Raw genomic sequence first — 140,144 nt, 5'->3', positions numbered from 1 at the left:
TCTGGGGATATCCTGCCGTCCCAGGAGCTGAGCCTGGCCCTTTTTCCTGCAGCCCCCCTGCAGGAAGGCAGCTGTGGGGATGAAGATGTCTGGCAGGCAGCAGCACATTGGCCCTGGCAGTGTGTTTGCACGGTACCTGCACCCCGGCACAATGTGTGCAGCACAGCGGGTTTGTCACGGCCAGCACTCTCCAAAAAGCCTCTCAAAGACAGGCACGAGCAGCCACAACCCCCAGGAGAGGGGTGGATTAAACCCAGAGCAGAGTCCCAGTGTGATGGCAGAGCCCCCAAACCCCTCAGCTCCTGCCTGATGCTGTCCCAGCAGGGCAAGGCTGGATGCCCAGGGCTGTGCCACCTCCTGCCCTGCCTGTGCCACCTTTCCCTCCCTGCTGCTCAGCTCTGCTGGATGCTAAGTGGAAATTTCCCGCTGTGCCAAGTGTTAAATACTTATCAAGCTAATGCAGCGTCTTTGGAGGTGTGTACAAGAGGCAACATGTTGCCCTCATTAACGAGCAGCCGGGCTTGGCACCGGGCTCTGCTGCAGCTGCTCCCGGCGCCTTTCCCAGGCTCTGCCTCCTCCACACCACGGCACGGGCACAACCTGCAACCCCACAGGGTCCTTCCTCCCTTTAGACAGCAGGGTTGTAGTTCCCAGCCCGAGCTATGGAAATCTGGGGGTTGTTTCTAGGTTGGATTAGGGATTTGGAACTTTTGAGACGTTTTGGGGTGAACTGATTTGGAGAATTTAGGGAAACCTGCTGCTGGAGGAAGATGAGCCAGCAGGAGTCAATGGTTTGAATGCTGGTTTGTCCCTCCCTATTGGTGTGGCAGCAGCAGCTCCCTCGGTTGGCTTTGCTGTGGGAATTGTGCCTGGGCAGAGGTGGCCAAGTGTCACTGGGGTCAGTGTGACAGCTCCAGGGAATGGGACACTCTGGGGGTATCAGTTCTGGAAGGAGAGAGGGGCTGGGATGGGTTTGCAAGGCCAGCCTCGGGCACAAGGCTGCAGAGCAGGATTGGGTGGTGGGAACCATGTGCAGAGTTTCTCATCTGGTTCACTGCATCTTCCCAGGGCCCAGCCCCTTTTATCTGGACCACTATGGATCAGATCAGTTCACTCCTCCAGGTACCCACTCAGCCCCAAGCAGAGCTGCTCACAAACCCTCCCCATCCTTCCACTTTGCCTTGAGCTCCCTAACTCCAGCCCCAGAGAAGTCATCTCAGCAGTAGATGTTTGTATCATGACCTACATTGCTATTGGGTTTTAAATATAATCTTTTTTCCCTGTGCCATATACCAGCTTCCCACATGCAAATTGCTCTGAGTGAACCATTTATCTAGAAAATAAAGGTTATGTTCTCAAAAGGCATTTAGTTCCCTTTCTGAATGATTGAGCGAGTTTTCCACTGAGAAAACAAAGGTCTTTAGCACAGTCCAAGCCAATGACAGGGAGAAAGGTTCAGGTAAAACCCCTCCATTTATTTAACAGCTCCCCCTTCCTCATTCATATTTACAAGATAAAAGGGGCTCCATCAACCCATTAAAGTTAAAATATGTGTCCTGTCTTCAAGGAAAGCAAATCCCATCTGGCATCCCTGGAGGAATATAACCTTAACTTCAGCTTAATGCCACATTAGGGTATCTTACAGATTCTGCCTGAGATTTACCTGCCTTAAAGGGAGATTTATTTCTGGAGCAAACAGGCTCATGTGGCAAATCTTCCACGAGCAACTTTGCAAAAGAAGGTGAATTTTTGACTCTCTGGTTCCCTGCTCTCTGCCCAGTGGTGAAGGGGTCGGTGACACTGAGGGATCTCTGGTTCTTGACAGGGGATCCATTGCCAGGCTCCATCCCCTGTCCTGGGAGCTGTGGGATACTGCCTGGGAAATCAGCTTTCTGCAGCCCCATGCCAATGCTGAACCTCCTGTTGGATATACCCAGGTGACTTCCTCACAGATATTAACCAGAAATGGCTTGGGATGGAAACCATGGCCTCCTCTGGTTTTTCAAAGGGTTTTCAAGGCTGTGGGGTCATGGGGATCAGAGAGCTGTGCTGCTTATCCGACTGGAAATTATTCAGAGTTACCTGGAGGCACGCTTTGGTAGCCATCAGTTCTTTATTATTGCTAGTTTTACTGATAGTCATAAAAATTACGAAGGCTTTTCTAAATGCCAAATGGATCAGAAATCCTTTTAAATGTATAATATTCTTTTTAAAAGTCATGGGTCTAAAATAAAAGGAGTCTGTGTGAGATTTCCCCTTTACCTTGAGTTGCAGTTGTAACCCTCCCTCCAGACTTTGCTTCTCAAAAAGTACAAAAATATGAGGGATACTCTGATTAAAGGGTGGATTTTGAACTGATGCTGCTCCTGGGCGGGGGTTTGGGGCCAGGGGATGTCTCCTGTCACCAGCCTCAGATCCTTGGGTGTTGATGTGCAACACTGCTCAGCCTGAGAATGTGAGGACAAGTCAGCTGCAGGTGGGTGAAACCTATCTCCTCTCTACTCAACTGGCCTGCCTGACTGGTTCTTTTATGATTATTTTTTATTCTGTCTCCAGTTAGGCAATACAGTTGCCTGTTAGAAATATTGCCCTGGGCTGCCAGCTCAGCTGAGGAGAAGAGCGGGTGTGTGTTAGTGAGGGAGGATGGGGATCACCCCCTCACCCCTCCCTGGGGTGGGCACCTCTCCCCCTCCCCTCTGCCAGCCACTCCACAGCAGCATCCTTAGGAGGGAATTTTCTTAAGGGTCCCCTCCTGACCCCTCCCTCCGCAGCTCTCCCACACCCTGAGGATCACTGGAGGTTGTTTGACTGGAGTGGGTGAATTTAAGCCCAGCCTGTAGTTTGGGATCATTAACCATCGAGGTGCCCCTGGGAAGAAGCAAAAAAGTATTTGGGAAAATTTGCTAACAGACTCTAATGACTTAATAATCCCTGTTGGAGAGAGCCTGGCAGGTTATGTGAATGTCAAGTTTCCCCTGCTCTGCCCAGAGCTGGCTCCTGGTTATGTAATGGGGGGGGTGTGACCTCCAACAAGGGGGAAAAAGGGAAGGCAAAGGAAAGCATGGACCCACTTCCATGCTGGGATGAAGAGGGAGCACAGGGTGTTAGCTAGGAGCCTTGGAGGAGCCAGAGCAGCCCCCACACTCATCTCCTGGCATGGCCAGGGATGGATCAGGGTCCATCCCAGCATTCCTGATTCCAGCAAAATCATCTGAGACCCCAAGTGGCACGAGGGGGTGATGCTGGTGCATCCCTGCTGTGCTGTGCTGCAGAGGAAGGGAGGACACAGGGCAGAGACACAGCCCTGGGCGGGCTCTCACACAGCACCAGCCCTCATCCCTCTGTCAGGAGAGGGCTCGGGTTGTTGCCCCAGCTCTCCAGGTTGTCACTCTTGATGTGGGTCCTGATTTGGGGACACACAGCTGCTCAGGAGTCTGCTCGGTGCTCCTCACAGGTGGTGATGGAGTTCTGAGCATCCATCTCAGCTCACTGCAAGAACTGGACAAGGGGATGTGGCTCCTAAAGGCTTTGTCTCCTCTCAGCCAAGGCTGGCTGGGGTGGGAGTGCTGTCCCATTTTGGGCAGGCTGTCGGGAATGCCTCCTTTTGCCTGGCTAAGCATGACCAGGTCTGAGAGAGGCTCACGGTTTTTCCTTGAAAAAGAAAGTCCAGAGCTGTTGAGCTGTGCCATGGCTTAAAACACGCTTTGCATTCCCTGTGACACGGGGATGGCCTGTCCTGGAGGTGACATCCTGCTCGGAAGCTGAAGCAGAGCAGGGGGTGCTGCACCCTGCATCCCGCAGGGGGATCACGCAAGGGCATCACCTCCTCCTTCCCCACGGCAAAAAACACTCCCGGGGCTCCCGCTGCTCAAGCTCCGGCTTGCCTGCCATCAATACTGCTCCAACAAGCCCAGTCGCAGACGTAGCTCGGGGCCAAGTCGCGGGGCAGGCGGGCAGGACCGGCCCGGCCCGGCCCGGCTCGGCTGCAGCCGGGGCTGCGGGAGGTCCGGGCGGAGCGTGGGTACCAGGCGGGCTGTGCCAGCCGGGCTGTGCCAGCCGGGATCTGCCAGCCCGCGGCTTTTCCTCCCCACCTGCGGCCACTCCGAACCCCGGGGATGCCAGAGATGCGGGACAAAACGTGGCAGAGCCGTGCAGCCCAGCCTGTGCTTTATTTTGTTTTTTGCGCATCCCAAGGGAGATGCGCCTCCTTGCAATAGAGGCATCCTGGGATCTTCACACAGCTGCACTTCCAGGCGGGATGTTCTGCTCCCTTCCTCCCTCCTGCTTTTTGTTGTCGAATTCCCCACGAGAAATGTGGGGAGGATGCAGAGAAGGGTGGCCCTGGGTGCTCCCTGCAGAGCGCCCAGTTTTCCTGCTGGGAAGCGACTGAGAGGGAGAATGCAGGCGGCTCCGGGAGAGCGTGAAACACGCTCCTCCAAAGAAAAAAAAAAAAAAAAAAAAAAAAAAAAAAAGGCAGACAGAAAAAAAAAAGAAAAAATGAAAAGGCTTCTGAAGCTTAGGGCTGGATATTTATACACTTGACATAAAGGATATTTCTGCATTGAAGTAATAAGCGTGACTCAGTAAACCAATGGGGAAAGGGTGTTCCCTTTGCAGCAAAACCTCAAAAGATCAAAGAACTCCATGAACAGTTTAACATTTCGAATGTTAAAGGAATTGGGTTCCCCTCCCTCTCCCCTTCACCCCTCCTTCAAGTTTTGAAAAATAAGTGGCTTGATCTCTAGCTGGGAAGAGAATGTTTCAGCAGCTCAGGGGATGTGTGGTGCTGGCTGGGCTGGAGCACCAAGGTCATGGCACATGTGTCCAGGACCTGGCTCCCTGCTCGGGGACATCCCAGCTTGGGACAGGGACAGGCCTTGGGGCTTCCCATTCCACAGCTGAGCTCATGCTGGATGGAAACTGCCTTTTCCCAGATTTCACTGTGTTCTTCCTTTGGGCAAAGCAAATCCTGATATCTTTGGTATTTTTGATCCTGATATTTTTGTGGGTATGTCCAGCAGTGGGGAGATGTTACAGGCTGGTTCCTGGCCTCTGCCAGCAGCAGGAACTGCTGCTCCGGTGGGAATTCCACAGTGGATATTCACCAGGGAGGGATCCAGCCTGGTCGGTGGCTCTTGGACACTGTGCTTCCCTGGGATCGATAGGCTGGAGTAATATATTGCACCGAGATAACAAATCACTTAGCTTATTGGGTCTTAATTAAGCCTCTTTTATCTCCATGACAGCCACACACCTGGGCTATGGCCCTGGCAATCCGTGGCCGTGGGGACACCGTGCCTGAGCTGGGGGATTGATGGGGCTCTGCTGGGTGGAATTACCTCATTGTGTTCGTGGCACTTGGGGCCATCCATCTCCTCCTGGCTCCCCCTATTCCCATCCCACACCCACAGCACCGGGCACTGCCCTCCTTCCCGGAGCCTCACGGGTGGGACACAGCCAGGGGACACCCCCAGAGGTGGAGGAGCTGGAGGAACTGCCCTGTTTGGCCCTGTGGGTAATGGATACAGTTGTTGGAGTCCCTGACAGCACCAAATGAAGACCTACATCACCATAATGCATTGTCAGGCTGCGAGCTCAGCACGGCCCCCGAGATGAATGAATGCAATATCTCTGTGTGTGAGGGGAAGGAAGGAAGCAGCGAAGGGAAGGGGGCTCTGCTCTGCTCTGCTGCTGCCTCTGGGCTCCAGGCAGAGCTGCTTTGTGAGGCTGGAGAAGAAAAGGCATTTTTTATTTGCGAGTGTCTGATCCCTGCCTGTGACAGACACAGAATGCTCCTGTGATGAGTTCATCTGGCACTGGAGCAATCTTGCCCCCACGTTGCTGCCAGCTGAGGAAGCAAGGCAATTTACTGTGCTGGGGCCAGACAGATCAACCCCAATTTCAGCTCATGTAACCCAAGGATGGAGAGGAACCATCCAGACCTGAGAGGCCCACGGCACTGGAACAGGAATGAGGCACGGGCTGCATTCAGTCATTTGAAAGTAGGACAGCTCTTACTCTGAAGTCTGACTGCTGCTGCACTGACTTGGAGTGAAATAATGAGGGCTGGGAGTTGCAGTAGACTCACAGCTGAGCAGCCAGGTCCTGCAGGACCCTCTCTCCTCTCTTTCTGCAGCATCACCTTTAGGTGGATTCTTAAATCCTCTTCCACCCTGGGCTCGTCCTTCCTGGCAGGCACAGCAGCAGGAGGAGCAGGAGGCATCTCTGCTTTGTACCCTGGAATTGGGGCAGGCTGGTAAAGGCATTTCCAGCATGAAATCCAGCTGCAAATGACATTCCCAATATTCAGGTCACGCTGTGGTCATAGGTTGATCTTGTGACCATGGGAAAAATTGCTTCGGATTTCTCCCTTTCCCAGCATATGGTGTGTCACTGGAACAGGGAAGTGGTCATCACCCAGATGATGCTCTTGGTCATATGGATCAGTCCTGGAGTTGGACTTGATGATCCTTATGGATCCCTTCCAACCTGAGATGCTCTGGGAAACAGCAGTGGCCATATCCAGCCTCTCCTAATAATTTCTGACACTTCCAAAAGCAGTTGCAAGGTGTGCTCTGACAGGGCAGACATCGTGTTTGCAAATAGTCACCGAAAGCAAGAAAACAATGTTCTGAGCTGAAGGATGAGGAGCCAATAATTTATTTGAGTGCTAAACAAAGTCCAAAGTACTCACATTACACCAAATCCAACTGAAGGACAACACCCTTCTCCTGTTCCTGAGTTTTCATGGCTATTTATTTACAGGTTTTTGGATGAACATGAGAAAGTTGATATAGGAATGGCTAAATCCCACAAGCTGTGGGCAAAACCTTCCCCTGCAGACTGGTTCAGTGATGCTGTTAAAGCCATTCACAACGGGGCTTCCCCATGATAGAAGGCTGCTCCTGATCTCTGGCCTCAGGAAGGGCAGAATTCCCTTCAACACTGTGAGATGTTGGGGTCTGGGCTCTGCTCAGCTTTTGGCTTCCCCACAGCTTCATCCAGACACCAAAGAGCTGCTCTGGGATGTGGTGGGGTGTGATGGGCAGGGCTCAGGAGGGATCAGAGCAGCCCCAAAGCTCAAACAGCACGATTAGCCACTGATGCCCAAAGTGATGCCATTTGGCCCAGGAAAAACCCCTCACACCGTGGCACGGGTGTCTCTGCACACATTTCCCAGGATCTTTAATAACTGAGCAACACCTTCAGCTGTCACATCATGCCACTGTGTCATTTTTGGCCTCTCCCTCTCCTTCCAACCAAACTCTCCAACTCTCCCCGAGCACAAGGTGCTGCCAGAGATTCCCAGCTCTGCTTTTTCTCTTGGCTGGAGTTGTTTTTCTGAGTGTTTTCCCTGAAAGCTTAGGCCAGCCCTGCTCAGAGCCCGTCTCCATGGCTGATATACGATGCCCTTGTAATCTCCAGTGACATAAATTTCGCTCCTGTTTGTGTCCCCGTGTCACATCCTTCTTGTGCCGTGTCTGTTATTGTGTCAGGCCTTGCAGTGATGTTTCAGCATTTTCCCTTGTTTGTCTTCTTCACCTGAGGAACTCCATTATGGGATGTAACAGCTTTAATAGCTTGTAAATGGGAGACTGGAGATTTTATGCTTCAGGGAGTACCAGTCATGGCAGCCACTATTCAGGAGCAGCCTTTGTCAGTTTTTAGTACCTAAACTGGCATTTTCATCCAACTTTCATTCAAAATAAAAGGGAAAAATAGCTTGTTTAAAGTTGTCAGTCCTTACAGAGAGGAGGTTTGTCCCTGCTGGGATTCAGAGATGGAAGCTGGGACAGACTGGTGTGACTGGGAGCACATGGTGGCTCCTTTCCACATCCAGCAGCAGTGTTGGGTTTGTCCCTGTCACCTCCACTGATCAGCCTTGAACCAGAGCTCGAGATGTCCAGCTTTGCCAGTCTCTTCCCAAAATCCTGCCCTGTGCCAGGTGGAGCTGGAGCCCGGGCTTGGCCTCTGGCAGTGGCTGTTTGACTTTCTCTCATCAGCACAGAGCAGTGCACGCTGCAACCAGGGTCTAATTAAGCTGGCTAATCTGAAGGAGGTACTACATCTCCATGGAAAACTGCTTCAGTTTGGCTTCTCTGAATAATAAACAAAGCACTTGGGCAGATGATAGGGTATTTAAGTGTTTACTCTTCAGAGCATTAAGTGCTAAATTTGTTTTTAGCTCCCCTATGAAAAGCCCTTGCAGAGTAAAAGCACACAAGGGTCTCAGCCATGCCTCGCAGTTTTTCTCCACTCCTGCTGTGTCCAGGGGAGAGCCTGGCTGTGCAGCAGCCAGGAGCACCGACCTTTAGGATCACAGGTTTAATGTGCTGGCAAGGAGCAGGGATAAAGCAGAACCAAGCCCCAGCTCCATCCTTGGGGATGCTGTGAGCAGAGCCGGCCCAGGCAGGGGCTGTCTTCAGTTCCTCCCAACTGCCACGGCCATCCTCGTCTTTTTTTAATCCATTCCATCCATCACTTACTGTAATAAATTCCCTAAATGGAAAAGATAGAGACAAAAACCTCAGAGTGAGCCAGAGCACAGAGCTCATTTCTCCTGCTTCCTCCTCCTTACTGTGACACGGCTCTTTTGGCAGATGAGGCTTGGGATGAAGGAACGTGGAAAGGGAAGGAAAGAGGGCCCTGGGATGGCTCTGGGCAACCTCAGGAGAGGTTTTTGTGCCCCACGTGGGGCTGTGATGGGCTGTGCTGGTCACATCTGGCCACTGCTGCCCAAAGACCACGGCAGGGAGGCCTTGGGGGCTGAACCCGCTATAGAAAGGGAGCACAAAACCAACAAAACAACTTTCCATTTCTAAAGCTTGAAGGGGTTTGCACCCTGCCATGCCAGGACAAAGGGAGAATTAGCAGCCAGCAAAGAGAAAAACAACACAAAGCCACATCACAGTGTCAAGAAGCCAAAAAGCCTTTTTTTTCCTTTTTTTCCTCCTTAATGCCCGGGTCGGGCTTTAAGGGCTCTCGTTGAGGATGCGGAGCCGATGCGGTTCAGCTCTGCAGCACTTTGCATTCATCCGCCTGTGCCTGGGCTCAGCTCTCCCCACTGCTGCTTCAGCTGTGAATTTTTAAACCAATTTTGACACATCAAAACCGATGCAGGATGACTCAGAAGTTTTCAGACAGAACTTTCTCCTTGCAGCAGGGGAAGGAGGGGGCGCTTGCATATTTAGCAGCAGCCGCCTCCTTTAAATCGACTTTTTTTTTTTCCTTTTCCTTTTTTTTTTTTTTTTTCTCCAGAAGAATATTATGGTTCAGGCAAATTTGGGATGTGTCTGAACATGCTTCCCGTCCACATCATGGATTCAATTAGGACGCAACACTTTGCAGATTTCTGTTAAATTTTAACTCGTTTCACATGGGTTGGGTGAACTTTGCCTGACATTTGGAAGCAGGCAACTTGTGTCATCAGGTTACACTCACACTTATCTCTGCAAACATATCCTTGTACCCAGCCCAGCACCGGCACAGCCGTGGATGGCATTAATTGGACCTGAAATGTGCTTTCCTGAGGGGCTTGGCTGCTGCCTGCTCAGGGAGGGTGGGTGTCACCTTGTCCCCACACTGCTGACCATGTGCTTGGGCATGTGTGTGACTGAGCATGGGCAGAAATTGTGGGAATGTCATGCCGGGAGGTTTTGGTGAAAGGCAGAGCCGGAGCCATGAGAAGGGGAAGGCTTTGAAAGGATCCTGTTCCTTACCAGCCTCCAAATTGTGGTGATGCACTGGCAGCAAAGACAAGGGGGTGCAGCTGATGCCCCAAAACCTGGGCAACCCCATAGGTCCATGGCAAAGCAGTGGAGAAGGGCTGGGTCACTCAACCTGGCCATTCCCTGCTCTCCTGCACTGCACCATGGAAACCCAGTGCTGAGCATCTCCTTTCTTTGGGATGGCTGAAAACCCAGGTCTGATCAAAGCCTGGCTGCTCTCCTGGTGCCAGGCATCTACAGGGGGAAGAGGGAAACATTAAAACCCCAAGATCAGTCAGGGGCTGGTTCTTACTCAGCTGCACCAAGTGACCGTGGGGCTGATCAAAGGCCTCGCCACTGTTGTTTTAAAGGTGACATTAACATTTAAGGAGCTTTTGAAAGCCCTGGCTTGCAATAAAAGGCCAGACACTCAGTCACAGAGCAACTCAAACGCAAGTTTAATGATAATGAAACAGCCTTTTGTTCTTAAGCTCAAAGAAGAACCACAAACCTATTTATAGTGTTTATAATAAGGGCTGTGAAGCCTTTTACACACAATCCAGCAAACCAATACCTGCAAGTTACCCAAGGATCCTGAGAGTGTGCAGAGAGATTTTCTGCTTCTCCTTGGCTTCCAGGCACAACTGCCACGCTTCCTTCCAGGCAGTGATGCCAGGCTTTGGCCAGCACCAGCAGCACTGTGAGGATGCCTCTGGCTGCTTGTGAGCCTCTGCCAGGCTGTGATGCCAGCCTGGGATCCATGAGTGTGTCCCCAGCCCGGGTGGCACAGCATGGCTCGGCATGGCTCCTCATGGCATATTTTGGCACAGCCCTGCTGCTCATCCCGTTCAGGACATGTTCCCACCTGGAGCCCCCATAAAATACAAATACTAAATACCAAACACAGCCGTATTTTGGTCCCCTTTGGCACATCAGGCACCAAAACCTCTGTTTTACACCAGCTGAAATCACCACTCTTCCCTCCCTGCAGCCCCACCCCGCTGCCTGCACCCACCCAAACTCCCTGTGGCTGTTCCCTGGTGCAGAGCAGACCCAGCTGGCTGGGACTGCTGGTCCCCTCTGCTCTTGGAGCCAGATCTCTGGAGAACCAGGCACATTTGGCAATGTGGTGCAGGCATCCACGGGGTGCTGGGGGCTCAGTGCTCACAGCCACCAGCCTTCTGCCACCACCTGGGTTATAAATAGCCTGGAAATGGGATCCGAGCAGATAGGAGCCACGGCTGGGTAAGAAAATCCTCCTCTCCCTGCACTGGTTCTGGCTGTTTTGTCTCTCACTGTGAAGCTCTTTGCTTTATGGCTCCCAGCCCTGTGCCAGCTCCTGTGCTTCACCTCGGAGCTCCAACCTGGGCAGTGGCTGTACCTTCCTTGTCACATGCCATTGGAAATAGCCAGCCAATTCCCTCATCCTGCAAAGTCTTGGAGAGCTTCTGCTCCACTGTACAGACATGTTTTTATGACAAAAAAAAAATTGTGTTACATCAAAGTTCTTTTTTTACGCCTCCTCACCCTCCTAGATGTGGTAAATAGTGCTGGGTCCTGATCACATGCATTCCCTGAGCAGGGAAAGAGCTGGAGAGCCAAGCAGGAGCAGGAGAGAGAGGTTTGTTCATCTGGTTCCTCAAGGGCTCAGGTCAGAGGTTCCAGCAGAAGGAAGAGTGCAGGATCCTGCAATGCTGCCCCAAACCCTTCCTGCTCACAGCATTGTCCGAGGGGGAATTCCCTCTCCTGCCTCTGCAGGACCCAGGAGGTGACCCAGGATTACTATTTCTGTTTTCCAGAGGGATGAGGGAGGCATTGCAGTCCATGACCTTACTCTGTAGTCTGTCTCCTGCACCTGGTTGAGAACTCCCTGAGCTGGGATGCTCCCAAGCTGGGATTCTCTCAGATCTGGGATACTCTCAAATCTGGGATGCTCCCAAGCTGGGATGCTCTCAGATCCAGGATGCTCTCAGCATGGTGATCATTGTCTCAGAGCCCAAGCTGGGAGCCAGGATCTCCCCTTTGATTTCTGAGAGCATGGATATCCAAATAAATTAGCAATGGGAATGTGAGGGGGTGGAGGAGGCAGGCAAGGCTGGAGAGCTGGAAGTGACCCGGACCCGGGGAACAGATGCAACTCATAACATTAACGAGGGGTTTTCCCCTCCCCAAAGGCACTGCACTCTTGAGAATGGGTTTTTTTTCTATCCCATGGCAACACCAAGCAGGGAAAAAATGGGCCTGGCTTTTATTTCATTTTTTTGTCCTTTACAGGAATCGCAGGCAAACAAAAGCCCTGAACAGATTTATCATTTTTCTTTCTCCCCCACCCCCTCCTTTTCTTTCCTTTTATATTTTTTTAAAATAGGGTTAGAACAAGATGGATGGTTCCCCAGGCCCGGGGAATGAGCAGATCGAGGCAACCCTGTCGTCTCTGGCATCCCATTAAACCGAGCTCTGCAAGGAGGCCGCCCTAGGACTTATTAAATTTGCCCCAGCCCAGACCCCAAACCCCATCCCCAGCGTGAGGCTGCCCCAGCTCAGCCACCTGAGTCCCACCTCACCTCCCACCTCCAGCACCTCTCCTGCATCCCCCCAGAGCATCCCCAGCCCTGCTCTCAGCCCCCATCAGCCCAGGAAACAGCTCCATCCATTCTTGTCAGCCGAGGCCGATTCGTCACCGCCGGGGTGACAAGTGCTTGTATGGCTCTGTCAGCCTGGCCTGGGCCCCCTGCAGCAAAGCCAAGGGTCCCCCCAGGGAGGGGGCTGGGGGCAGTGGAGGGGGGCACGGCCAGCCCCGACCTACCCCTGACCTGGGGGCTGCTGTGGCTGGAGAAATACAGCGATGGAGGGGCAGCACAAAGGGAAAAAAGGGGGAAAATGAAAAATAAGAGAGACAATCTGAGCCCTCCCAGATCTGCAGGGGCAGATTGAGCCAGTGGGCAGGCAGGGAGGATCCCCATCCCAATCCCTATCCCCATCCCAATCCCCATCCCAATCCCCATCCCCATCCCCATCCCCATCCTCATCCCCATCCTCATCCCCATCCCCATCCCCATCCCCATCCCCATCCCCATCCCATCCCTTCCCATCCCCATGCTCATCCCCATCCCCATCCCATCCCCATCCCCATCCCCATCCCCATCCCCATCCCCATCCCCATCCCATCCCCATCCCCATCCCCATCCCCATCCCATCCCCATCCCCAGCACGGATATTTCCACTTTAATACTTAACAAGGCTTTAAAACCCTTCCAGAGCCGGAGTTTGTTCTCGGCGATAAATTTTGAATAGCTTATAAATTATGGACACCACACGGTGTCTGTGTCTGGGAGCAAGGGCTGGCCCCAGATTGCTGCTCTGTGGTGTCGAGCTGTGCTGGCATTCCTGGGAGCTGGGTCTGGGATAGAACATTACTGGGATAGAACATTACTGGCATCAGCTCACATCCCAAAGCTCACTCACGTCTGCCTCACACCTCCCAAAAATCACCCCCCAGCACGCAGGAACCACAGGGCAGAGTTACAGGGGAGCAGGGCAGTGCCCAGCACCCCTATGCCCGGGTATATGGGTTTATACAGCCAGGGATACAGGGATAGATGGGTATCTATAGCCAGGGATATATGGATATGTATATAGACAGGGATATATGGATATATGGATTTATATAGCTAGGGATAGATGGATATATGGATATATATATATAACCAGGGATATATGGGTATATATAGCCAGGGATATATGGATATATATATATAGGCAGGGATATAGGGATATATTGATTTATATAGCTAGGGATAGATGGTTATATGGATTTATATAGCTAGGGATAGATGGATATATGGATATATATATATAGCCAGGGATATATGGATATATACAGGCAGGGATATATGGATATATAGGTATATATAACCAGGGATATATGGGTATATATAGCCAGGGATAGATGGGTATATATAGCCAGGGATATATGGATATATGGATAAATGGATTTATATAGCTAGGGATATATGGATATATGGATATATATATAGCCAGGGATATATGGGTGTATATACAGCCAGGGATATATGGATATATGGATATATATAGCCAGGGATATATGGATATATGGATAAATGGATTTATATAGCTAGGGATATATGGATATATGGATTTATATAGCCAGGGATATATGGGTATATATAGCCAGGGATATATGGATATATGGATTTATATAGCCAGGGATATATGGGTATATATAGCCAGGGATATATGGATATATGGATTTATATAGCCAGGGATATATGGGTGTATACAGCCAGGGATATAGGGGTATATATAGCCAGGGATATATGGATATATGGATATATATAGCCAGGGATATATGGATATATGGATATATATAGACATCAGCACATGCACAGGCTGGAGGGGTCAGGTTGCCCAGCTCCTGTTGGCAGCCATCCCCCAAATGCCCCAGCTCCAAACCAAACATGGCCTTGCCACAAGACCCACAAACTCCAGCTACAATCCCTGCAAACCAGAAGCCCTGGATCCCACAGAACCCCCTCAGCTCTGGAGCTGGAAGGGATCCACAAAAAAATCCTGGCTGGGAGAGGTGATTTCATTCACAGCAGTCCTGAAAGCCAGAGGGGGCTGGGCAATGGGCCTTTTCTTTTCCCTGGCACAGTAATTAGGTTACAGCATGGCTCCAGCTGTATTCCAAAGCTCTGATGTCCAATAAATGTGTACAATGTTCATACATGTGCCTGCAGTATATAAAGGCTGGAGGAAAAGGGCCAGTTTTCACTACATTAATTCATAAAGCAGGTCAGGCTGGTCTGGCCCTTTACCTCACTTGTTATTTCTATTTATTAGTAATATTGATGTTTCAACCAGGGAGCAGGACCCCATCGAGCCAGCTTTAATATCACAAAAGATTTAGCAGGAGAGCACTCTGGAATGAAGCAACAGCCCCAACACTGAGCTCCTGCATCATGCAGCTCACAAACATTGTTATTATTAGTTGTGATTATGTTTTATTTTGCATTTTGCTTCTGTGGCAGACCCAGAATCTCTGATTACCCTGCCTTGGACGTGCCAAAGTCTGGCTGCACCTTCCTCAGGTTATTAAAAACCCCTGTCAGGACTGGAAACTAAAGAGATTTAAATGTTGTGGAGTCATGGTGATAACGGGGCAGGTACCCACTGGTGTAATGAGGTGATCTGAGCTCTGTTAATTACCTGGGGAGGGGCTGGAAGGGCTGCTGGTGTGGGCAGCAGGACAGGGACAGGGACAGGGAATGACAGGCTCTTGTCCTCACAGACCTGGACACTCTTCTGCCCATTTTTCTCCTCAGGCTTTTCTGGTTTCTGCCACGTCCCTGCTGATGCTGCAGCACCCGATGGAGAAACCTGACCACGAACAAAATTTGGGATAAAACTGAGCTGTGGCTGCAGAGCCAGGGGTTATTTGGGAGCAGCCTGGAGCAGCAGGACTGTGCTTGCCTGGCATCAAAGGCAGCACATCTGGCAGCACTGGGGGATGGATCCCTGCCCAGATCAGGGCACACAACATTCTGGGATGGCACCCATGGGACTGGTGCCCCTGGGACTGGCACCTTGCTGAGCCCTGCTTTCCACACAGGGAAGGTGTTTAGGCTGAATCAGGGAATGATCACACACTCAGAAGGCCAAAACTAAGTTTTTAAGGCCAGCCCACTCAAGAGGGATACAAAGGCCAGAACCACACAAACCCAGGCTCAAACTCAGTGCCTGCTGAGATGCTGAGCCAGAGCCAGTCCTCAGCCTTGAGTGAGCCTTTTAAAGCCAAGATACACTCACTTAACCAGGGTTCATCTGGCAAAAAACCCTGGAATCATTGATCCTTGAGAAAAAGCAGACATGGGAAATAAAATTGTCCTGGTCCTTGCCTTCCATGTTCCCCACCAATGCTGAAAACTTCAGTGGCAGCAGCAAGGACAGGCCAATGGCTCCTGCCTCGAGCACATCTCCTGTGGCTGATGCTGAATTGGGATCTGGAAGTGGAGGCTTCCTGTCCAGCAGGACCCTCTATGCACCTTTGGGATGTATTTTTGGAATTTCTTCAGGACGGTAATATTTCCTAGAGCATGGTGGACCACAAACTGTGTTTCAGTGATGCACCCAACAGCAGGATCAAAAACTGCTGGGAGCTGCAGCAAACCCAGATGTTCCCAAAGAGCCACAGGAATTGTTACCTGCCTTGCCCATCCGTGGCCAGGGCATTTCATTTTCAGGCTGTGCCAAACACTCTGAGGCTGAGCTTGGATTTATTGTGTTTGTGGAGCAGAGTTGTGCCAGGGGTACAAACCCCTGGGAGCTGAGTGCTGGGCACTGGGGGAGGAAACCAAGAGATGTCAAGAAATTTCAGGAAAAGAATCTTGGAATTCCAAACCTTGCTCACTAAGCAAAACCTCAGGGGTCAGACCCAGCTCTCGGCGACGCTGCCACAAAATCCGAGTAAAACCGGGAGAATCAGCCAAGGCCACTCCAGGCTGGGAAGTGACGTCCGACTTCCCCATCGTGTAAATGGCAGCAAAATCTTCCCCCCCCCCCACAAAGCTGCTCTCCATCCCCCCCTCCTAGCATCTCTTTCGAAATATTTATGTTGGATTGTCCCATGGTTTACACTGGAAATCCCTGCGCTGCGTCTCTCTCTCCCCGAAACGTGCGCTGTCAGCAGCTGGCAGCCAGGATTCCGGGATGCATCCTGGAAATCACAGTGCTGGGAGAGGGAGGCACGAGAGCTGCAGAGGGGAATGAGCCAGCCACTGCTTTTTCCAAAGGGTTGTGGCACTTTTGGAGGTGTTAGAGGATTTGGGTTGTCCGGGTAAGATGAGAGGAGATTGTGACCCCGGATTCACTCACGGCATCCTGGACAAGCACAGCCCCCCGTGACTGCTCCTCTTGGTGTGTGACACAGCCAAGAGGGAATTTTTTCTGGTGGGCTTTCATTTTTGCAGGGAAATTCCAAAGGGCTGAAATAACAGAGCAGAGAAACCCTCCAGGGCTCTGGAGGAGGAGGAAATGGGGTATTGTGCAGTGCAGAGGTCAGGGCTTGGGGCAGTGGAGAGAGCCAAGTTCAAGACCTCCTACCTTGGGAACCATACCGGTTTGGGGGTGATTCTGGGCTTTTCCACCTCTTCATGGCAAATCCTGGGTTTTTTTACCAGCTGAGATGAGGAAAAAAAAATCAGCATTTCCCCCAAACTCTCCCTGGAGCTGGCCTGAGGGCTGGCTGTGCTGCAGTGTTGTCCCTGAGCTCGGATGAACATCATCAAGGGCAGAATTCCCTACACCTCGTGGCAGTGCCAGCGATTTTCCTGGGATAATGCAGGGAATATTTTGCTGAGGCAGCTCCTTTTTTACTTATGGGAATACCCAAGCACACCTTGACCCACTCAGCGAGAGCAAAGCAGGGACGGACCAGAACATGCCTCAATGCCAAACCAACGTGTGGGACAGCACGGGGAGGATCCCTGGGGTGTCCCCAGGGCCATTCCCAGGTCCCCATGCCCAGCCTGGCAGGAGCACAGAGCCCTTTTCCCCCCTATCCCTGTGCTATTTACTGCTTGCTCTGCATCCTGGCCGCAGGGCACAGAGACTGCGAGGCCATATGAGACCGTGGTGATGAACATCTCTCCTGACCTACTTACAGCCCAGGCCCTGGGACTTTCTGGAATTCATCCTCTCGGAAACACAACGTGTAATTTTAGGGCAGCAGAAATCCGTGCTGGATGGGGATGTCAGCCCAGGCTCCGGAATTGCCGTGGCTGCCTCGGAGCTGATATCAATGCACAGGCTCCATTAGCAGCTCTGATTGCCACCGATATGCTTCTCATTAGATCTCAGGCCTCGCACATCATTATTTCATTTACAAGATGGTTTTTTGTTTTCCTTACTCTTAATTCGTGTCTCCCTCCCACCCCCCCACACCCCCCCCCCCCCCCACTCCAAAAAATGAATCTCATTAAAATGTCGCAATTGAGAGCAAATCGTGCCTTAATCCAACCTGCCAGGGAAGCCAATCACCCTGGAAAAAATCTCCTTGAAGTCTCCGTGCAGGGGCAGGCAGAGGGGGAGAATAATAAAAAGACATCGAATTAGGAGGTGCCGAGGCTTGTTTGAGCAGAGAGGAAGGGACTGTGGCTGCTGACAGGATAGAAATGTAAATCCCTTTTGGAGCACCCGGAGAATCAACCTAAATGGATTAATGTGAGGACAGAGAAGAAATTACTTTAGTTGTTTCCCTAATTCGATTCAATTTATTTTTATACGGCATTTCCATAGCGAGCATCTCGCAGCTGCGTCACCCAGAAGAGGAAGAATACAGAAAAGCTCTTCTGGCAGAAGTGCTCACCAGAACAGGCATCACAGTGGAGGAAGGAATATGAGTGCTGGCCTTGAGGATTTGATTTGCCAAATCATCAGGAAATCACATGCCTTTTTTTTTTTTTTTTTTTTTTTTTTCTCTGTTTGTTCCCAATTTTACTAATTTCCCCAAGGCTTTCCTCAAACCGTCTCCATAAATACCGAGGCTGATTCTAACCTCACACTGCTTTTATGGCACTGTAACTCTGGGCTCACACTGCTTTTACACTGGTGCAGCTCCACTTATTTCAACTGAGTAAATTCCTGATTTATGTTCGTGGAAACGACAGCACAAATAGGCCCATGGTTTTCCCTGGAGCAATGCCTGGCTCACACCAGGGTGGGGAAGAGGAAGATCAGGTCCCTTGCAATGCAAATGATGGAGAAAATTGACATTAAATTACACCTGGCCTCTTACTTTCAAACAGACTTTTGCTTTCTTTTATAAAATGTTTTGTATTGTCAAGGTTAAAAAGGCATGGGAAGAGATCTGGGAGGGAGGGCTGGACGTGTGGTTGATGGAGGGTGGGTTGCTGTTCCCCTCCACTTTTTTGGGGAAAATCAACACCCCTTCCTTGCTCAGTTTCACCCATTTGAGCACAAACTCCTCCTTGGTCCCATCTCCATCCACCAAGAGCCTGATGCTTTGGAAAAAAATTGAAATGTGTGCATCCTGTTAGCTTTAAAATATTTCAATGTAATCCTGGGGAATGAAATCCCTTTGCAGAGGGGTGGGAGAGGCCAGCCTGCAGCCCTGCACCCCTCCTTAGTGCCGAGCACACGTGGGGCTCTCTGCAAAGCCCCTCTAACAGAACTCTAATTAATTTATTTTTTAAGGCTACACATGAGGCAGCTGATCAGTGCTTCACCCTGAGGTCTGCTGTGTTGGGAGCTCATATCCCTGCCTTGTTTTATTCCCTGTGATGTGGAAGGATGGAGCCAGCATCCCAGCACCTGCCTCCCAGGCTGCTCCTGCCCCTTGGCAGGTGCAGCATCCTGAGTGAACTCCTTTCAGCAGCACCTGAGGCTCCCTTTAAAAGCAGCTCCCTGGATGGAACCAGACATCATTTCTGGGTGTGATCTGGGCCCCTGAATCCTCTCCAAACCCCGCTGGGTGAGACCAGGCTGTGGCATCCAAGGCACCCTGAGCTGGGCTGCCCACTCTGGCAAATCTCATCCTCCCTTGGTTCTGCTCATGGGGAAAATGCAGGGGCTGGTGTAATTCATGGCTGTGGCAGTCTCTGGTTTATCATGGATTTAAGGATTTTTCCCCCCTGTTTTTGCTCTAGGGACAGAGATGGGGAGATCAAGGCAGGCTGGCAACCAGCAGGGAAGTGACCTCTGCTGCTTTGGAAGCCATGGAAGGACGTCTTTACTCAGATGTGGGGCTGGTTTTGTGGCCAGGGGTCCCTCAGCTCCCACCAGTCCCTGTGCTGTCCCCTGAGGAGGTGTGTGGTGGCCAAAGAGCAAATCCCTTGGGGTCAGAGGTATCACTTCCACTTCTCCCAGCTTTCCTGTGCTCCAGGTAAACCCTGGTGTACATGGAAGGTTCAAGGTGCCTTTATCCACCCTCCTGCTGCTGTTCCAGTGCTCCAGCAGACCCCTGGCTGGGCAGGCTTTGGCTGTGGAAGGCCAGGAAGGGAAAGGAAGAGAATTCAGATGCCCCACTCCTATTTCTGAGTGCCAGAACCCCCTCCTTGGGAAGCCCAGTGAGCACAAATCAGTGTGGCTGCATGGTTTTTGCAGGGCTGTGCTGATTTATACTGGCTGAGGACCCTTTGCCATGGTCTGGACTTCACACCCAGAGTGGCACCACTCCCCTGAGCCCCTCTCTTGCTGCTTTTTGCCCTCCTCCTGCCCCGTGTTCTCAGAGGAAGCACCAACACACACAGCCTCGACAACAGCCCAGGGCTCTGCAGGGACCCTTTGCCCTCCCCAGACAGCCCCAGGGGGATGAGATGCCACAAACTGACATCAGCAGAGTAAAATATGGCCCTGGCAGTAATCTGAGAGAATGTGATGGTAATTTGGGACGGGGGGAGGAGAGGAGGAGGCATTGAAAAAAGGAGGCACTGCAAGTACACTTCCTTTCAGTGCATTGCTGGGAAGACCATTAGGAAAACCACTAGATTATTTTTCACATTCTTCAGTGCAAAACTACTGCATTTTATGACCACTATCAATAACAGCTATCATATTACTAATGCTACAGTTGCCACATATATAATATTTAAATCACATTTGTGGCTGACAGAGACCTATGGATATTCTCAATCCCAACAGGCTATTACAGTTCATATCATGTCTGTCATATAAATATTATGAATCATTTCCCACTATCTTTATGGGGGCTACATTGACATCATCAAAAAGGCTCTGGGTACTGCCGGATACTGCATATTTATATACACCTTATGTATATGTATGTGAATGGAGGGAGATTTATACGACAATCACGGGTAATAAATGCCCATGATAAAGCATATTATCTTCACACTTCATTTGCAAAGTGTTTTGTATGCAGGGACCAGGGGAAGGCCAGCAGAGGAGCTGCCTCAGAGTGACTGAGTCACATCCTCGAGCCCAGGTGTAAATCAGGTGTCTGTGGCACGGTGAGCAGGGTGGGGTGAGCCCAGGCACTGCCCAGCTTCCTGAGCTGCTGCTGCCTCCCCTCAGGTGAGGGTTTGGCTCCTTTCTCCCTGGCAGGATGGGGGATGCTCCGTGTGCTTTCACTGAGTGCTGTAAATCTCACAGCTCGTGTGCTGCGTTTCATCTTCCATCCCTTAATGCTTTCTTTGCTGGCTTCTTTGGCAGCCAGGCCCTGGTCTGGGTGATGAGCTGGAATAAAGACATCTCCAGGTGTTAAAAAAGGCAGGAGTAGACTCTCCATTTGTAAAGTCATTTTGCGAACTAGTTCATTAAACCAATGTCCCTGCAAGCCAGGTGAGACATGCCAAACCCAATCCACCAGAAAAGCACGAGGAGAGGATGAAACCTCCCTTAGGACTCTTCAAGCTGGATCCAGACCAGAGCCCAGGTACCTTGAGACCTTTTCCCCAAACCTGTTCTAAGAGCCCGAACACTCTATTAACACTTGTTCTATATGCAGAGACAGACAAGAACAAGTGCAGCTTCATGCCTTGCAGTTTGGAGGTCTCTAACAAGCGTTTAATGTCCATTTCTGGAGCAGCTGAGAGTGCAGCTCTGCCTGTGCAAGAGAGGATTTGATCTGAGCAGTCCCCAAAAGGGGACAATGCAGCATCTCTGCCTGTCCTTGGCGTGGGAATGTGGCTCTCCAGCAGATCAAATAAATCATGTGCATCTCACTTCATAAACAAACATCATCAGCCTGTTAAACGCTGCTGGGAAACAAAACAAGGCAGTTGGAATCTGCGGCACTGACAGAAGTGGCTGGTCCTGGAGCTTTGCTGGGCTGTGAGTGCAGTGTCTCCCCGAGGAGCAGGAACCCCCCTCAGCAGCTGGATGGGGTTGGATGTGGCTGAGGGATGCTGAGAGCCTCGGCAAGGCTCTGCTCAGGCACTAACTCCACTTGCAGGCTCCAGCATCTCTGACCTGTCCCCCAAAATCTTCTTGTGTCTCTCTCTCCTTCCTAGTGGGAAGAAAAACAAGTTGTGAGCTCCTCTTGCCCCTGAGAACTCGAGTTCCTGAAGACTTACAGACCCAGGCAGGAAACTGCATAGTGGAGGGGCTTTTCTCCTGAAATTCTGCTGGGAGACACAGGGAATAGAGATCCTGGTCCTGGAACCTTTGGGAGAGCATGTCACTGGAGGTGAGGACAGGCCTGGGAAAGTCCCACAATCTCTGCATGAGTGGAAAGTGTCTTTCCTTGGCTGGATTTGGTTCTCACATCATTGGAGTCCTGCTCAGGAATGGACTCTGTGGCCACAAGCCCCAGGCCAGTGGCCACACCACCCTTGTTCCCACATCATAGCACCTCTGGCCACCTGTCATAGGCTCCATGTGCAGGTAGAGGTGGAACCCAGAGCTTCTTCTGTTCTTTCTCCCTCAGATTTTGCATGTATTCTTTCTTTAATTTGTAACAAAATGCAGCCAAGCAGATTTAATAGATTTAATTTTTTTCCCTAACTGTGCAGACTGGCATAAAACAGTAGGGGAAGCACAGCAGGTTTTGCTTTTGTGTCCCGTCAGATAATTCAGGCTTATGGACAAGAAAAGCTGGAACCACTTATTAAAAATCATAGAGGCTGTGGTTTCCAAATTCACTCACTGGGCCCAGGTGCCCAGTTCTGAATGTGGTCCCAGCTCCCAAAACATCTCAGTGCCTGTCTCCTGCTGAGCCCCACGTGCACCTGGATCCCTTTGCCCCAAAGGGATCAGGGTGGGAGTGTGGATGGAGGGAGAAACCTTTGCCTAATTGACTTGTTTATCTGATAAACACAGCGTCTTTCTCTGCCAAATTCAGCCAGAATTGAGTGCTGGGACTGAGAGCTGCCCAGATGAAACCAAGCACCCCTAAATGATCCCATTTTATCAGCCTGCCTTCCTGAGGAGCCCAGGCTAAAGGGTGTTGGCATCACCCAAGGCTGCAGAGGACAAGAGCAGCAGTTTCCCAGGCCAGCTCTCCCAGCCAGCACAGGACCTTCAAGCATCCCTGCACCAACCAGATGTGCAAGGCAATGAGCTGCCAAAATTATCTGAATGTGCCCCCCCCATGATGACTGAAGTCCTTCCTGGGAAGTGTGAGGCTGAAGGTGAGCACAGCATTAGGCAGCTTATTAAATTAATAGTGCATTAAAGAACTCAGGGGAGGTGGAAGGGAGGGGAAAGGGAAAGAGGAGGTTTGTAACATCACAGAAATATCCTGGCTTACCTTCTGGCATCTTCAAGAGACTGGAAATGTGGGACTGCATCCAGCTGCCTTCTCTGGGGCAAAATTCCTTTGGCTTCTGTGGGAGGTTTTACTCAAATAGGGATTGCAGGATCAGACCTGTTATTGTCACTGCAATTAACATTTAGATCCACATCTAACATGAACTGTTACAGCCTGGTTAGGGAGAAATTTAATTTGCTCTAAACAGCTTGATGGGAGAGGAGCATGAAATGTCCTGGTTATGGTAATTTCATGTCTTGGGAGTCTGCAAAGGTGGATTTGCAGCTCTGGCTCTCATAACCCTGGGATCTGCTGCAGCCACGGAGCTGAGCCTGCTTTGGGATGGGGGTTTGGGGCCAGATCCCCACCCCATGTGTTGGTGATGGACACAGTCAAAGCCCTGAAGGCCTTGGGCACCCAGCAGGGTGGGGACAGGCAGGTGAGAGCCCGGCTCTGCCCCGAGCTGTGTTTGCCCTTATCAGACAGATGAGCTTTAGTTTGTCTATCAGGAAGTTGATTTCTACCTTTGAGCTGTCAGTCTGCACACAGATATCCATGAAATCCGTGATTTTTGCACTCATAGAGATTTTGAACCTGCTTTTTCTGACAACCCCCAACTTTCCTTTATATCCTTGCGTATTTCCTTTTTTTTCCCCTTTTCTCCCAGAAGTTGATGTAACTCACTCTTAAAAACTGACTTGGAGATGAAACTTGGCATTTAAGGTCCCAGCCCGGGAGCAAATGAAGTTACCAGTTATAAACACACACCAAAATCTGTTTGGACATGCTGAAATTACAGGAGCAGAGGATTAAAAGGATCCAAGACGCTTTATTTTGCTTTAACTTCTGCAGCTCCACCTGAGTGTCAGTTTGCAGCCACTTACCTGACACAAGATGGGTCCTTTTCGGTGCTTTTATTCTTCAGGTGGATTGCAATGGGTTTGGATCTTTCATTCTGAAGCAGATGGACTGGGATGCATCTGGTGAAGATGTCCCAAACTGGGATCCTGGGGTGTTGGCACCCCTCATCCAACCATCCCCATGTGGGTCTGCCCTGCAGGAAGGGCAGGGTCTGGTGTTCTCCTACAACAGAAGAGTTTGCAGGAGAAATCCAGATGTTGGGGCCTTTCCAGAGCCTCTCTTGTGTGGTTTGAGATCCCGGAGTGACAGGCACGAGATGGGGCGATAAGGGCAGGCAGGGATGGCAGATAAGAGGCCTCACTTCTCCAGGAGGAGCTGCTAATATTTATGGCACGAGACGCTTTGCCAATTAAAGAATAAATCAGGGCAGATAAGGCCGGGGAGCGTTCCACGCATCTGCCACACAGGGAGGTGATGGCAGAGCGTCTGGGACAAGCCTGATTGTCCCAGCTACCCTGATTTCTCCCGGTCCACTCACCGGAGGAGGGCTGGGAGCTACCTGTGCCAGCAGAACCCCCCCCCCCAGCAGCTGTCCCTGGTGTCACTCCAGCCTCGCTCAGTGCCCTGCCTTGCTCCCCAGCGTGTGTGAGCAGCTGCAGCGTGGCCCCAGCCTGTTTGTTATGCATGTTCCAGCCGGGGAAAGCGAGGGTCGATACCATGTTTAATATGCTTCATGCATAGTGGAGTCGCTCTGGTCCATCAAGCCACTAATACACATTCTTACAGGGCTGAGTATCATTTATTAAACCTGGAGGCCTGCCTGGGAAGGGGGGGTCGGGGCTCTGGGAAGCAGCCAGCGGTGCTGCTGGGGTGGTACCGGCGGTGCTGAGGAGGCGAGAGTTTGCAGAGGAGCCGCGCACACTCGCACAGACACGCACACAGAGTTATTTGTTGTGCCTCACGGATGGGAAATGAAATAAATCGTGCTGTGAGCGCCGTGTGACACGGCCCGGGGACAGGCAGCGGGGCTCAGGGGCACAGCTGGCATTGCTCAGCATCACTCGAGGAACCCCCTCTCCTGCCCCCTCCTGCTGCCACTGCACCTCTTTTTTTTTTTTCTCCTCTTTCCCCCTTCTTTCCTCACCTCCTTCCCCTTCCTCCTCTTTTCCCCTTCCTTTTTCCCTCTCTTTTCTTTTCTTCCATCTTTTTCCTTGCCTTGTTCTTGTCTTTTCCCTCTCCTCTTTCCCTTCTATTTCCGCTCTTCTTTCCTTCTCTCTTTCTCCTCTCCTTTTTCTCCCTCCTTTCCTTCTCCTTTCTCCTCTCCTTTCACCTCTCCCCACTCTCCTTTCCTCATCTTCCCCCTTCCTCCCCATCTCTAATTCCCCCTCCTTGCCCTCTCTTTTCCCCTTCACCTTTCGTATTTTTCCTTTTCTTTCCCCTCTTTCTCCCCACTCTATTTTCCTTCCCTTTACCTCATCACTTTAAGTAAAAAAAAAAAAAAAAAATTTACAAAACCCAAAAATAAAAAAAAAACAAAAAAAAAACCAAACAAAAAAACCCAAACAAAACCATCAAACACCAGCGCAGCGCTCTCACTCCGCGGGCCGGCGGGGCGGGCGCGGGGCGGCGCTGCTCGGCTCGGCTCGGCTCGGCTCGGCTCGGCTCGGCTCGGCTCGGCTCGGCTCGGCTCGGCTCGGCTCGGCTCGGCTCGGCTCGGCTCGGCTCGGGCTCGGCACGGCTCGGCTCGGCTCGGCTCGGCTCGGCTCGGGCTCGGCACGGGCTCGGCACGGCTCGGGCTGGGTTCGGCTCGGCTCGGGGCTGGGCTCGGGCGCTCGGGGCGGGCTCGGCGCTGCCGCTCCCCCCTGCGCGGGCCCCGGCGCGGAGCCGGGCGCGCCCGGCGGAGCCGAGCGGCGGAGTTACATTGTTGGAGTTTGCCACAACTCCGCGGCCTCGGCTGCGCGGGGCCGCCGCTGCGGGGCCGCTGCGGGGCTGCAGCTTCCCCGCTGCCTCCTCCTCCTCCCTCCCTCCCTTCCTCCCTCCCTCCTCCTCCTCCTCCCCGTGGGTGTTTTTTTTTTTTTTTTTTTTCTCCCTCCCCTCCTCCCCTCTCCCCCCGCGCTGATTTCCCTCCCCTCCGCCCGCCCTGCCTGTGTGTTTTCGCCGCCGCTCTCGCCGAGCCCCTTGGCATGAGTTAAGCACCAGCCATGGACACCAAACACTTCCTGCCGCTGGGTGAGTTCTGTTCCGAGAGATTCTCCGTTCCTACCGCGGGGGGTGGGGGGGTGCTTCGGGACGACAGAATCACCGCTTGTCCTGCCGCTTTCCCCCCCACCGCCGGCTCCGCTGCCCCTTCCCCGCGGCGCGCACCGGGGGCCGGCGGGCGGGGGATGCGCTCGCCCCTTCCCCGGGGAGCTCCGCGGCGAGCGCGGGGCGGGCGGGCCGGCCCCGGCCCCTGCCCCCGGCCCCTGCCTGCGACTTGGGGATTTTTGTTTTGGTTTGCTGTTGTTTTTGTCGTTGCGCAGCCCTGGGGACGGCGGGCCCTAAGTGGGGGAGCCGAGCCGAGCCGGGCTGGGCCGGACCGAGCCCCGCCGGGCCGGTCGGGCAGCGGCCACAGCGGCGCCTTGGAACGGGGCACAGCCCCCTCCCTGCCCGGGGCCGGCTCTGCTCGGAGCTCGGCAGCCTGTGCTTCCCTCTCTTGCCTTCCTTCTCTTGCCTTCTTCCTCGGTTTATTTTTTTTTCTTCAATTTTTGACTTTTCTCCTTTTTTTTTTTTTTTTTTTTTCTTTTTTCCTCCTCTCCCCGCGGCATCCGGGGCGCGCAGCCGGGCAGGGGGAGGCAGCGCATCGCTTCTCCCGGACCCGCCGCGGTTGGGACCCTCCTGCCTTTTTGTTCTTTTTTTTTTTTTTTTCCACCCCCCCCCCCCCCCCCCCTCCTCCTTTTAGCTGCGTTTTAAAACCTATTTCCAGCCGGAGTTTGCCATCGTTTGGTGACTGAGTCAAGTCCTGGCTTGTAAAGGCGAATGCCTCCTGCGTCTCGCTTCCAGGAGAAGTGATATTGCAGAGCTCAGGGCTCGGGGTGAGGGGAAGAAAAGTTTGAGCGAAGTCGCCTGGCGCCGAGTCCGGGCGAGGGGGAAGAGGGACGAGTGTTGCCATCCCTGTCCCCGCTCGGCCCGGTGGCTCCCGGCCTCCGGCCGAGCGAGCCATGGCCAATGAGACCATCCCTGGTGGCTTGTCTGGGCTTTAAATCTGTGTGCTCAGCCTCTCCAGCCCGCCGTGGTGTGTTTTGTTAATTTCTTTCTCTTGTTTTTTCTTTAATGTGTTTTTGGTTGGTTGGTTGGGTTTTTTTGCTTGTTTCGTTTGTAAATTGCAATTTCGCTTGTTCATTTCAAAGAGCAGGATAAATACAAACGACCAGCGCAAGGTTTCCCGCAAGCCCAGCTCGCTGAGCTTGGTGGTCTGGGGGCTTTGCCAGGCAGACCCTGGCCCTGTGGGCTGGCACAGCTGTAGGTGGCATCTCTGCACTCTCAAAAATCCCATTTTCACAGTGCCCCTCATTGACTGGGCTGGGAGGTGGGAGATGCTGCTGGGGCCAAAAGCATCTCAGCTGCAGCGTGTCCTGGAGTGGGTGCTGATTCCAAATCAAACCAGCTCCTTTTGGTGGGATCCAGTGCAGCTGTTGGGGCTCATCCCAGCAGAAGGTGCCTCTCTTGCCTCACTGGAGTGTTTTAAATTTGTTTGGGGGATTCACATTTCCTTGGATGCTCTTGTGGAAGACAATCCAAATCTCTGTTGATCAGGGCAGGCTCGGGCCTCTGTGTACATTGACTGTGTTTGCTGTCAGTCCTGAACTCTCCTGTTATGCTCTAAATGCTAAAAAAATGCGTTGTGTTTTTAGTCAGGTTGGTTTGAGGGGGTAGGAGGGGGAGAGTCTGTGTGGCTGCTGGCTCGGGGAAGGGTTTTCACACTGCTGCAAGTGGAAAACAACTGATTTATCTGCTCCTTTAGAGATGTGTGCGTGGTGGGGCTGTGCCACACATCAGGAACATCCCAGGGAAAACAGGGCAGCCCCCCAGGACAGCCGTACTGGGGGAGGTTAAAACTTCTCATCCTTGTCTCAGGAGCAAATCCATCTGTCTGTGGGAGCTGTTTGGGGTGTGTGTGGTCTGGGACTGTGCTGCTGCAGCAGAGACTCCCAAACTTTATGTGCTGGTCTTGGGTCACTGATTACTGGGAAAAATCCCTTTGGCTGCAAGGGCAGGGGGTTTGCTGCAGGTTTTGGAGGGGGAGATCTTGGTCCTGCTCTGGGCAGTGCAGGCAGGTTGTGTCTAAAAGCTTGTGAGCAGTTTGTAGGATTGAGGGGAATGTGAACTGAGACCTTCCCAGTGAAACCAGAGCAGAGCTGGATGAGCCATGGGGCCGTTTTAGAGGTAGGATGGTCCTAAACCCACCAGGTCCCAACTTTGCAGAGTGCCAGGGTGTTTCACCAACCCTATCTCGTGTCATTTTTGGCAGGTGGTGTTGGAAAAACCAAGGGGAGAAAAACAGCCCCAGCTTGTGGGGTTTGTTACCCTGCACACCAGTGCAGGCCTGGGAACAGCAGCCAAAATCCCACTCTGTTACTGCTTCCCCATCAAAATCTCAGCTCGGTTTGGCCCAACAAGGCCAAACCTGGTGGTGGTTCCTGGCCAAGTCCTGCCCGTGGTTACACTTAGATAACCCTGCTGATGTCACAGCTGGAAGTGTGGCCAGCACTGGGCACTTTTAATAGTAGTATCTCATTTTCCTGCTTCTCTGGAGAGCTCTCTGTGAGGACACCATGTCCCTGGGCATCTCCCAGGCTGGCTGCTGTCACCACTGCCAGGACAACCTGCAGCCTGGCACGGGGGCTGTGGGCACAGGTGAGGCTTAAAACACCTCAGGGTGCAGCAGATGCTGCCTCAGAGCCATCTGGAGTTAAAGTCCTGCCTTTACTAGGCTTAGCTTGCTCAGGGCTGTCCAGCTTTTCCTCCTCTGTGTTGTGCTGGGTCTCCAGGAGGAGGAAAATGCAGAAAAATCTGTGGTGCAGGTGCTTTTGGGGCTGTGGGCATCACCTCTGGTGGGGTGCATGGACTGAGGTCAGGCATGGGGCACTGATGTGCAAACCAAGCACTCGGTTCTTCAGGTTCTCTGACTTTTACAATCCCATTAGTGCTTTATTTTCCCTTTTCCCATTCCTTGAGTATCTCTGAGGAGGAAAAAAGGGGTGATGGGCTCGGGGAGCTGTTCCTCAAGGCTCAGCTTTGTGGGGGGAAGAAACAGTTAATGGGTGTCCAAGACTGGTGCCTCCCTCCAGAGGTCATTCCAGCGGGTTGTAACCTCTGTGTGTCCCTCTTCCCAACCCTGCAGCCGTGCCAGGGCTGGCTGCAGCTGCTCAGGATGTGGGGTGAGCACTGTCTGTGCTCTGCTTGGTCCTGCTGGGGCTGGAGGAAAACAGCAAAACAACCCCCCCATGTCCAGCTGGGACATGGTGTGGCAGTGTGAGCATCCATCAGGCACCTTCATCCTGCATCCCCTGGGCTGTGTGTGTGTGTGTGTGGCTCCCAAAATTCCAAGGATTTCTGAGAAGTATCTCAGGAAAGAACTCAAAAAAAAAAAAAAAAAAAAAAAAAAATCCATGCAAAAATAGCCGAAAAAACACCAAAAAATTCCCCCCAAAAAGTCCTAAAATCAATCATTGCACACCCAAAATCTGTGCTTAAACACCCCGAACCTGTCAGAATTCTGAGCATTTCTGGGAAAAAAACATCGGGAAAAAAAATAAGACTAAAAAAATCAGAAAAATCCCTAAAAGTTCACGCTAAGAAATGCAAAAATCCCCTAAAAATCGCACTAAAAATGGCAAAAAAACCTCCTAAAATCTGCACCAAAAAAACGGGGATGAGCCTGGATGCTGCACAGAGCATCTCTGGGGTTGTGACCTCACCACCATGATCAACCCTGCTCTTTATACCCTTAGAAACTGGCAGCTGATGTGACAATCTGCAGGGAGGAGAACATCTGGGAGGTGTGGGAAACGTCTGAGCATCCCGAGTGAGGGAGGAGGAATCCTCTGCCCCACATCTGGCTGGGGCTGCTGGGCTGGAGCAGGAGATGGAGTCTGGTTGTGTCCTGGTTTCTCTTGCTGGAGTTTTTTGTAGGGCTCGACCTCTCCTCGTTGACATATGCAAAACAAAGCAGGAAGGGATTTTTGCCTTTTTCAAAATCTGGCCTGTGACAGTGAAAAAAATCCTCGGAGCATCCCTGAGTTTATTCCACGTCGTCCTGCTGTGTTGGAGGGAGCGTTTGTGTTTCTCAAATTTAGGGCATTTTATTTATTTAAAAGAGAGTGGGGGAGAAAGCCACAGAATTTGAGTTATTCATTGCAAATATTATTATTGGCGTTCTGCTCCTGTTGAGGGGGAAAAAAAAAAAAAAACAACAAGGGGGGGGAATCAAAACATTTCACTGGAAAATACACCCTGGCTTTGTCCCACCCACATCTTCAAGGCGAAAATAAATATTTATTAAGAAATGGGTTAAAAACCTTTTTGTTGAGTATTGTTTTCTGGGAGCAGGGGTGGGTTGCCATATGCCAGAGCACTGCCACTGGGCTGAATTTTGAATTTTTGGGGTTTTTCTTTTGCAGGATGGTTAAGGAAAGAAAGAAACAGAGGAGCTGTGGGTGCTGCAGGGCTTTGGGGTGTGCTTTGCTCCTTCCTTGTCCGTGGGCTGTGTGTCCCTGTGAGCATCCTGGTGCCTTTTCCCGGGGATTGTGTGTGCTCAGAGTATTCCCCGAGGCTCCCAGCTGCCTGAAATCCCCGAATCATTCCTGCTATAAATATCCCAGCAGTGAGACAGCAGGAGCTGGTGGCCCTTGGCAAGGGGCTCAGCAGGGCTGTGGTGATGGTGTGGGGACACTGAGGGGTCCCTGTGTCCCAGCTGGGCTCCTCCTCTGAGCCAAAGCCTGGGATCCCTCAAACCCCTGCTGCCCAAGTGCTGCAGGCACCTTCCCTGCGAGCTGGGCAACTTAATTGGGCTCTAATTAATCCTTCTCTGGCTCTGATCCCCGTGTCACAGCCATCCTCACTTCCCGTGGCAAGGGAAGGGGCTGGGGCCCTCCTCGCTGTGCCCTGTGGTGTGGAGGGGTCTGGGCATTTCAGAGGGGTGCTGGGGGATGTGGAAAGGTCTGGGCACACTGGAGGAATGCTCAGAAGTGTCAGGGATGCTCAGAAGTGTCAGGGATGCTCAGAAATATCAGGGATGCTCAGAAATATCAGGGATGCTCAGAAATATCAGGGATGCTCAGAAGTGTCAGGGATGCTCAGAAATATCAGGGCTACTCAGAAGCATCAAGAATGCTCAGAAGTATCAGGAATGCTCATAAGTATCAGGAATGCTCAGAAGTGTCAGGGATGCTCAGAAATATCAGGGATGCTCAGAAGTATCAGGGATGCCCAGCACCATGCCAGGATGCTCAGCACCAGAGGGATGCTCAGAGGAACGTGGGATCCATCCCAACACTTCCCTAATCGCTTCCTAAAAGGCCCAGGTGGGCTCTCCCAAGTCAGTCGAGCTCCAAAGCAATAGGGGAGGCAGCCTGGGTGGTTTTATTTTAATTGATTTTGTCAGGAGTTGCTGTATTTTATTACATTTAAAGACTAGACTCTGGAATAACTTTGAACGTTTGACACGCACACAAAAAGCAGCTTTCTGACATTTTCCTCTTTGCTTGTCTTTTATTTTATTTCTCCCCTCTCCTCCTCCTCAAAGGGAAGCGTGTGCCTGGAGGGAGGACAGAGGAGGAGGAGGGAGGAGCGGTTGTGTCTCTCCAAAGGCTGCTCCAACATCAAGGCAACGCGAAGCAGATGAAATAATATTGCAAATAAGGATTTAAAAAACCCTACAGAAGGATCCCCACACATGCCAGCCAGCTCAAACTGCCAGAAGATTTTCAGACAGAAGCAATTTAGCCTGGGAAAATGCTCTATTGTTGAGATGGAAACTGGCTGTGAGACCTTGCCTTTTCTGACAAGGTTTGGCTTGCAAAAAGCAAAGCAAAGTCAAAGAAACAACCTGAGTTTTTATTTAGAGGGGAGGGAAGCTTTTCAAAATGGAGGGTGTTTTCTGAGATAAACAGGGAACAATTCCCCTGTGAGAAAGGGAAGAAAGGGCTCAAATTAAGCCCAAACGCAGCTCCTCTCCTTTGAAATTTTGTTTAACGTGGAGTTAAAAAATAATCCTGTTCAAACAGACCATTGGTAAGCACGAAATGCTCGGGCTTTTTTCCCCCCTTTTTCCCTTACTGTGATCCACAATAAAAGTTCCAAGGCTGCCCCTTGGGGCTGTAATTCTGGTCGCAGCTCCTGCCTCTGCACATCAGGAGGGGATGGGTCCTGCCTTCAGAGCTCCTGCTCTGCCCGGACGGGGTTGATGCAGGGTGGGAAACTGAGGCACGCTGGGGAGGCTGAGCTGGGAACGGGGCCCGGAGCGAGGGCGTGGGGTGGTTGTGAAACCTTGGCTGGGATGGCAGCTCCACAAAGCTCTGCAGGGTCCAAAAAACCCCCTCCCAAAGCTGCTTTTTTGGCCCGAGAGCAAAGAAAAAGCTCCCAGGTGGGGTTTGTGGGCGAGCCAGGTGCTCCCAAAGCACAGGGAAAGGGAGAAAAACCCTAAAATTCGGGTAATTAAGCAGCAGGATGAGGGCTGGCATCCCCTTCTGCTCTAGCACTGTGGTCATTGCTCCTTCTTCCAAACCCTGGGGGATTTGATGGTTTTGGTTCAAGACTTGTTTATTTGGATGGGCCATGAGTAGAGGTTGGTGGTGTATTTGGGTTTGGGTCTTGTCTGAGCCTATCCCTGGATCCCATCAGCTGCAGGATCGCTGCACAGCCAGGAGATAAAAGGGGCAATAGAGGTATTAGGGACCAATAAAATGGTAATGGGATTCCCAGCTGGTCGTTGCTTTTCATGGGCTCCTCTTTTGTGGAGTTTTAGCTTTCTTCAGCTTTACAGACTTGGGGAAAAAAAAAAAAGACGAAAAAAATCCCGGGAGGGGGAGCTGAGGGAGCCTCCTGAGATTTACAACCCCTGAGCTCCTGGGGCAAATCCTTTGTGCTGGGTTAGGGAGGGATGCCCCTCGTCTCCTTTCAGCTGGGCAGGAAGGCAGAAACATTTGATTATTGTTTTTCCATTTTCTGGCTGACAAGTGAGTGCTGGAGGAGAGTTGTTTTCTTTCTTTCTCTTTTATTTTTTTTCCCCTTTTGCTGTGAACTCTGTGGGCTGCTGCGAGACAATTTTGTTGTGGGCAGCGCGGCTCCTACGTGCCCGTCCCGGAGTCGCAGTGAGGCAATGGCAGTGGTGAGGCAAGAGAGGAAGGAGAAGTGCAGGAGGGGATGAACTTCCAGCCAAAATCCAGCCCGAGGCACAGAGATGGCAGGAGAGGGGGTGATCTTCCAGCCAGAATCCACCCTGAGACATGCAGGTGGCACAGGTTGGGATGGGAAGGGATGGAGGAGCTGGGGTGGGATGGTGAGTGGTGGAAGGGAAGAATTGGATCAGAGAGGCAGGAGCAGAGCCTGGAGCATCCCGTGGAGCTGGGGGAGCTGTTTGGCTGCTCCTGGGGATGGGAAGGATGGGTGAGAGTGGTTTGCCAGTGCTGCAGCTTCCCTGCCCTGCTCCCAAAGAACTGTGTGCAGGTGGAGGCTCTTGGAAAAGGGAGATCAAAGAATGAGAAATGCCCTTACCAGACTAAACTGGGCTTCCCTTCTGCCCCCACCCCTTCTTTTTCTGCCCCGTTGGTGTGAGATGAGGGATTTTATCAGGCCTGGGGAGCCGTGGTCTCTGACAGCACCGGCTATGCTGGGGATGCTCGAGCACATTGTAATGAGGAAATCCATGACCCCACACTGCATCCCATCAGTGCTGGGGCTGCTTCTGGAGACCCCTCACACCCCACAGCAGCCCTGGGGGGGGATTTTGAGGTGGGGAGCAGGAAATAGGGGTACCAAGGAGGTTACCCAAGTACCCTGTGAGGGACCAGGCTCTTGAGCGAGTTGAACGCCGCTGTCTCGGAGCTCTGCACCTGCGTGACCAACCCTCCCTGCTGACCTGCACTTGTTCAAGTGTGACTTTCAATTGATCATAAAAATCCGGCGTGATTCACAGCGTTCCTGCCCTGCAGCCTGCAGTCTCTCTGCGTTCACGTAGCGTGAGAGAGCAGATTGCCCTCCAGTTCATCCTGCTCAGCCTTAACGGGGAGCCGCTGCTTACTGGGGCTGCTCCCCCCAACACACACTCCTGGAATATATTAAAATACACAGTGCCTTAGCGTTTCAATTTAATTTTTTTCCCCCCCCACCCTTAAATTTATGAAGAAAAGTCCTCTCCAGGCGAGCTCCCAAACCTGGGGGTGTGGGGAGAAGGGAGGGATGTGCAGCTCCATCCCGGCGCAGCCCCCGCGTGCGTGCGTGTGGCTCACAGACAGTGAAATTGCACCCTAGAGTTATAAAGCAATTGTCTAGCTCAGCAGCAGAATGAGCATGAAATGGTGCAGAAAGCAACTAAATAAAATTGGGTAAGGCAGATGCATGAAAATAATGACATCTCTATCCTGTAGTCAGGCGCTCTCGCTCTTCCTCGCTGATAAACTTTTATAACAGACTTTGCATTTATTTTCCTGGGAAACTCTGCTGCCGTCGAGATGTGTGTTGGTGTGGGGTGAGCAGCCCCTGCACCCCCTCTCCTGTTTTTTGGGGCTGTACATCCCTGTCCCTCTCTTTCCCTTGCCGTTTTCGCCATCTCCCTCTTCCTTGTTTTTGTTTTCAGAGCGGGATTTTTATGCTCAGTCGGACACCAAAGCGATAACCTTTGCGACTTCATTTCCTTTTTGGTGGCCACGCCAGGCTGAGGGAGCCCTGTGAGCTGGTGGCTCTCAGGGTGGCCTCCCATGTCCCATGGGAATGGGCTGAAGAGATGCTTTCCTGGTCTGCTCTCACTTTGGGGTTTTCTCCTTTTCCCTGGGGTTAAACAGGCTGTTGTGTGGGGTTGAGGACACCACAGCAGGGATGGAGCACCGGGCTGGTGCACTGGCTCTGTCATCCCATCTCCCTGGTGATGGCTGGTGACACCAGGGCCACCTGCTCCCACACTATTTATTTATCCAACTGGATGGATTAAAATGCTCCCAGTTTGGACCCTGGAGAATTGGCCAGAGCTGTGATTCCTCCCCAGCCTTTCCCCTGGGCTCTGTGCTGCTGTCCCTGCTGTGGCAGTGCCTTGGAGTTGTTGGCCTCAGCTTCCCCATCCACTCCCAGGAAGCTGATGCTTCCAGCACAGTCCAATGTTTTGCTCATTTTGTGCCAGGATCCCCGTGGAGACTGGGAACAAGCAGCTCCTCTTCCCACCCAAGAGGCCCTTTAGGTGACATTAGGGTTGTGTCCCCGCTGTCCTCGTGTCCTCCTGCCTCTGATGGCATGGCTGGGCATTGCTCCATGTGTGTGTGGTGCCGGGGATGCCCTGTGTGGACGGGATGCTTTGGAGGGCTCAGGACTGAGCTGCTCCTGGATTCTTTTCCTTGTCTGCAAGGAAGCATCAGCCTTGGGCTGTGCTGGAGCCTGGGGCTCACCACCCAGCATCTCTGCAGCAGAATCTCCGAGTCTGACTGTGCTTTGCTGGGATGTGTCCCCGGGGTCCCAGATTAGCTGCTCCAGTGCCTGCCCATCACACGCAGCCCAGCCTGGATCCCACGGCTGTGCCCAGCCCCGGAGCACAACAACACAGGACACGGCATTTCCCCCTCCTCCTGCAAGAGCCCAGCTCCTCTGGAGTGAGGCAGAGCAGGAGGTTTCCCTGCAGGGATTATTCTGGCTCTGGGCAGCCGGATGCCAAAGCCCTGCCAGCTTTTTTTGCTGGTGTGGTTCCGCAGCACCGGAGCGGCGAGGAGGAGGAGGAGGGAAATGCACGCGTGCAAAAATCAGTGTGAAAGCATAAATCAGGCCAAGAGTGAAAGGTTAAAGAAATCCAGAGGAAGCAGAGTGATGTGCGTGATAGAAAGGGGTTTCCTGTACCTACAGAGGCCACCCAGGCTCCCTTCCTGCCGGGGCAAACCAAAACTTTCTGCGCCCCTAAGCAAATTGTGGTTGGCTGCTTGGGCAGGCTGCGAGGCAGCCGTGCCAGCCTGGGTGTTAATGCTTTGTGCTTTACAGGCTGCTCTCCCCAGCCCCTGCCGTGGGATTTATTTATAAATGCCCAGGCAGATCCAGTGCTCGAAGGGCAGGATGCAGTGACCTGTGCTGCCCTAAATCCACGTCCTCTCCATTGCCATCCTTGCTGGTTTTTTTTTTACACTGTGCTTCTCGTCTGAGCCCGGATATCAGAGGGGCTCCAGGAAGAGTTAAGGCTCCTGGGACAATTACCTGCAGGCCCCTATTTAAGCACTTAGGAAGGCTTAGCTGATCCCAGCTGGAGATAGGCTGGCCCCAGGCCAGCGGGTACCTGTTGTGTGCAAATGTGGGAGACTTTAAAGAGCGCTTCAGAGCCGGGGCTCGCTGGGAGCAGGACCCCCAGAGGGCAATTTGGGGTGGTGGATGCTGGCACCCCGAATTAACACCCTGCCAGCACATTCCTCTGCTGCTTCTAAGGTTGGGAGACACGGATTTTGTTGGCTGGGGGGGTTTTGGCAGTGTTTGGAGCTGTGTTTTGGTAGCGGTGCTGCTGTGCTTTACCTTGGAGTATCACCCTCCTCTCCAAGGGGCAAAACCAACAATTCCCTTCTGGCAGGTTGCTCCCTTTGTGCCTCACCTGTGGGGCAGGTTTTTGTCTGTGGAAATCAGAGGCCGTCGGGCTTTGTTGGGCTCAGGCTCTGGCTTTTCCCACCACGTTTTTCTGGGATGGCTGAGGGATGCTGGGTGCCTCTCCCTGCTCCGGTTATCCCAGTGTTGAGCCATGGGAGCTGAGGCTGGGCAGGCAAGGAAAACCACGTCTGGCGAGGTTTCACAGCCTCTAGGTGTGTGCAGGAAATGTTGCAGGGCAGGGATTTCTTGCAGCAGGTCACGAACAGCAAGGTGCCCATCTGGAGCCCTCACCCACGCACACGAGGGGAGCTCCTCCTCTCCCAGCACCTTCCCAAAACCCTGGGGACACGCAGCCAACCCTTCAGGTCTCTTTCTTGGAGCAGTTGCATCTGCCCTTGGATGCTGGGAGGTGCAGCACCACGCCCTGGGGACACAGCTTGGTGGAGCACCCCAGGAATGGTGTTGGGGGAGCCCCAAAACTCTTCTCAGGGCTTTGCCAAGCAGGCAAACCTTAGGATCCAGCCTGGGAAGCATTGCCAGGGAAGGTGAAGCTCATCCCTGAGAGCAGAGAGATGCTCCAGTCCTGCCCAAACCCAAAATCTGGAGACCCCAGACCAGCCTTTTGTAGGGAGGGCAGCTTTGGGGTGGAGGAGTGCTGGGTAGGAAGGGGTGAGCCTGGAGCTGGGTGTAGGGATGTGCCTGCAGGGTGGGAGCAGCCGGTCCTGCCAGTTCTCCCAGCTCTGGGAAGTCCCTCGAGCTGCAGTCGAGGCTGGGATGAGGTCCCACGTCCCTCTCTGCCACCACTTCCAAGGGCTCTTCCTTGGCTGCTAAATTTTAAGTCTTTGAGAGCACAGGCTCTGGGAAAACACCCAGAGAGCCTGGGAGTAAAAAGCCAGCTTTGCGTGGGAAGGGAAGGCAGAGCCAGTACACTCCTAATTCAAAGCACCTTTACAAATGAATAAGGTAGAAATGACTCTACAAAAAAAAAAAAAAAAAAAAGAAAGTGAACCCCAATGCGATGAGCTGCCCTGTAATTGTCAGTGTGGAAATCACGGGCACATGAGGACTTGCAGCCAGGGATTAAATCCACAGCCTGGCTTCCAAAGCTCCCAGTGCTGGTTCTGGGGCTCCCACGGACCTTTGGGCAGAGGAGCTTCTGTCAGGGTGGATTTTTGTGGACCCCGTGGCAGGATCTGGAGCTCAGCATTGATTTCATCGAGTGGCTGCAAGATTGCTTCAGCTTAACCAAGGACTGGCATTGACCTGCAGTGATTTGCTGACTGTATTTATGAAGACAACGATGGGGCTGAGCTGCAGGAGAGGGATTTCAGTGTTCTCTGCCTGCTGGGATGACTTGGAACTGCACTGGCAGCACTTCCCCAATATTTCAGCCCTTTTTGCTTTGAGGAGGTAAAATCCTGAATGTACCTTGAGGGTTCATTGAGGAGAAGGACTTTCCATCCCAGCTCTTGGCCCTGTCAGTAGCTGCAGAAGAAGAACATTATAAGGAGCTATTCATCATTGCAATTATTTTATTAAGAGAACACTGTGTGCTTGGGAGCTGGAAGAGATGGAGCTTTGGGATGTTTTCAGCATTATAAATACGGGTTGGTTACATCACCCAGCTTTTAAAAAATGGTGTGTGTCGTTCTGGTGAGAGAGGATTTGCAAGACAACCTTGGAGAGGAGAGCCAGGTGGCTGTTCCCAGCAGGGACAGCAGTGCCACTTGTCTCTGCCTCTCCCTCAGGAATAAGGAGAGAAATCTCTGGGCTGTTCCAGGCAGGAATTGGAGCCTGGAAATGCTGGAATGGGCTCCTTGGGGGCGGGCACAGCATTCCCACAGGAGGTGGCACAGCACAGCACCGCTGCGTGCAACCTCACGTTACCAAACCCCAAAATGCTGCTCTCGGGGCTGGTTTGCAGATTTCTGTCCTGTGCAGGTTTTTTCAGGGTTTGCCCACCTGGCTGCCACCCCTCCCTGCTGTGCCAGGGCTGGTGGCTTGGCTGGTCCCTCTCGGGCTGGCACCTCCAGGTGCGTTATCACGGGGTAAAGTCCACCATGGGAAAATGCCTGGTGGACTTTTAACTGGAGTCCTCTGCAGAGCCTTAGAAAGCTTTAACTGTTTCCTGGCAGTCTCTGCTGGAAGGTGAAGAGAGAATGGAGGAGAGCATGGGTTGGGGTCATCCCCCTGCAGCGAGGGAGCTGGTGGCCATGGGGATGTGCCAGCTGGTCCTGGGGTCACCACTGCATGTCCCCACCCCTCCAGTGCTTTTGCTGTCATAGCCTCAGCTCTTGGCCGAGCCTGTGGTTGCCCAAAATGCTGCTTTGGGCAGGTAGAGGCTGCTGTGGGGTCACTGGACTGTGCTCCTCAGGATATAGCCAGTGTCCCTACTGTCCCTGCTGTCCCTGCTGTCCCTGCTGTCCCTGCGGCTGTGTGGCCTCAAAGGATGAACCCCATGGGTGGGGAGGGATGGGCATCACTCTGCAGCATCCTCACCTTTGGGAAGCTGCACCTGGAGGTTGAAATGGGCCTTGGCACTGCCAGTCCTGCTGTCCCACACTCTGATTTTGCCTCTTGTTTCAGACACCTCAGTGCCTGGTGGGATTTATTTTAACATCTTCATCCTTCTTCCATTTGCCCTTTCCCTTGCTTTTGTTTTGCAGCTTTTTTCCCCCCTCCAAGGTGTGAGTCTTGTTTGCTCTGGGTGGGTCTGTGAGCCCTGAGCAGGTCCCCACTGCCAGCCCAGCTGGTGACAACCAAGCAGCCACCTCTCTGTGCCATGGGGTGACCGACCCATGCTCAGTGGGGACAGGGCCAGCTCCCAAAGGGATTTATGGAGGGAAATTCGTGCGGGGGAGGATTTTGGGGCTGGCATGGCTGGCTGTCCTTGCAGGCACAGCTCAGTGGGACAGGGGGAAGCTCCCCATGTGCCACCAGCTGTGCCCTCAGTGGAAGTGATTCCCGGGTGAGAAATTCCCACTGTGAAGCCTTTATTACCGGGCAGAACTAGGTTTGTTTTGTTTATCATCCATTTACTTGGCGTTGGAGGCATGCCCAGAGTTCTCCAATTTTGTGTGTGTGTGTGGATGTGTGATTTATTAGGATTCAGGGCTGGGGTTTCTTTTCTTTTTCTGGTTTAATTTCACTTCCTCAAACTGACAGGCCGTTTGAACAAACTTCTTTTGGATAATTTCCTCTATAGTTTTAGAGGACCTCCTAAAAATAAAAGAGAAAACATTGCAACGTGGTCGATAATTAAAAAAACGCCCTGTCTGTGACCGGCTTGGGCCTTGATTTTGGTAACAGGGAGAGCTCAGAGGGTAGGGAAAAAAAAATTGAGTTGATTTTTTTTGGGTGCTTGGAGCTTTTGACAGCACTTCAGGGATGGCTGGCTTTGCTTGTTTGGCTGTGCAGCCGTGATCCCACGCACACTTGGGCATGTTCTCCCCATCCACATCCATTAAAAGCACCGTGCATGTCTAAACCCCTGCCAGCTCCCAGCTTTGCTTTCCTCTCCTTGGCTCGGTCTGTTCCACAGCAGTCAGGAAAAGGGAGGAGGGAGGGAGTTTAAAAAAAAAAAAAAAATCCATTTAAGAAACGCTGGAAAATGTAATAGGAGCCTGCAGAGAGCAGGTAGGCGAGGGCAGGCACCTGTAGCTGCCTTGAGCTGGGTTTGCTGGCGGGTTCTGCCCGGGGTTTTTATGAGGATTTCGCAAGTGTGGGTTTCGAAATGGCTCAGGGAGGGTTTTTGCTGGGTGTTCTCCGGGTCTGTGGCGCCAGGAGATGCTGGGGAGCCCTGGTGGGGTCAGGGCAGTGCTGGGGGGGCACAGGGTCCCGGGGGGCTGCGCTGTGCCTGGGCTGTCAGCACGGAGATTGAGATGAAGGAAAACTTCCTTTCCCACTGTCCCAGCTATAAAAGCATGAGAGAGAGAGAAAGAGAGAGAGAGAGAGAGATTTCCCCCAGGGATCAGCAGTGATAAAAAGGCTCTCTTTTGAAAAGCAGTGAGAGAAAAGAAGTGTGTCTAATCCTCACAGAGAAGAAAGGGAGAACATCCCTCTGCTGTGAGCTGGGGGGGGCTGGAGGGACCCTGGTGTGGAAGCAGCAACCCAGTGCTCCTGCCTGGTGCAGAGGAATCCTCTGGGCAGGATCAGAGAGAGATTTTATTTCCTGGGATCCATTTGGGTGGGCTTGGAGGAGCTCCTGGGAGCTGGCTGCTGTGGTGCAGGGTGAGGGCAGTGGTGTGAGGGCTGGGAGATGCTGCTGGCTCATCCCCACGTTGCTCAATCCCTGCAGAGGAGCTCTGCGTGGGAGAGATTTGCACAGATTCTCTTTCCCCTTTTCCCCCTTGGCGCTGGGACTGGAGGAGGCTGGAAAGGGGAGCTGCAGCCCTGAGCAAGGAGGGATGTGTGTCCCCAGGGCAGGTATCCCAGGGACTGCAATCCTGGATCCTTTTTTCCCAATGATACAGGGCTGTGCACCTTTTCCCTTTCCTTTCCTTTCCTTTCCTTTCCTTTTCCTTTCCTTTCCTTTCCTTTCCTTTCCTTTCCTTTCCTTTCCTTTCCTTTCTTTCCTTTCCTTTCCTTTCCTTTCCTTTCCTTTCCTTTCCTTTCCTTTCCTTTCCTTTCCTTTCCTTTCCTTTCCTTTCCTTTCCTTTCCTTTCCTTTCCTTTCCTTTCCTTTCCTTTCCTTTCCTTTCCTTTCCTTTCCTTTCCTTTCCTTTCCTTTCCTTTCCTTTCCTTTCCTTTCCTTTCCTTTCCTTTCCTTTCCTTTCCTTTCCTTTCCTTTCCTTTCCTTTCCTTTCCTTTCCTTTCCTTTCCTTTCCTTTCCTTTCCTTTCCTTTCCTTTCCTTTCCTTTCCTTTCCTTTCCTTTCCTTTCCTTTCCTTTCCTTTCCTTTCCTTTCCTTCTTTCCCCACAATTTCTTCAGTGACAACCTCAGTGTCCAGGCTTGGTGCAGGAGCTGCTCTGTCACCCCTCAGTGATGGGACAGTGGTGGCTTGGCCACTGGTCCTGTGCTTGCCACGTCTGAGCTGAGGCTGCCAGGGTGCTTTTATTGCTGTTGTGGTTGATGATTTATTTCCAGCAGCATCCACCCTGTCTTGTGACTTGATTAAAAATTAAAGCAAACACAGTGGTGTGGTGTGGCTGCTGTGAGCCCAGGGTCCCTTCCCTGAGCCCTGTGGGGTTCCCAGCCCGTGGAGTGGGACAGGGAAATCTGGGAATGGGAGGGAAAAGGTGGATGGCAGTGGAATGACCTGTGTGGCCAGGAGGGGATGGAGATTTGGGGTGGGATCAGTAGGATCGAGATCCTTTCATGGACTGGCAGCTTGTGAATGTTTATTTGTGTCTCCTTGAGCTGAATAATGGTAATCCCTGGCCAATAAAGTCCTCATTAGGCTGAAATTAATGAGTTTATGTTTCAAAATACAACGACACTCAAACCCACAACCCTGCAAAGAGAACTCCATCAGGAAGGGATGGGTGCATGGGGCAGTGGTTCTGTGGAACAGCTGGGCAGGAAAACCAAGCTGGCATTGGGGTGTCCCTGCTCCCTGCAGAGCCTGCTGGGCAGTGGCACAGTCACAGCCCTGCTGCAGCCTCGGGAGGAGCTGTTGGGGATGGGTTTTGGAGCATTTTGCTGTTGGAGGAGCTTGTGCAGACTGGTGGGCGAGCATGGAGCATCCTTGTGTGCAGGGAGCTCTTTAGAGACAACACCCATCATGTCTCAGTGTCACTGCTGCCTGGACGCTCTTCTTGGTGGCAGCAGGAAACCAGGGCTCAGATTCTGAAGATCATCCTGGGATGTCACAGCTGACAACTTCAGTGCTGGGAGTTTCTGCTCCAGCCTTTGGGGGGGATTTTGGCAGAGCCCACCCCCTCTCTGCTTGTGCAGGGAGGGATCTGGTGAGGTCAGGAACCCCACGCAGAGAAAGGGCAGCAGGAAGTTAGCTCACAGCTCTTGTGAAAGACAGAAGCTGACCCGATACCTATAATTAAAGCGGGTGTCAAGGAATGAGGTGCAAATTCCTCAGGGGCATCGCCTGAAAGTGGCAGCTCCTCCCTGCTCAGGGGCTGGGGAGAGGCTGGTGCTGAGCCCTCCAGGACCAAATGTGAGCTCCCAGCTCCTTCCCAGCAGTGAGGCACTGATGTGCATGTGTGTGTCCTGTCCCCATCCTGCAGCTCCAGTCAGCACAACGGAACCATCCCGGTGGAGCTGCTGGAGTGTGCCTGGTGCTCAGTGGGGTGGTGGGTGAAAAAATCCTCTTGGGAAACATGTGGGACCTTACCAGGGGCAGAGCTGGGCAGAGAGGGAGGTGAGGGGGGTTTGGGAATTGCAAGGGGATGGTCTGGGGGGGGGAGACCCTGAGTCCTCACTGGGTTGGAGGAACCCTTGGGGACCCATCCTGCTGGGTGCTGGCAGTGCCACCTCGATGGTTTCATTCTCCTGCAGTGCTTGTGTTGTCCCCAGCACGTCTGTGAGGGCAGGGAAACTGAGGCATAGGGAGAATTTTGTGTATTTGGTGTTCCCAGCTGCTCCCTTCTTCTCCAGCCATTCCTACCTACAGTCCCTGGCTGGTGCCAGGGGCAGCATTCCAGGGGTCCCTCACATCCCCTGCTCCATCCCTGTTGGCTGTGGTGCCTTCCAGCAAATGCCAAATCTGCTGAGCAGACGGAAAAATGAAAAAGAGGAAAAAAAAAAAACCAAAACAACACCCTACCCAATAATATGAGGAAGAAATGTTGGTGTGTCCTGGGTGGATTAGTCCAGACTCCTTGCTGGATTCCTCCGAAGGGAGGTGCTCGTGCTGGAAGCTGGCCACCAGCCGGGCCTGCCACATTTTTCCTGGATTCTCTGACCATTTGGGGACTGAACTTTAGTCTGAAAAAAGATATATTTTTAACTCAGTTGTGTCTGAAGCTTGTCTCAGCTTAGGGCTGCTTGGCTTTCTCCTGGCCTGGCCGTGCAGGGAGATGGATGTGGTGGGAGCTGAGGGCTGGACCCTCCATCCCAGACCGGCCCAGGAGGAGGAAGCAAAGAAGGAAGGTTTGTTCTGATGCAAACCATTGCAGAAGGTGCCTCCTGCTTGGCCCAGTCGCCCAGTGGGAGTGTGGAGCAACGGGAATGGTGTGTCAGGACAATGGCAGCAGTGATGGAGACACGGGTGAGCCATGGTGTTGAGATAATTGTGGAAAATAAGGAAAAGGGACGATGAGTACCTTGGAAAGGCTTGTAGCCCCAGCATGCAGGACTGATGGACCCCAGGCACCATTGCCTTGGAAACAGCCACTGAAGTGTGCAATATTCCTGTCTCTGGGGCTCCTTTCCCTCCCTCCCAGCTGTGGAGCTGTGGCAGGACGCTGCCACCTCTGTCCCCTGTGTGCCACCTGGGCTGGGCTCAGCCTGGCAGGGCTAAGGCTCAGCCTAGAGCTCTGCACGGGCGTGGTGGGCCGTTGTTTATTTGCAGGCTTGCCGGCCACAGTGGCTCTGCAGGGTGTCACTGCTTTTCCCCTGCTCGGGGACAGAGCCTGCCCAAGCCAGCAGGACAATCCGGCTGTGTTTTCAAATTAAAACAAATAAAACAAACCCATTGCAGCGTTATTTACAGTACGGGCTCGGGAAGAGTCGAGCTGAATATTGTTTCCTCGCCGAGTTTTTCCTTTGTGGCTCACACACGAGTTTGTTGTTGTTGGCTGCTCCCGAAGCCGCGGGCTCGCGTGCCGGGGCTGCTGCCGGCCCGCAGCGGGTGGCCAGGACAGCTGGCATGGGGTGGCCAGGGCTGGGCTCTGACCAGCGTGGGCATCCCTGGGAGCTGGTGTGGGGTGGACAAAGCTGGGCTCTGTCTATCATGGGCATCCCTGAGAGCTGGTGTGGGGTGGACAAAGCTGGGCACTGACCATCGTGGGCATCCCTGGGAGCTGGTGTGGGGTGGACAAAGCTGGGCTCTGCTCCGTCATGGGCATCCCTGGAACCTGTTTTAGGATGGCCAGGGCTGGGCTCTGACCACTGTGGGTATCTCAGGGAGTTGGTTTGGGGTGGCCAGAGCTGGGCTCTGTCCACTGTGAACATCCCTGGGAGTTGGTGTGGGGTGGCCATGGCTGGGCTCTGTCCATCGTGGGCATCCCTGGGAGCTGTTTTGGGGTGGCCAGGGCTAAGCTCTGCCGTCTGTGGGCATCCCTGGGAGCTGTTTTGGGGTGGCCAGGGCTAAGCTCTGCCCTCTGTGGGCATCCCTGGGATCTGTTTTGGGGTGGCTCTGCCCACCTTGCTCTATGGCCCCTCTGGGATTATCCATGGAAAGCCATTTGGGAAGGGTGGCCGTGCACAGCAAGGAGCGTGGTGCTCTGTGAAGGGAAGGAGTTTTGCTGCTGGCACAGCAGGGATTTCTTTGGGGTGAAATCTTTGGGGTTTCCTGCAGAGGGGTGGCAGGTGATTTTCCAGCAGGGACCAGCAGCCTGTACTGCTTGTTGTTTCCTGCAGCATCCCTGAGAGACCTGCAGGGTCTGAGCCCTGCGAGTGCCACAGCACCAGGCAGGATGGGCAGGGCTTTGTGGGCTCTGTGGGGGGAGCAGCTCTGGCTCCAGACTCCCCCCCAGTGCTTTGAGCCAGTGTTATCCTGAGGGTGGAGAAGGGGATGTGGAAGGGATGCAGCTGCAGCCCTCGGGTGTTCCATCCACCCAGCAGTGTTTGTGCAGCCTCAGGTGATGCTGGAAGGGACATTTCTTACCAGGGAGGGGACATGGATGTAAAATTGTCGCATGTTCACTCTGCTGCTTTGAGGCAGGTTTCAGCACAGCGAGGATGGGCAGGGAGGGCTGGGGTGCAGAGGAAGGTGAGCACCCCCCTCGTGCCGAGCTTCAGGCAGACACATTCCCGTGGGAAGCATATGGCACTAATCCAGTGCCAGATGGGAATTTGCTCCCATTGCTCCAGCCCCCAGTGCAGCTCCTGCACTCAGTGTGGTGGCCACATCCCCGCAGGGATGGCCCCAGAGCCACCCCTGGGAGGGTGAGCAGGGTGGCACAGCTGGATGGCACCCGAGGGGCACTGCTGGTGCTGCCAGCTGGGCATGGCTCTGCATGCACAGAGCTGGCTGAGCTCACCAGCCCCTGCCTAGCAGGGCGGGGCTTAAAGCTGGGCTTAGGGGGACAAAATCTGGCTAATGAGCTAATGGCAATTAATTAAGTGCCGGGCACTTTGCAGATATTAACTAATTGTTTTGCTGTGAGCGAGGTCGGTGCGATTACCCCACCTGGCAGGCTGAGGTGTGCAGGAGCTCTCAAGGTGTGCTGACACCAGGGCTGTGACTCCAGCCAGGGCTGGTTCTGCTCCTGCTGATGTGGTGAACACTCACCAGGGGCTGCAGGCACGGCAGGATCAGATCCCACCATAAATCTTTCTCTGTTTTTCTCTGCAAGCTCTCTGCACCCACAGACTTTGGAACCTGAGCATCTCTCTGTCCCCGTGAGCGTTTTAGGGGGAGGCAGCTGAAGCCACGATGTTCCTGGTAACCACCACCCACACAGACTCCGTGTCTGCTGCCTCTTCTGCTCTTCCCAGAAGCTGCAGCAGCATCTGAGCAGTGTCCTGTGCCCACAGCACACTGGAGGGTTTGCAGAGGGAGAGGAGCCCTCCAGGAGCTCAGATTCCTCACTGGGTGCAGGAGATGCTTTGGTGCAGGTGCAGCTATTTTTAAATCCCTCTGGACAGAGTGGTTTGGCCCCCGTGCACTTTCTGTTTGTTTGTTTATTTACTTCTTTTGGCGGCCGAGGTGTTTGTAGAAATGACTCAAACGTTAACTTATTTTGTCAGCTTTTGGGGAAGGGATTAAATCTCAGAGCCCCATTGTGCAAGCAGATCTAATTTTAGGCCTGTGATCTTAAAATAGAAGAAAGGAGAGGCAAGAAAAAGCAATAATTAGGTATTTTTCCCTGGGCCAAGGAAAAACAGTCTGTGAGGTGGCCCCAAGGAAGAGATGTGGCTGCCCACAGCCAAAGTCAACACTTTGGGAGGGGCTGGAGCTGCTCCTGGCTGGCACTGGGAAGGGGCACAGCACAGAGGTGTGGGTCAAAGTGAGGAGGTCAAAGTGAGGATTAACACCCTGCTCTGATGGCACTGGGGTATTTTGGTGCTTGGCCAGGCTGGGGACCCACAGTGTGGTTGCTCATCCCACCCTGATGGAGTTCCTGGCCAGACAAGGTGGGTCAAGACAGCCCCCATGGCTCTGTCACCCTGTGCAGGTGACCCTGGCTGGTCTCAGCATCCTTCTCCATCAACATGACAAAGGCAGAGAGGGGAAATGTCCCTGTGAGGGGGGGACACAGAGGCCAGGTCCCATTTCATGGCAGGACTCGTCATCCTGTAAATATTCTGGTGATATTAAAATGCTTGGGATTTTCTAACGAATCGAAGCTCTCCCAAAGCAGTGCCAAGAACAATTCAGCAGCCTCCCAAAACAGCTTTCCCTGAGGATTACTTGTTCCTCGTGCCAGAATGATTGATGAGAACGGGTAGGTTCAGGTGACTCAGTCCAGCGTGACCTGATGGTGTCATCCCTGCAGCCCAGCAGGGACTGTGCCATGGGGATCCCTGCTCTCCATGCAGCCTGCAGGAGCCTCACCAGAGCCTTGTGGGGCATCTCAAAAACATCCCATGAGCTTGTCAGCACTTTGTAATCTCCTTTCTCCCTCCTCTCCGGGAAATTTCTTGCAAAGGTGTTGACAAAGTCAGAGGATGCAGGAGCAGCTCGTGGTCAGCTCTGTCTCCCCGAGCACCCACCAACCCTCCTGCCTCTGTCAGAGCCTCTCCTCACCTCTGGCAGCCTGGCTGGCTTGGAGGGGATGGAAAGCTGCTCCTAATGACAGAGCAGGAATCATTCTGGCTGTTTACCTTGATAACAAAACCAGCGAGCTGCCTTTAAAACTGCCAGCAGGAGTAAAAATGCAAGGCATTTGTTTAGGGAAAGCTTCAGTCTCTGGGTGTTTTTGGGAGGAAAAAAACATACACAAGACTGTTTGCTGTTGCTTGAATCCTCTTTTGTGATCCCCCTCTCTCGGATGGCTCTGTGACTTTCGACAACTCACGCTGTAGGTGGATGTTTGTGCTTGGAGATGTTTTTCCATATGCTCCTCATAGCTCCGCTCGTGGATTTTGCACATGGGCTGAAGGAGAGAGGTAGGCTGCTCTAATATCATATGATAATGTGAAATTAGCTCCACTTTACATAAACTGAGACAGCCAGGCTCTTGTAGGCCTGGCTAGGGCGGGCTGGGGGTTCCTGCCCTCCTTCCCGTGTGCTGGGAAGGGAGGCAGAGCCCAGGGGTGGCTGCATCCGGGTCCTGGATCTGCACACCCGGCTCTGCTCTCCCGTAATCCACTGCCGGCTCAGGGTGAATTCCAGCCCGCCGTGGAAATTTAGGTCAAAGGTGCTTTTAGTTCAGAGGAATATGATCAAATTAGGGCCTTTTGTGTTTGCCTGTGTTGGTTTGTTGGTTTTTTTTTTTTGTTTGTTTGTTTTTCTGAAGGGACTTGTGTAGGCAGGGCTGCAGGAAGAGCTTGGCACATGGATGGGCAGATCCTGACCACCCCTGAACCAGGACAGCACTGCCTGTGCCTGTGGCAGGGCTGGAATTTCAGCTGGAAGGGTCACCATTGGTGCAGAGTTGGTTTTCAGCCAGGGATGTGTTTCTGGCCCTGCCTGGAAGGGATTGGTGTGGGCACAGCTGGCAGAGCCCCTGAGCCTGTGGTGTTTCCCCAAGCCCACCCCGAGGGAGGGTTGGCTCAGGGACTTCCCCGGATTAAAATTTTATCCCTTGAGGAAAGCAATGTCACCATGCTGGTTGTGAGCTGGGAGGTTTCCTCCAAAGCCCCTGCAGTCCTGGGAAATGGGGAAACTTTGTTGTTGCCACCCCTTTGTCCCAGCTCTGCCAGGAGGAGCTGGTGGGGTGTCACCCAGTGTCACCCAAACTCCAGGTGACATCCCATGGGAGCTTCCTTTGGTCCTGCTGGTGCTGTGACTGCCCTGCTCTGTGCTCCTCTGTGCCTGCTCCAGCAGGGCCTGTTTTGTGTCACCCCCTCGGTTTTCCACCGATCCAATGAACCATCCTTTTGTGTCATTTCCAGCTCCTGGTGCCCTCCTGCTCACTGGAGGCAGCATGGCTGTGGGCTGGCAGGAGCAGAGAGGAGGCACAGGGAAATCCAGCCTTCCCCTGGCAGCAGGGAGGAGGGCAGGAATTAGGTTTGTGGTTTAGTGCCTCATCTGCTGGGACCTCTTTGCTGAGAGGAGACTGCTGTGTTTGTGTCAGAAATCAGCTGTTGTGGGATTGGGGTGTTAATCAGCTCTGTGTCTGCAGGGCAGGGGCAGCCCCACAGCCCTGGGCCTTCCTGAATCCCACAGGGATCCTGCACCCCATAGAGATCCTGCACCTCATAGAGATCCTGCATCCCACAGGGATCCTGCATCCCACAGGGATCCTGCACCTCACAGGGATCCTGCATCCCACAGGGATCCTGCATCCCACTGTCATCCTGTGTCCCACTGCCATCCTGTGTCCCACTGTCATCCTGGCCCCCATTCCTCTCTGAACCCTGCTGCTCTCCTGCATCCCATTCCCTTTCAGCATCCCATTGCCATTCTTCATCCCCTTGTCCTCCTGTGTCCCATTGTTATTGTTCATCCCTTTCCCCTCCTGCATCCCACTGCCATCCTGGCCCTCATTCCTGCATCCCATTTCCCTCCTTCATCTCACTGCCATTCTGCAATCTCTTTCCTTTTGCACCATTCTGTATCTCTTTCCTCTCCTTCATCCCACTGCACTCCTGGTTCCCATTTCCCTCCTGGTTCCCATTTCCCTCCTGCACCCCACTGTTCTCCTGCCCAAACCATGCAGTTCTCACTTGTGGTCAGGAGCAGGGGAGGAAGAGGCAGCTACGTGATGAGTTCTCACTTTAAATACCTTAAACCCCCAATTTTTGTGGTTGGTTTTTTTATGCTCGGTTCTTTTCTGAAGAAATCCATGAGTTGGCATTGCTGAGGCACCGCAGCCTCCTAAAACCTGTTTGTTTTCATTCTGACATTAACACAAGGTCTAAAATAAACCCTGCAATTTCCAGGCCCGTTTGCGATTAGCGATAGGCAGGAGTGAACCATTCAGCCTTAAATTAATTCTGCTGGGGTGCGTTGGTTTTTTTTGTGGATTTTTTTTTCTTTTTTTTTCTTTATTATTGATGCATAATTTATGATGAGAAAAAGTGAAAAAATAATTAAAGTCTGAAGAGCGCTGCATGGATTCATTCATTATGAAATCTGGGTCAGCAGCCGGAGAAGGAAAACAAGGAAGGGGGGGCTGCTGGAGTGGAAAAACAGGACTTGAGAAGCGCTGCAGGCACGGCAGGAATGCGAGGAAGGCTCTTTGCAGGCAGCCTGGGAAATCCGGAGCTGCATCGTGGCTGCCCCCCGAGGAGGAGCGAGCTGCCGGGATGGGAGGGGGATGCTGGAGAGGGGATTCCCTCTCCTGGATCTCTCTGCTCCCGGCTGCTCCGTCAGCACTGGGGAGGGGGCAGGAACTGCCGTGCTGAGCCAGCAAATCCTGCCGAGGTGATGGGGGGAGAGGTGGAGAGGGCTGGGAATTGGGGTTTTACAGCAGCAGTGTGATCCCAAAGGGCTGGGAATTGGGGTTTATAGCAGCAGTGTGATCCCAAAGAGATGAGGATTGGGGTTTGCAGCAATGTGATCCCAAAGAGATGGAGATTGGGGTTTGCAGCATTGTGATCCCAAAGGGCTGGGGATTGGGGTTTTACAGCAGCAGTGTGATCCCAAAGAGCTGGGGATTGGGGTTTGCAGCATTGTGATCCCAAAGGGCTGGGGATTGGGGTTTGCAGCATTGTGATCCCAAAGAGATGAGGATTGGGGTTTGCAGCATTGTGATCCCAAAGGGCTGGGGATTGGGGTTTGCAGCAGTGTGATCCCAAAGAGATGGAGATTGGGGTTTGCAGCATTGTGATCCCAAAGGGCTGGGGATTGGGGTTTGCAGCAGCAATGTGATCCTAAAGGGTTGTGCTGGCTCAGAGCATCCCTGTGCCATGAGATCCCTGTGCCACAACATTCCTGTGCTGTGAGATCCCCTGTCACAACATCCATGTGCTGAGGCATCCCTGTGCCATGAACATCTCTGTGTCACGAGATCCCTGTGCCACGAGCATCCCTGAGCACATCGCTCGGATTTTGGGATTTCAGCCCTTGCCTAGGATGCAGCTCATTGAATTGCAAAGAGTGTGGTTGAAACTTGGAGTCTTCCCCGCTGGCAGGAAGTGCAGAGATTTCAAACCGTGCTTTTGTGCTGGTTTGGGAGAAAAAGACAGGATTTTTGGAATTTAATTGCAAGATGTGAATTCCCCTCCTTCCTCTTGCTCCTTGCACAGGAAATATGGCCCAAATTGATCAGGCTTTGCAAACAACCAGCGTTCATCCTTGGGAAATATTCCATCATAGGAGCATTCATCCTTGGGAAATAATTTTCTGACCCAGTCACATTAAGTGCTCTTCTGAGCAAGCACTCTCCATCCCAGTCCCCAGCAGGACAGAGTCGTGATCCCAGTGGGAGCTTTTGGGCTTTCCCTTCAAGCAAATATTAATTCAGGCAGTGTCAGGAGACCCCTCCTCTTGTTTCAGCCCACTGAGCAGCCACAGGATTCTCGTGCTGCTGTGGGGGAAGCCCTTTGGTCTGGCTTGTGCACACACTGGGTTTTATCCCTTCCCTGCTCTCCTGCAGATCCGCTTGCATCATGTGGGAACCAGAAATAAATGAATTGAGCTGCCTGTGTTGCAGCAGTGAGGGTGATATAATCCTGAGTGCAGCAGACACGGCAGGATGGGATGGGGTGAGGTGGGATGGGATGGGATGGGGTGGGGTGGGATGGGATGGGATGGGATGGGGTGGGGTGGGATGGGTGTAAGGATGGATAGAAACGTGCACTGATCCCCAGCTGCTGCTGTGCTGCAGATGGATCTGCCCTTCCCTCCCTTCCTGAGCTGATCCAACTCCCTGCAGGGGCTGTGCTGGTGACACGAGTGACACAAACAGAGCTGGTTGAAACCAGAGGGTCCCTCCAGAGTCTGGGTCACTGGTGCTGCCTGTGGCACACTCTGGGTGTCCAGGAGTGCACCCAGTCCTTTCCAGCAGCATCTCCAGCTGTCACAGTTTCCCTCCCATAAAGACCAGCCTGATTTAGTTTTATGCAAAAAGGGCTGTTTTGGGGTGGGGAGCACTGGGAACAAACAGTTAAACCAGAGATGCTGGGATGTTTTCCCACACAGTGAATGGTGGGGGAACACAGAACTCGTGTTGAATGGGAGAGAAGTAATAACGCTCCTAATTTTCCTGTGTGATTTAATAAAAATGTAAATTGACTTCGGGTGGATGACTCACTCTGGAGGGTGGTGTCGATCAAGATCCATTGGTGGCTCTGTGGAACCAGTTGGGCTTTGTTCCCTCTCCTCAAAGGCAACTGGAATGGCTCCATGGTGGTGGTGTGGTGGTGGTCTGAGCCCTGGGCTCCCAGATTGCTGCTGAGCCCCTCATCCTCTTTGGCCCCAGCATTTTGGGACAGGGAATGGTGAGCAAAGCCATGGTGGCTTTATCCAGTGTTTGTGGATGTATCCCATTGGGAGCCCAAGCCCAGAAAACTGTCCTGGTGCCAACAGAGAGGCAGATCTCTGCCCAGGAGTCATTGTGGGGCAGGATTTGGCCCCATAGCAGGAGGGTCTTCCATCCTCCTGCTCCTTCCAGGGCGGGTGAAAGCGTGCCAGGACACTGCACTCTGACCCCAGTCCAGCTCTGGACACTAATGGATTACAAATAACAATAATAAATGACAGGAGATGGGATAATCTACCTACTGTAATGTTGTATTACCGTGGCTGTTAGTTATAGATTAATGTATAATTGTATTACATTGGCTACATATGCATAAAGCTCGTGCTGCAGGGCCTTGGCCAGTCTTTAACTCTCTGTGGTTCACAAAGAAACTTCAGGGTTTGATCCCACACATCCCAGGAGCCTTCTGCCAAGGCATCTCCTGTGTTTTTTTCCAGCCAGGAGCATCTCTGCTGCCTCTGTGTGCTGCTGGAGCTCCATCCCCATCTCCCTGGGATGCAGAGATGTGCTGCTGAGAGCAGGGATGCAGGGAGATGCTGGCCACAAGGGATTTGTACATTTTGCAACAGCAGAATGGGAGGGAAAAGTGGGAACAGAAGCCCCCTGCATCCCCCTGCTCCCATCACTTTGGCCTCACACCTGAGCAGCACAAGGCAGGGCTCTGAGGGCTCCCCAGAAGATCCTTGACGTGACCAAGACCCAGTTCTGTCGAGAGTAATGAAGTGCGAGCCCTTCCCTCAGTTATTTTTAATGTGGTTCTGCTCAGGCTTGGCTAAATCCGAAGGAGCTGCCTCTTGTTTGCAGAGCAGAGCCTCCCCCTGATTGCTCAGCTCAGGGTAAATCACTCCCTGCTCTGAGGCTGCACGGACTCGGCTCTGTTTGGTTTTGGGACTGCCTCACTCTGATGAGCATGGGTGCAGATGATTTTCCTGATGTTGTGACTGAAGTCAAGGGTTTGGGACCTTCCTCAGTGCCTGTGCTGGGGATGAGGTGTGGGGAGGCAGGGAAAAGGGGATTCACTCTTCCATTCACCCTTCCAGGAGGGTTTGGCAGCTGAGGGCTCTGTCCCTGCCCTGGCTTTTAGCAGCTCCAGCCCCACTTTGCTTTTCCTGGGGACATTGATGTGCTCTTCACTTTGCTGTGGGATGGGCGGTGTGGTCTGGGGAAGAATGGGAGTTGGGAATTCCTTCCCTGCTCCCCTTCCCATCCCTCCCAGCCCTCCTGATCCCTCTCTCCCCTCTGCTCCGGGGAGCGCGAGAAGCAGAGGCAGGAAACGTGGGCTGCTGCCAGATGGCTCGAAATGCAGCATCTGTAATACTTTATCAGAAGAAATTACGGCCGAATCACTCTCCCTGATTAAACAGCCTGGCCAGATCCTCCACGGGCCAGCTGGACAGCCTCACCCTCTCTGCACAGCAGGGGAAGCCACGGGAGCTGGGGACACGGGAAGGATGGTGCCAGAGGGAGGCTTGGATGGGGATGGGATGGGACTGAACCCTCCAGCAGTGGGGTGGGTGTGTTGCCACCTCCCTGGGCCCGTCCTGTATGGTGCCAGCTCCTGCTCTTTGCATCCATGGGGTGTGGAGGTGAGCAGAGCTCCATCGCAGAGCGAGGGAAAAGGAGGCGCCGAGAAGTTGATGTTTCCCCTCTTGTTGGTTTTCCTAATCTTAGAAAAACAGCACAGCCATGCCAAGCCACCCTCTAGGCTGCTGATGTTTTGCTTTTGGAAGTTGTTGTGAGCAGGCAGAGGGTGAGGGATGCTCCAAACCCTCGGGGCTGGGTGGAGCATCCCCCCAATCCCTGCACCCTTCGGGATGGGGATGCTGTAGAAACACCTGGAAAAAGAGAGCAGGCAAGGAGGGAAACTGAGGCAGGGCAGAGGGTGTCTCTAGGATCTGGAAGGTGATCTAGAATGCTAGTGAGAGTTAGATCCAGCGTTTAAGCCTCTGAGCAACCTGTCCTCTGGCTCACCCTGCCCTGGTGCTTGTTCTGAGCACGGTGGCCAAAGCGCGGTGCTGCCGCTTTCAATGGGCTTGGCGTGCCATGACTTCACTCTGGCTGGCTGGTGAAACGCAGGCATGGACTAATGCCACTAATTTCCACTAATGCTGGTGGAAAAATCTCCTGCTGGCGTGAGCAGGGGCTGCTTTCCCAGCCTGGGGTGGGGAGAGGGGGACGCGCTGCCTCGCCAAGGAATTCACCTCCAGGCGGACGGAGCTGTTTCCTTCCCTGATTTGCTTCAAGTGGTGACCAGACTTTTTTTTTCTAAAAGGAAAACAGGAGGAATCTGTGCTCTTAAATGCATGGAATTAGCTGTTGGCTGTAGGAAGTTGTGTGTGAAACACATTAGAAAGGGGAGGAAGGTGTTGAATGTGGTCTGATGTGGGATGCTTTTGGCCTGAGCTGTCCTGCATCCCCATCCCACATCCCTGTGCCTCCCCAGCAAGCCCACAGGGACCCAGCCAGTTCTGGAACCTGCCTCAGGCACGGATGTGCTCATCCCACTCATCCCTCTGCCCTTGGTGGGGAACAAATGCTGGGCCCAGGAAAAGCAACCAAAAAAAGCCCCTTTTCCACTCAACTGCAGTGGGATTGAACTGCAAGGATGCAGGTGGAGCAGGGCTTGGGGTCTGCAGCATGAGGAGGATGAAGGAGCAGCTTCCCTGGATGCTGGAGCCTTCCTCCCTCGCCAGCCTCCCGGGGCCTGGGCAGGAGGAGGGGAACTGTACACCTGGAGAAACATTATCCCTTCCCCTGCCCGTAAATATTTTACGAGCAGATTAAAAATTGAAGCCAAAATGAGCTCTGCCATCAGAGGAAACCGGCTCGGTTTCAAGTTCTGTTTAAGTATTTTTCTTTATAATGTAGCTGTGTCAATTAGAAAATGACATTGCTATTTAAAATGCTGTTCCGTAGCCCTCTTTAATTAAGGCAGCGATATAATACCAATCTGCTCTCATTAATGAATTTTTAACAATCAAAATGAGAGCTGAATGACGCACAGTTGGATTTGCAGCGCGGGTGTTTTCTCCCAGAGCCTCTGACAGTTAAAGGAGCAGCGGCTGGAGAGGGGGAGAGGCTGCTCCTCCTCGGGCTGAGCAGCTGGAGAAGCATCTCAGGCTGCTGCTTGCTGGGTTTGGGAGGGTTTCATCCCTCTGTTAGCCTCGAAGAATTGTCCTGGAGGGAGAAAAATCCTTCTTAGGCTGGTGGGTGGCTTTGTGGGAGCGCTGGGGAAAAGCAAAGACACCAAAATCCCAAGCAGAGACACAACTGAAAACAGAGATAGGAGTTGGGTTATGAGCCCAGGAGCCACCTCAGGGTCACATCCTGCCTGCTGCAGGCTGTCCTCACCTCTCAGACTCACTGGGCATCCTTGGATCTCATCCCCCAGCCCAGTTTTCCCTGTAGTTTTCCTTCCCCAAAATGTCTTTTGCTGTGGCACCAAAGTGTGCGATGCAGTGCTGGGCTGTGTGGCCTTCCCACCCCAAATAAATCCCTAATTTCAGTCCCCCAAAGTGTTTCTGTTTTGTTTTGACGAGTCAGGGTAGGTTAAAGATGATCCTGCACCTCAGCTTATGCTAATTGTCTCTCATTGTTGGATCAGGAAGCCTTTTTTTCCCAGTGATTTTATCTGGGGTTGCTGGAGGAGCTCTCTCCTCTCTGCTTCTTCCTTCAAGGAGGCAAAACAAAACCAGGAATTTGTTTGAATAATAAAAAAATTAACCAGGCGTGAAAAGCTTAAGCGTAATCATTTCCGTGGCCTGCTTTGATTTGAGCTGATATGATTTGTTTGCTCTCTCATCCTTCCTCCCTGTTTCCTCTTCAACACCCACTCCTTGCTCTGGCCTTTCCCTGACGAACAATTTGGGTATTTTAGGAGCAGTGTGTGCATGGAGCAGCATCCCTGGGATGCTGTTGGAGCAGGGGAGCTGCAGGCTGGATCGATCCTGTGCTCCAGCATCCGACAGAATCTGGGCTGGGGTGGACGTGCAACGGGGATTTCTGCAAATCCCATCCTTCTCCTGCTGTCCCCATGCTTGCCTGGGGTTTGGTGACACTCCTGAGCATCTTGTGCCCAGGTGAGCCACACCTGTAGCGTGCTTACTTTGTCATTGTCACCGAAGTTTTACTTTCAAATAGTTCTGTGTTGAGCTGGAGTGACCAACCCAGAGGTGCTGGAGCTTCCCCCACCTCCCTCCCCTGTCAGAGAGTTGAGACGAGTGGCTCGAGGTTTCCTGGCTGGGTTTTTTTTTTGTTGCCATAGGGAAGAGAATCGAAGCCTGGAAACCATCCTGTGGGTGCAGGGAGGAAGTGTCAATGTCTAGGAAAACAAGGAGAAAATAGCAGCAGCAGCACCACGCCGTCGCCCGAGCCCAGCAGGAGTCGGGACAAACCCTCCTGGCAGATGGGAAAGGCCAACGGGGTCATGTCTGGGCTCGTGTTTGCCCTTCCTGGCACTGCTGGCACGCAGGGATGCCAGCCAGCAAAGCCATGGCCTGAGAGTGGGGCAGCCACCCCTGGAGCTCCAGCTCCATTCCCTTCCTGCAGGGCTGGGAGAGAGAGACCAGATTGTAAAATAAAGGAATATGGAATTATATTCTCTACTCTGATTTCAGGAGGAGGAGAGAGATGCAAGGGCGGCTTTGAGCTTTTGCCCAGGAATAGCCAGGGATCTGCTTGGAGGCTTGCATCCCACTGCTGATAATTTTGGAGCTGAATCATCTGCATTTCTGCTGTTCCTGAGTCAGGAATACGCATCCCCAGGGTGTCAGAGGCACATTTTTGTGGGTTGACAATGGATCTGATTAAGAAAAAACAACCCAAATGACATCTAAAGCCGCCAGCCTTGAAGTCTGGACTCCTGTTGCTCATTTCCATTCAGACACTCCCAGGGACGAGCGTGGCCGTGGCTGTACAGCAGAGCTGGAGCCAGGGCTGGGGGATGAGTAAAACCCATCTGCAAACGCCGAGGGAGAGGAGGTGGAGGGGTGGGAGGTGCACTTTGGAGTGGTTTTGCTTCAGCCTGGGCGTGGGGGTGGCCCTGGTGATGCCAGAGCCGTGGGGAGGCCAGGAAAGGCTCCTGTGGATGCAGGGCAGGGAGCAGGTGGAGCTGCACTGCCAGTGCCCCTGGCCACCAGCTCAGCTCGGGGGTCACTCTGACCCCGAGCCAGCTCAGGGGGGTCAGCTGGCGGTCACAGGGCTGTCCCCCTGTGGTCCCCCCACTGTCACAGCGAGGGCAGGTGTGCCCAGGCGTGGCATTCCCTGCTGTGGCTGTCCTGAGCATCAGTCAGAGCTGTCCTGAGCATCCATCAGAGCTGCTCCAGCATCCATCAGAGCTGTTCCAGTATCCTTCAGAGTTTTTCCAGCATCCTTCAGAGCTGTTCCAGCATCCTTCAGAGCTGTTCCAGTATCCTTCAGAGCTGTTCCAGTATCCTTCAGAGCTGTTCCAGTATCCTTCAGAGCTGTTCCAGCATCCTTCAGAGCTGTTCCAGTGCCCATCAGAGCTGGTTAACATGAGCTGTGCACCAGCCAGCCCAGCCCTTGAGGCACCAGGGTCTGACCTGGCTCCTGTGGTTGCCTGTGGCCAGGGCAGTGCAGGGACAGTTTAACCCCTCCTTCCCCGGCAGCAGGAGGAGAGGAGAGGGTGGATGGAGCTGCAAGAAGCAGAGCTCTGGCTGCTCCCCAGCAGGAACAGAGGGACAGATTTCTCCAAGCAGAGAAATGCCTTTTGTCACCCAGCCTGGTGTCAGGCGTTGGCCACGGGGCGTCCTCTGTCACATCTGCTGTGTGACATCGCTCCTGACCTGCAGGGGTGGCAGCCTCTGAGCTCCTGGACGGGGGAAAGGAAGGGAAGATTAAACCAGAGGACCCGTGAGAGTGTAAATTGATTTTTAAGGGAACGTTCGAGGGAAGCTCCAGGCTCTGCAGCACCAGCCTGGGGGCTGGTGTCCCCAAAATGCCACTGCCAGCCCTCCTGGGTGGGCAGAGAGCTGGCTGTTTGTCACCTGTTTGTGAGCCAGGTAATATCCCGTGCCCAGGACGTGCCAGCTCATCGCTGGGATTGTCACCAAGTTTCACTGGGGCGTGGGAACTTCCTAGTGCCAGGCTTCTGGGTGGCTGTTGGGGTTGAGGTGGCACATTGGTGTGCCCCACACCGACTCGTTTGTCCTTTTGTGACTTTCCCTACCCGAGAAATCCCTTTCTTCCTTCTCCCACTGATTTGCTGTCCCTGCAGCTCTTGTGGCAGAGGCACCTGGGGAGCTGGGACAGACCTGGGGACACTGCAGCTCCCCCTCCATCCTCTCACACCTGCTCCCTCCCAGCCAACGAGTTCCATTAACGTACTAATTAGGGGTAAAGCACTAATTAGAGTGTCTGTGCCGTGTCCTTGGGAAGGCAGCTTGGCTCCTGGGTGCTAATGGAGCTGCTGTCACAACAAACACCAGGCACACGTGCTGCTCCTCACCCAGCCCAGCCAGGAGCCCGGGATTCTCCTGCCCACACCATGGAGCAGGAGCTGCTCCTGGCAGCATTTCTGTCCCTGTGTCCCTCATGGGGGACAGAACAGGGCCAGCACTGCCTCCCTGCATGGTCCCAGCTACAACCTCCCCTCTGGAACAGACCCCAGACTCCTGCCTTCACCCCTCGCCCATGGCTGAGGCTGAGTTGAAGGGGTGGTTTTGAGTATATTTCCTATTATTTAATGTATTTTAGTAGTAAATTTCCTGCTAAGTAGTGCTTTGGAAGGTCAGACATGGTTTGTGAAGTCTGGCTGAATCCAGTGTAGTTTGATCTCCCCACAGAGGGCTGCAGTATTTTTAATACCTCTTCTACTCAACCTTCCCCTTCAAAATACCATTTCCCCTGTAAAAATAGACCAGCATGGCCAAACAGCCCCCAGACGACACTCAGAGCTCACTTTGAGCTCAGAAGAAGCTTTGCAGCTGGACAACAAAAACATTTCTCCCCGCTTCTTTTGGAGTCTTGAAAAACCTGGAGAGGTCTGGGGCTTTGTTTTAACCCCATCATTTCCAGGAGCCATCTCCAGGCGGGATTGCTGTTTGCCCGCATGGCACTTTCCGTGTCTGAGCAGCGTGTTCCTGTGTTGTCATGAAACAGAAGAACAGGATAATTAAATTGCCCTTTTCCCAGTAAAATGTTACCATCTCAAGCTCTGCGGGCTGGGCTGTGGCTCTCTGCCAGGCTCACATGCCTGGCTGCTGATGGGAGGTGTGAAAAACGCCAGGGAAGGGATGGGCTGGTGATTTCTGGGGAAGGAGGGGGGGGGGGTTTGTGGGGATTTGTCATCCCCTGGGAGCAGAAGGGATGCCCAGGAGGGGTCCTGGGTGCCCCCACTGGTAATTCCCAGCTTTTAAGCTGGGGCTGCTGGAGGGCTGCAGGCACGGATAATCGAGATATTCTTGTCTTTAAGCCTCTCAAGGGTTGCAGGTCTTAAAAAAGGCTCCTGCTGTCGAGTGGGCTGGCGGGGTGGGAGCAGTGGGGCAGCCAGGACAGGCTCAGCAGGTGATGTCTGTGCTTATGGCTGGATCAGGGCAGCTTTGGTGGATGCTGCCAGTGTTAGGGAGCAATCCTTGGGGAGCAGCCAGGCTTGTCACCTCATCCCAGTGCTGCCTGGCTCTCCTGGTCCCTCTCTGAGGTGCTGATGCTCCATCCCTGAGCTGTAACAAGCTCATGTGAAGGCAGTTTTGTGTTTCTGTGTTTAGCCACCCTTCCTCGCCTGCTTTCTCCTCTCCTCCTCCTCCTCCTCCTCCTCCTCCTCCTCCTCCTCCTCCTCCTCCCTCTGCCAGCCTGGATCCTGGGATCCATCAGTGTTACTGCTTTGCCTTCAGCTATGACCCTCCAAGAGCTGGCTGTCCCCTGCCTTTGTCACCCCTTGGTGCCCCTCCCCTGGAATATTAACGCCACAAATCACAAGCGACAGCCTGGGCTGGAGGAGGTGTCGGAGCAGGGATGGGACTCGTGGTGGCTTTGTCCTTCTACTCAGGGCTGTGTTTTGCTTCCAGAGAGAGGGGAGCAGCTGAACCCACTTTTAAAAGCGGGGAGATGGAAGGGTAGAGCAGTAATTTTCATCCCAGGATGAAATGCAGGCTCCTTCCCACCTCTGTGTTTTTTCTCTCCTCCATCCAGCCGTGCCCACCTTGGCTGTTGTGTTTTCTCCTTTGCAAACTCCGGGGGTGCTGGAGCTGGGCTGGGAAGGAGTCACGGCCAGTGTTAATGTGTGCACCCCACATTCTGCTGTGTGAGGCCCTGAGGAATCCCCGTGCTTGCTGGATGTGGGGAGGAGCAGATGTAAGGGGGATTACGGGCAGGATTTTTTTTTTTTTTTTTTTTTTTCACGCGTGTGTGCACACGTGCAGCCAGGCAGGCAGGGATGGGGGCTGTGTGTGACACTCCTGAGCCTGGCACCCTCTCTGCACTGGCAGGAGCATGGGGGAGATGCTTGGGCACAGCTCTGGGGGTCTGCAGTGGTTGGGGACAGCACTGGGGACATGGCTCTGCTCGCTGGGCTCGTGCTGCTGAGGGAAGGCTGCAGCCACGCAGGGTGTGGGTGTTGGAACCCTGGGCACTGAGAATTTTAAACTCTTTATTTTTAAAAATTAAACTCAACAGGTGGGATTGCTGTGGGAGGAATGGGCAGTGTGGGTTGCTGTCCCTGTTAAGGTCCCTCTGTGCCTCAGTTTCCCCCAGCAGTGAGTGAGGGAAATAGGGACTGGCACAGCTGTGGCTGGCTGGGAGGTCACTGCCCATGCTGGAGGCATCAGATCGTTCTGAATCTCACCCTGCTGTGGCAAACTGCATCGTGGATCATCCCATCGCTCCAAGAGCCTGCCAGAGACTCCAGCATTCCCTGGAGAGTGGTGGGAAGCAGCTGCCAGCCAGCCCGTTTGTCTTTGGCAGTGACGGTGACAGCAGGGCAGGGAGCGGTGGCACCAGTGCTGCTCAGAGTGAGCACAGCTTTGCTTCCCTCTCCCGTCCCCCCCAGCCACGCATTTCCAAGGTTTTTATTGGAGCTGTGCCCTGGCAGCCCCCCGGGATGGGTTTGGGAAGGGCCAGGGCAGCGTGGGCAGGGCAGGGAGTGGGCACTGCTGCCCACGGGGCTGCCACAGCTGACCTTCCCTCTCTGCTGACCTTCACGCCCATCAGCATCAGCTCTGCTGCCTGTCCACAGCCAGGGATGCTGCCTGGGAGGCTGGGCAGCCCTTCCCAAGGGGCTCAGCAGAGCTGCAGGGACGTGGGGGTGTGCTGGGCTGGATAATTCAAGGACTTTGGCTCGCTAGCAGAGGTTAAAAGGGGAGCCGTGGCATCTGTTTGGGATATCATTGATGGGAATCTTTGCTGCTCGTTGGCCTCCCCTCACCCCTGCCCAGCTGAGGGGCAGCCATTGCCCATGGGCTGTCCTGGAGGAAATAAAGATAATAACCAGAGTGCAAAATCCATATGGAATTGGCATCCCCGGAGAAGCTGGTAAGGTCTGGGCACCGGGTGCTGCTCAGCCTTGGGGTGATGGGGTCAGGATCCATGTAGGTGTCACTGTAAAGATCCCTGGATGCACAGGATGGTCCCTGTGCCCAGGCTGCTCCTCAGGGTCTCCCCTCTCTCCAGAGGGCTCCTGGGGCTGTTACTGACTGAGGTTCTTTCCTGGTCACCAAGGGACTGTTTTGGGGGGGGAATTGCCTTCTTTAACCTGTTCTGTCGTGGCTTTCTGCCACACTGGGGGGAGCACTCAGAAATGTCTTCTTGGAGCCCCCTCAGCTGTCACCCAGAGTCACTGGAAGAGTTTTGGACCTGAGCTTTACCTGCTGCCTGTGTGGAGGATCCCAGAGCATCCCTTGAGCTGACCCAGCCTCTGCATGGCCCTTGAGCCATCCCATCCCCACTGATGCCCAGGGAATGCTGTCAGGAAATGAGTGGCAAAACCACAATGCCAGGATCTCCCCAGTGCTGCACCCAAAGTTATCTGGAGCAACATCCCCTTTTTGTTGGAAACAATAAATAAACCAAGCTGCTGGAACAATGGAACAATCTCCCCATCAGCTGGATTACAAATGAGAAGAACCATCACCCCACTTGGGTGTTGGGCTCCTGGTTGGATTCATCAGTGCTTTGCTGCTGTGGTCCCTGTCCCTGCCCTGTGTCACCTGTGCCTGTGCCAGCCCTGTTCTGGCCCCTCATGCCAGCTGACCTGAACCCGAGTGATGCTCCAAGAGATCCTCCTGATTCCTGTGGCTGTTCTCCCCTTGAGCCTGCTCCAAAGCCCATCCGTGTTCCTGGAAGCCATTCTGAGATTGCTCTCTCTGAGAAAAGATTGAAGAAAGTGTTGGAATACCACAGGAAATGCTGCTTGTCCAAGATACCTGCCTTGGTGAGAAATGCCAAAACCCCCTGATTTTGGATGGAAGTTTACTTGTCCTGGGCTTCAGCTCTCCAAAGCTTCCTTCAGCCAGGATCTGGGCAGAGTTTGGGCATGAAATGGGTGCTCCTGATGGCATGGCTGTGGGTGCCACTGTGCCAGGACCCTGGCATGGAGTGCCTCCTGTGTACCACCCGGGAGAGGGACAGCAGTGGATGTTACAGAGGCTGTGGTTTGTGACAGAGACTGGTCCCTGTAGGTGTCTGGTGGCGGGGTTTGCTCACAGGATTGTGTCACCTTCATCACTGCTGGCGAGGAAGAGGTCACAAGGTGAGCCAGGCAGAGCCCAGCAGCACCCACTGCCCTCCTGCCTGGTGCTGGGCTGGTACCTGGCCAGGGGGCCGAGGCCTCCCTCTTGGAGAAGAGGAAAAAATAATAATCTGCAAGCCAAGAAGCTTGGGAGCTGCTTGGGAGCGTATTTATCACGGGGAAGAAAAAGGCTCTGTTCGCTCAGTGCACAGCGGCTGTTTATCACACTCACAAGGGGATGGAGAAAATGTTCCATTTGTTGGGTACAGCCGGCAACCCACACAGCGTATAAATTAAGGGCTTTTACATGCAGAGTTCCCGAAATAAAACACACACACACACACACACAAAAGAGAGAGGAGTTTTGTGTCAGCCCCGGCGCGCTGCCTCTCCCCGCCCGTCCCTGCGCCCCAGCCCCGGCCCGCCGCTGGCTCCCGTTCAGGAATTCCACATTATCTCTGAGCGTTTCCAGCTTCCTCAGCAGGGAACAGCTCTGCTTCTGTCTTCCTGCAGCCACATCTGGAAAGTGTTAGGCCGGGGTGTCAGCCCTGGGCTGGCTGGCATGTGCTCCCCCCGGCACCCTGCCCTCCTCCCTGCCCGCTCCTGCCTTGCCTGCCTGCCTGTTCCATGCCCTGACACTGCTCTCAGGCTTCAAACTGCCTGCCCCAGAGGGCTGAGGGGACGAGTTTCCTCTGCCTCCCCTTTTTGGAGGGTTTTGAGGGAGTTTTTGTAGCTGCTGTGGGGAGAGAGGGCTCCAGGGACTTTCAAGGATTGACCTCTGCAGGGATGCTCTGCTGTGCTCAGGGATGCTCTGCTGTGGCCAAGGATGCTCTGCTCTGTTTAGGGATGCTCTGCTGTGCTCAGGGATGCTCTGCTCTGTTCAGGGATGCTGTCCTGTGCTCAGGGATGCTGTCCTGTGGTCCCCAGTTCTGCTGTGGTCAAGGATGCTATCCTGTGCTCAGGGATGCTCTTCTCTGGTCTGGGATGCTTTCCTGTGGTCCTCCTGTGCTCCCTGTGCAAATCCTCCTCTTGGCACCCTTTTGGAAATCTCGCTGCCTGCTCAGGGGAGTTTTCATGTCCTGGATGTGTTTCTGGACTGGCATCCGGAGCTGTAGCTCAGCAGGGATGTGGTGCTGAATCTGCTGGATGCTGGAGGGTGGAGTTTGTGGGAGGTGAAACCTCTGTGATTCCCCAGTGCTCTGGGAGGTGTCTGGGGAGGTTCTCACTGCACTCTGCTTGCTTGTAATGCCTGTGGGCTCATCCCACTGGGGATTCTTCATTTGTTAGGGAGTACCTAGGGCATAAAAACATTTGGCTGCCAGCATCTCAGGCCCCCAGGAGAAATCCCCACGTGGTGTGAGCACATGGAGACGCCCTGCTGGATGATCTTCAGGTCCTTTCCCACCTCAGTGTCTCTGATTGCAGCAGGGCAGTTGAAAATGGAAGAGTTCCCTGCCACATCCCTGTGTTTTAGGGTTCCCTCTCGGGGGACTTTGGTTCCTTGCTGCAGGTGTGGGTGACGTTGGAGAGGGATGGGGCTTTGCAGGTGTGGTGGGTGACATTGTGCAGAGGGAAAAAGCTTTGCAGGTGTGGTGGGTGACACTGGAGAGGGATGGGGCTTTGCAGGTGTGGTGGGTGATATTGTGCAGAGGGAAAAAGCTTTGCAGGTGTGGTGGGTGACACTGGAGAGGGATGGGGCTGTGCAGGTGTGGGTGACATTGTAGAGAGGAAAGGGGTTTGCAGGTGTGGTGGGTGACACTGTGCAGAGGGAAAAAGCTTTCAGGGTTCAGGGACTGATGTGCCCTTCAGAGCAAAGGACATGGAGAGCTGGTGGCCTGTTTTCCAGATGGGATAATGACAGTGACCTGGAAGCAAAGCCTTAATGACCTAATGACCGGCGTGTGCAATCCACAGGAGGGTCTTTGACAGGGAGGGATGTGGAAATGCTCAGATATGCCCTAACCAGAGAGGGCTCCCTGTTTTTTTCCTTTACTTTTTCTCTCCTTTGCTTTTAACCTGGCAGCCATACAATGATGAGATCTTAAAATTAAAGCTAAAAAAAAAAAAAAAAAGAAAAACAAACCAGAAAAAGAAAGCAGGCCTTGGTTTTATAGACCCTACAGATGCATCCGGCACCAAACTGATCCCAGATGCAGCTCCACTGTCAATAGTGTTACACGAGGGATCAATCCCCTTCATTGTTTTATGTGGCCTCTACAGCATCATCAGCTAATTAAAGCTAATGGGTCCCAGAGCAGCACTGACAGCATCTGATCCTATCAGCCTGCACAGCCTTTCTCTTGACGGGCCACTCCAGAGCCAGATCCTGCACTCCAGACCCTGGCAGGAGCCTGTATTGACTCGGAGGATCAGGCTGCAGATCAATGGGAACTGTTGTTAAACAAACATCGCCGGATTAATGTCAGCTCCGCAGGGGGAGGAGGTCGATGGCTGCTAATTCCAAAGGGGTGGGAGGGAGGGAGCGAGGGGACAGCGGTGACAGCGGTGACAGGGGCTGCAGGGGGAGAGGCCAGGCTGTGAAAATGCTCCCCGTGTCTGTGGCAGCGTCTGAGCCTTTCCCAATCTCGGATTTATCATCGCCCTGAGCGCGAGGCTGTGCTGGACAGGAGCCCAGTGGTGTCCCCAAGGGCACTGGAGGTGCCCAAATCCCTTTGCTGTGTGCGTCAAGGGCGGCGTGGTGGCCTTGGACTGTCCCCAGAGAGGACAGGGACCCCTGTGTCCCTTCTACACGCTGTCCTTGGCATCAGCATCTCCCCCGTTGTGGTGGACCACTAAATCTCGGGTTGCTGCTTTCCCTTCTCTTGTGGCTCCCGCTGTCCCTTGGCTGGGGATCAGGGATGCCCAGGGATGTGGCTTGGGAAGGTTTCCATTCCCACAGCCGAGCTGCCCTGTGCTGCAGGCAGTTTCCTTGGGACTCTCTTCTCTTTTTCCCTTGTTTTTCTCCCATTCCCGCGTTGCTCAGAAAGTCTTTATCCCACATTTGCAGCAGCAGAGCTGGGGAGGGTCAGTCGTGCAGGAGTGACCCTTGCTTTTGGATTGGTGTTCCTTCACTCTGGCCATGATTTTGCCCAAGGCAAGCTCCTTCTCACCACCACCACCTTTTAATTTGTCATCCCCTGGATCCCCTGGTGCTGCCACTCTGTTATCCAAAGCATTCCTGCTGGGCTTGGAGGGAAGATTGGAGCAGCTCTCTGGATGCTGGGCTCAAAGCAGGCGGCAGGAGCTGCTCCCAGCTGACATCTGGGAGCTCGGCACAGCTCCGGTGTCAGCGCAGCTGAGAGCAGAGGAGGTGGGAAGCCCCAGCCACCTGCAGCTCGGTTAATAAATATTTATTTGGAGGTGACAAGCGCTCTCCTGGATGAAGCCAAGTGAGCAGAAGGAGGATTGCGGGGGAGTGACGGGGTGTGCTTTTTTTGGGGGGGGGTTTACCGTGGGGATGTTGAAAGGAGCAGCTGATGAACCAAAGGATGTTGAAATCCACGTTCATTTCCCTGACGCGGCTTCCTGACGTCAGGGCAGGCAGGAAACGTCCCCCTTGGCAAGAGAGGGCTTGGCACAAGGAGCCCTCATCCCGTGGGGACGGTGGGAGAGTGCCTGGGGGCTGGGAAGATGTGACAGCGAGGATCAGGAGCCAGGAGGATGCCAGGTCTGCTGTAAATAATGAAAAGGCTGAAGTTTAATTGTTGTCTTAAAAAGGGGAAATGAAGGGAAGGGAGCAGCCAGGGTGATGGGTGCTGTGACTTGGGGCTCTGGTTGGTGATTCCATAGTGCTGGGAGCAGGGACTGGGTGGATGCCTCTGACACCAACCCTGGGGAAATGGGAAAAGCTGCTTCTGTTTCTGTCCTGGTTCATCTGTGTGTGGTCAGAGCAGGGGAAACTTCCTGTGTGGAGACTTTGGGGCATTCTCTCCATATCAGACCAGTGTTGAGCAGTCCAGTGTGAGCTCTCTGGGCACCGAGGCTGCCGTGTGCTATCACCAGCAGGGACAAGCCCATCTCCCATGGCTGCACCATCCATCCCTGCCCTGCAGCTGCTGCTGGGCCCTGCGTTGCAGCCCCTGCAGCTGCAGCGAGGACCAGACGAGCAGTGCAGCCCGTGACTCAGCGTGCTCTGGCGTCGCAGGAAGCGGCTGTGCCACGCTGCTGTGCGTGGGCAGCAGGGCAGTGCCCCTGCCACATCCTGCAGCAGCTCAGCTCCATGCCAGGCTGGAGCAGGAGCCCGGGATATGGCAGGATGTGGGTGTCAAACCCGCTCGGTGCCCTGCAAGGCACGTGCTCCCAGCTGGTGATCTGCTCCTGGGGTGAACACAGCCACCCAAGGGGTTGTCTCGGCTTTGTTTGTGCCACGGGGTTTTCTTCTTAGCAGGTCTGCAGGCACCAGGCTTGTCAAGCTGAAGGTTTGAGGAGAGCTTTCCTGGATGCTCTTGTGCATCCTTGCACCCTGTGCTGACATGGAGTGGGGAACCTCCGCTGTCCCCACTGCCCCTTGCTCATCCTGCCATGTGGAAATGGGTTCAGCAAAGCCAAACCTCAGGAAACTCCGAGCCTTGGCACTGGAGGTGGCTTTACCCCTCCCAGGAGCCAGAGTGTGAAGCTGCCAGGCCACCTGTGAGCAGAGAGGCTGTTGAGCTGCTCCCCTGTCCCCTGTCCTGTGGGGACATGGGGTGGCAGTGGCAGAGCTGGCAGCGATGGAGCAGCAGGGACCTGGCAGATTAATAATGGAAGCGCTGGCATCCGTTTGGGATTAGCGAGAGAAAGCTCAGTGCCCATCTCGCCCAGCATGTAACTTTAATGCCCAGATAATGAGCAATGATATTTATTTGTAAGAGATCTGCAGATATCGCTGCCCAGGGAGCAGCCAGGAGCTGTCAGAGCCCTCTCCAGCCCCGCTGTGGCTGCTCCCAGCTGTAACCCAAGCACTCCTCTCCACCCAGCTCACTTTTCACGCTCCAGCTCCGTTCACCCAGCGGCACACGTGGGCTCATGGGGAGCCCTGGCTAAGATTTGCTGAAGCTGCTCGTGATTTGGGTTCTTGTGGTGAGGAGATGTTGGTCTTGCAGGTGGGTTAGGAACAGCTCCCGGCACCTGCAGGTCAAGCTGGCAGGACAGGGTTTAAAGCCATCTCAGAGCCTGCTCCCCACACTGTCCCTTGGAGCATCAGGATGTGCCCAAGGAGGATGTGGGATGATCTCCCATCAGCTGGGCTGGAGAGGGGAGGGTGGTGTGGAGAGCCTGCGAGCAGGTGCTTTCTTCCACCCAGCCATTGAGATTTTGGGGCTATTTTGGGGAGTTTGGGAGCAGCCAGCCACTTGCCTCCTCCTGGCTGGGTGTACAGGGCAGTGACATGTTGTGCTCTGGAGAAGCCGTTGTGTCTTGGGGGGTATTTGTGCTCCCTCAGACATCCCCCAGGTTGGGGACAGGGCTGTTCCTGCTTCCCTGTCCCAGCGTGGGCTGGTCTGGGAGGGCTGAAGGATGCCCAGCGTGCTGTTGTGTAACTTGCCAGCAGACAGGCTTAGGCTGCCTCTGGCAGGTGGGTGTCCCTTCCTTATTAAGCCATCCCCGGGGTAATTAGTGGGTTAAAGCCTGATGAGATAATGCTCCATTATTTTTGTGCTATTGGGGGATTAGGAGCAGTGGGATTTCTCAGCAGCTTTGTCCCCGCTCGGGCTCTGGGCTGCAGCACACGTTTGCAGGTGGGTAAGAGCACACCTGGGCATTCCCTGCACCTGGCATCCTCATTCCCGGGGCTGCAGCCATGCAGGCAAGCCTGGCTTGAGGCTGCAGGGAGGGATCTGATCTCCTGCCAGTGCCAGGACAGCCCCATCCATCACGGCACTCCCAGCCAGCGGAGCGAGGAGGTGACACTTCCAAATAAACAGGGAGAGGTGGGTGGTGCGCGCCGGGGCAGAGCCCAGGGCATCCCTGGGGGCTTCTCCCGTGATTTATGGCTGGGACAACACCCAGCTGAGCCTCTGGAAGCTGTTTGCTGTCACAGTGGCGTGGGGGCTGCGAGGACAAACATCCCCCAGTGCGGTGACAGGAGCCCTTCCCGGGAGCCTGGCCAGGGACACCCTCAGGATGCCGATGGAGCTGGCGTTCAGCCCTCCAGCGGTCCCAGGGATGCTCTGGGGAAGGAACTGGGTGGCTTCAAGCAGGAATGGAGTAAAATGTGTTGAATGAAACGGGGCCTGGCTCAGCAGGACTCCCCTCCTTCTGCCACCCCAGCACAGCCAGCCCCGGAGCCGCAGGGATGGAGCTGGCACTGGAGCAGGGAAGCAGGCAGGCTGGACGCTGGCCAGGCTGCACACTTGATCCAAACACAGCTGGAGCTGATCTGATGAAGTGAGAGGTTAAGAAGAGAGCATCTGTTATCTAAAGGGGACACACAGAGGGAGACTGTAAGCTCTTTATTCCCCCCACCCTACCCCCTCTGTTCAGTGCATCATCTCTGACTTTATTTCTTTGATTTATTAAGGAAGCCTGCGCTTCCGGGGCTGTAATTAAGTGCCACTGTGTGAGCTTTTGATAGTGCGTGAATGATATAATGGCTCGCACGGCTGCCGTCTGCTCAAGTGCTTTAGGACCGAGATAACCGAGCCGGGATCCCTTCTGCCCATCAGGGAGCAGGGCTGAGTCACCGGGAGGTGACAGAGGCAGCAGGGAAGGATGCTGGAGCCGCTTAGCACCGTGTTGGGAGCACAGTTCAGGAGGGCATCCCTGCCCCAGGCTGGGAGGGGCGTTCACATCCCTTGGTAAAAGTCCATCAGAGCATCTTTACAGCTGCGGGAGGCTAAATCGGCTGTTGCCCCTTCCCTGTGTCCTTGTGCCTTGTGCTGGAGGTGGAGAGGGCACCACGGACCCTCAGCCAGCTCCTGGCTGCTCCACGGTGCCATCCCAGGGCTGTTTTTAGGGTAGGACATCCGTAGGCTCGAGGAGCAGTTGGTGTCAGCATCCTCAGCATCCTGCAGGTTTCTCTCTGCCGCCAGAGGAGTTTTCTGGCAGAGCTTTGGTGCGGAGCCAGGGGCTGGGGAGCTCTGGCCAGGAGCAGCTCTGCCAGCCTCTGGAAAAGGGCCAGAACTCACAGGCTGGAGGTGCCACCAGGGATTCACAGGAGCTGTGTCACCCTGCCACCCTCCCCTCCCTGCAAGGTGTCCCCCTGCACAAGGTAAGGCTCCCAGACATTTCCAGGGTGGCATTTCCAGGCAGACACGCGGTGTTGCTGTGATGCCAAGGGAAGGCTCTGTTCACATTCCTGCCTGGCACAATGGGCTCTGATCATGGTGTCCCTGTCGGTGTCCCAGGCCACGCTGGCACCTGGCAGTCTCTGCTGATGGCTCTGGCTTTCCCCCAGGGCTCAGTTCTGTTCCCAGGATGGCTGCTGAGCCTCCCCCTGTGCCCAGCAGCGCTGCCCTGGCACCCCCCTCTCTCACGCCTGGGCTTTAGGCAGATATAAATTTATTTTTCCTGTGAGGAACGTTTTTTGATACATAAGCAGGATTATTTCCGTGGCTTGGCCAGCGGCCACAGGAGGAGCGAGTTCGGGGCCTGGAGAAGATTTCGGCTCCTGGCTCGGCGGGGAGGAAGAGGAGGAGGAGGAAAGGATAAAAAAGCCCAACCCTACGTGTAAATAAACTTAAAACTAAAAAAGTGACAGAGATTATTTGCTGCTTAATGAACTAAAATGTCCAACCTCCCACCGAGCAGCGACATTGTTTATAAACTACAGAAAGGGCTTTATTTTAATGGGCAGTAAATCCCATTCATCCCCAGCCCTGGCAGTGCGGAGCGTGCGGGATGAATAGGCTGGCGCTGGACGCAGCCTGGCTTCTCCAAAGGAGGTGTTTTATCCCTCTTTTCCCATATTTGCTGTTTTTCCTCCTTTCCTCCTCTCTCCTAATCCCCAAAACCATGCTGATAACGGGGTTATCTGGCCAGGAAGAGAGGAGGAATCCGTCCCTGTGCCTCGGCATGTCACATCCGCTGGCGTTTGTTTATTCATTTGAAAAACGCTCCCCCCCCCTCCCCGTTCTGTCCATGGGTGGCAGCTGGAGAGTGGCCCGAGATAATCACAGCCTTATTTTTTATTTATTCCTCTTAAATAAAGCCTCCTGTAGCCTGCAGGCAGATTTTGTCCAGTTGCCCCCATCCTGTGCTCCTTTACTCTGCAGACAGGGAGTGATGATCCTCGGAGCAGAACGCCGGTCCTGCAGCTGATCCCACCGAGGATCCCTCTTGCAAAGGGTGAAAATGGTGGTTTTGGGGTGGGGACAGCCCCACTGAATGTGGCAGTGGGGCAGGAAGGACCTCAGGCAGCAGCCAAGCAGTTGTAGGCAGGAAATGCAGATCAATATTCTGTCCTGGGCAGAGGATTGTGGAAAATAAATACATGGTCAAAGCATCCATGGAAATGAGAGCGTCTGAGATGGGGGCTGAGATTCGGGTTAAAACATTGTGGCAATTATTTCTCTAGGTTTGGAGCTGGTCAGGCCTTGCAGGACATGTGGCTGTCAGTGGGAAGCAGGTTGATAAATGTGGATTGAGGCATCTTGAGCCACTGGGAAAAGTTTGGAGCTGGTTCCCACTATGGGAGAGTGAGCATGGTCAGGTCAGGTGGGGATTTCAGACATGCCTGACTTCCTCAGCACCTCAGAAAACTCCTGGCCATAACTCATGGGGTGATGTGCTCCTAAGGCAAGAAAGAAAATAAGTTATCTATTCCTGCTTGACTTTAATATGCATAATCTGCCATTAATCAAACCAGGGCTGTAAGATCCTTACTGAGACCTAATCAGTGCATAATGGATTATCTACAGGAACTAATAAAAGGTAATTATCTATGCTTTGCAAGTTCCAATTACTGTACTTATATGATCAATTAATTCTTGTAACAGTTTCCCAGGTGCAATTTGTGTGACAACATTAGGCTGACTGCAGGCAGAGGCTCAGTGCCTGCCTGGCTGCAGGGATGCCAGCAGGGATTGCTGCCTGGGATGGCTTGAAGCTGAAGGAGAAGAGATTTAGGGGAGATCTTAGGAAGGAATTCTTTGCTCAGAGGATGTGCCCAGAGAAGCTGTGGCTGCCTCTGGATCTCTGGAAGTGTCCATAACCAGGCTGGACAAGGCTTGGAGCAATGTGGGACAGTGGAAGGGGTTCCCTGCCCATGGAGGAGGTGGGACTAGATGAACTTTAAGTTCCCTCCCAGCCCAAACCAGATCCTGTGATGTGGAGGGCAGAGGATGCTGGTGGCAGGGATGTCACCCTGCCAGCACATCCCAGTTGATACCCCGGGAAAAGCCATGCAGGGAGCTGAGGGACAGCCAGGGGCTGTCCTTGGTGGGCTTCCAGCCGTGCAGGGTGGTCCTGCCCCATCCAGAGCCCCTCTGGGCTGAGCTGTTCCTCCCTGGAGCAGGAGCCCAGCGCGGGTTCAGCGGCCGCTGGGTCCCTGCAGGGCGCAGGGGACATTGCCCCGAGCTCGGCATCACCTCGGGGACCCCCAGTGCTCCCTTCCCATGCCCCCAGCACGGCCACAGAGGCAGCTGGCTCCACTCAGCTCCTGCTGCCTTGTCCTCGGGTCCCTCTCCGCCTTGCAGAGTCATCAGAGGGTCTTAAAGGAGGAGGAAATATTCCAGCAATGTCTGTGCAGTGTTAGGGACGGCTTAAAACGACAATAAATTGGAGACACTTTTACGTGTCCACTCGGGGCCCGGCATTGTTGTGGGTAATTTGAAGCAGATTGAGGCGAATGGCAGATCTGGGGGTTCTTGCAGGACCTGGGGTGGAGGAGGAGAGGTGCTGGGGAATGAAGGAAAACACCATTCCTGCCATGCTGGGTGGAGCCCCGCAGCCAAATCCTGCCAGGCTGACCCTGGACACTCCTCAGAGTGGTGCAGCTCTGACTCATGGCTCAGCCTCTGCTTCTTCCTTCTCTTTTGGGGGATTTTTTTAATGTTCTGGAGCTCAGCAATTCTGTGTCATCTTCTGGTGTCCTGCAGGGTCAGGGTGTGCTTTGGGCTCACTTGGGTTTGGGGTCTTAGAGCCAGGTCCTGCCCCTGGGACGTGGGGATGTGTCACCTCATCCCTACCCAATCCCTGTCCTATTGAACCAAACCCTTCTGGGAACCCAGGCCTGAGGGTGTTTGGGAAGGTGTTGGATCAGTTTAATGAAGTTCTCTCAAGGTTTGTTCCAAATCTTTCTGTTTGGTTTGATTTCAGCCTTTGCAGAGTTTCACATCACTGCAAAAGAGCAGAAACAAGAAATTGTTTCAATACAAAACTTGTTGTTTTTTTTTTTTTAAACAGCTGTCAGCATGGGATCGTTTGAGAATTTCCATTGTTACTTCCCCCAAACATGAAATTAATTCATCTGTGTAAGTCATTTTTCTGGGAACAGTCCTGGTTTCATTGACATTTTCGGTTAACATGGAAAAAAAACCAAATCCACAAAAAGAAAAAGGAAAAAACAACCCCCTGAAGCCTTTCTGCTTAAAAAAAGAAACTCCCCTCCCAGCTCTCCCAGTGCCCAGGATACAACCAGTGCTTTGTTCCCAGCATGGGTGATGTTCCCAGCCTGCTCCAGGCTGTTCTGCTGGATGGGGCTGGAGGGGAAGGGATGTTTCCTCCTCTCTGCTCTCACACAAGCTCTGGGACACGATGGTTTTGGGGGAGGATGTCTCCATGGTGGCCAGAATTTAATGTTCTGGTGTGAGTTGGGAGTTCTGAGCATTCCTGGAGCTTTGCCCAGTGATGGGATGGGGAGGTGGATGCAGGCAGGTGAGGCTTCGTGTCTCCATCACCTTGGGGACCCATTGGGCTCTGAAATACCAGAGCTGAGGACAGAGAGCAGCTCCCAGTGCAGCCCCCTCCTCTCCCCTTGGCTGCAGGACTGTCCCCAGCTCTGTGCTGGAGTTCTTCACCAATCCTTCCCCTCTGCTAGCTCCTGCCACCATCCACTGCTTCCTTTGGTTTGGTTTTCCAAGCCTTGGCCATGTGTCCAGCCCTGCCCAGTGCTCTCCTTGCTGCTTGAGATGCTCCCACACACAGCCCCAGCCTCTTCCACAGCTGCTTTTCTCTCCTTTTCTTTCTTTTGTTTCAATCCTCTTTTATTTTTTTTTTTTCCTTTTTCCCCAAGCAAGCCACCACAGGCTCCTCCAGACATTCCCCTGCAAACTATTTATTCTCCCACTCCCATCGCCCCATCCCAACCTTCTGCTCCTGCTTTCTTGTCTTGGCTGGGTTGTAGGGACTAAGCCTGGGCACGCCAAACCCCGTTCATTCCCATTTCATACCTTTGATTCCAGCTCTCCATCCTCCCCTGTGCAGACGTGACTCCCTGCCCGTGGATGTGCCCACGTGCTGCTGGGAGTGGGGTGGCTTTGGAGCTCAGCACCCACCCTCTGGCTGATTTACACCTTCCTGGGACAGCTCGTCTTGCACTGAATTCCAAAGCGAGCTTGACAGCGAGGTCAGGCAGGTGATGCTGGCCAGGGGGCTCGGGCTCCTGGCGCAGGTGCTGGGCTCATCCGTGGGTTCCTGCCAGCAGGAGGGCAGGGATGCCCTCAAAGACCCCCCTCAAATTCCCTGCTGGGTAGCTGGTCACGGTGAGGGCGCTTGGCCGCATTGATTTCATCCTTCAGATTGTACTGATCACAGGTCTCGTTTGATAAAATCCCCGCCAAGCCCCTCTGACAGGATTTGTGAAGTGTGGTTTCACGGGGTTTGGGGAGAGCTGCTGGCTCTGGCAGGTGTCGAGGGTGACCAGTGCTGATCACACTGGGAAATGCCACCCTGGGTGACAGCGAGTCACTGCTTGGCAGTGGGAAAGGCTGACAACTGTTTGTCAGGATTAGGAAGCGTGTGGCTTGGCAAAGCCTGGCTTAGCAAGGGCCGATGCAGATAGACACGTGTTCCAGACCAAATCTGTGTTTGTTTGCTGGCTTTGTTTTAATTTGAAACTGAACCCTCTTCCCTGTGGTTAGATCCTCCCAGCTAAGCAAGTTTTAGCACAGGGAAGTTGCTCAAGGAAGGGAAAGGATGCTGGATGAGGCGTGAAGTGAGAGCAACCGCTGTTACCACAAACACTTCCCAACCTCTGGGAATAAAACCATCATTTCCCAACCTCTGGGAACAAAACCATCGGGGCTTTTTTGCTCCATCCTCTCCATTCATCCCCTTTACCAGTGCATTATTTCCTAAGCCAACATTGCTGCTTTTATTATTCCTGCTCATTGTTTAAATAGCACCAGAGGTGTACGCAGGTTTTTCAAACACTGGGGAAGAAAAGGACCTTTCTCACAGCGGGGATTGTGCTAATTTAGGTGATTGTGGTGGAAATAATTAAGGCTGAGAAGGGCAGGGAGCACCGGAGAGTGGTGTCAGAGGAGAGGGGTGGCCTGGAGCGAGGTCCTTGTGCCATCTTTGGCCTGGGAATAGGAATTCTGAGCTTTAGGAATGTGGGTGATGGGAGAGGCATGGTCTCCCTCAGACACAGCTCCTGTGCCAAGGGCTTCCACAAGGAGAGGGAAAAACAATCCCAGACTTGTGGCACCCGGTAATGCACTGACCCAATTGTGCACTGCTGTGTAAGGGGAGAGAAATTCCTTCCTGACCCTTGGGCTCATCAGCCCATGCCCTGAAGCATGAGATTTGATTTTCTTTATCTGGCTTTCCGTAATTGCAGATGTCGTGGTCGGTGCTCCCCGTGTCCCACCCCTCGGAAGCAGCATCTGCTGCCTTTAACTCAATGGATCTTCTCCTCTGGGAGTTCCATCCCGAGGCTTTGCTGGGAAGTGCCTGGAAGGAGGGAAGGATTGCTGGTTCCATCAGCCTTCCCAGAGCTGGGGTTTTTCCCAGGCTGGTGGCTCAGCTGGGGAGGGCAGGTGTCCCCATTGCCACGGATAAAGTATTGGGCATTTGGGATTTCTGTGGGTGCCCTGGCAGAGCCCATCCCTAAAGAGTTAAAGGCTCTCACCCCTTCCAGCCTAGGGAAGTGGAATTAGTCACAGCCCTCAGGAGAAGTGCTGGCCAGGTTATAAAAATGACAAACGAGCAGAAATCAATAATGAAGTTAGTGTTTTCTGGGAATGCCAGGCACGAATGGAAAAATACATTCAGCACGGGTGGGGGATGCTGGGATGGGCTGTCCTGTCCCCTGTACTGTCCCTTTCTCCTCCCCAGCATCCCTGAGTCTCCCTGGCACCATCCACAGTGGGATGGTTCAGCACACCAGCACCTCCCTGGGATTTTTGGTTCCTCTGGGAGCAGAGCTTGTGTGATTCCAGCTCCCTCTGGGCGCTCCTTCAGCCCCAGGATATGGGAAATTTGGGATTCCAAAGGGTGCCCCCGGGGATGTTGAGTTTCTGGTTCGTCTTCAGGATCCAGGGTAGCATTCCCACAGCAGAGAGGGAGCATTGGAGGCCACGTTTCCTTTTCCAAAGGGACTTGGGCATGTCTGGAAAGGAAACGGCCGCCTAATTAGATGGCTTGAAAATCTTTACCACGCTCGTTACAAATACATTCATCATCCCCTATTGAAAGAACCACGCTGGAAAAATGACATTATTATGATTATTATTATTTATAGTGTAGGTATGAATGAGCTTAATTCCTTCCTAGCCTGGGCTGGGTTCAGAAAGTGACCCAACATCCCAGTGCTGCTTCTTGGCCTTGGTGTCACCTGGGTTCAGCTTTAAACGTAATTTGGGATGTCCTGGGAATTTGCAGCAGTGCTTTAAGGTGGGAAGCTTTAAAATGTGTAAGAGAGGGGGGGGGGGAAAAGGTGGTCCAGGGGTGTAAACAAGAGGTGGGAGTGAGGGGGGTGATAGCTGGCAGAGATCAGTGCAGGGAGGGAGTGGGGAAGGCTGGGGTGACAAGGGACTGAGCTGTTCCAGGAGAGCAGGAGGTGTCTGCACAGCATGCCAGGGCTGGTGGCTTTCCCAGGGTATTAACACATTTCTCTAATTAATATAAACTTCCTTAATCAGCCCGGGATTCTGGTTGACCTGGCTGGGTGTCCCTCCTTTGGGATGTGGTTTCCCTGGGAGGCAATGCCTGGTGCCTGGAGCTCTGTCACAGCCGTGAAGAGCCTCAGGGATGGGTGGCAAAATGCAGATCTTGCTCTATTGTGGTTTTTCTGGGTGACACCCAGACCTGGAGGAGCTGCTGGGGAGCAAGGGGTTAATGGAGGCTCAGGGGGATGCATACCTGGGAAGAATTCCTGTTCCTCCAAAGAAATCAGTGGCCTGGGATACTCACACTTCTCATTTTCGAGGTGTTGTCTCCAGCACCACTTTCCAGTTGGAATTAATGGGGCCAGCTGGACAAAGTGGGCTCCAAGCAGAATCTCCAACTCCAAACACCCCAAGAACTCCTCAAACTTTGAGAAATCCCAGAGCAAACCAATCCCACCCCCTCACTGCCTGGAGGGAATGAAGGCTTCCAACCCTCTCTTTGCCACCAGCTGGGCAGGGAAGAGATGTGCAGTGTCGTGCAGGGATGAGATGGCCCTCAGGAGCCCCATGGTGGGATGAGATGGCCCTGAGGAACACCGTGGCTCTCACAGGGAGCTGCCAACACCTTCCTGAGGCACAATTCCACTATGGATGTGCCATGGCACATCCAGGCTCTTCCACGACCGCGGATCCATCGGGGCCGCGCCGGTGCGAGGCAACCCCCCTGCCTTGGGTCCCTGCCAGTGCCCTGTGCTGGTGGCACTGGTCCAGCCCCAGGCTAATGAGGTGGCTCCCAATCCCAGTTAATCATTTGCCAGGGAAGGGGTGTCTCTGGATTCCTCTGTGCCCTGGACACGCTGCCTGCGCTCGGCTGTCGCGCTCTCGCCCGGAGCTGCCTCGCCGAGCGTTTTGCAACAGAAAACCCCAAACCACATGAAAGCAGCCGAGTTTCACATTTCATTGTAACCCCAAATTCAGGTTTGCCAGGAGTTTCAGTAGTTTTACCAACCTTTCCCACGAACCTGCAGTGAAAGCTGTCGTTGAGCCTGGTTTTGGTGCAAACCCCAGGTGTGACTCGGGTCGCGTTTGAGGTTTGTGCAAGTGGGAGATTTTTGAGAAGTTTTGAGAGGAAGGAAGGAAGGAGGGAACCCAAACACACGTCAGGGCAGTGCTTGCAGGGAGCCCTGTGCACATCTGGGGCCAAGCTGTCACTCCTTGGGGACCCGGGACCGTGGCACTCACATTCTCTACACCGAGGGATGCTCTTGGGGGTGCTTTGAACCAGCTTGGCAGCATCACCCCTAAACCAGCTGCTAGAATTTGATAAGTGCTGGTGCTCTGAGCATCCTGGCTCTGGGGAGTGACCCGAGGACCTTGTGGCAGCTTATCCTGGTGCCTGCCACCTCTGGGGCTGTTTTGGAGTGGCTATGGCTTTGCTTTAGGGTAAAAACCCAGTGAAAGCCAGCAAAGATGCTCCAAAAAACAAACATCGGGGTGGGGATGGGGTTCACTCTCCACGCCTGGCACACACCCAGCCCTGCCTCTGGATTCTGTGTGTTATTGGATCCACCCGCGGATCGCTTTTTCGGCAGCGCCGGCTTTCCTTTCTCCAGCAATTTCCTGAAATAACGTTAGGGAAATGTGAAAATCTTGAACTTTTGAACCTCCCCGGAGGACGGCAGGAGGAGGGGACGCCCGCCTCCTCCCTGACGTTTATTTTGGCTACAGGGCCTGGGGATGGGGAGGAGGGGGCTCTGCAGGCTGCAGAGGAGCCGGAGCAGCGCTGCCCCTTTATTAATTAATGACTTTCTCATCGGTGGGTCACGGAGGCGAGGAAGGCAGAGGAAGTTTTCTTTTGCTGGCAGATGCCGGGGAGAAGGGGAGTGCCTGGGCTGGGTGGTGAGGGCAGGGGGTGACACTCGGGGTGATGGATGGGGGATTTTCACCAGGCTCTGGACACGGGCAGAGAGGAGCAGAGGAGGGAAGGGGGATAGGCTGTGCCTGGGAAGTACTTTTCCCTCTGATGAACTTCAGAGGAGTATAAATCACTGCCAGGCTGCAGCTGCGGAGCATGTGACGCTGGCAAATTAATGGGCCTTTGGAAAAGCGGCCGTCACATTCCCCTCCAGCCTCTTAAAGGCACCAGCGGCCTTTGCAGGGCTGGGAATGGGGAAACTGGGGGGGTCAGGGCTGGGCTGGGGGAGCCTCGTGGTCCTGTTGGCTCCTGGGTGAGCTGGGTGTGCCCGTGGAGGTGATGCTGTGATGCTGCCCGTGGTGAACAACTCCCCATGGTGAAAACTCAGTCCATGGTGCACTCAGTCCAGGGTGGAACTCACTCAGTCCATGGTGGAACTCAGTCCAGGGTGGAACTCACTCAGTCCATGGTGAAAGCTCAGTCCATGGTAGAATTCATTCAGTCCATGGTGGAACTCACTCAGTCCATGGTGGAACTCACTCAGTCCATGGTGGAATTCATTCAGTCCACAGTGGAATTCATTCAGTCCATGGTGGAATTCATTCAGTCCATGGTGGAACTCACTCAGTCTATGGTGGAATTCATTCAGTCCATGGTGGAACTCAGTCTGTGGTCCATGGGCTCCTGCTCTGCTGCCTGTCAGGGCCAAGGTGCTCCTGGGAATGTTATTTTTGGGTACCTGGTGGGGCTTGGTGAAGTGGTGCCTCTGGTCTCTCTCACCTGTTCAGTTCTGTGTACAAGAGTGGAGGATGGAGACAGATGCAGGGCACCCAGAACCTTGTGGCTGGAGTGTTGGATCTGCAGCAGAGATGGCTGAGCCCCTGCCTGGGCCAGCAGGGTGCTGTGGCCAGGGGGACCTTGGGGCATCTTTCTCACAGTGGCATCAAGAGGCCACCATGTGCCAGGGCTGGGCATTCCCAGCCATCCCATACAGAGCTCACAGGCAAAGTGGAGACTCTCCAGCTCACCCAGGGCCACCAGCAGAGCCCATCACACCACCTTGCTCCTCTTCCTGGTCCTTTAAAGCAGTGCTGGAAGAGGGGGAGAATCCAGCACTGCAACTCCTGCCCAGCGCTGCTGGAATGTGGGAGGGGGAGGGAGCTGAGCCACCAGCCCAACAGTTAAAAATTACTAAATACTTCCCTAATATAATTAGGTTTCCATGCAAGCAATTGCTTTAATTGCCAGAGGGATGTGGGGCAGTGCGGGGGAGCCAGGCTGGGCTGGCCCTGGGCTGCTCCTTTGGTCGGTGTCTCATGTTCTGCTCCAGCTGGAGCAAGGGATTTGTGGGGGGAAAATATTCCCAGGGATGCCCCAGTAAGGATTTGGCTGGGCCAAAAATAAATAAAAGTGTTTTGTGAACACAGTGGGGCTGGAAGCAAGTGGTGGTGAGCAGGACCAGTATCACCCTCCTTGGATGGGTTTGCTGGGAGATGAGCTCAGATTCTACCAGGACATGCTGCAGTTTAAATTCCTGTTTATTTTCTAAGTGCTGTTGGAGCAGGGAAAGTTAGGCATCCAAAAAAAAAACCAAAAAAAAAACCCAACAACTCAACCAAACCAGAGCCCACTCTTTGATTTACGTGGTAAAGGAGATAAGTGGGGATTTAAGGAGAAGGGAATATATAATTGAGATGAACGTGTAACATGAGCACGGATCCAAACAGAGAGATTGTAATCAGAAGTGTGAGGAGAAGCTGGGGTTTATTAATGAAACGTCTCATCCATTTGTCAGCTGAAGAGGAGCAGCCTTTCCCAGCAGCTGGAGGTGGAGGGGGTGGATGTGGGGATTCTCTCGGTGCTCCTGGTGCAGGGATCGAGGCTGCCATCTTCCTGCACGGAGCTCAGCCTGGAAATCAGGCAGGATTAGAGGAAAAAAAAAAAGGAACTCTGTGGTTTCTGGGAAGCTGGATGTTGTTGTTTTCCTGGCTGGAATCTGCCCTGGAGCTCTGGAGCTGGGGAAGCTGTTTGGTGAGGCTGAGAACCACCCAAGGAAGGGCTTGTTGGAGCCTTCTTCAGAGTGTCCCTCACCTTCCTCATGCTGTCTGTGATGCCAGTGCTTGGCTGTCCTGCAGTCCCCCTCCCCTGCCTGCTGCAATGCCCAGGCACAGCTGGGAAATGCTGCTGACCCTGTCCCACAGCCCTGCTGGCTCCCAAACCCCTGTGTCCCAGCCTGGAGGGACTGTGGAGCACACACACCTCAGCCAGCTTTGGAGGAGCACTGTGGAGAGCACGGAGCACCCAGCTCTGGGCTCCTTAGTGTCACATTTCCAGGAGCTGTGTGCCTGGAATTCGCATGGTTTGCCTTTGCTGTGTGGTGTGGGGGTTCTGCTCCGTGGTCTGTGCCATGGCTCACCAAGCCTGTTGTTGGGGTGACAGCAGGAGAGGTGACACCAAAGCCTGCTGAGGTCACCCTATTTCATGCCCCACTCAGCTCCTTTTATCCCAGTGTTGTCTCTCCGTGCATTGGGGTTGGATGACGATGCTGGTGGCGCCCAAGGGGTTAACCCGGGGCTGTGCTCGGCTCTGGCTGCCTGTCCATGGAGGGAACATTTTTGTGAGGGGTGCTTCCCCTTCCCAGGCCCTGGCAGTTATCACCAAGCCCTGCTGGACATTGACCCGTCCGTGCCGAGCTCAATTAGCTGAGGCTATCTGATTGGACTTGGCGCAGCCTAATTAGCTTTGGACTCGAACCAGAAACTTAAACCCAAAGGCAGCTTGCAGACAGCCCATCCCTTGCTGCTGCCTGCCTGAGGGAGGGAAAAGCTTTTCCCAAGCCTCCTGTCTGGCCTGGGAAAGGGGAACAATCCACCCACCCACCCAGCCTGCCTGCCCATCCCTGCGGCCACACAGCTGGGGCTGGGGGGGCTGGAACCTCCCCTCCTGCCCAAAATGTGTTACTGATCCCCAGCAGGCCACGGAAAACCAAAGGCAGCTTCTTCCTCTTGGGAGAAAGTGCATGGTGTCTTGTTTCCAGAGGGAATTTGGTTTTTTGGAGGGGGTGTGACTGTGCCGTCACTGTCCTGTCACACACCTTTCTGTGTAGCACCAGGTCTCAGGCTCCTTCTTCCTCCTGGACCTGCACAAAGTGGGTGGTTTGTCCCTGGGGGAAGTGCCTCACTCCAGAGGGTTCTCCAGTCATGGCTGGAGGCGTGGAGGAGGAGCTGAGCTGGGAGGGGATGGATTTTTTGAGACCCTGGGTTCCTTTCCCCATCTGTGTTTCCAGCACTGTGACCATTAAAGCACAGAAACGCTGCTGGGAAGGGACCTTGAGGGATCTGCTGACCAACTTCCCACCAGGATGGTTCAGAGAGGTGGGCGTTTCTCCAGGGGGACATGGAAAACAGCATTCCCACGGGCTGCCCTGCCCAGCTCCCAGCAGTGAAACCCTCTGCAGGGGTGGCTCATCCCACCTGGATGCTCATGAGATGTCTCCTGACCAGATGTCACCTCTGTGCCCATGCCAGGCTTGCTGGGTCTCAAAAAAAATCCACGTGGCCTTTCCAGCACGCCTTAAGGAAAACCACCACAAGTGTTTTTCTGGAAAGCCAGTAAGGAGTGTTGGTTTTACAGCTTTGGTGTCTTGGGCTGCCAGCTGCACGCTGGTGGTGAGCACCAGCCCAGGCCCCACTGGATCAATTAAAGCCCATTATGCCAAGTGAATGACTGTAATTATCTCAAATCTGGATTAATGTGCACGCACAGCACCGTAATATAATCCTCCTGCCTGGTGCTTTGTGGGCCCTTGTTCCTGGGAGCCAGGGAGGAGGGATCTGCAAGTCATGGCTTTGTCTTCCTCCTCCTCCTCCTCCTCCTCTTGCCTCCTGCTGCTGGCTCAGACCCGAGCCTGCAGCTTGGCCCATCCTGCAGGATCTCTCAAAGCCATGTGGGCTGATGGTTGCCCTCCCTGCTGACCCCCAGGTGGGAGCAGAAGGTGATGGGGAGGTTCTGTCCCTCCTGCCAATCCCCAAAATCAGCAGAGCAAGGGTGAATGCAGCACATGTTGCACCTGCAGGACTCATTAACAAACGAGCAACACGTTTTAGCCCGTGGATCTCAAAGCCTGGGAGAGCTGCTGGGCTGCTCTGCTCTTGGTCTTTAGGATTTGGCTCATCCCAGATCTGCTGGAGGGAAGTTGAGGGTTGGGAGCTGCTGTTTCCCAGAGCACTCAGCATCCTTTTGGCTTTGCAGGGCTCAGGTTGCACAGGAGAGGAGAGGAGAGCTCTGCTCCAGCTCTGAGCCCCCTCTGCTCTCCACATCCCTCCTCCCTGCAGCCCAGCGTGGGGATGTCCCCAAGTGTTGGGATGAACTGGGGCAGTGCCTGATCTGGGTTCTCTGGTGGGCCCAGCACATGCCACGTGTGTGGCTCCTGACTGGGATGTCCTGGGAGATCTCCAGTGGGAGTGGAAGCTTCTGCTCTTTCTGCTGGAATGAGCCTAAAGCTTCCAAGCTCCCCACGCCTCTCACTGGATCCTGCTTGGATTTTCATAGCTCAGAGCCCAGCACCCCCTCAAGGGCAATTAGATCACTTCCAATTTGCCCATAAGCCCATAAAACTGCAATTGAATGTAATTAAAAGGCCATAATGAGCTCCAGCAACCTGTGGGACCACTGTGCTTGAGCTCTCACCGTGCTCTTTTCGGGCACTGGGATGGAGCCAGCCAGGCTGTGAAGGTCAGTGGCTGCAGGGAGGATGAGGAGCTCCAGGCAGATCTCCCTGAGCAGGATGGGCAGACTTTGGGAAGTGCCTGGGTGCCACCATCACCACATCCCCACCCATCGGGAAAGAATCCCTGGGAGCAGCCCTTTGTTTTTGAGGAGCAGAGGGAGAGCATCTTCTCCTCCTCTGGCATCATTTCCTGCTAGTTTGGTTTCACTGGTGCTGTTTGGAAGCTGGAAAGGGGCCAGGAGCTCCAGCAGTCACCTCTTGGTGTGGCTGCTCCAGGCTGTGTTTGGGGAAGGTTGGTGACAGGGCAGTGGTGGCTGAGCCTTTGTCCCTTGGCAGTGGGGCTCCCCAAACCTCCCTTTAGGGTGTGTGAGGACACCCAAGAAATTGGAGAGATACAAGCCCAAGCAGTGTTCACCTGGGAAATCCCAACTCTGCAGATTTGGGGCAGAGAGCTGGCTTGGGGGGGGGGGGGAGCATCACTCCCCTGTCCCACACCCCAAAAACACCAGGAGGGGCCAGCCCTGCTCTGAGCTACTTCTGCAAAGGGCTCTGAAGAGCTGCCACGTCCAGCCCTTCATCAGGCACCCCTGGCAGCAGCAGTACACTGCCCCTATTATGGGCTGGCCCTGCAGTGGGTTCCCAGCCAGTAAATTAGGGGCACTGTGACTGCAGAACAGAGAGCATTGTGAGAGCGGGGCCAGCGCCGGCCCTTGAGGGATGAAATAGGAGCCTGTAATTTCTCAGCACTGTTGTGACATCTTTGCACAAGCGTGTGATTGAGTCACATTTGCTTTATCAGCAGAATCCTTGTTTGCCTGGGTGCAGCCTCCCCCCCTCCACCCAGCGCTGCCAGGGTGGGGGAGAGCTGCCTGCTCCCCTCCCCTGGGCTGCCCTGCTCTGCTCACACTTCCCAATGCCCTGCTCCTCACCCTTCCTGCTCTTCCCTTCTCTGCCCGTCCCCGGAGACACTGCTGGGGAGATGGTTTGGGGTGGGGAAGATGATTTGGGATGGGGTCCATGTGACATGGAGTGGACAGCAGCTTCTGGAAAATTCCCCTTTTCAGTCTTTCCCCCTTGGAGATGGGGCAGCCCCTGCAGGCTTCTCTGCCGCTGCTCCAGGAGCAGGGTGTGATTTTTAGCTGGCTCCTGAAAGGGTGGGATGAGGTTTTTTTAAGGGAAAGAATCCAAAATAAGCCCCTGTGCTGATGCTGAGCACAGCTTGGTCAGCCCTGGCACGGGCTCTGTGTGCTGCCTCCTCCATGGCATCTCTGCAGCATCAGGAACAGCAATCCCATTTTTGGTGTGGGTCCTGTGGTGGGGGGGTCTCCAGACCCCTGGGCACCCAGGCTCCAGCAGGTGATGGGGGGTGAGTGTGTGCCAAAAGCACCCCGTGGTGCTTTGAGCCAAAAAGTGGAATTTTCTCCAGAGCAGAAAATAAAACGGGATGGAGAGGAAGAAGAGGTGCTGGAGCTGCAGGGACAGAGGTGATCCAGCTGTGGGACAGGGATGCTGTTGCAAGGTTTGGGCTTCCCCTTCACCCCGTGGGAAGAGAACAGAGGTTTCCTGAGTGAATTCTGGCTGGGGAGGGAGAGGCTGGTGTGGAAAAGCCACTCGTGGGTGCTGTAATCTCACACCAGGGCACATCAAGCTGGCAGGTGAAATGCTGGCAGCAGGCAGAAGAGATGCTGTGGAATTCCTCCAGCCAAGGGAAACCCCAGCAGCTGCACTGAAAACTGCACTGAAACCCCAAAAAGCACCAGTGCTGCTGGCTGGGTTGTGCAGAGGTGCCGAGCTCTGCTGGGGGCAGGTATTGGGGAGAGCACGGAGCCAGAGGTGAGAAAATCAGTGGCTTTGAGGTTTTAGTTGGGTCATAGTGAAACCTGCTGGGAGGAGGAACCCACCCTGTGCAGATTGCTGCTGAAATTGAGTTTCTCAGACTGTCCTCGAGCAGCTTGAAAGCACCACGGCATCATCTGGGGAAGATTCTGAGTGTGGCTGGAGAGACTCTCCCAAATCTCAGAGCAGATTCCAGAGGAGAAACTGCACGTGGTGGTTTTGAAATGGCTGCAGAAAGAGATTTCTGTGTGCAGGGTTTGGGGGCTTCTCAGAGGGATGTTCTCAGGTTTGTCTTTGTACTCAAGTCCAGAAATATAAAAAGAAAAATCAGTTCCAGTTACTTTTTGGTGAAATCAGAGCTACTCAACATGTTGCATTTCCGTGGTCCTACAGCTGTGGAAAAGATACTCAGAAGGGATTTATGGATCAAAACCAGCTGCATCTTCTTGGGATCCATTCCCAGGGATTCCCTGTGTGCTCAGAACCCAGGTGGTTTGAGAGAATCAATGACCTCTCCTCACCGAGCAAAGTGCTTTAAATCTGCAGTTTAATTTGCTTGGATTTGCCACAGGATGCTGCTCCTTTCTTGTCTCCATGGATGAGATTTTGGGATAACAAGCACAGTGCACACTCAGGTCCCCCAGCTCAGGCACTGCAGGTCCATGGAGCAGCCACCGTGTGAAGGGCAAGAGGCAGCTCTTGCTCCATCCCCCCTTCAGTTCTCTGCTGCTATAAACTCAGAGCAAACTTACTCAAGATTGTAGGCCAGGGGCTATTTAAATTCATGCCCGAGTTTGTGATCGGGACAAAAGTGAGGACCTGACCTCTTGTGGTCACAGCATCACCATGGCAATTTTCACAGGCAAGCCACTGTCCTGTCCCGGATCCTGTTGTTCTCCTGCTGTTTGCCACTCATGCCCTGCTTTGCTGTGGGGAAGGTGAGAGAAAAAGAAAAAGAAACGTCCATCGTTTGTCTGGAAAGCACGTGAGATTCCTGAGCTGCTTTTGAGGAATGAAAACAAAAGGACGTGGGTTTGCACTGCTGGGTTCGTTTTGGTGTAGAGTCACCAAAGGAGCTTGGGGTGCTGCCTTTACCTGATCCACCTGATTTGGGGGTGAGGATTTGGAGCCTGGGCACCCCCAAAGTGATGCTGGAGAGCAGGGGAGGAGGAGAAGGATGAAGGCAGAAGCCTGATCCGTGCTCCTGCTCCTCTCCCAGCGTGGCCCTGCAAAGCCCTGACACCAAGGGCTGACTTAAGGAAGGGAGTGGCAGCCCAAATTTAGGATTTCCTGCTGTTTAATACCCAGAGTTGATTTGCTTTCTGATTAAGGAGGAAGAGGTGCTGAGGAAAAAAAAAAAAATTAAAAACGGAAGCAGGGAGGTTGTGAGTGACTTTCCAAATCTCAGCTGGTGTCAGGGACAGGCTCTTGGGTTGGTCCTGCAGTGACAACTCCTCAAACCCAGCCTGGGATGCTGCAAACCCCTCTGATCCCAATGGATTGTCTATGGGTTGTACCCCAGGTGAGCAGCTCTCCCCAGCTGCAAAAAACACACCTCAGGGAGTCTGTGCCTTGAAATATGTTTGGTTTTTGTTTTTTTTTTTTAACTTCCCCTCTGTCAGATCCGAGTGCTGAGCCACCAAGCTGCTGAGTAAACTCCCAGGATATGCCAGAAAAGGTTTTCCAGCAGAGCTAGGTCACTGTAGTTTTACTGGCAAAGCCTCTTAGGCATAAATGAAGATTATTCTGGTGAAAGCTTATGCTGGTACACTTTATTCCAGTACAAATGAGCTATCCTGGGAAAAAAAAAAAAAAAAAAAGCGCCTCTGCATGTTGGAATTGTTCCTGCTCTGGGACATTTTGTGGTCTAGAAATGTTAAAATCACAGCCCTTGGTGATAGTGCTGGATCAGCAAAAGCTGCTTCAGCTGCTGCAGACGTGCCCTGGCCAGGCAGCAGCACTTGGAGTGACACTGGGTGACAAAATGCCACAGGGAAGGGTGGCCAGGGCTGGTGGCATTCCGGGTGTTCCCGGAGGGTCTGACCTGCCCATCTGGGCTGCATCCAGCCATGGATGTTGGCTGGTCCGAGGTGCAGCTTTGTGCTGAATGCCAAGGGGATGGAAAAACAGCAAAATAACCGAAATAGCAGTGGAGCTGCCCACGGGTGTTGGGTACAAATGTTTTAGGAACAATTTTTTTTTCTTCCCTTATTGAAAATGATCATTAATATTCTTGTTGTAATTTTTATTATGGGAATGCCAGAAGAGTGCTGTCTGGGTGATCCAGCAGGGTGATCTACCCTGGATTTTGGAACTGCCAGGATCTGTTCCCAGTTTGCTGTGTGACTTCAGTGAAGGTGCCATCAGTCTGTGCCCTTCTGGTGCCACCAGTGTCTGGCTTTGGTGGCTGCTGCTGCTAAAAACCTCTGTGAGGTGGGAATCCATCCCAAAGAGACCTTTGGGAAGGCAGAGATCTGCTGATGAGCACCAGAAACACAAAACTCAGGCTCCCCTGCTGGGTCTGGTGTCCAGGGGATGATTCCTGGTGTGGGAGCACTCACAGAGCTCCCTGCAGCCATCCCAGCACATGGATCATGTGGCCCTGCCCTAAATGTCATATTCCTTGGGAAAAAAATTCCCGTCCAAACCCTGTGGCTGGCAGGCTCGTAGTTTGGAGGAAGAAAAAGAGCTTCACTGCAAATTCTTCAGCTGCTGACGAGCTCTGGTTTCTGATCTCCCAACTGCCATGGGGCATCTTCGGGGATAGACAGAGGTCGTTGTGCTAAAACAAAGGACAACACACAGAAAATAGCTGCACTTGATGGGTGTGACAGAAGGGAAATGCTTTCAGAACTTTTTTTTTTTTTCCCTATTTTTTTTTTTTTAATTTAGAAACAGGCACAGAGTTTATTTTGGTCAAGAGATAGTCACACACAGCAGCTTTAAATGGCAGAACTCCTCGAGGAGAAGGAGCACAGTCTCACACTGCTTGAGCTGAAAATGCCTTTGGGGAAATGCCTCCTCTGTTTGCTGCAGTCCAAGTGGTGCTCATCAGTTTGGGAATTTATTTGTGCCTATTAAGGATATTTCCTCACTCTAGGCCTTTTTTCTTTTTTAAATTTATCTTTTTTTTGTAGCATTCTTTTCTCAGTCAAGGTCCTTCAGGACACTTGTGATGGGGAAGAGGGCACACTCCTCATATCCCATTCTTGATGCCCATCTCTCAAGTTCTGTTTTCCCCAAACCCCAGTTCCCTACAGGCAGGGACTGGCAGCATCTGGGCTGAGTTGCCTCAAGTGGACTCTTGACTTTGCTAGGTTTATAAAAACCATATTTGCTTGCTGGATGTAAATGTTTCCCATTGCTGCTGCTCTCCCAGCGGGGTTTTGGAGCAGGGAGTGTTTGGATGAGGAGTGGAAACCTCCCAGTGTCCAAGAAATTGCTTGGAACTTTTGAGTCCTGAAACTCTGCAAAAATGCTGCTCTGGTTCAGATTTCCCAGTGTGTGGCCGAGGGGTTTGGGTGTAAACACACCCAAATGTGGCTGTGCCTACCCAAATTATCCCTCTCCTCTCCCACCCTGTTTGGTTTTGTCTCTCGGTTCTTGCTGGGTGCATTAATTAATTAATTCAGTGGGTGGCATTAATGTGGGAGCAGGGTGTGTGAGGGCTGATGTGCTGACCTGGGATGTGCAGGGAGCTCCTGAGGTGCCCAGGAATTGGGATTTTAGGAGAGGTGCTGGTCCTGGGATGTGCAGGGAGCTCCTGAGGTGCCCAGGAATTGGGATTTTAGGAGAGGTGCTGGTCCTGGGATGTGCAGGGAGCTCCTGAGGTGCCCAGGAATTGGGATTTTAGGAGAGGTGCTGGTCCCACACGTGCTTTGCTTTCTGATGTGCTGCAGGAGGAGGCGTGGGCTGGTGGCCAGTGACCCTCCTGTGACCTCTGCTGCCTTAAATATTCCGGATCTTTTCAAAGGAAGGACTGTGCTCTGCTGCCTTCCCTGGATCTGCCTGATTCCCTGGATCTGCTGCATCCTTGCAAGGTGTCCCTCCATCACCCCATGGGTGTTTTTGGGATCCTGCCCCAGAACTCCTGGATGGCACTGGGGGCTCTCAGGGGCCCTGCTGCTCCCCCAGCCCTTTAGAGACCCCAAAACCAGAGAGCTGGGAAGTGCTGTGCTAAACCCCAGGAGCAGCCCTGGAATCCTGCAGGAATTTCCTGGGGTTCCTGTTGTGCCTCTGTCACGTCACTGAGCCACGGGTGACGTGGTGGCCACAGCTTGGCTTGTGTCAACATCCTGTGAGAGCCCGGCCAGGACAGGGACAGGGACAGGGACAGGGGTGCCTTTGGGGTGCTGGGGTCAGAGCTGGGAATCCTGGGGGTTCTGGGGGCAGCTGTGGGGTGCAGGAGACAGTCATGGGATTCTGGATGTAGTGATGGGGTTCTGGGGACAGCAAAGAGAATCTGGGGACAACAGTGGGATTCTGGAGGCATAAATGGGATTCTAGATGCAGCAGTGGAATTCTGGATGCAATGATGGGTTTCTGGGTGCAGTGAGGGGGTTCTGGGTGCAGTGATGGGGTTCTGGGTGCAGTGTTGGGATGCTGGATGCAGTGATGGGGTTCTGGATGCAATGATGGGTTTCTGGGTGCAGTGATGGGTTTCTGGGTGCAGTGATGGGGTTCTGGGTGCAGTGATGGGGTTCTGGGTGCAGTGATGGGTTTCTGGGTGCAGTAACGGGTTTCTGGGTGCAGTGACGGGGTTCTGGGTGCAGTGATGGGTTCTGGATGCAGTGAGGGGATGCTGGGTGCAGTGATGGGATGCTGGGTGCAGTGATGGGATGCTGGGTGCAGTGATGGGGTTCTGGATGCAGTGATGGGTTTCTGGATGCAGTGATGGGGTTCTGGATGCAGTGATGGGTTTCTGGATGCAGTGATGGGATTCTGGGTGCAGTGATGGGGTTCTGGGTGCAGTGATGGGGTTCTGGATGCAGTGAGGGGATGCTGGGTGCAGTGATGGGATGCTGGGTGCAGTGATGGGGTTCTGGGTGCAGTGATGGGGTTCTGGATGCAGTGAGGGGATGCTGGGTGCAGTGATGGGGTTCTGGATGCAGTGATGGGGTTCTGGGTGCAGTGATGGGGTTCTGGGTTCAGCAGTGGGATGCTGGGGAATGATGGGACTGTGGATGCTGGTTCCACATCCTGGCGAGAGCAGCATCGCTGCCTTGCTGAACCTTCTCTTCCTCCTGCTGGGGTTTCCCCACCAGGATCAGGGATCTCCAGGGGAGGTTGCTGTGGGTTCAGCGTGTGTGACATTCCTGTTCTAATTGCTCCAAAATCTTGGGGTCACAGCTGATCCCGACGGGTGCAGGTGACTGAAGACAGAATTTTCCAGACTTCATTTCACTCTGGGTTCTGCAGCCCCACCATGAACACCCGAGTGGCCGTGCTGGTGCATCCCTGGCGTGAGCTGGGGGGTCTGGGTGGGTTTTGGGGGGAGGAGCCCTGCCCCCCCCCCCCAAATCCTTACTGCCTTCCTCCCACCCCTCCCTGGGGGCCAGAGCCAGCCCCTTCCTCGCTGGGGATTGTTTTGCAAGCAGCGTGACAGGATGAGGAGGAAATGTGCCAGGAATGGCTCCTCTTGGGAGAACTGGAGTCTATTTATAAGCCCCCCCCTTCCCGCCCCCCTGCTCTGCTCCCCCGGGACAGGCAGACACAGCCCTGCAGAGCTGCTCCCCTCTCACCCGGGAGTGTTCCAGAAACACTCAGCCGTTCTGGCTGGAAAAGGAGCTCCAAAAATCTCAAATCCCACCTCTGAGCAGCAGCATTCCCTGTGGATGGACACACACACCTCAGTGTGTGGGTGCTGCTCTCCCTGCTCCCCATGCACAGCCTGGCCAGGGATAAATAAATTCAAATTATCCTGGAGCAGGAGCAGCCGTGCTGAGCCCCTGCTACAGCGATGGATTTGAATTGTTTCAGCTATACTTTACACCAAATGCACCAGCACCGTTTTTAGCTGGTTTTTTCAGTCTTTTTATAAAATTCGTCAAGACTACTAAAACATAAATTGTACTAAATTAAAAAAAAAAAAAAGAGGCTAAAAACCAGAATACCAAAATTAGAAAAACCGAAATAAAAATAAACAATAAAACACTAAAATGTAGCCAGTCGTATTTCCTACAAAGTACGTACAGAACACGTAAACAAAATAAAAACACCAATCAAATAATAGATAATTGCCTGAACAGTAGTTTTAAAATATATACTAAATTTAAAAAAAACCCTAAAAATTAAAATATATGCTTTTTAAAATTTATACTTTTAGAAAATATGTACTTTTAAAAGTATAAGGTAAACAATAAATCAACTTCTACATTAATCCCATTAATTTGTTGTTTGAAAATCCTTCGTTCCTACACTCTGTCTGAGCTTAGAGCTGTGCCAGGGAGGTGGAGGAGGGCTCTGATGCCTGGCTTGAAATGGTTGGAAATGCTCTTCCAAAAGCATTCCTTGCAAAGCCATTCCTTGGAAATGCTCTTAATTTGGTGGAAATGCTGTTTATTTGGTGGAAATGCTCTCAGGGTGTGCCATAGATACTCCAGAACAAGGTGGTTTGGAAAGATGCAGCTGCACCGGGAATTTTGGGGGATGTGGGTGACTCAACCCCTCTCCTCTCCTCCCTTCTCTTCCAGATTTCTCCAACCAAGTGAATTCCACGTCCCTGAACTCCCCCACGAGCCGGGGCCCCATGGCCACCCCGTCCTTGCACCCGTCCATCGGGCCGGGCATTGGCTCCTCGCTGGGCTCACCCGGCCAGCTGCACTCGCCCATCAGCACCCTGAGCTCGCCCATCAATGGCATGGGACCCCCCTTCTCCGTCATCAGCTCCCCCATGGGCCCACACTCGATGTCTGTCCCCTCCACGCCCAGCCTGGGATTCGGCACCAGCAGCCCACAGGTAAAGGGGGGCAGTGCTGGGGAGGGGGGGGTCCCTGCTGCTGTTTGGGGAAGGAGGAGCCAGCCCTGGGTGGGTGGTTGGTTCCTCAACCAGGCAGGTGCCAAAGGGAGCCAAAAAAACCCAGGAGCACAAGGGGAAAAATAAGCTGGAGCCCTGGGTGGGCTGTGAGAGACCAGCACAGCTGGAACACAGCTGGCCATCGCTTGTTGTCCCTAAGATTGGGGTGGAAGGGGAGTAGTGACCACACCTGGGACACCTGGGGGCTGGTGGAGCTGTGGCAGGAGCCAGAGCCACCCGAGGACTGTCTGGGATTCTTCTCTTTCCTGGGGAGCAGCACATCCCCTCCAGGGCCAGCCCGTGGTCCCCATGGAATCATGGAATTGTTTTGTCTCGTCTGTCATGTTTTTTTCTTAAGATCATGCAAGTCCGCCACAAAACCATGTCCCCAAGAGCCACGCCCACACACCTTTAACACTTCCAGAGATGCTGATTCCACCACTTCCCTGTACAGCCTGACAATGAAAGAATTATCCCAAATAATTCAGCCAATCCCAACCTCTGCTGGCACAACTCGAGCCCGTTTCCCTTGATCCTGTCACTTGTACAAACCCAGGGGTCCTCTGCCCGCTGCCCCTTTCTTCTCACAGAGCAAGGACTGGCCTTCAGTGGCTGGAGATTATGTAAAAACCCCTCCAAGCAGGGCGAGATAAGCTCTTTTTAAAAATAGCCAGATCGGGGTGCTGGCCAGCCCCTGCCACCTGTTGCTGGCTGCTCGCACGGGATATGTTTAGTAAAAGGGCAGATTAAGGAATTGGCCACCACCTGCTGAGGGTTTATTTATTCCAGGCCCTCTCTGGGACTCAAGCACCTGCCAGCACCTTTATTTTTAAATATTGGCCTGGTTTATTCCCAGAGATAACAGGGCTTTTTACTACGTGGGGCTGTGCTGACTGCTCTCCCTGGGGACCTGCAGGCAGCTTCCCCAGGATCCAGCATCCCTGTGCTGCTCAGAGAGGAATAAGATTCGACTCTGGATGAGCTTCTGCCATGCAGGGTTCAGGCTGTGACGCCCTGAGATGTGCAGGGACCTGCACCCACTTCCCACTGTGGGACAGCAGCAGGGTGGACACGTCCCCTCCCACCCCGGGGCTGAGGGAACAGGAACTGAAACCGTGCCTGGGAACGGGCAGCCAGGGCGAAATCAGCAGCCCCAGCAGCAAAGTGGGAGTGGGAAGGGGGATGTGAGGCAACCCTGGGGGGAGCCACGAGCCGGGGAGACGGCGAGGAAGGGGAGATTGTAAGGTGGGGTTTGGGAGCGGTGAGCAAGGAACTGAAACAGAGCAGAGCTCCGGGGCAGAAGGGGAAGTGAGAGAGGTGGGATGGTGATGGGAGCGAGCTGGCTCCAGCCCTGGTGGCTCCAGCCCTGGTGACATCAGCCCTGGTGACACCAGCTCTTGATGGGTCCAGCCCTGGTGACACCAGCCCTGGTGACACCAGCCCTGGTGACACCAGCTCTTGATGGGTCCAGCCCTGGTGACACCAGCTCTTGGTGGCTCCAGCTCTTGGTGGCTCCAGCCCTTGGAGTGCCCGTCCTTTGTTCAGGGACTTGTCTTGAATGTTTTTCCTGAAGGTGACACTTCAGAGGGTTTCAGCCTAATGGCTCCTGCCATCTGTTCCCTGTCTGGCCACATTAGGTCCCTATCCCTGCAGCGGGCAGAGGCGCCTACCTGGGCCGGCAGAGAGTGGGGGGAGGATGAGGAGGAGGAGGAGGAAGAGGGGGCAGCGAGGCCGATGCTCTGCGGGGAGCACAGCCCCCCTGCCCTGGCCAGCAGAGCTCCGGGGTAATGAGGCGTGTGGCCCCCGTGGCCGGGCAGGGATGGCACTGATGGAAGGTGCTTTGCATCAGATGGCAGATGCCACTTGCCATCAGGCCACGCCTCGTCACCTCTGGAGAGGCAGCAGAGCAGAAGGGCAGGCGGTGGAGGAGGTCCCCAGGGTGGGTCCCCTCCATCCCAGCTCCACCAGGATGGGAAGGAGCTGCCAGGCTCCCAAAAATCCAGGGGGTTCACCTCACCCCATCTGGTTCTGCAGCTCTTGGTGACAACGCTGGAGGATGCTCCCAGCGCCCTCCCTGGCATCCATTGGGATCCCAGTGCTGGATCTTGCAGGATTTGCAATCACAGCCCCAAAATCAGGGCATGGGTCAGGGATCCTGCCACGGGATCCCAGCATCCATGGGAGGGGGATGCTGGTGCTGAGCTGGCCCAGGAATGAGGGGAACTCACGGTGTGAGCAGGATCCCAGCCAGACTGGGGGGCTGGACCCAGCAGCTCTGGGATTTAACACATTGCTTCAACCTTCTTACCTAAAATTATTGGGAAAACAGGAAAAAAAGCACCGGATTTTCAGCAGGGAAGGAGTTCCCATGCAGTTTGCAGGGCTGTGAGGAGCAGCTGCCCCAGGCATGGCTGGCAGCAGCTCGGGATGGGGAGCGATCAGACTGGGATTAGACTTTTCCAGAGCCACCGTCTGCCTTTGCACAATGCTCTTTGTCAGGGTGCCTGGAGGTGCAGGGAAGGGCTGGGATGTTTTTTGGGATGGGAAGGGGAGGGGGAATAAAGCAGAGCTTGCCACAAGGGTCAGGGTTTGGTCCGGGGTGTGATGAGCTGGAGAGGGATGGGAAGGAGCCGAGAGGTGCTGGTGTCACTGGGGAAGCACAGCCCTGGTTCCTGCTGTGTCTGGGCTCACTGGCTGAGCTGGAGCCGTGCTGTCCCACAGCAGAAGTGCTGTGTCAAGGCTGCTGTCCCCTCCCTGCACGTGCTCCCGGAGTGGAAGGGCCAGGGCAGGCGCCAGGGTGGTGTGGGAAGCCCGGGGTGGCTCTGCTGAGGTTTGGGGCCAGTGCTGGGAGAGGAACTGATGACTTTCCCCTCCCCAGCCCGGGGCTGACTCAGCTCTGAGCAGCTGATTCTCCAGGCTGAGGAGGTTGGTGGGATCCCCACCCTCCTGGGTGGGTCTTGCTCTGCCCATCGTGCCCCCAGTGTTTTCAGGGGGCTGCTTGGGTGGGCTCTGTGGGCTATTGGGGCTGGGGGAAGTGGTGGTGAAGCCGTGGCTGGGATGCAGCCATGGCCACCAGCTGCACCTGGGAATTGGCTCCACTTCCCAGAACGGGCTCTGGGAGGAATTCCTGGGGCAGGTCACCCTGACTTGGCACCCCCTGCTCCCAGGGGAGCACAGAGATCATGTGGGACTCAAAAAGAGATGCTCCCGCCTGGGGAGCTGCTCCTCCCTCCCCTCTCTGCTCTGACAAACAGCAGCTAAAGCCAGGAGTGCACCCCTGGGTGGCACCAGGTCCCAGCTGCCTTTGATTCATCAGCTGGCACAGGCAGGGTGGCAGAGGGAGGCACATCCATCCCATTTCTCCAGGGTGGGTTTACCTGGCTCTGTCGTGTGGCTGTCAGTCACCTGCCTGCCAAATATTCCCCACCAGCCTGGAGACTTGAAAGCCAGAGGAGTGGCTGTGCTGCTCTAATTGACAGATCACAAGCGCTGGGACTTCCCTGAATTAATTTGTGACAAGTGCAGTGCTGAGGATCTCTATTAGAGTAGAGAAAGGCAACAAAGTGAGGCACAGGTTTGTATCCATCCTGGGTTTGGAGCTGGCAGGAATGGTGGCTCTGTGACAATCCCACAGTGTGTCCAGAGCTGGCCAAGTCCAGGTCCCATCACCCCCAGACCCTCCAGGATGGGGTGACCTTGTCCCCTTACCAGGATGGGTCTGTCCTACAGCTCTGTGCCTCAGTTTCCCTTTGCACACAGGGCTGTAACAGCCCAGGGGGGGATTCAGCCCAGCAACTCTTCACACCAGTGCCACGGTGCCAGCACCAGTTCCACCCAAGTCTCTGTTTCTTGGGGGCCAAGGAAAGGATGGAGAGACGTTTGGGAGTTGCAGGGACATGTCCCACCCACTCCAGCTCTGGAACCCAGGCCCTGCTGCATCTGGGATGTGTTTATTTGCCACGGAGCTTTCCTTTGGAGAGATAATGCTGAAGGGATATCTATAAATTGCAGAGCTAAACAAGAGTGTCCTGGCCTTCATCATCCGTGCAAGGGATCACTCCCAGCCTGCAGCTCTCCCACGAGCCCCCACTGCTCATCTTCCTCCCTGTGTCCTGTGCTGCTGTGAAATGGGGTGGCTGCTGACCCCTGCCTGTGGGGGCTGTGCTTTCCAATTAAATCGTGGAAAAACATCCTTCTTGCACGGTGCTGGGGGGACTGGCCATGTCCTGCCCCTTGTGTCACCCTGCTGCCAGCTCAGAGCCACCCCAGGGCAGATGAGTGTTGTGCCTTTGGGCTGAGGGCTCCTGTGCCCAAATCCTCTTGGTTCAGCAGTGCTGGTCCCCACTGGAAGCTTGTCCCTCCTGTCCTGTGTCTGAGTGACACAGCCCCGTGTCCCCATGTGCCTCTGTCTCCATGTACTTCTGTCCTCGTGTCCCCATGTCCTCGTGTCTCTCTGTCCCCGTGTCCCCATGTCCCTCTGTCCCTGTGTCCCCGTGTTCCCAGCCCCAGCTGAGCCCTGTGCTTGTCCCTCCACAGCTCAACTCGCCCATGAACTCCGTCACCAGCACAGAAGACATCAAGCCACCCCTGGGGCTCAATGGAGTCCTCAAAGTGCCAGCACACCCCTCAGGAACGATGGCCTCCTTCACCAAGCACATATGTGCCATCTGCGGGGACAGATCTTCGGGTGAGGCTGGCACCTGCCCCGGGGAGGCTCAGGGCACTGGGCTGGGGGTGAGGGTGCCCTGGCAGGGTTGGCATTGGCTCCTGGCAGCACACGGAGTGCCAGCAGCTCTCCTTTGGGACAGCACCTGCCTGTGCCTCAGAGCAGGGGATGAAGAGCCGAGCCAGGAGACCCCAGGTCTGTTTAGCAGCGGGGTCACATCTCACCCTATTGGCAAACAATGGGGTGAAACCCCTCCCTGTCCCCATCCTTTGATCTGCTCTGGTACTGTCACACAGCGCCCAAGATGCTCTTGGCATGGAGTTCCTCCACTCCCGGGAGATAAAGATGTGCTAATTCCCTTTCTTCTGCTTTTCTTAAAGCCCCCTGCTCCAGAAGGGTTTGTGAGCCCTGTGGGACCTCTCCTGTGCTCCAGGCTGGAAGTGGAGGGTGGGAACATGGTACAGAACAGGCTGGGTCTGCTCTGGGGGGTTCAGAGAGCTCCCAGGAGTACAGGGGGACACCCTGTTCCACTGCTGCACTGCCCCACCCCTTCTGCATGGCCCAGAAATGGCTTTTCCCTGGATGTAAGGCAGGATGTGACCCACGGGGCAACTTCCTGATTCCGTGGAAGCCAAGCCACAATTCTCCAGCTCCAAGAAACCTCTTGGAGCTTTCACTCCCAAAAAACCACCGCGGGGAGAGCCCCTGGGAAGAACTGCTGGCAAAGAAAGGAGCTGAGGCCAACTTTAAAGCCGAGTTTTCCCCTTCCCACAGGTAAACATTACGGGGTTTACAGCTGTGAGGGCTGCAAAGGCTTCTTCAAGCGCACGGTGAGGAAGGACCTGACCTACACGTGCCGGGACAACAAGGATTGCCTGATCGACAAGCGCCAGCGCAACCGCTGCCAGTACTGCCGCTACCAGAAGTGTCTGGCCATGGGCATGAAGAGAGAAGGTAAAGCCTGGCCTGGCCCAGAGCACCCACGGGTGCTGCAGGGACCTCGGTGGGTGCCAAGAGGCGGTGCCAGCCTTGGCAAGGTGACAAAAATCTCGGCGCGTTTTGGTTTCGCGCCGCGGCCGGAGAGTTTTGTGGTGTCTGGAGTTTCTTGTGATCTCTGGAGCAGCACTGAGTCCTAGAGCAGGGCTTGGGTGATGGGTAGGGACATTTCCACTGATGGGTAAGGACATTTCCACTCCAGCCTGGCCTTGGACACTTCCAGCCACAGCTTCTCTGGGCATCCTGTGCCAGTCCCTCACCAATGCTGCGGTTTTTTTCCTTCATTGGGAAGAAAAAAGCAATTCAGTCTCTTTTAAGATAGCTCTTCCCTTACTGGAATTTAAATTTAGGATCTAAACGTCCCTGGCAGTGCCTCTTTTAAATGATCTTTTGAAATGCTGACTGTGTCTGTTCTAATCTGCTGGCAGAACAGGCTTTTAGCAGACATGACGTGAGAGTGACCCCAGCTCTGTGCTGCTTTCTCCCCTTACATCTTCAGAGCCACACTTGCCTCCCTGACAGGCTGATAAAGCCAGCCCTGCTCTGGCCCTGGCCCACAGCTCCAGCCTGGGAGCCTTTGAAGAGCACTCAGCCCTGTCTGGAGCATTGATTAAACGGGGCAGTGCTGGAGCTGCTCTGAGTGTCGGGCAAACCATGCCACGCTCGGTTTGTGGGGTTACCTGAGGACCAAAGTCACCAAGTGTCACAGCTGTCTGTGCTGGAGGTGTGGGGAGATTGCCAGGGCACCCAGGGGACCTCCTTGGTCCTGCTGAGCTTAACCCTTCAATGCTCCAAACAAATGTTCGTGCCCCAGGAGATGATTGAATGGAGAGATTGAGGCATTCAGGGCAGTGCAGGAGCAGGGGCTGGCATTGCCCTGCATGCAGAGCACTGGGGAATACTGGATCCCATGGGAGATGTGCAGCAGGATGAGGAAAATCTGATCCAAAACCTGAGCCGTGGGAGACTCAGGTGACCAAAAAGAAGCCGAGAATTCTCCTGTGTGTTCAGCAGGAGAAACACAGAGCATCCCTTTCCCCTGGCACTGCATCCAGAACCTTCCACAGGCAGCTGCAGACCCAGTTACCTTCCAGCCCCCCAGAACAGGGTGTGTGGGGCTGGGAAGAGCAGCAGGAATGCTGGAACTCTGCCCCCCTGTGAGCAGGTACCTGCTCTGTGCCTGCTGTGATTGCATGGGCAGCACCGCTAAGAATTACAGGTCCATTAATTAATTTCTAAATGGTGGTGGAAGTCCCCAGGGAGCACGTACAGTGTGAGGACTCTATTAATTCATCTTGATTAACATTATCACAATGAATAGCAAATGAATTCATAATGATCAGACAATTATTTAAAAGTGTGACAGATGGGATCCTGGTGGCTCCAGGAGTGTGCTCAGGCAGTGCTGATGGATCTGGGGAGGGCAGTGCTGGGGAAGGGCAGGAGCTGGTGATTTGACAGTCATCATCAGATGATTTAGGCATAATCTCCATGCAGGGAAAGCTGAATTAACTCACCTGTCTCTTGTTATAAACCTAAAAATTCAGTGTCTCACAGAAATGTCTCAGTTGTCCTAAAGCTGAAAGGCAGAAGTTGGATCTTGCTGAGCTCTGGTTTTAAGCAGCTCTTGATTTTTACATGTGATATCCACCTGATTTGTCAAAAAAGAGTCTCTGCACCCATCCCAGCTGTCTGGAATTGTCCTTCCATGTTTTGGGGAAGAGTTTTGGGCTAAATCCTGCATTGCTAATTCCTTTTTCCTAAATACTCAAACATAGCTGGCTTTTTATCCTCTAGCACAAACTCTTGTATCTTTTACATAACAGAGCCTGAGTTATGGGCCTTATTTCCCTAAAAAACATCCTGCTCTGGAGACCTAATTTATAAATTGCTGCTGGGAAGTATCTCTCCTGTAGCCCAGAGGTACTGGGATGTGGTGGAAGCACACTGAGTGAGTGCTGGAGCTGTGGTGAGAGGCTGGGCTGGGGAGCAGTGCTGAGACCTGCAGGGTGATGCTGGCAGGAGGAGTGAGAGCCAAGGTCGTGCTCAGTTTAAAGAGGGTAAAAGGAAAGGGGTTATTGGGTGAGGAGTTGGGTTAGAGAAGTAAAATGAACGTGGTGGAGGTTTGGAAAGGTTTGATCCCAACAGCTGAGGGGGCTCCAGGTGAAGATGCCCAGAGCAGACCCAGAGGGATGGACCAGCTGGGGGACAGGAATCCTACAAACCTTGGCTTAAAGTGGGGAAAAGCTGCAGGAGCAGGGGATTCCTCCTGCTGTGTGCATCTCTTCTGGCTGTTCCCTGTTACAAACACGTCAGGGAGATCCCAACATTGACTCTGAATGAGCCTCACACTCTCTGAGATACTGCAGCCATAATAAATAAGCAACTGGGAATATTTTTTTTCCCCTATGAATTTCTGCCAGCTGTGTAAAGCTTGGGGTTTTTTTGCACTCTGTCTCCCACTAAATACCAGATAGTCAACAAAATTAAGATTACCATCAAGGATCTTGACTAATGCAGGGATTATTACTGGGGGAGTGGCTGTTTGCATCCAGGAGCTGAACTCTCCCTGCTGGATCTGTTCCTCTCTGGGGTCTGGGGTGTCTGTGCATCACAGCCTTGGGTTCCAAAGGGGGAAAAAGTGGGAACTGCCCTGGAATCAGGGAGGCAGAGGTGGGAGAAAACACCAGGGGGCTTGGGATGGGGGGGTCCTGTGTGGCAGGGGGTGACAGCAGAGGTGACAGGGTTGTGCAGCTGGGGCTGTTCTATGGGGTGGGATGGGATGGGATGGGATGGGATGAGGTGCTGCCCCAGCAGTGCTGGCAGCCCTGGGGATCACACAGGGAGCAGGAAATACCAGCGAGGAGCCCTTTCCCAGGCTCCCTTGGCTGCCTCACAGGGAGCAGCCCTTGGGAAGCAGCTCCCAGAGCCCTGCCCCGGACGTGAGGGGCTCCCTGGGAGAGCCAGGCTGGCTCAGCAGGACCTGCAGGGCTCCCACGTGCCAGGCTGGGCTTTGGTGCCAGCTGGGTGAAGTGGATGCTGGTGCAGCTCATCTGGGGAGCAGAGAGCTGTTCTCCTGCAGCACCTGCAGCTCAGGCTGCCTGGCTGATCCCAAAGTTAGCCCTAAATCCAGGTGCAGGTCCAGCATGCTGAGATTGGGAGCAGCCAGGACATCTGTCCAGCTGCATGCCTGCTCTCTGACTTCAGGCCTTTGTCAAACTCCACAGCCTGGGTTAATTCTTCCTCTTCCCATGTTTGTGGGTTGGTTTTCCCCCCTCTCACTTGGCAAGCTGAGGGGTTCAGCCTGGGAAGGGTTGGACTTGCAGCATCTCCACAGCCTGGAGACCTTCCCGTGTCTCCAGGGAGCTGCTCCAGCACTTATTCCAGAGGGACTGGAGATTCCCACGTGGAGTGACTTGTGCCTGATCCCCTGCCATGGCTCTGCATCCCCCTGGAGTTTGGGCCATCCCAGCTCCTGGACCATCCCTCAGGAGCACGAGGAATCTGGGGAGAAAGAGCAGGAATTCAGGTTTGCACCCCACTGTCAGAGTGAATGTGAAAGCAGGCGAGTGGCCACAGCCTGGTGAAGGGGCAGAGTTCAAGAGCACAGTTATTTTTAGGAGTAATTTTGGAATGGAAAATGTCTTCCAGCTTAATGAGCTTGTTTCTTATATCCTTTTAAAGTGCTGCTCTTTAAACCAGCTGGTTAAATGATGCTGGGTTTGTTTTTTTTGTTGTTTTTAAGGATGCTCTTAGGTTGGGAAAATGGGTTTGGCTTATGGTTTTCTCTCCTTTTGTTGCTGTTTGTTTATACTTCAGTGTCCAGAGAGTGAAGTGAGCTAGAGATTTTTTGCTGTTGTTTTCCAGAGCTGTTCCTCTTGTGAACTAGCTGCATACAAAGGTTTCAATCCACTTTTTAGCACTCTCAAGTCACACTTTTTAATTATCACAATGGTATTTTGCATCTCTTAAAAAAATTACAACGTTCAGTTGAAAATGTTGGAGGGAAAAAAACCAAAACGTTTACTTCATGTGTCACAGCTTTTGAGGTTGTTTACAGTAGCAGAAAGCTGCACCTCTGAAAAAGAAAAAAAAAAAAAAAAAAAAGGTGACACACGAAGGCAAAGCAGAAGAAACACTGTCTGAATTCGTTTTCTCAGCTGTCTTGGCATTTTGGATATAAACAGGTACCTGGGGCATAAACGCTTCAAGATGCTGATGATGCACAGCAAAGATGTGGCTTCATGAAAAGCAGCAGAGCCCAATAAATTCCAGTGGGAGAGAAACAGAAATCCCCAATAACCCCCACCCAGCACCTCATAAAGAACCAGCCCCCCACCTGCAGGGAGAGGAAAACTAAAACTGAGCAGGTTTGGGGCTCTCTGGGCTGAGCTTTGGTGCTTTCCCCTGTGCTCTCAGGATGCTGGGTCTGTTTCACTGATTTCTCTCATTTTTAGGGGCAATGAATTATCCTTTCCCCATGGAAAGGAGCAGCCTCCACCCTGCTGCTCCTGGAGGGATGGGTTTTCATCCCAAAAAGTTCTGTATTGACACTGGGTGAGTGTCACTGGAGCTGCTGTAGCCTCCAGGTCTCTCCCAGCAAACAAACAAACCTGTGCTGCTCCTGCCCTCTCAGAAACACCATTTCCCTGTGGAAAATCCTTTCCTTTGGGCCTCTCCCTCCCTCCACTGACATTCCTTCGGTGCAGAAGTGCAGTGCCCATGAGCGTGGCCACCCACAGGGGTTGGGTGACACTTTGCAATGGACTCAAAGCTTCTTTTTTAGCCATCAGATGCTGCCCCATGAGCAAAGCCAAGGTGCCCAGTGTGATGTGGACACCTGCAGAGGATGGATCTGGCATTTTGGCACATCAGCCCTCAGGCTTGGATAGCTGAGGCTCATCTGCAATCCACAGGACGAGACATTTTGGGTTTTAGAGGCACGAGAGGTCACCAGGGAGTGGCTTGGACACATGGGGCTCCATGTCTTGCTGTACCATGGCCTGGGGAAGTGCAGATGGGCTGGAGAAACTCAAGATGAAACGTGACAGCAATTGGCCTGAGGCAAGTACAGACCAAATCAGGCAGAATAACAGGAGAGGCTCTTCATCAGGTGCCACGGAAAACACAGGCTTCTGTCCTTGGCTCGGCTCAGACATAGCTGGAGGAGGTGGGGCTGCCTCTCCAAGCTCTCAGACTGCATCTTTTTTCTCCTCAAGTGGATTGCAAGGTTCAAATGCTTCCCTTATGTTCAGAAAAGCAGCCTGGAAAAAGCTCTCAATCCATTTGAGGCTCCTTGAAGAAAAATAAAAGCCTTGGCACAGCCATCAGCACGGAGGAGAGGGCTCAGCTCTGGAAACACGGGGTGGCCACAGCTTGGGGGAGAGGATTTTCTGGGATGCAGGAAGCCAAATTCCTGCCTCACTCCTGCACTTAAGGTGGATAAACCCATGCTGTGCCACCCTCAGGACCAGGAAAATCAGCATGGTGAGAAGCTGAGAAGAGCAAGGTTATTCCCATTTTGGTGTCACCACACAAGCTGCCATGCAGCTGCCACCTTGGTGTTTTCTCTTCTTAAAAACAGAAATGAAAACCAAACCCAGAAAGAAACGCAGTTCCCAGACCAGATCCATCAAAAAATGTATTTTTGTCATCTCCACTGTGGTTTATTTGACTAATCTCCAGTGGGAGTGGGGAGTGGACTCCAGGGATGAGGTCCATGGTGAGGGCTCTGCTCACTGCTGGGGATATTCCCAGATTTCATGGGTAAAAAAAAGCACTTGTCCTTCTCTCCTTCCCTCTATTCTGTGTGTTGTTTTTTCCCTACATTTCAAGAAACAGAGTCTCCATTTTTTTCCTGGCATGGTGACTGTCCCTCAGCACCTCTGCTAAGAAGGAACAACAGCTTGTCAGGTCCTCAGCAGCTCCAGGGAAATGCTGGTGGCAGGAAATCCAGACATTTTCCACTGGGCTGGTGCTTGTAGAGATTGGGGACGAGAGGAGTCTCCTAAAAACGTGTGACTGTGAGTGACTGGCATCTCTGGGACACTTCTCCCTGCTCCTTGGATGTCTTCTCAGCTCTGCTGAGCTGCTGAAAGCAGGGTGGCAACACCTGTAGGGGAGTCCAAATCTTGAAGCTCAGGGAATCCAGGAGTGTGGAATTCCTGCACCTTTCAGGACAATGTGTTGGGCTCTCCTGGGTGCTTCAGGGTGGATCCAGAATTAGGAAAGTGGAAGCACAAGCTTGGAACTCACTGGATGCTGAAGAGGGATTTTGGGACTGCCACAGCTGGAGGGATGAGGTGACAGTGAGGTGATTATGGGAGGGGAGTTCTTGTGTAGCCCAAGGCACACAGAGCTGCTGCAGGAGCTCTGAGGAATGAATATGAGGAATGAAGCTGTGCCCACTTCATTCCTGGAGCTGCCTGTAGGGAGAGAAAATAGGATCAGCAACTGAGGCAACAGTCTGGCAGGCAGCCCCAAAATCTGCATCCATCCTGGCAGGCGTCCTGCAGCATTCCCAAGGCAGGGACAGGTGTGTTCACAAGCTCCAGGTGGTGTGGAGAGAACAAGGAGGAGCTGAGCTTCACCTGCTCCTGCAGGGAAGAGCTGTGCATGAGACATCATCCCAGGGAGAAGGGAGGGTGAGGGGGATCCAAATTCTGCACTGGGAAAGAGCCCCAGCTTTCCTGCAGGGAATGGATGGATGGATGATGGATGATGGATGGATGATGGATGATGGATGGATGATGGATGGATGATGGATGGATGATGGATGATGGATGGATGATGGATGATGGATGGATGGATGATGGATGATGGATGATGGATGATGGATGGATGATGGATGGATGATGGATGATGGATGGATGATGGATGATGGATGGATGGATGATGGATGATGGATGGATGATGGATGATGGATGGATGATGGATGATTGATGGATGATGGATGATGGATGGATGATGGATGGATGATGGAGGATGGATGATGGATGATGGATGGATGGATGGATGATGGATGGATGATGGATGATGGATGGATGGATGATGGATGGATGGATGATGGATGGATGATGGATGGATGATGGATGATGGATGGATGATGGATGGATTGATGGATGGATGATGGATGGATGATGGATGGATTGATGGATGATGGATGGATGATGGATGGATGATGGATGATGGATGGATGATGGATGGATGATGGATGGATGGATGGATGATGGATGGATGATGGATGGATGGATGGATGATGGATGGATGATGGATGGATGGATGGATGATGGTGAAGTGATCCCACACTTGTCCTGCTGTTGGAGGAGGCTGCCTGTGCTCAGCAGCAGGGCTGTAGCAGAGCAGATAACACTCCCTGGTGAATTTGTCTTTGGGTTTATCTTTGGGTTTATCTTTGGGTTTATCTTTGGCTGCTGGCTGGGCCTGTGCCATCTGCCCAGCTGGGCCGGGCTGTGCGTGGGGCTGAGCTGGGATGAGTCAGCTGTGCCCTGCCCAGGGAGCTGCAGTTCTCATTCTCTGCTGCAGCAGCTCCGAGCTCGGATCCATAGAAAGAATTCCTTGGGTGTCTGATCTCTGCCCATCTGTCTCTTGTTTCAGCTGGGCTCAGCCTGATCACAGGTGCTGTAAGATCCTCTCCTAAACCCCTGAAGTGTGTCTGACTTTTCAGGCCAGGAGTGTGGCTCTGATGAGGTTGAGATTTGCAGACTGAATGCTCGTAGTCTCTGTCTGCCCAGACCTCTGCAATGCTTTGCCACAAATCCCAGTGTCCAGCCTGAGGAAGTGGTTTTGGGGTTAACACTGTGGTGGAGTGACCCCAGTGATCCCAACTTTGCTCCTTCATCCTTGAGAGCTGCTGCAAATCTCCATCAGCACTTTGGCATTTCAGTCTTTTTATAAGATCCCATTTGTTGAGGGTTTGTTTTTCTCTCAGGCTCTTGTGTTATTTAGTAGGTGTTTCATCTCCTCTAATGTGCCCAGAGGAATCTTGGTGCATCTGTGCTGCTGAAGAAGGGTTGGCATTAAGCAAGAACTTCCCTCTTTCTGATGATTGCAGAAGCAGGAGTGGGATTGGAGGGGTGAAATTAAAGCAGGGTTTTATGATGGCTTGAAAAAGAAGAAGAATTCACACCAGATGGACAAAAGTCACGACACAAATGTGAATTTACCTGGCTCTGGCAGCCCAGCAAACAATGTTGGTGGGCCTGGGGAGCCTCTGCAGCCCAAAGGAGTTTGCAGAAAGGAACCTCTTGACTTTTTGTATAACAGCTTTCACGTGGAAGAGTCTGAGCTGTGTCTGAGCAAACAGCAACGCTGAGGGAAGGGGAGGGGAGCACTGGGAATCAGCCCCAGGAGCTGGGTTAATGGGATCAGCAGCCAGAGAGGGCTCCTTTAGGCTGTGTCTCAATTTCCTGGGGTTTGGTTTCTTTTATTTTACTTTGTTTTATACTGTTTTATTTTATTTTCCTGGAGTTTCGTATTGCAGGGTCTGGTTTTGCACTTGGCATAGAGCTGGTCCCAGTGATGCTCTGAAAAGCCTCATGTGTTACAGACAGCTCTGGTTTCCCCCAAACATCACCTGTGCCCCTGCTGCTGTGCCTGAACATCCCATAACCAGCTTCAAATGCAGCAGGGAGGGAGTGCTGGGGTAATTGTCAATAAATAAATGTAGTGGAAATGTGCTGTGGGAAACAGTGGCGTGTGGAAAATGATGGGATTTAGGATCTGTGACAAGGTGATGGAGAGACTTCCCACTGCAACTGCACAGAGCTGCTTTCCAGGGGTAGGAAAAACGTGTGCAGGTTTCCAGGGGAGGTCATTAATAATAATAATAATGTTATTAGCATCTAATAAGTGTTTTTCATCTCGGAGCTGCCCAGACATAACTCATCAGCGTGTGACAGGCTGCTGGCGAGATCATTCCCACCCCACAGGATTTGGGACAGGTCTCTCCTGTCTGTTTGGGGCTTGCCCCAAGCCAGAGGCAGGATGGAGCCTTGCATGGAGCTCCTGTCCCACGGGAGATGGAGCAGGAGAGGGGCAGGACCCAGGGAAACTCAGCACTGCCAGCCTCAGAGGTGGCTGAACTCTGCATTTCTGCTTTTCTCTGTTTGTCTTTTCTTTAGGGTTCCCTGATTCTACCCCTTCCCCCATGCAGGGACCCGCAGAGTTGCTTCCTTTGTGGTGCTTTTCCTTCATTTGTCTTTAACCTTTTCATTTCCAGGACTTGCAGAGTTTTTATTTCCCTCTGCAAAGAAGGGGCTTTCCCAGGCAGGATCATCCCTCTCCCTGCTGATTTCTGAGCTGATTTTCCATTCTGGGGCTGCTCCTCATCCCTTTCTCTGCTGATTTCTGAGCTGATCTCCCATTCTGGGGCTGCTCCTCATCCCTTTCTCTGCTGATTTCTGAGCTGATCTCCCATTCTGGGGCTGCTCCTCATCCCTTTCTCTGCTGATTTCTGAATTGATTTCCCATTCTGGGGCTGCTCCTCATCCCTTTCTCTGCTGATTTCTGAATTGATTTCCCATTCTGGGGCTGCTCTTCATCCCTTTCTCTGCTGATTTCTGAGCTGATCTCCCATGCTGGGGCTGCTCCCCAAACCTCACATTCCCTGGGATATCCCAGTCTGGCCACGCTGGGAGCAGACATCAGAGGGGAGGGATGATCCTACAGGATGCTTTGGGGTTTCATGGCCACCTGTGGGGCCTGGGGGTGCCAGTGGCACTGACTCTGTCCCTTGTGTGTCACTTCCAGCCGTGCAGGAGGAGAGGCAGCGGGGCAAGGACCGCAACGAGAACGAGGTGGAGTCCACGAGCAGCGCCAACGAGGACATGCCCGTGGAGAAGATCCTGGAGGCTGAACTTGCTGTGGAGCCAAAGACAGAGACCTACATCGAGGCAAACATGGGCCTGACACCCAGCTCGGTGAGACACCACCTTTGGGACATCAGGAGTGGCCATGAGGACACAGGGGTTGGGCTGTGTGGGAGAAGAATCAACGCAGAAATTCAAATCTTGACAGAAGGGCTGGTTTTGGGACATCAGGAGTGGCCATGAGGACAGAGGGGTTGTGTTGTTGGAAAAAGAAGCAGCTCAGAAATGGAATTCTTGGCTCTGTGTCAGCTCAGCAACAGGAAAGCAGAGCCAGCAGCCACCAGCGTTTGGTGGCTTCTGTCCTGCAGCCACAGGCAAGTAAGAGGTGCTGTAAGGAGTAATTAAAAGGGCTCACAGAGAAGATTTTATTGTAGTAAAATACAGTGGTAAAAGGCAGGAAGACACTCTGAGGCAATAAACAGAGCTGTGTGGCTGAAGTGCCAAGAGATAAGAGCTGGAGAATGAAGGTTTGACTTCTCAGGTGTAGAATTATGCAGCTGCTTGGCTCTGAGGAGAGAAAATCTGGAGAAATTTGCCTAGAAGTTGGCTTTCGAGTTCTTTTCCCAGTTAGAAACTTGCATTATAACTGGGCCTGCTTGGAGCATCTGTACCAGGATGTTGAGTGCACAAGAGAGGGATGAGAGGGAAATGGGGCAGGAGCAGCCTGGGCTGGTGGAAGGTGTCCCTGCCCATGGCAGGGGGTTGGAATGAGATGGTTTTGGGGTCCCTTCCGACCCAAAGCAGTCTGGGATTCTATGGAGAGTGAGGAAAAGTGTTTTGGGCCCTTTCCTATGAGATTCCCTTACCAAAAGGGAGAAATCTCCCTGCAAAGCAGCAGCCTCCTAATGTGAGAGCCAAACCCTCCTCTGAAATTCCATTTCTAGGGCAGACTCTCTGCAGCCCGGGCAGCATTTGGGGTGCAGTCCCCACTCCCCCATAGCCCCTTTTGCCATGAAAGCAGTGGGAATAGAGGAATTCCTCTGAAAAACAGCAGCAGGGGCTGGAGTGGGGAGCATCTGCTTGCCACAAAGTCCTTTGAGGGACTCAGAGGTTGAGCTCTGCCAACATTTGGGCTGCCTGAGCCAAGAGAGCAGGCTCATGCACTGAAATATCCCTGTGCAATTCCTGCTGGGTGGCTGGGAGGCTGAGCTGATGAAATGCAGCTATTCCCAGCAAGTGCAAGGACTCTGCAGTGTTTATTTTCTGTTCCAACAACACTTTAATCTCTCTCTTTATGTGAGGCTTGGAGGGTTTGGGTCAGAAATCCCTTTCCATGGCATAGGGTTGGAAAAAGAGCATCTTTAGGGGCACTTCCAGCAGAATTCTGAGAGTCTGTGAGGGATCTGGGAGTCAGGAGAAGTCTGACTGGCTTTTTGGGATGCTCTTTTTGGAAAGACAGCTTTTCCTAGCATTAGGTGACTCTTGGACATTCAAGGCTTCGTGGTATGGACAGAGCCAATCCCTGAGTGAAACTCTCCAGAATCAGGTACAGAATCCATCAGGTACAGAATCAATGAGATACAGAATCAGGTACAGAATGAAAGAATCAATCAGGTACAGAATCCATCAGGTACAGAATCATGTACAAATCAATCAGCTACAAATCCTCACCTGCATTTAAGAGGAGGATCCCATCACCACGAGTCTGTAAAGGTTTTGGTTTGTGTTTTTTTTTTTTTTGTTGGAGGAGTTAGTGAGGGGCTCAGAGAGGCTCTGACTGCTCTCAGGATTAAAAATCCTTCAGGGGAGCTGGAGCCAGCGTTGTGCTGACTTGAAAACAAACCCCAGAGATCGAGCTGAAATAAATGGCTTCGTCTGGCACGGCGTCTCCTCAAATTGAAAGCCGGTTCCTGCATAATTCAACACGCATTACTGTGAACAAGGATGTGTGTTGCATCTAAATAGAAGCAGGAGGCTTGTTGAAATGCCCTATTATTGTCAAGCCCACGAGGTGACATTTGTAGCAGGTTTAGCAGATGGATGAGATCAGCAGCTCCCGGTGACGAGGCCACCACAGGATGAGGAGAGGGAAGACACAGGAGCTGCCTCCTGCCAGCCCTCCCCACCCCGAGCCCAGGTGATGGAGAGGCAGACAAATCCAGGCCCTGATAAACACGGGGGAAAGGAAACACGAGCTGTTTGCTGCTGGCCTCAGTGTGCTGGGTGCTTTGATTTGTGCCTCTGCACCTCAGGCCAGCTGTTGGTGACCTGCAGGGACATTTCCAGCTGGCTGTGCCAGGCTGGGATGGGGGTGGCAGGGTGATTTAGGGATTAGCATCCTTGTCTGCCTCATAGAATGGCTTAGAAGGGACCTTAAAATCATCTTCTTCCATGGGCAGGGACACCTTCCACTGTCCCAGACTGCTCCCAGCCCCATCCAGCCTGGCCTTGGACATTTCCAGGGATCCAGGGGCCTGCCCACCCTCCCAGGGAAGGATTTTCCCCTAAAACCTGCTCTAACCCCACTCTTTTGTAGTTCAAATCCGTCCCCCTTGTCCTGCCACTCCATTCTCTCATGTCTGTGGCTGTCACCTTGTGCCATGTCCCTGTCCCAGGGGGTGGCTTTCCCTCTTGCCTTAGGAATTCAGGCTCCTGCCCTGTAAGCACAGCCTGGGACAGGCTCCTGGCCATGGAAAGGCAAAGCCTGTAACTGAGAGCTGTCCTCCCCATTAGGGAGGCCTTTGAATGTCTGGTTTCAAGTGCCCATTTTCTGCAAGATGCCTGCAAGCTGCAGTTTTCCAGCAGGATCAGGTGCCCTTTGGCTCTGTCACACCCCGGCACCGTGCCCTTGCTGTTTATTTATTGCAGGGGGGGATTTGCTTTCCCTGCACAGGGAGGGTTTCCAGCACTGCCATTCCCCTCCCAGAGCCAGGCAGGGCCCTCTGGACACTTTTAGCTGCTTCTCACACTCCAGTGATCAGGTTCTGCCTGGAAGAGCTGTGGTGGTTCCAGGAATTGCCATCTGAGGTGGAACTGAAGCCGAGGATGAGGCTTTGGAGCACCAGGATTGGGGACAGCTTGTGCTGCCCATGGAGGGACAGCCAGGGCTGGGGCACCTGGAGCCCCTGCACATGGTGACAGCCAGCCCAGGAGCCAGCCCTGGTGGAAGCTTTGGCAAAAAACGTCTGATTTACCTCAATTACCCCTTTTGTGGGGCCCTGCAGGCACTTGTTGCTGCAAGGGTTGTGAGCAGGGGGTCTCCCATAAATCGTGATCCCCATCCCACCTGTCTGGGATGCCAGGATTCTCCACCTGCCTGAGCAAGCTGGGATAACCTGAGGTTAGAAGCTGAGGTGGGGGATGTTCAGGGCCTCTGGTGTCCCTTCTCCCCCTCCCTGCATCTGAATATTAACATTCCCTGTGCTTCCAGTGAAACGCTGGACCCTGCAAAGCTCCTCCTTACACACACTTGGGGTTTTCCCGTTGCCCAGAGGAAATCCCCTCTGATCTCCTTCTCCCAGTCCCTGTTCACGTCTCCTTGCTCAGGGAAGAGCCCCAGCTCCCTGGGAGTGGGGCTGGCCTGCCCTGGGAGCCCTGTGGGAGCTGCTGGAAGGGGGGTGGGACAAGGGGGGCACGTCCCTGCAGCAGTGCCAGCCTGTGCCCATCCATCTCTGCACGCGACAGGTGGAAATACTCCCAGGGCAGGTGCCCTGAGCTTGCCAAATCCTGGCTATTTTAAGCCTGGAGAATGGGAGACGTTGGCCACTGAGGCACAGAGCTGTGGGTTTGCTGCCAGGGCTGTGTGGGGGGCACGGCTCGGAGGGGCTCGGCCCCAGCTTCCACTGGCATTGCTGCCTGCTCTGCCTCTGACTTCACACCCCTTCCCCTGCAAGCCAGGGGTGAAGTAAACACTTCTCCTCCAGGCTGGAAATTGCTCTTTTAAGGACATGGGAAGAAGCTAATTGTACAGTCTGAGCTGCTGGGTGTCAGCAGGGATTACAGTGGGAGATGGGAAGGGCTCATACATCCCTGTCCATGGAGGTAAACCCTACAGGCACACTCAGCCTTCCCCAGGGTTAAACAGGCTCTTCCAGTTCCTAATCACAAATCCACTTGAGCTGTGAGCAGTTCCTTTAAACAGGGATTTGGTGTGTTTAGGCTGACTGTCCTCCTAGAGAGCAGATGGTTTCTGTTACTGGATAATATTTCAAAGGAAAGGGGTTTTCTCTCTCTTTTTTTTTTTTTTTTTTTTTCCCTGTAATGCCCCCTGTGGTGCTGGTTTATCGAGCTGGGAGATGCTGGAGTCTGCCCTTCCCCAGGCTGGAGCTGCTTGGATTCATCAGTCAGGGTGATGGATATGGAGTCTCAGCACTCCCAGTTCTCATTCTGGGGCTTGCTAAAAACTATTACAAGCCTCGTGGTGGAGCAGCTAAATCACTTCCTTTGCCTTTGAGTGATAACATCCACCTCAGGGACAGCAGGCAGGCTGCTCCTCCAGCCTCTCTTTTCCTCACTCTTCCTTTTCCAAGCTTTTCCATCTCTTTGTTTTCTCCTTTTTTTTTTTTTTTTTTTTTTCTGGCAGCCCAACGACCCTGTGACAAACATCTGCCAGGCAGCAGACAAACAGCTCTTCACCCTGGTGGAGTGGGCCAAGAGGATCCCCCACTTCTCCGAGCTGCCCCTGGATGACCAGGTCATCTTGCTCAGAGCAGGTGAGTGACATCTGTCCCCAGGAGGGCTGAACCTGAGGGACACATTGTCCCTGAACCTGGGACAGGTTGTACCCTCAGAGATTTAGGTCTTGGTGGTTTGAAAATCTTTAATTGATTCTTGATAGACTCTGATAATTCGGTTTTAAAATAGGATTTTGAAAGCTTTGCATGGGATGTGTTGCTGAATTGGATCCAAAATGTGGCAAATCAGCTGAAAAATGGCCCAGCTTCATCCCTGATCCATGAGGAATTCAGAGATGGGTACTGGGTGACTTAAACCAAAGGAATTAAACTCTGCCTTCCTCCCAAACCGAGGCTTGAAAGACCAAACGGGCTCAGGCCCCTGTGAAATTCCATCAAACTGAAATGTTTGATCATAATTAAAACCAGAAAGAAGAGAAAAGTACATCTCACTTCTTCTCCCACCCACCAAGATGAAAATAGAACTCTCAGTGCTTATTTTAAATTTCCTTGTGCAGCAGGGGGGCTGCAGGAGCAGGATTTGGGAGGTGGAAAGCAGTTGGCTGTAGGAAGGGTCTTCCCCTGTTGAGTGAATTCAAGCTCCTGCTGCTGCACAGAGCTCGTGGAGGGCAAGAAATCAGGAGCAGAGCTTGGGGAGGATGTGTTGGAGGCATGAAGCTCTTTGTAAGCCAGGAGCTTTGAAGTCCTTGATACTTTTAAAGTTCCTTTTATTTCCCCCAAATTCACTTTTGTCCAGGTCCTTCACCCTTCCAGGGTGGCTCCTGTTGCTTTTATTTCCCCCCAAATTCACTTTTGTCCAGGTCCTTCACCCTTCCAGGGTGGCTCCTGTTGCTTTTATTTCCCCCCAAATTCACTTTTGTCCAGGTCCTTCGCCCTTCCAGGATGGCTCCAGCAGCCTTTGGGTGAAGGTGCTCCATGGATTTTGCCAGAGCTGGCTCTGAGCCCTTTGGAACATCCTAAGTGTGGGTTTGAAGAGGATTTTCAGAGCCTTTTGTGAGAGTGGATGAGCAGGGAAGCCTGTCTATAGGGATTTTTGAGGGCTGGATTCAGACAAAGCTCTGCCTTTTCATTTTGGGAAGTGGCACCCAAAGCCACCGTGGCAGTTCCAGGTTTTCCTCTCTCTTTAGCAGGCAGCAGATTAAAGCTGGGACTGGAGAATTCCTGACCTGTGTTCCCTCTTTGTGGCTCATTCCCACTCGTGGGCAGCAGGAGAAGGGGCTGCAAACCCCATCACATCCCGAATTTCGTGGTGGCTCCAACCCTGAGCCTGCTGAGCAGCTCCCTGGAGCTCCCTGCTCCAACATCCCTGCCAGGGGCCTCAGATAACCTTCCCCAAGCCTTCTACCCGGTGGCTCCATGTATTATTGAGTGGCCTGCTGAGAACAGCTGCCCATGAAATATTGAAGCATTAAAATCCAGCTAAGAGCCTCAGTCAGGGCATCCTGGGAGGCAGAACAAGTGGAGCACACAGCTCAGGAGGAGCAGGGCTGGATGGGCTGGCAGCAGCTTTCCTCAAATCCTGAATCATTTAAAAATACTCCATCTCTGAGCCGTTTGGAAGGGAAGAGAACCTGACTTGGTGTTGTTTTGCACTGGTTTTCTTGTTTCCAAGCTGAGGCAGGAATAACCTGATGCTTTTCTCAGCCTGGCAAAGGATGCTGAGCTTTACATCCCTGCAGCTGCAGCTGCTTTTGTGGGGCTGCTGGGGAAATTTGGCAGGCAGCTGGATTGACACGATGGCCAAAGTGCCTTCCCCATCCCAGAGCACCCCTGGAAGCTTCAGCCACCCTGTTTGGTGAGGAGGGAGTCACAGGAGGCACAGAATTCTGCTCTGCCACTCCAGAGCTTGGGTTGAAGTGCAGAACTCTCAGGGTAGGTTTGGTTGGGTCTCTAATTCCAGTTTGCTGCCTGTGGTTGTAATGAATTTTTCCTGCTTGCCTCTGTCTTGGCAGCTCTTTGGGGATGTTCTGGTGAAAGCCAAAGTAGGAAAATTTTCCCCATTTCAGCTGAAACGTCCCAGCTCTACGTGGGAATAATGCAGATGAAGGATGCTGATGAATCCAGCACTCCTGCACTGGAATAAGCCCAGTTTGGACTGGGTGTGGAGAGCCAGCTCTGGTTTCTGTTGGTTGTGGAGCTGCTGTGGGGCTGTGTGGGACAAATTCCCATAGATCTGGCTCTGGGAGTTCCTCTTCCTCGCAGGAACAAGATTTTTGCGTGCTCCTTCTCCTCCATCCTCCTTGGGTTTCACAGTGTTGCAATCCCTGTGAAAGTGCCAGGCCTCACCCAATAAATAGCCAAAGAAATGTTCCCGTGGCTGGGGTGGAAACATCTTGTGGCCACTTAGGAAAGAGTGAACTTTATTCCTTGTCAACATTTCTGATGGCACAACCCAGGGCTGCAGCAGAAGGTAAATACAGCACACATGGGCCTTGTGTTTATTCCAGGCTCTGAGATGTGTTCTTGTGGCAGGAGAGCTACAGGACATTGTTGTGTTGCTTTTCCAGCCTGGGAGAAAAAAAAAGCCCTAAATCCAAATATCCTGAGGTTTTTGGGCCAGAATTCCAGGACATGTTCAGGCCAGGGATGTTGCAGGAGACCCCAGCTTGTTTTACTGAAGATGCTGCTCCTGGCTGAAAGTCACCCAAATTTCCACCCTTCAAGCCTGGCAGCATTTCCTCTCACTGGGGCTTTGTTTCAGGAATTCTTGATGGATTTAGGAACTGGTGTTGGGTTGGGGAGCTGGAAAACATGGAGGCCACATCTCCTTCCCTTCCCTGTAGGTCTGGGCTCCAAGCATGTCCTTCCCATATCCCAAAGCAGCCAATAAGACTAAAATCTGTTTTCCAAGCAGCTGTGGAAGCAGTCACAGACACGGGATTGTGCAGGGAACACCCCCCAATCCCTCCCAATATTTTCATGGCAGAAGCAACAAACCCACAAATAAAGCCAGAGCTTTCATGGTCCCTTTGACAGGGCTCAGGGCTGAACTTTTGTGGCCTGAGGAGGAGCCTGATGAGCTGATAGAGCTGGAAATGCTCAGGGCTGAGGGCAGAGGGGAGCTCAGGGCTCCACACCCACCAGGAGCTGCAGGCAGAGCTGTTTGCTCGGTGTCTGCACAGTTTATAGAGGAAACTGCTCCCCTTATTAGCTGTATTTTTAGTGCTTGGCTTCTTGATGGTTTTTTCCTTGCCTGACATCCAAGAAAAAGTTGACTCCCCTTTCCTCCCTCATGCCCAGCCATGCTCCTGCAGCACAGGCTGTTTCCTCCTCCTTGTAGAGAGAGGTGATTCCCAAACTTCCCGAGGATCCCATGGCTCTAACCTGTTGGATCCCAGAAATCTGGAGTTTTGGAGCTTTCTGTGCTCTCAGGCACAGACCCCCTGGAAAACACTGCTTTTGACCTGAGGCCTTGGAGTTGGCTTCTAAATATGAGTGGTGAAGTAAAAATCACGAGTGTGCAGTGAATTAGAAGTGTGTGCTTTCACAGGGTGATGGGGTTTAAATTTGAGGTTTTTATAGTATAGTAATAGATATAGGACAACATGGAGGTTTTTTAAGGCATTGTCTCTTTCTTTGTTCATCTTTCTTTTTCTTCTTCGTGGATTTCAGTTTTAGTAGTTTCTGGCTGGTCAGTCAGTGTCACTCTAAGGGTCACAGGAATCTATTATTGGGTCAAAAGTATAAATAATGTCGGTGTTAATTCTCTATTGGACTGTTTAACCTTAAAAGACCTTGTAGCAGTTGCCTCTGGGGCCATTTTTCCTCACTTCTAGCAAGGAGCTGGAAGTGCTGTCATAGTGTCTGTACTTTCTGATAAGATATAATAAACATCCAAGCCTGAACACGAGAAAAACTGTTTCAACTGTGTCTCTGTTCATCCTGGCTCTGAGAAGAAGAGACGAGACTGATTGACAAACCATCAGTGGTTTTTTTTCTCCCCAGGGTGGAACGAGCTGCTAATTGCCTCCTTCTCACACCGCTCCATAGCCGTGAAGGACGGGATCCTGCTGGCCACGGGGCTGCATGTGCACAGGAACAGCGCCCACAGTGCTGGAGTGGGGGCCATCTTCGACAGGTGGGCAGGAGGGAGGGCTGGGACTGCATCTCTGACCTGCTTGGAGGGCTGGGACTGCATCTCCAAACTCCTTGGAGAGGTGGGATTGCATCTCTGATCTGCTTGGAGGGCTGGGATTGCATCTCCAGCCTCATTTGGAGGGGTGGGAATGGATCTCCAGCAGCCTTGGAGAGGTGGGATTGCATCTGTGACCTCCTTGGAGGGGTGGAACTGCATCTCCGACCTGCTTGGAAGGATGAGATTGGATCTCAAACCTCCTTGGAGGGATGGGACTGCATCTGTGACCTCCGTGGAGGGATGGGATTGCATCTCTGACCTCCGTGGAGGGCTGGGATTGCATCTCCAACCTCCTTGGAGAGGTGAGACTCCATCTCCAACCTCCATGGAGGGATGGGATTGCATCTGTGACCTCCATGGAGGGATGGGATTGGATCTCATCTTGTTGCTGTTGGGGTGGATGTGACAAATAGACACACTACATGTCAGAAAGCTAAATTCCATACAAAGTGTGCACTTTGTTCATTGGTTACAGTAGGTCAGCATTGGTGTCAAACCATCCCCACCTCTGTTTTTCACAACACTTTTCTAAAATTACCTTTCCCAGCTGCAGGTTTTCTTTCCTGCTTATCTTTTTCTCCTTCTCCTCAGCCTCCAGGCCAAAAGCCTTGATAAGATTCCTTTCAGAATAACCCTTATTCATGAACCCTTTCTGGCTCACAGGCCAGCTGTGAGCCTCTCCTTACCTGGACATCCCTGTCTCCACCTCCATTCCTTCCTGAGGGCTCAGAGGAGCCCAGGATGAGAGAAACATCCCTGAAAACCCAGCAGCAATCCCATCCTCTGGAAAAGCTGCACAAACCCCAAGCAGGGAGGAGGCTGCCCAGTTCAAATCCAAGCCCCTTTCATGGGCTCCAGATGCCATGTGATGTGAGGAGGCCACTCCTTGGTTCCTTTTCATCTTTAATTGGACCAAGACGTGATTTTTATTTGCACAGTGGAAAGGCCCCAGCAATGCTCAGCAGGTTCCACGGGCCTGTCCCCAGGGCTCTTTAATCTCAGGCTTTGGGAGAGTGTTTTAAAGCCAGGCTTGCAGGGTGTTTGACCCACAGTGTGACTCCAGACACTGCTGAAATGCTGATTCCTCTCCCTGAGACTCATCTTGAGCCGAGACCAAATCACCTTTTTGCTGCTCTGCTCTGGGAGGAAATTGTTCTTCGGACCTGGGTGACATCATTTGTTCCTGTGAGGTCATAAGTGCAAGATCATGACTTTGCTGCAGGATCTAACATGAAAAACTGGGCAATCAGTGGAAAATATTTCAAGACCGACACCTGCAGTAAGAGCAAAGGGAGCAATAAAAATTACCGGTGGAGGAAATTACTTTTAGATACCTGTTGGGGTGGGTTTTTATTGTTATTTTTTATTTTTAGGCAGCTTTCTCAGGTGCCAGAGCCTCTCAGTGAATGGATGGAGGCGGTTTTTATGGTCCCTGTTGTATCTCACAGGAACTATTGATGTTCCTAATGAGCTATTTTTGATGGAGGAGGAAAATGAGGCCACATCCTCAGCTGGTACAGGCCAGCACCATCCCCAGCTTCGTTAAATGTGACCAGAGCTTCTCACTCTGCCTCTGACACCTGGGGCTTTTCATTCCCTGGGTTTTTTTGTTGGGTTTTTTTTTTTTTTTGTGCTGACTCCGTGTTTTCTGTGTCCTTTTTGCAGAGTACTGACAGAGCTGGTGTCCAAAATGAGGGACATGCTGATGGACAAGACAGAGCTGGGCTGCCTGCGAGCCATTGTCCTCTTCAACCCTGGTATGTGCCTGCCTCTGCTCTGCTGGCCCCTCTTGGCTGTTCTTCCATCCTTTTGGCTCCTTTTCTTCCCCAAAAAAGCCCTGTTGGAAGTAGCAGAGGGCAGCCAGATGCTGAGCATAGGGCAGGAAGGGAGGCAGGGGTGAAAGTTGGTTTGATTTGGAAAAGATCTTAAAGCTCATCTTGTTCCAAAGCTCCTGCCATGGACACCTTTCACTACCCCAGGTTGCTCAGAGCTCCATCCAGCCTGGCCTTGGACACTTCCAGGGATCCAGGGACAGCCACAGCTGCTCTGGGCACCCTGTGCCAGGGCCTGCCACCCTGCCAGGGAGGAATTTCTTCCCAAAATCCAATCTAAGCCTACTCTTTTTCAGTTTACAGCCATTCCCCTTTGGCCTATCAGCTCTCCCCCTCTTAGAGAGGCTGTGAAAAGGAAGTTCAGGTGCTTGAGGGAGTTGTCCTTGAATTGGAACAAAGTGGAATCTTGATGTTGTTGAAGAGAAAAATGTGGATTAGAGCAACACCAGAGCATGGAGATTATTATCTCTGCTTCCCAACCTCATCATCCACGGGCTTTTATTACCTGCATTTCTGGAAAAACCCTTTGCAGACCTGGAGAGGCTGAAAGACATGAAATGTGCTCATAAAACACACAAAACCTTCAATTTTTCACCATAGTTCCACAGACTCTGGGAGGGTCACGCTGCTCCCTTTTCCCCCTCAGCCCCAGCTACCCAAGGGAAGGAGAAGATTCAGTGCCAGGGTTTTTTTCTCCAGCGTTCCAGGGAGCAAATCCCCGTGCAGCAGGAGCCAGCCTCACATACCTGCCCAGCTCTCTGGAGGGGGTCTCTGCATTTCAGAGTGGATCAGCCCAGCTGGCAGCCAGGGACAAACCTCCCCATCCACCATCAGCCTTCCCTCCCTGCCCTCACCCAGCACAGTTTGTGCCCAAGCACAGCTCCTTGCCTGGATTTTCCCACCACAGCCAGGCCAGGCTGTTCCAGAAGGGTTTATTACAGTTTCTTGGGTTTGTTTTTCTTCTTGACCAATTTCTTGGGGTTTTTTTTTGTTTTTTTTAGTCCCCCCCCTCCTTGTAATCAGCAGTAATTTATTGTCTGTAATTTGGGATTAGCCATATATGGTCAAAGAAGGGGAATCTGGAGAGGTTCCCGTGGCACATGTGCTTGGGGATATCGATTTCTGCACTGTCCCTTTCACCCTGCTAAAAACAGATCCTCGCCCTGTCCTGTCCTGGGGGCTGTGCCAGAGCAGGGGCTTCTCCTTCTGCCCCACCACACTGCTGGAGGGAGAAATCCCACGAGCCCAGGGTTGGAGGGGGAATCAAACCCTTTAAAATGAGGGTCTGGGAGCACTGGAATGAGCCAAAACATTTGGGGTTGGGCTGTGAGGTGAGGAAAAGTCTGTAGGCACAGCGTAAACCTTTGAGTGCTCCCCTGGAGCTCAGGGGCTGCATCCACACTTCGGTGGGGCTGGAAGAGATGGAGGGAGTGCACAGAGGGGGTTCCTGCCTGCCTGGGAAGCCTGGAGGTGCTCGGCTGATGGTTTTTGTGTTGCCTTTTAGACTCCAAGGGCCTCTCGAACCCGGCGGAGGTGGAGGCGCTGCGGGAGAAGGTGTACGCGTCACTAGAGGCTTACTGCAAACACAAATACCCCGACCAGCCCGGCAGGTGAGCTCCTCCTGCACCCTGCAAAGCCCTGCCCTGGGTGCTGCAGCTCCCAGCCTGTCCTTGGCTCCCTTCTCTTCTGGCATTTCTGTTTCCAGTCACTCCCTATGGATGAACCATTCATTTCTAACCCTTCCAGCTGTGAGCATCCCTAAAAAACCTCCCCTGTGCAGTGCACGGAGCTCTTTATTCTTCATTGCCAGGAAATGCAGCAAGGTGGGCAAGACCTGAGGAGCCCCAGCTCCCAGAGCAGATCCCAGCAGTGGGATGAGCACACATGGGAGGGGAGGGGGGGGGGTTATCATTTCCCTTCTGGAAACCGCGGCGAGCGAAACCGCAGCAAAAATAGGACTCACATGGAGTTAATTTTCGGTGGCAGATGAGCATCATTGCTGGGAAGTGAAAGCCTCAATTGATGCTCTTTTTCTCCCCTCCCTGCCTCCCCCAATCCAGCTGGGAATGGGAGGGGGGGGGGGATCAGGAATGCGTTCCTGGACCGCTCTGGAGCTGAGTGGGCGCATTTTCCCAGTTACAGCCTGGAGCTGGCAACTGCCACTTCAGTTACTGACAGCTTCTTGAGAAAGCAAGCAAAGCACTGGAAGCTGCTACTGGTGCATGAATGTTGGGGAAAAACAGCCCAGGCAACTGGGATTTGCATCTCACCTGCATTCCTGGCCTCGTGTGGATGGTTAAATAAAAAGGATGCTTTCACAGCAGTGAGTGCAGTGGGCAGAGCGTGCCCTCAGAAGTGATGCTGGGTTTGTTTTTCCCCCCGCTTTGGGTCCCAGAGTGCTGGCAGATGGAGAAAGGTGTGTTGTGAAGGGATTTCTGGGATGTTCCTGGTTGGTTTGAGGCAGGCAGAGTGAGGATGAGGGTGCCACGGGGTGTGTTTGGTTTGTGGGGAGCAGGGGGATGGAGGGATGAGCACAGGGCACAGAGCAGGGCTCTCACCTCTCCTCTCCCAGGGGGTTTGTGTGCACCCCAAGCTGCCTCCTCTTCCAGAAACCTTTATTAAATTGCATTTCTGGAGCAAATTCAGAGCCAGAGCTTGGACTCTGGCTGTTGTGGTGTTGCAGAAGAGAGACCTGCCTTGGGAATCACAGCCAGCAGCTCTCCTGGATTGTTCCCTTGGTGGGCTGAGCTCCTGCTTTGCACACTGAGCAGGATCTGCAGCCCTGGCACACACAGGGACAGCCCTGCTCCCCAAATCCAAACCACCATGCCTGACACACAGACACTGAGCCAGCAGCCCACAGCAGATCCCCAGGGCTCTGCCTCAGTGCTCAGTGATGTTGGAGGGAGTGTTTTAAATCCAGAAGCTGCACCAGGAACTCTGGAATTTAATCTCTCCCTGGCTTTGAGTGACCTTGGGCTGGGAACCTTCTTGTGTGATGTTCACACTCACCCTCGGTGGCAGGGGAGGTTCTGCATGCTCAGGGATGTCCTGAGAGCTGTGCCTGGGTCCTGCTGCCCTCCCTGCATCCCTCAGTGCTGCAGGGCAGTGCTGGCCCCATCCCAGGCCCCTCAGGAGGGGGAACCCCTGGGCTGCAAGGCTGAGGTTGCACAAGAGCTCCCCAAAGTTCCCCAAAACTCTCAGCATCCTCCTGGCCTTGTGGCACAGTGTGGTCACCAGCTGGGGCTGCAAACAAGTTCTGCCTGTGGTTGAGCAAACCCCTGCTGGAGCCGGGCTGGAGCCTTCCCCTGCTCCCTGCTGTGGGATTGCTGCAATTCTGGAATTCCCACCTTTTCAGGTGCAGGGGTTTCCTCCACATCCCCATCCAGCAGCAGTTTGGGAGCACCCTGTAAACACCAAAAGGGAGTTTTTTTGCAGAGAGAGGCATTCCCAGGGAAAACCCATCCCTGCTGCTGCCCAGGGAGGGCTGGGTGCCTACGTGACACCCAGCAGCCTCAGGGAATCAGGAACCAGGGCTCTTTTCTCCCCTCCCAGCCCTGGCTCCTTGTGCTCAGGGCTGGTTATCTCACAGTTAAACATATCCCAGGGCTGGAGCCATCATCTGGTTTGGTTTAAAGTGAAACTTCCTGAATGGGATGGTAGGACTGATTTGTTTTTCCTGGCTCCGCTCCCACCGTTCTCGCCAGCTCAGCAGAAAAAAAAAAAAAAATAGGGAGAGGGAATTGTGCATGCATGTAGAATATCTGTGTGCTTGTGCATGTCTGTGTGTGTGTTTTCTGCAAGGTCCTCTTCTTCCTGGCCCTTTGCTGCTGTTCAAGCCCTGATTTTGCAGCAGGAAAAGCAGATTATAACCCTGCTGTGGCCACTAAAGGGCTTTTTCCGTGGCTTGGGAGCACTCACACAAGGAGGTGACATCCAGTGGCACCTGGGATGCACCAAAGCACTCTTGCAGGAGCTGGTGGCTTTCTCCTGGCTCCACAGCTGCTTGTCACCCTCTGAGCCCAGCACCCAGCAGCTTTTCCCTGGTGTGGGTGGCTCATTTCCATCCTGCTGGGTCCTGCCGAGCTGCCAGCTCTCCCCAGCCCTCCTGCCTTGTGTGCCCTGAAACCATCTGCTCCAGGCAGGGCAGGGTGGAGAGAAATCGGCTTTTTGTTTGCCCTCCTCATAGCCCTGGGCCCGGGGAAGGGGAGCACCCCCTTTCCCAGTGCTCCCCCCAAAATTTGTGTCACAGCCTGGGCTTCACCCCTGGCTGGCAGCCGGGTTCCTGCCTCGCCAGCAGCCCCGGGGCTCGGCTGGGATGGGCAGAGCCCCAGTGAGGGCTGGGGGAGCTGCTCTGGAGGTGCCCAGAGCCTGCAGGAAAAGGGGCATCACCCAGCCAAGTGCCAGCTCAGCCCCATGGCATCTCCTCCAGCCCCTTGGCAGCTGTTTGCCCTTCTCCCTGCCAGTGCCAGGGCTGATCCCGTGGTGCCTCCCCTTGATGGCCGCAGTGTGGGGACCCCACGAGCATCTCGGGGTGTCCCCCAGCCCAGGGCTGACCTTTCATTTCTAGTTCCACTCTTCCAGCTCAGTTCAGCGTGTTTGCTGGTCCGGAATTCCTCATTTCCCTGCACAGCCCCGGGTGTAGCCCCAGAGCAAGAGGCTGTGTCCGACTCCAGACTTCGGGGCAGCAGCGGGGCTGGACCTGGGGGTGTCTGACCGTGCCACTCTCCCGTTCCCCAGGTTTGCCAAGCTCCTGCTCCGCCTCCCAGCCCTGCGGTCCATCGGTCTGAAATGCCTGGAGCATCTCTTCTTCTTCAAGCTAATAGGCGACACACCCATCGACACCTTCTTGATGGAAATGCTGGAAGCGCCGCACCAAATGACTTAGAGACCTGTGCTGGGTCAGTCCCTCGCCCGGGGGGGGCCCTTCCTCTGCTTTCCCCGTCCCTCCCTGCTCCCCCCCACGCCGGAGGCACCGTCTGATCCGGGGGACCCCCGGCCATCCCGGCCTCCTGCCCCCCTGTCCGTTCGCTGTCACTGCTGCATCTCCAGACCTGCTCGCTGGTTCCCTGTGCTACTTGTAGAGAAGTGGGAGCGGAGAGAGCTTTGCCAACCCCTGTCCCCCGCCGTGCCATGAGGTTTGGGATGGAGCCACCACCCCCCCAGCCCTCCCCTGGGGACAAGGACGGTGCCAGCCCTCGGGGCACTGGGGTTTGGACGAGCCGAGGGGAGTGGTTGGACTCTGCCGGATTGCAGCTGGGCTATTTTCAGAGGATGGAGTTTTGGTTTTGTTTTTTTTTTTTTTTTGTTTTGTTTTGTTTTTGTTTTTGAAAAAGAGAAGAAGAAGACAAAAAAAAAAAAAAAGAGAGAGGAAAAAAAAAAGGAAAAAATTCTATTTTTGGTTTCTAACTATTCTTAGTAGTCTCAGTAGTTACTTTGTGGAGGGAGAGGCCGTGCCCTGTGAATGAGTCACCCGTGGCTGCACAGAGCCTTCTCCTTCCACTTCAGAGCAGAGGATTTGGGATTGAGCTGAATCCCCCCCAAAAACAGGGCACAGGAAATGCCCTTTGGCCACCCCGGGCATCGCTGCCCAGCCCAAAGGTGCCCGTGTGGACATGAGCCAGCTGCAGCACTTGCTTTAAGGCTGCCAGGGACTCCCCATGGCCCTTCCCCAGCTCCTGGGGGCTTGCTGGGACCCCTGCCCTCAGCACAGCATCCCAGTACATCCCAGTGCTGCCCCAGTACATCCCAGTACTGCCCCAGCATCCCTGTGTGACCCCACTCCAAGATTTCGCCTCACCCAGGAGCTGCTCCTGTTGTTTGAGCCCTGCAAAACACTGCAAGGCAACAATTAGTGGGAGTGCTCGGCCTGGCTGCTTAATTGCAGCTGTTAATTAGTGGTGAAGCAAGAAGAGGGCTCCCCCTGGCCTGGGTGTCCCCCGTGGGGCAGGGATGTGGGGGTGGGAGGGTCTGGCTGGGTGGGGGATGTGGCAGCACCATCCCTGTCCTCTCCGGGATTCTGAGAGCACCAAAAGCACCTTGGCTTTTGCACAACCCTTTCCTTGAGTCTTGGTGTGACAGCGGGGAGCTGGACAGGATTTTGGGGATTAGGGACACACCGGGAATGTGTCCGTGCCCTATGGGGTGGAGTGTGTGGCCAGAGGTCATCAAGGGACTGATCTCTCCCCCTACACCTCCCAGGTGTCTCCAGTGCCTCACCAAAAACATGAACTGGAGAAAAAAAACAAAGCAGAGGGAGTGGAGAGGGATGTTGGGAAGGGTTTTCCCCCTTGGCAGGATGGACACGCTGTGCTGGGAGCTGAGAATGGGGTGTCTGTGGCCAAGGGCTTCCCCACCACTTCCATGTCCTCTGTGCTTTAAAAAGCGAAGGGTGAGGTCCCAAAGATCCTCTCCCGTGGTTTGCAGCTGCTTGAAAACTCCTCCTTTGTTCCTGGAGGGGATGGAGCAGCACCCACCACCTCTGTTTTGGAGGGGGAACACCATTGCCACCCTCCTGCTGGAGTGCCCATGTCCATCCCCTGCTGCTCCAAAATCAAAAATCACTCAGGATTTCAGGTGTAACTCCTCCTGAAGTGGCAAATCGGCAGAGGCAGGCACAGCCTTGGCTCTGTTTCCCCAGCAGCCTGCAAGCCGCTGAAAATATTATTAAACAGCTTCACCCTGCAAGAATTTGCCAAGAAAATGAGGCAGGAGAAATGAAATCCGGCAAGGGTGCCAGGAAACACGAGCAGGCTGTTCGCTGGCAGCAGGAGGTTGGCACAGCCCCAGGGAGGTGCCAGATCCCAGAGCCCAGAGCCCACCCAGAGCCCACCCAGCCCCCGGGTCCCAGCCCGGCTCTCCCAGCAGGAAGGAGCCTGGGATTGCTCGTCACAGAGGAAAGGCTCTGGGGATGTTGGTGGATGTTGCACCGGGATAAACCCGCTGGTCTCTGGTGGGTGGAGACGCTTTTTTTCTGGTGGATGGGTGGGAAGGGGCTCTTGGGTGCTGTGGTGGCACAGTGGGAACTCCCATCCCATCCCATTATCCCATCCCATTCCCATCTGCCCTTACAAAGCCCAGGGGAGGCTCTGCAGACCCCAGGTTCCCTGTCAGGATCATCCCTGTGTCTCAGTTTCCCTGCTGGAGCAACACAGCCTCAATCCATGCCCGTGCTGGATTTTGGGAAAGGCTGAGCCTTGTCCTGGGATTTCCCTTTTCCAGCTGGTGAAAGGGATTTGGGATTCCCTGAGCCCCCAGAGCCCGGCCCAGCCCCTCCATCCTCATCCCAGCCTTCTGTGTGTCCAGAGCAGCCTTAAAGCAACGAGCTTTGCATGAGTTGGAATCTTTTTCCTTTGTGTTCTTTTCACTTTGGGCTTTTTGTTGTTGTTGCTGTTGTTGTTGTCTTCATCATGACGGGGCTGAGTGTGGAGAGGTGAGCTCAGGTGGCTGCAGGGAAACAAAAGGCCCGCGATTCCCTAGAGAGGCAGGACATGGATTTAACCAGCTCTCAATACTCCTGCGAAAACCTGCTTTGATTCGGGTGATCTGTTTGCAATGCTTACTTCAATTCCTTTTTGTTGTTGGGACAATCTTTAATTTTCTAAAGATAGCACAAACATCAGCATCCCTCTCTGCGCGTTCCACCCACCCCTAACCCCACCCAGCACATCCCAAACCCTTCCATGGGAATTCTGAGCTTCCCTTGGCACTGGGAATACCCAGGAGTGGCCTGGGGGGCTTTGGGGGATGTGGGGAACGCTGACCCCAAAACAAGGCTGTGCTGCCGTGGCCATCAGAGGGGCTGGCTCAGTGGGATGTGTGTGTGTCCGTGTATGTACTGTAGATATCCACACTGTATAATACCCCACTCACATATACACATAGAGAACTGTAGCAATTACAGACTTTGCCTGGCTTTTTGTGGTTTAAGTCCATTCTTTTTCCTGGTTTTTTGTTGGTTTTTTTTTTTTTTTGTTTGTTTGTTGGTTTTTTGTTTTGGTTCTTTTTTTTCCCCCCCTCTCCTCGCTTTTTATTTAGTTGGTTTTTTTTGTTTTTTTTTTTCTTTGTTTTGCTCCCGTTGTATCCGAATCCCTTTCCAAATTGGCAGATGCCAAATCTGGATTTTTATTCCTCGAGACAAAGGAACTGCATCTATTTTAAGATGCCTTTTTGTTTTGTTTTTCTTCTTTTCTTTCGTTTCTCTTATTTTATTTTGGTTTTTTTTTTTTTCTTTCTTTTAAGCAGGTGGTTTGGAGTAAAAGAATAGCTTTAGCAATTCCCAATACTTAGTGATGGATGCCTTGGCTATGGGATACATAGATTAAAAAAAAATGACGTTAAAATTTAGAATGACAAAAAAAAAAAAGATAAGGAAAAAAAATATCTAAAGCATCAATAAAGTTAAAATCTATTTTTGTACAAATGTAATTTTATCCCTTACCGTATCCTCGGATATTTTCTTTCCTGGATTATTTTGTTTCTTCTACAGAGATTGTTATAAACTCTCTCTATTTTTTCTCTCTTTCTCTCTGTAAATGTTCAGCCACAGGGATCTGGAGAAGAGGGAGAAACTTCTGACCGTGTTTTAAAGGCTTTATATGAAATCTCTTTTGAAATAATTTTTTTGAATGAACTTTTTATTTTTTTTTTTCCCCCCACTTCCAAAATCTTTTTTGGGGATGGGAGAGGGGTGGGAGGGAGGGGGAGGGTTGGTCTGGGGGTGTTTTTTGTCACGTATCTCTGGCGTTCCTGCAGGTCTGTTTTACTGTGAAATCACTACCGTATATTATTATTCACTTCAAAAACAACAAAAAAAGGTTAAAAAAAAATACAAAGAAAAGAAAAAAAAAAAAACCCAAGAAAGAACTGCTGCTGGAAACGCCAGTATTTTCAGAACAATTGTATTAGAATTGTGGAAAAAAAAATGAGAAGAAAAAAAAAAAGAGAAAAAGAAAAAAAGAAGAAAAAAAAAAAAAAGAAAATATATGAGCATTTTAAAATATAACCCAGTCCAAGCCCTCGTTTGTTCTTCTTGGTGTGTCTTGAGTTATTCATGGGGGGCTGTCCCCATCCCAGGGCTCAGTTTGGGGGACACTGTCCCCATTTCAGGGCTCAGTTTTAGGGGACAATGTCCTCATCCCAGGGCTCAGTTTTGGGGGTCACTATCCCCATTTCAAGGCTGAGTTTTGGGGCCACAGAGGGATTTGGGGGCAGCACTTCCAGCATGGGATCAGGGCGATGTTTTCCAGCCCCGATCCCTCCTGGAGCACAGGGTGGGAGAACGGGAGCCTTTAGGCTGAGTTTAACCTGGATTTGTTGCCAGGTACGAACGAGATTGAAGTCGCTGTCGGGTTTAGTGCCGGGATAAATCCTCCTCCGGCGGCGGCGGGGCGGGGAGGATGGAGATGGAAAATTCAGCGGCACAATTCGGTTAGAGCCGATCCGTGTTTTCTCATTCGGGAAAAATGAATTTTTTTTTTATTTATTTATTTATTTTTTTTTCATTCGCGACGCGCCGGCAGGAGGATTGTGGAGGGCAGGAGAAGGGACACAGGGGGTTCTTATTTTCCTGCAGCTTCCCAAAAAATGCCCATTCCCACTCGGGGAACCCCCAGGGAGCCGGGAGCACCCGCCCGGCCACGCTCCCATCTCCAGCTGCACAGAGCGCCTTGTTAACCTCGCTGTTTGGAGAGTAAATATTTACCTCCCTCCCGAGGGTTTTTGTGCCCCTTCTGCCGGGCTGGGATGCTCCGTGGGCTGCCCGGGTCACTGCTGCCCGCTGGCTGGAAATTCTTCGCTTTGAAAATCGGGTTTGCGTCTATTTTTAATGATGCTGAAAACAGAAGGGGAAAGCAAAGCCGAGCTGGCTACTGATTTTTTTCTTTTTAAAATTTTTTTTTGTTTGTATGTTTGGGTTAATTTTGCTGGTTTTGGGGGGGGTTTTTTATGTTGTGTTTGGTTCTTGCTGTATTTTCTGCTTGGGGGGCACTCCCAGACCCCCAAACCTGGGGAAGGGCTCTGCTCTCCCTCCTTTGCTGCCGGCCAGGGAGGGGGAGGAGGAGGAGGAGGAGGAGGGTTTGCACCTTGGCCAAGTCTTTGCTGTTTTTCCAGCTTCTGCAGGGATCAAAGTGCCTGTTTTGACTCTCCTCCCGATTCCTTGATACCAGCAGATGATTGTAATGCAATTAAAGCTCTCAGCCATGCCGAGGCTCCGGGCTTTTGTTGTGTCTCCGGGCTGGGTGTGCTCGGGATTCACCCTTGCCCTGGGAGCAGCGTGGAGACATCGGCACACACACACACCGAGAGCTCCGGGGCTCTCTGCTTTATCGGCAACATCGCAGATCCTTCAATCCTGACCTCTTGGAGACGTGGGATCCTGTAAAATGCCACTGCAAAGTGCCCCAAGGTGGGGATGGAGAGTGGGAGATGCTGAGCTGGGGGTGCAGGGCTCACTCTTGGAAAGGCACCGCTGAATTTCTGAGCATTCCCAGCGCTGGCAGAGATGGAGAGCGGAGTGTTTGGAAACCCTTAAGGGACGGGCTGGGATCCCGGCCCTCCTTGTGCCTCAGCTCTGCGGCGAGGAGGGGACACTCCAAACAAATCCAGACAGATGAGTTCTTTCACTGCTAATTTGTCACTTCATAATTGCCCGAGAAAAGCAGGTTGGTTTTCTCCTCCTGACCTCTCTCAAGCAGCCTTTTCACCCCAGCTGGCCCCGGGGCCGGGGTCGGGGTCCTCTCGGGGGCACAGAGGGCACCTTGGCTTCTACGGAGCATTTCCCGGTGACATTCCCATGGATGTCCCCGCGGGCACACCCAGCGCCAGGCTCGTCCCTGTGTGGGTGGAAATGGGAGCACCGGGAGGGCTCCGAGGACCTGGATTTCAGGTTTCAAATAAAACCCGGTAGTTCAGCTGATCCTCTGCCATGTCCCAGCGCTTCCCAGTCCATCCCAGCTCCCCAGGGCTGGGTGGGAATCGCGCTCCAGGTGTTTCCAGGTGGGACTTTTGGGCTGGGCGCTTCTTATCCTGAGCGCGGCTCAGCAGGGCCGGGCTTAGCGAGGCTCCCGGAGCGGGGCTGATCCCACCGGGATTGGGGACAGCGCCTCGGGAGCCCCCGGGGACCGGCCTGGCCCGTCCGAGAAAAGAGCAAAGAGCAAGAACAAAGTGCAAGAACAAAGTGCTGCTGCCATCTCCCGACAGCAGCCAGCCCTGCCCGGGGTGTCCTTCCCTGACCGGGATCCCATTCCCCTTTCCCGGGATCCCATTCCCCTTTCCCGGGATCCCTCTCCTTTTCCCGGGATACCCCACTCCCCGGCCCTGCTCCCATTCCTCTGAGCAGCCCTGGGGCTGGGATGAAACAATCTGTAGGGAAAAAAAAAAAAAAAAAAAAAAGAAAAGAAAAAGAATGGTGGAGTTTGTTTTGAGGGTTTTCAATTATTTTGTTTATTTATTCTCTTTTGCCCTCACCCTGCGTGGCTGAGAAGATGAGGAAGCCAAGCTCTGCCTCTCTCACCCCACAGTGCCCCAAATCCGATCCTTCTGAGCAGTTTTCTGCCCCTAAAAGATGCTTTGCTCTCAATCACTTCCATCTCCTTCCCTCCTCCTTGCCCTGGCTCTGGAATTCCTGTCCTGACCCTAAAATTCCTGTCCTGACTCTGAAATTTCCTGCTGAGGCGAGTTGCACAGACCAACAGCCCGAACATTGAATCCTGCCACATTTTAACTCATTTTCCCTTCACGGGATTCCCGTGCCTGCTCTTCCCTCACAGCCCGACCAAGGGTTAACAAATTCTCATTTCAAGCATTGCCTCAACCGAGGCTCTTTCATTTCCAAAGAACCCCAGATCCCAAAGCAGGGGCGAGAAATATCAGCCGCAAAAATTTTGCATCTCTCTGCCTTACAACACTGGCAGTGAAACCTTGTTTGGCTTTGGAGGCAACATTTTCCACGCCGGGCTCCAGAGCTGCTCAATTGCTCTAAGCCCACATCTTGTTTTTCTTCTGACAGAGTGAGGTATGATTCTTGGCTCGGCGAGCCTCTGCTAAATGAAAAGATGCTTTTAAAGCTCATTCACTCAACACTCACCCCAAAACCCAAGGGGAGGGTCAAATGGAAATTCGCTGAAGTTATCAGCCAGGCTTTCTGCTGGATTTCTTTTGTGGTGGGTATTAGGGTGAAGAGCATTAAATGAAGGCACAAGTATTTGCTGGAGTGTTGGTAAAGGTAGAAAAGCCTGATGATTAAAGCAGCCAGGGCATTGAATTTATTTTCCTGTGAAAAGCTCGTGTTTGAGTCATTGTGACTCCTGGGGACTCAGCTCTCAGGATTCATTTTGTCTGGATCTTTTAATTTATAACATAAAAGCTTCCTGCTTGTAAGAAGAGCAGCCCCATCCTTGTGTGAGTTCACTGGAGAGCCAGAGAGAGCCGAGGGATGGCGAGGGAATTTCCTGGCTCAAGGCTGGCCACCGAGTCAGGAGCAGACTGGGAAGGGCTGCACTCGATGATCTCAGAGTTCTGTTCCAGCCTGGGTGATTTTGGGTGATTCTGGGACTCTCTGGGCTGTTCCTGCTTTGCTGCTGCTGAGTTTTACAGGCTGGAGTCTCTTCCTGGGGCTCCCAGCTCCTTCCTGCCCACTCGGGGCAGGTGGGAGAGGGATTGGCTTTCCTGCCCCATCCCAACCCACTTTTCCCATCCTGATTCCTCTATCTGACAGCCAGAGGTTTCCAGAGGTGGAGGAGGATGAGGATTGCTGGGATGAGAGGGGACTCAGCACTGGGTTCTCCTTCCCAGTGAGAGTGTCCTATTCCTAGCAATATTTTCTTGATTAAAAATGAGATTTTCACCTCTGTGAAATATTCTTCTGGACTGTTCAAAATATTTTCCTGCTTGCCAAGGAGAGAGGAAGGGATGCAGCACATCACTGGGAGTGGAGTGGCCCTCAGGGCTCTGTCACCAGGAGGGGCTGGAGGAGCTGCAGCTTCATCTCCATGGCAGAGAAGTGGTTCCAGCATCCTGGAAGAGCCTGGAAGGGGTTAAACCACACTGCAGACAGAGGAAACCTTTGTCCCTGCAATGTCCCACCAGCCCAGAGCGAGGGGAAAGCCTTTCCTCATCCCTGGGCTGGAACTGGAATGAATTCTGATCCCAAAATGTCAGAGGATGAGCAGAGAGGAGCGGCACTGTCCTGCTGCCCCAGGTGCCTTGGTCCCCATCAGCCACCAGCCAGAGTCCTTCATCCCTGTCCCAGCCCTGTCCCAGCCCTGTCCCATCCTCATTCCATCTCTGCTCCACCCCTGCTCCATCCTTTCCATCCCTTCCCAAACCCTGCTTTGTCCTTGTCCCAGTCCCTCTCCAGCACTGCCTGATTCCTTCTCCATCCCTGTCCTGTCCCTGTCCCAACTTTTCTCCATCCCTGCCCTACCCCAGTCCCATCCCAATCCCATCCCAGTCCCATCCCTGTTCCATCCCTGTCCCATCCCAGTCCCATCCCAGTCCCATCCCAGTCCCATCCCTGTTCCATCCCTGTCCCATCCCAATCCCATCCCAGTCCCATCCCAGTCCCATCCCTGTTCCATCCCTGCCCCAATCCTGCTTCGTCCTTGTCCCAGTCCTGCTCTCAGCACTGTCTGGTTCCTGTCCCATCCCTGTCCTGGCTCTATCCCTGCCACACCTTCATTCCATTCCTACCCCATCTCTGTTCCATCCCTGCCCCATCCCAGTCTCCCATCCCTGTCCCACCCTCATTCCATCCCTGCCCCATCCCTCCTCCATCCCAGTCCCATCCCAGTCCCATCCCAGTCCTATCCCCATCCCATCCCTGTCCCGTCACTGTTCCCTGTCCATCCCACGCTCTCCAGGTGACAGGGAGGTGGCAGGGCCATGGTGGGAGGTTGTTCCCGGGTGTCCATCACCCTGTGCCTCCCGTCCCGAGCAGACTCCTGGGGTTCCTGGCCACTCCTGGGACATTTCCTAATCCTGAAACTGGATCCTCCCGTCAGGCTCTGCTCGGGTGAGAAAAGCTTGCTCTGGCCTGCCTGTTCCTGCTCCAGGATTGTTTCCCTCCTTTTGGCAAAGAACAGAATTTCCTGCTGTCTGCAGGGTGGGGGTGGCTCCCCAAAGCCCCCCTGGATTAACCCTTGCCTGGAAGGCTCTGCTCTTTATGTGCTGATACATTTCCTTCTTTCATTTAAGGGACCACCTGCCCCTGCCACCTTCTGTGCAGGAGATTCCTCCTCTCTGCCTTCCCGAGCTCTCTGCTTGGCCCCTTTGGGAGAGGATCATTGACAGGAGATTCCTTCCAGCCCATGGAAGTGCTCCCCATGAATTTCAAAGCCAGTTTTAACTCTGACCTGACACAGCCCCACGTCTGTAGGCACAGATCAGACTGTTCTGGTGACAGCAGAGACCTTTGGGGTCCAATTTGTGGCAGTGATAGGATGAGCCCCAGGAAATATTCTCCAATTCCAGAGAGCCATTTGTGCTCTGTGCCATTGGTGCTGGATGCAGCCAGCTGTGGATTCACTGGGGTCTGATATGGGACGGCTGCCAGAGATTAAAAATTTCTAGTGGGGTAAGTGAGAGGGTGAATTAGGGCCAGCTGCCCAGGGCACCCTCACATTGGGATTTAGGAATTCTCCCTGGACTGCTTGGTGCTGTGTGGCCAGCCCATCCCAGCAGCCCTGCAGGATCCTGGAGGTTTCCCTGAGCCTGCACACAAGGCTGCCAGCACACACAATTTGTGGCTGGCTATTTGCTGTTGTCACTCCAACCATTCCACCTGACGAGGCAATAAAGATGAAAGCCAATAATAAGCAGGCAGCCATCATTTGAGGGGGGGAGGAAGGCTGTAATTTACTGTGCCAGGGCTGCAGGGAGTCCATCTGAGGCCGGGTTATTGACAGCAAGTCTATATGGGTTTGTTTCTTACGGTACTTACGTGTGCTCGCAGCACTTGAGGGTGACATTTTTAAAATCTAAAAATATATAGCTGGTAGCAAACTTCCAGCAGCATGGGAGGGAGGGGGAGGATTTATGCCCAGAACATCGTGAACTTTAAGGAAAGTGTGTTTGTGGAAAAAGGGGTTGAAGGAGAGGGGAAAGCTCCAGACTCTGGTGCTGGCTGGGGCTGTCACTGGGGGTGTTGGGTTTTGCTGAGGGGCTTTATCCAGGGAAAAATCTCATCTCTTCCCAGGAATGTAAATCAGAAATGCTGTTGGAGCCAGGGGAGTTACAGGCAGATCAGACAAAGGAACCAGGTGCTCCTGTGCTACCCCTAAACCAGGTTCTGGGGAGAGCCCTGGGTGGGGCTGTGCTCCCACAGGGCCATTCCCAGGCGGGTGGGAGCTGATCCTGGGCTGATCCTGCTCCATGGTTTTTATTCTGGAGCATTTCTGGACCAGGCCAGCCCGAGGCTGAGGGCTGTGGTGGGAGCTGTGTCCCCTCTGATCTGCTCCAGAGCTCAGGGCTGCCCCACAGCTCCGTGTAAATCAGGGCTTTGACCTCAAAGCAAGAGGATTTGGATTCTTATTTCTTTTCTGCTCAAAACAAGGTGTAGCTGTGCTGAAAGCATCACTTTCCCTCTGGGACTACAAGGGCTTGATCCTGCAAATCTGGGCACCCCCATGATGAAGAGATGTCACCAACTCCTTCCCAAGGAAATTCAATCCATCCTTCTCATCCTGTGGGGGAGGAGGAGGTGGATTCAGGAAACACAAAGAATGAATAATCTCTCTCCTGCCCCTGCCAAGGGACCAGAACCAGCCCCACGAGCATCCCTGCTGCCTGTGAGAGCCCTGGGGTGTCAGCAGGGTTATGATTTATGGCAATCAATCCATCAACTTTATTTCTAGCAGCAGCTCCATGTGGGATTTCACACATGAAGATTGGCTTGTTCTGTGGCCTCCCTCCTGCCAAAATCATCCCTGGGCCTCCCAACCTTCCTGCAGGCTTTTGTCTCGTCTCTGCCCTGCCCATGTGGGGAGCTGGCATTCCTGCCCCATCCCAACCCACTTTTCCCATCCTGATTCCTCTATCAGGGCATGTTCTGACAGCCAGAGGTTTCCAGAGGTGGAGGAGGATGAGGATTGCTGGGATGAGAGGGGACTCAGCACTGGGTTCTCCTTCCCAGTGAGAGTGTCCTATTCCTAGCAATATTTTCTTGATTAAAAATGAGATTTTCACCTCTGTGAAATATTCTTCTGGACTGTTCCAAATATTTTCCTGCTTGCCAACTGTTGTTGTCAGGGCCCTTTCCCATCCTGCTGGGATTTTGCCTGCCTGTCCTGCTGCTCGTGGGTGTCTCTGGTCCATCCAGGCTGTGCCTGGTTTCCAGGACCTTGGGACATCTGGAAAACTCTGTTTTCCTCTGGGGGCTTTGAAAACTCCAAATCAGACACAACCCTGAAATTTCAGGCAAATGAAAGGAATGAGCAGATAGGAATGAAACCCGTGACAGGAGAAATGAGTGGGGGTCTCGGGGATTGTAATTAAGTTTTGCCTCTGATTAACTGGGAACGGGCACCTCGGAAACCCCTTCTCCCTGCCATAATAAATGGTGGCAGCGAGGGGAAGCGTTGCAGGCTCTGTTTAAAGCTGAACCTGCTTGGGTCAGCCCCGTGGCTGTGCCGTGATGGATGGAGCCCTGGGACCCGCTGCCTGTAAGAGCCAAATCACTTACCTTGGAAATGCAAACCTTATGGAAAGGGAATCAATAATTTCTGGAGCCTGGCTCGTGCTGACACGAGGCCCGAGCCTGCAGGAAAGGAACCCTTTGTTAATCTTCCTCGAGAGGCACTCGCAGCTCCTATAAAAAGCTTCTGAAGTCAGTAACTAATTACAGGCTGCACGAGGCTCCAGTCTGTCACCCCCGACAGCTCTGGGGGAGCAGGGGCTGTGCTGTGCAGGATGATGGACGAGCCTGCACGAGCTCCTGGCTTGGCTCTGAAAGAGGAAGAATTAATGGGCAAATAAATTACAAATCAATTATTAAACCTTAGCGGCGTGCGGGGCCCTGCTCAGCCCTGGTATCAAATATACATTTCTAATTAACTCAACAACTCCTGGCTAATGGGCATTGGATGCTGCCTGCTGCTGGAAATAAGGATTTTTTTTGGCACGTGCTCTAAATTGAGTATTTTATGCCTCCCTTCATGCCCAGTGACACAGCGAGGCCACGAGGCTGCAAGGACCCTTTTAATGCACAGACAGCACTGAGAGACCCCAAAGCTTCATGCTGGGACTCAGGACAGCCCTGGGCAAGCTGCAAGGTGGTGCAGAACAAATCCAACGTGTGCTGAGCACTGTGTGTGCTGAGGGACCCTCTTGGCTCTGGCTGAGCCCCAAATTCTCAGTGAAAAGGAAATCCAGGGTGTTTTCCTCCCCTCCCTGCTTGTCTGTCAGCACTGGGAGCTCCTGCCATGAGAATCCCCAGGGCCTGGGACCTGCCTGCAGTGTCTAGACAGATCCCAGGGCAGAAGTTCTTCCTGGAGCACGGAGAAAATCAAACTTGGCAGCGGGACGGCTGCACTCACACCCACCCCTGCCATCCCCGGCTCCATCGTGTCCTCCAGCTCCAGGGATGCTCCCAGAATCGCTGAAAGGTGGGACAGGGCTGAGAAGCCCCTCGGGGAATTTGGCTGCCGCTGGGGTGATTTTGGGAGGGTGATTTTGGTGTTGGAACGGGTGCCAGGAACCTGGGAGGAGCTGAACCTCGGAGGGGTTCGGGGTCTGCACCACGGCAATATTCCTGCAGCTCCCTAATCAATTATGATTCTTAGACAAGCTCCCATATGGTGCCTTTATAAATCACTCTCTCCACTTATCAGGCCTGTCTTGTTTGCCTGACATGAGCTATAAGGAGGGTGGTTTTTAGGCTAATGTTAACTCAAGCACGCAGAATGGGATTTATTTATAGAGTTTTAGAAAAGTGGATTTTGGAGATGCAAAATCCAGGCCCTAAAGGAGATAACCAAGAGGATGGGGACTCCTTCTGCCAGAGCACCAGCACAGCAAGGGAATAATGAACCCAGTCCCAGCTCAGAGATCTGGCAGGGCAGGTTTGTCCCACTGGAGCAGCTCTCTGTGGGACCCTGGGGACAGGCAGGACACCTGGACAGACACCTGAAGGTGAGGACTTGGAGAGCGTGAGCAGAGAGCTGGGACAAAGGATGGGATGGGGAACAGGGCAGAGATTTCACCTCCCTGGGTGAGCAGAAAACTGCACAAGGGCTTTGGAGGCTGGAGCTGAGCACAGGGGAGAGTCCCAAGGTGTGGCACGGTCACGTCCCAGGGGTGTGGCACGGCCATGTCCCTTGTCACCGGTCGGAGCTGGGTTTGTCACACACCTGAGCTACTCCCGGTCCTTCCCTCGCTCTCCTGCTCCCCCCAGAGCACTCCCCCTGCTCCCGGAGCATCCCCTGCTCCTCCACTCACCCCGGGACTTCACCGACCCCAGCGTGTTCCCTCCTCTCCCAGACCCCCCTCCTACTCTCCTAACCCAAACCTTCAGCTCTAGAATCACTTTTTCTCCCCTCATTCGTTTCCACAAGTGTAAATCCCCATTTTTCCTGCTCTGAACGATCCATGTTGCTGGAGCACAGTGTGTGAGCAGCCTCCTAATCCGCGGTTCTGTCTCTTGGCTCGTTTTATTTTTATTTGAATCACTTGGGATATTTCACTTTATTTTATCAAAATACACAACCCCCCCTGCTCTGTTTGCAGATTGGCTTCTGCCTGAGAGCTCCAAAATTTGCCATTCCTCTCCTATTAATATACACCCAGTTCTTTCCCACCGGTGAGATTTCACAATTCCAGCTGTGGATTTTTGCCTACAACAGCTCTGAACTGCCCAAATTCTCTCTAGTCTGCTGAGAGATTTCATTTTGCTGCCTGGTGCTGCAGAGAATCCTTCTCCCACACTTTTGATTCCAATATCCTTCATGCCAGGAGCGTGTGTAGGGGTTCTATATTAAATAAAGATAATTTTCCTTTTTCCCATGGGAAAAATCCAACCTGAAAGGAAAATCCAGCACATCAACTTGGGAACCTCCCTGGGCCTGCTGCGTTCAGGGGATTTGCATGATCTGAAAGGGATAAGCTTATGGAAACCAGCGTTAGGAAGCAGGATCAGAAGGCATGGACAGGTTTCTCGGGAAGTTCCCAATAAACTTCATCTTCATTTCCTGGGGCCAACAAGTCCCAGCTTGCCCAATCAAAGCAGTTTTGGGGCGGATGGGGAGAAGGCTGTGGCTTGTTAACTTGTCATCAGGATCACGCCAGGAGGGAAGACTTAAAACTGGCTCTGCAGAGTCCTGCTGGCTTCAGGAAGGTCAAGAAGACGAAAGAATTCCCTCGGTTCTGGCGCTCTGCTCTTGCACCGGGTGGGGAAGCGGCTGCCGTGAAAGCCCCGCTGGCAAACGGCGGGCTCTGGGATTCTGTGGGGATCCCTCGGCCCGGGATAGCGCGGATCCATTTCCCGAGAGGTTCGGGATTTTGGGAGCTGCGATGTCCCCGCGCTCCCACCGGATGGCGCCAGAACCCCGCGCATCCCCCGCCCATTGGCGGCGTCTCCATGGCGACGGCCGGCCGTGGGTACCACCCTCGCATCCGCATCCTGCATCCCGCATCCCTGATCTCATACCCCTCATCCCGCATCCCTGATCTCATATCCCACACCCCGAATCCTGCACCCTCCATCCACACTCCCCATCCCACATCCTGCATGCCCCATCCCATATCCCACATCCCCCATTCCTCATCCCATATCCCACATCCCATATTCCACATCCCCCATTCCTCATCCCATATTCCACATCCCCCATTCCTCATCCCACATCCCATATTCCACATCCCATATCCATCCCATATCCCGCAGGGTCCCAAGGATTCCTGCCTGGCCCTGGAATTTCCCCAGCTATGGAGTCTGGCTGTGCCCAGGGCACTGCTGGTGCCCAGCACACCTCGCTCAGCTCCTTTCTGGAGTGTGGAAGGGGCAGGGGCAGTTCCCAGTGGGGTTGGGATGGGATGAGGGTGAGTGTCCCGACATGTCCCGACGTGTCCCCATGTCCCCAAGCCAGGCTGCACCTCCCTGCACTCCCCTCCTTTGGTTGGGAAGCTCCCACTGCCACGTGGCCTTTCCCACTCCAGCATCCTGCTCTGGGCCTCGCTTTGCCTCTTCTTCTCCTTTTTTTCCCTCAGGAAACATCTGGATGCCGAGTGAGAAGCATTAAAAGGCAGGGGGGAAAAAAAGAAAAGAAGAGGAAAAAAAGCAAAGGGGGAGGAGATCTAGGGAGCACCATATGATTTCACTTTCCTAAGACAACTGCAATTATGCCTTTGAGGCTTTACCAGTCACTGTAGATTCAAACCATGCTGGATGATGTCAGTGGGAAAATATGAAGGCTCTACTGGCTGCTCAAAAAAAAAAAAAAAAAGAAAAAGCTCCTTTTCTGGCATTTTATTTCCCATTCTGAATCAGAAGAAGGGTGTTGTCCAGATGGACTTTTTCTTTATTGCTTTCCTGGGCTTGGTTGGGCCTCGCTGATCCCTTGGGAGAGGGGAAATGCCTCCCGGATCCCTCCAAACGAGCTCCTCCTCTGTCCTGCTGCTGTCTGCATCTGCCACGAGTCCCAAAATCCTCACAGCCAGCTCTGGGAGTGGATTTCTCCCAGCTCAGACACATCCCAGGCTGGGCTCTTCTTGCTCATATTGAGCAGGGACCATTAATTTTTGGAAGCTGGTGCATGGGATGAGCAGGAGATGTTGATCCCAGCTTAGCAATCATGAGAATTCCTGTGTTCAGGCCACTTCCAGCTCACCCACCTGCTTGACACTGCACAAATTTGGGGAGTTTTGGATGTTTTGGGAGCCTGGCATTGGAGAGCCAGAGTCAGCCCAGCTCCAGCACAGGAAGACTTTGCCCAAAGCTGATTTTCATACCCTCTGGAAACACCCAAACACAAAAGTTCCTGGAGAGCAGAAGCGTCAGGGCTGCAAGTGTGGACACAGGGAGAGCTGTGGGTTTGAGCAAAGGCAAAGACAAAAACCTCTGAGAGGGAGGGAGGGAGGGAGGGGTGTGAGGAGCACCCTTGGGATGGGGACCCAAGGAACAAGAACTCCTACAGAGGAGAAGGATGAGCCCAGCAGCTGGGTGTGCTCATGGTGGGAGCTCAGACTGACCTTGCAGAGCCCTCAGGAGCAGGAGGAGAGCTCAGCTCAGCAGTGCCAGGCTGTGACCTGTCCCTGGGGCACGACAATCCCACCCTGTACTCAGAGCTCCTTGAGTTCTGACAGCCTTTGTGCTGTGACCATTCCCTGGGGATCCATGGAATTCAGAGATTCTCCAGCTGGGCCAAGGCAGGAGAGGAAAGGTTTGAATTTGTCCAATATTTGCCAGAAGAGACGTGGTTCCAAGTGTCACTGGGATCCAATTTCTCAGATCTTGTGTCCTGTTGAGGTGACAGAGCTCTGTGAGCTCCTCATTTCTGCATTCAATCCACGCCACCACTCCCAGCCCAGCTGTCCTGGGAATGTGTGTTTTCCCTGCCCTGACCTTTCCAAGCTGTTTACACTGCTCAGGA

The 140,144-nt window shown here is 53.2% G+C and overlaps 1 protein-coding gene across 3 annotated transcripts; it reads left to right on the top strand.

The window, feature by feature from the left end:
- The first annotated feature begins 25,919 nt into the window (after positions 1-25,919).
- On the top strand, positions 25,920-127,570 carry RXRA (retinoid X receptor alpha). 3 transcript variants are annotated; one of them, XM_088177342.1, is made up of 10 exons: positions 25,920-26,046; positions 92,091-92,356; positions 96,950-97,100; positions 97,854-98,033; positions 107,847-108,016; positions 112,488-112,617; positions 116,545-116,677; positions 118,400-118,491; positions 120,071-120,176; positions 123,307-127,570. In XM_088177342.1, exons 1-10 carry the CDS (start codon positions 26,019-26,021, stop codon positions 123,452-123,454), a joined length of 1,404 nt encoding a protein of 467 aa, XP_088033468.1. In that variant the 5' UTR covers positions 25,920-26,018; the 3' UTR covers positions 123,455-127,570. The 3 variants fall into 3 exon arrangements, with proteins under 3 accessions (XP_088033468.1, XP_088033467.1, XP_088033469.1); XM_088177341.1 differs by lacking the exon at positions 25,920-26,046 and adding an exon at positions 47,675-47,789; XM_088177343.1 differs by lacking the exon at positions 25,920-26,046 and adding an exon at positions 66,600-66,618.
- Positions 127,571-140,144: the final 12,574 nt, after the last annotated feature.

This window comes from Sturnus vulgaris, chromosome 22 (assembly GCF_052056855.1).
Source record: "Sturnus vulgaris isolate bStuVul1 chromosome 22, bStuVul1.hap1, whole genome shotgun sequence".
Classification (NCBI taxonomy): Eukaryota; Metazoa; Chordata; class Aves; order Passeriformes; family Sturnidae; genus Sturnus; species Sturnus vulgaris.
The sequence above is the reverse complement of the archived record's forward strand: the minus strand, read 5'-3'. Positions and strand labels throughout refer to the sequence as shown.

Bases quoted from the DNA above. Each gene is read 5' to 3' on its own strand.
- RXRA (XM_088177341.1), top strand. From the start codon at position 47,726: ATGTTTTTCCATATGCTCCTCATAGCTCCGCTCGTGGATTTTGCACAT. The intron at 108,017-112,487 runs GTGAGACACCAC...TTTTTCTGGCAG, and splicing joins TGGGCCTGACACCCAGCTCG to CCCAACGACCCTGTGACAAA. The intron at 112,618-116,544 runs GTGAGTGACATC...TTTTCTCCCCAG, and splicing joins GGTCATCTTGCTCAGAGCAG to GGTGGAACGAGCTGCTAATT.